Here is a 144,179-nt window from a genome sequence, read left to right as displayed (position 1 = left end):
ATATGCATATACTATAATATGAGGAGGATGCTTTGACAAATGGCTAAAATTCGTTGTAAAATGAGAGAAATTAATTAGAAAATTAAATATACTAACTTTCGTAGTAAAACTATAAACTAAAAAACTCATATTAAGCAGAAAAATATGTATTGAGGGCAAAAAATTCTAGAGTGAGTGCACCGATATTTGTCTAATTATAGTAATCTAATAAAATCAACAATTAACGATATTTGATATCTAAAAGGCTCACTAGAAAGTAGAAACATGCATGGAGAACATGCTTCTCAGTATTAAATATTGGATATATTCGAAAGAGCAGTGAACACCTTCAAAGACATACGTTGTTTCGAACAAGACAATTTGAATTTATACTAAATAAATTAGACAATTTTCTCAAACAGGCAGAATCTGAATCTCTAGCGAGCACTCCCCACACGAATACCACAATGTTCGACTTGGTCCTAATGACTGCGACGCTGGTCACTTGCCTCTCAAAATCATAACCTCCCCAACGTGAGTGAATCCTACATGGAATTATCGTTTCACGATTCAGCACGATCAACCGTTTATATTGAAGCTTTTTATTCAGCACCCAACGACCATTAATAACAGCGTGAGCGTATTGAAATAATAGCATTAATCACCTGTAGATTGCATAATTCAACGTTTGCCACGATGCACGCCACCTGACCTCGCACCAGGATAGCGAGCAAATTGAAACCTTAAGTTGACCGAGTTGCGGTCAAGCTCATCAAATTTGTAACCTGCAAAATTAACGTGCATTGTTTTATGCTGAACAACTAGCCACGTTCTGAACGGCGGATTAGGGTGCCAATAGGCAGATGATGCAAGACACGGATTATATCTTACCTCAACTTAAGACATAATAAACCTGAAATGCATCTAATAACATTCAAACCTAACATCCAAGATATGTGAAAATGTGTTCCTCGCTCGTTACCAAATGGGTCAAACTTGCTACTTAAAAGACGGAAGAGAAGGAAGGGTGAGTAACCTTCAGCAAGTCAAACTTGCTACTTAAAAGAGGGAAGAGAAGGAAGGGTGAGTAACCTTCAGTAAGTCACCATCGTCGGACTCATGGACTGTCACCGCCGTTGGGCATTCAATGAAATGTAGAATATTTGACGTATATATCCTACTCTAGTTTAAGTATCTATGCAGCAGAACAAATAATAAATTGTGACATGCAGCTCACGATCTTACAGTGCCAGGTAGATGGAAGAACAAATCAGAATATGACAATTTTCCTCACCAATACTCCACACATCCAATGATCTTAAGCAATCCACGCAACCCAGATGAATTCCTCAAAACCAGGAAGAGGACTGCTTCCATAGCATGAAAATGTCAAAATAGATGATACTCATAATCTAGCCCGCACAATCTTTCAACCAGATGTGATAAAATATGAGTGTCAGCTTTATCATCGAGCATGACAAAGATGGTGAGGAGTGGAAAAAATTCATTATCATCACATTAGTTTTACATAAAGCAATCTGTTACCTTTCCAAGCTTGAGTATCATTTTCATCAAAGCCAAACCAGCACCATCCCCCCATAAAAAGTATGGTAGATAAGGAATATATTGCATAGGGTTAAATAGAATGCTGCTTTTTAGTTATCTCGATCACCAACAAGTAGTACTCTAGTATTCCACACCCTTATCCAGATGCTTACTTAATGTCCTTGCAGTAAATCCTTAATCCATTACCACTGAGCATGTTTCAGGCAGCACTCACATCCTAAACCCTGCCCTACCTCATCAGATCATGGGTTTTATCTATTACCCAAAACCAATCATATATTATCTAGGAGCAGCCCACACTTGAGGCACGGACATGAGGAATGTAAATTATAAAGTCGAATATACAGTTGTTCTTGCCAACTGACAGTGTTCGCAACATTTTGCAAAAAAATAGTTCTATAGCAATTTCTCTATATTCATCACACTTAAGGGGATAAAGAAATGGAACATGGAATTCGCCAAAACACACATGAGGATGTCATTACAAGAATAAAAGGAAAAGATACCTTACCCTGCAATGCTTCCATGGCAGTTGCTGCATGAGCTGGACTCATAAAATCGACAAAACAAAGTACCAGTGGATCACCCCCCGGCTGCACAAAATCCAAGTCAAAAGTTCATCAATTAAAACATATTTGTTTTTTACTTTTTAATTAAACTTACTTGTCTTGATTCCTTGCTGACAAGTCTGACTTCTTTGTAGCCAACAAAAGGACGAAAAATATCTGTATCTCCAAGTTAAGGAGGAGGTAGCTAAAATGAAAAGGATTTGACTCCTCTAAGGTGAGGTGTGTAAAGTGAGAGCCTATCTACTTTTGTTTTAAAGTGGGCTATGTTTACAAAATGCTTTATTTCAAATCAACGTACATCTCCTCACTTTAAAAGAGTTAAATACCGATGAAAAGCATTAAACTAAGGGGAACCAGAGGACAGATGAAAGGATACGAGCTACTTCCCGTCTTGTACAGTTGGAAGGCAAACCCTCCACAAACAGTGTACTGGTAGCATCTGGTGGAAGAGAATGGTCAGCCCTTCCACTACTTAATCCCGGCATTTTGTCTTTTGCATTTGTTCCCCTGTCGACTCCCCCAATATTGGCAACATGTGAATCATCAATAGCACGATTGGGAATTCGCCCACCAATGGTTCTAGTAGACTGTCCCGAACCATATGATGAAACTTGCTGAAAAATGTAAATTTTTTATCCTTAAACACACAGGTCTATTTGACACACCAGATGTATCTTGTGATAAAACCAGATTGAATAAGATGTGCAACCCAGTGAAATAAATTCTTCCATCACATGCTTACTGTAACTGGATAGTGGATAGGATACTAGCACAAGATAGTTCACAATTTTGTGTTCCTTACATAATAGTAGGACACAATAACATATCACTCATCATCTAAGAAGAAAAAAAAAATTTAATTCCCCCCAAATCCCTCTAAATCTCCCCATGAGAAATTTGGAGCTGAAACAAAATTTTTATGTTTTTGTTATCCATCAGTTTAAGCATTAAAAATCCACACAACCAGATCTCTATCGTATCCTAGACACACACAAGTAAATACATCCTAGTTGCCTACAAATCCAACATGCCAATAAGAACCAAAAAATAGCTAATACCGCACTACGGAGGTAACGCTCATAAGATGCATCAAGGGATTCAGTATCTCTAATTACTCGGAGCCCTCCTCTATCATCGTCATGGGGAAAGTAACTGGGCAAGTCATGAACGCCAGAAACATCTTCAAAATTAAACAATACTTTAAATTAATGAGACGGGAACAATAAGTTAGCAAAGAATCATGTTCATGATGATTATGAAACAGAGAAGTAGAAAATTAGTATATTTAGATATAAGGCTAACATTAAGACTGAATTTGAAACAGAACGGCTTCGTTACCCAAAATTACATATCCCTCAATAAGTTAGATTCACCAGCAAATTAGACAGACCAGACTAAAAGAAAAAGATCATGGACCCCAAATCCAGGCTTTGGGCAGCACATGGTGTCAAGTTTGGTAAATAAAATGAAAGTATCATTTCAAAAAACTCTTGAAAAATTAGCAGGGGGGCATCATCCCTTTTCATGCCCTGCAGTCTATTTCTAGTTTTAAGTCCACTGCATTCATATTTGATAGCAAATGGGTTGTGATGAGCAGCAATTTCAGTATCTCAATCGCTTTGCAGTTTGTCTTGTGGTGGTTTCAATTATAATATGTTGAAACATTCATGGTGGCAATGTGCCTTGTGCACTTAATACTTATAGACTACGATGTATATGGCACCAAAATATATCTTATAAAGATGTCACACCATATATTTATTCAATTGCCTGATGTGATTATACAGTTATATTTCAATTGATAAAACAGATAGAGCTAGCTTTAAAGCCACATAAAATGCAAGCAACTCCCAACGCATGCTGTTGAAATTAAGGAAAAGTGAAAAACAAGATTGTAATAATGCTTTGAATTTTGAAAACTATGATTTTGAAAAAACTAAATCCCTGTCATTTGTCAAACAGAAACAAGAAAAGCACATGATAAAATTGAGCTACCCAGTCTAAAAGGCATACGGATAAACCTGTACTAGCATAAACCTCGGAAGAATCCCATAGCAACAAATAATTAGGCACTTAGACAAACAGGAACAAACTTTGGTTTTCAAAAACACGTGGCCCACAATCTATCCAACAAAAAAGGAACATGCTAGAAAACAATTCAAAAGCAAAGTCCCCAAAGCGCATGGTAAAAAAGGAAACAAAACAAAGCTGTGTAACCCGAAAGGACTGAAATTGGAAGGGAGAATGATCAGTAAAAGGGTAAATTCAGCGCTTTGGATCGAGATTTAGTGAATTAGGTAAATGAATATAACCCGAGTGGTCAAAAGTAAATTGCGTGGAGATGAAAACCCTAACTAAAATGAAGGGAAGGCATATACCGTAGTCGGAACGAGAGCGCTTGCCGGCGATGGAAGAGGGGGCCTGCCGGGACTCGGCGGCGTATCTCCAATAAGCGTCGGACATGAGGATGCCGATTGACTGATTAAAGAATGAAATTGAAAAGTGGAAGAGACTGTGATTGCAGCCAGAAACGCCACACGACACAACTTCAAAGTCTCTCTCCGCTCAACTAATCTGGATTTTCAATTTTGTCTCCGTCTACACCTTACGCGGTTATGTTATGTTATGCATGCCCCCTTCTTTTCTGTCTTTTAAGGGATATATATTTTTTTTTTTAATTGATGTGTATATTAATTTTAGTTAAATATATTTTTTGAATATATATTGATTTATATGAATTTTTGTGTTTCTTATATTGCACGTACTCTATGGTATTTTAGTAATATTAAACAATACTTAAGTATAACAGTTAGTGAAAAAAAGAGTTATTTTAATTTTTATGATAAAAAACAAGTTCTATAAAATAACTTGAAGAAGAGCATAAGATAAACAAAATTATAAAATTCAAGAGTATGTTCTCCGTGTTTCCTTGAAAATTTCTTTATTCTCTCTTTAAAATTTTCTTTTCAATCTATTTGTTTTCTAAAACTCTTAAATTATTAATTAATCTACTAATTGTTTATCTAATTTATCGGTTAAAGTTAAGTATGATCGTAACACCTGTAAAAGAAAATAATAAAAATATATATAAAAGCGGGTACTCAATCTTAGAAATAATAATGATTATTTGATGTCTACGGATTTTTCTTTCCTAAATCAATTATATATCTACACACATACAAAAAATATGTAAAAAATAAGCAAATAAGATGCTAAAAAAGATAGACAAAGATGGGGTGGGTAAAAGGAATTATAATGAATTAATGGAGGGAGTTATTGGTTTTTTTTTTCTAATGCGAGAAGAAGAGAGTAAAACAAATAATTAGTTTGAAATTGATATCTTCACTGATTTGAAATTCCACACAAATGTCTTGAAATAAAAATGTTTTCCTTCACTAATGAAAGCAACTAATTTGACAGGAAAAGAGAAAAATAAATTATTGCTGGTAGAAAATTTCAAAGCAATTGATCAATGAGTATATTTAAAAAATAATAATAAGCACTCACAAAACATTATTAAATTATACCTCCAATAATTTGGAATTATTGAAAGTTCAAGTGTCCTTAACAAATTGAAAATACTTTCTCTCTAGATGAGTTAAATTTTGACTTAAGGTGTTTTGGGATAAAGATTGTATTATGAATTGAGAGATGACACATAATTAAGAAAGAAAACACAGATTATGGACGGTTGCGCTATCTATGGAATAGAAACAAAAGATGATTAATTAATATGTATGTAATATTTAATATTATTAAAGGTAAAATGATCTTTCGGAGACAAAAAAGTAACTAGTGCAAATAATATTCTATTTATTTATTTATTGGAATAAATTTATGACTTAATTGTAAAAATAATTTTTTTATTTATCTCAACTCACTAAATTGATCCCTTTAATTTAATTCATCAATCTAATCTTTTGTTTTTTTGGTTCAATATAACTATTTGAGTCTTTATCCCCAAAAGTGGACGACAGTTAATAGCTAATATTGATTATTATATATCATAATCCTATTGGATATTAATTTTGGTACACCATTTTAACATCTAATAAGATTATGACATGTGACAATTAACTTTATTCATTAATAGTCAACGTCTACTTTTTGAGAACTCTTTAGATTAAAAAGAGAAAAAAAATAGAAACTAAATTGGTGAATTAAATTACAAATAAGGATTATTTTTACAATTAAGTCTAGATTTATACTAGGGGAAGAAAGCACGAAATGCCCCTCTAGATTTTTTAAATAATAAAAAATATAAGTTAAATACAATTAATAAAAAATAACTAAATAAAAAAAACTAATAATATAAAGTGATGGAAAGTTAATATAAGAATAAAAAATTAAAATTTAATAAGTAATTTAAGGATAAAATTGTCTAATAAAATATGTACACCAAATGTTCAATTTCGTTGAATATTGAATTTCATCCCTTAATTTTTAGATAATTCTTTTTTTTTTCCTTATTTCTTTCCATCGTTATAACATAATAGATGATGCAGAAGAGATAAAAAAAAATATTACTGTACAAACTATTGCATGAAATATGAATTATTCTACATCTCATATTTTTCTTCCATTTATAGTATTTATATTGAATATAGCAAAAAAAGTACTTATATTGAATGAAACGTGAAAGGACATTAAGGGGTGTTTGGTACAAAGAAAAAATAAAGTGAATGGAAATAAAAAAAAAAATATATTTAGTTAAACAAAAATAAAAATAAAATAAAAAATGAAAGAAGAATAAAAATATGTAAAAAAAAAAAAGAGTGAAAAAAGACTAGTAAACTCTATCTTATGTCAACTCTATTTTCATTTAACAAACAATCAACTTTATTTTCATTCCCCTTGTTTCCCCTCTTCCCCCTATTTCCATGCTACTCAACAATAGAAAAAATCTTATTTTTTCAACTTACACGTTTACTTTAAAGAAATTATACCCTCATTCTTGTTTTTTCTTACAACCCCAGCCCGATATATTAATATGTTTGGTGCAATTTATTTATTTATTTAAATTATGGTGAAACTTGGGCCTAAATCCTTTTCCTTTTAAAAAATACACTATTATTTTTATCTCTAAAAATAAAAGAAAATGTGAAAGATTTTACATTATTTTAACCAAATTAATCAAATGAACTGATCCTCTTATCAATACATTATTTTATTTTATACTTTATTAAATTGTTTATATTTTTGTTGAATTAATTTGAATTTTTAAATTTTAAAAATTATCTTAAACTCGCTTATTATTTTGATAAATACATGTAATTATAATAGGTATAAGTAGTATAATTTATATTAAAATTTTGGTAATTTGGTATTATTTTTAGGATTTACATCATTTTTTAATTTGTTAAAACATTCAGAACTTATAGATGTATGTTCTTTTCAACTTTTTTTTTACAGAGATGTTCTGTTCAACTATTATAAAAAGTAAAAGTTGAGTTTTGTTTATTTTTTAAAAAATAAAAATAAAAAGATGCTACAATCATTGCAGGAGTTGAGCAAGACAGAACTCATAACTGTTCATTTTCACTGTTGCAGGTTTCTATTGCAGCAAGTAGCAACTGAGCTGTGAAATCAGATTTGAAATAGGCATGAAAAAAACATTCAAGAGATGTTCCTGATCTAAAAGACAAATTGTCAAGAAATAGTATCAAATGTTTACTTAACAGATTTATCACATAGAGATTTTCTCCCTCCTGCATGTGTATTAGATGCCAAAATCATGCTGATTCCTTACTTGCATTTCTTACTCTGTGGGAGACATCGCATTTGTAAATGCTTTATATAATGTGTTGGTTAGCAAACAAGAATCAACTTTTCTCCTCAGAATTGTCCTTGGTAGAAATTAAAAACAAAACAAAAAACATAATAATTGGGATAAGGGAATCAAAATTGGTAAATCAAGCCTTGCATCTTATCCGTTCCATTTTTGTGCCTAAGTCTTGGTCATAATCACCTGGATTTATAAGATACAAAACTGGGTAGTTTTGTAAGACAGAAACTTAACTCCGACAGGATTGTTTTGCAGTCACCCTCTATTGCAAGGTTATTAAAATATCATAGCTTCAGTTTATTTTCTGATCTTGTTTCGGTAAAGGATTTTTTTTTTAATGATTTTGATATGGATGACATTTTCCAAGCTGCTACCTTCCCATGTCAGCATGCCTTTTTTAATTAATTTGATCTGCGTTATTTATAAGAATAAATATTGATAGAATAATAGCATTTAATTAATTATCATTTTTGTGATTTTTAGCTTAAGGTTTAACTGTTATTCTGTTAATTCAACTGAACCTTAAATTGCACGATAAAATAAACAATAAAAGATTTTATTGATTTATATGAACAAACAATTAAATATTTCATAAAGATTAATATGCTAATAATTATTAAGCATAATTAATATCATGCGAAAATTTTAAAAACCAAAACAAGTTTTAGTTTTGAGTTTCAATATTTTTGTAATTTTTTAAAAAATATTTTAAATTAAAAATAGATAAAATGAATAACTTATTTTATCTTATCATATTTCACTATGAAATAATGATAGCTATGGAATGAGGGTTGTGACCATGATGGGAGTGGGGGTGGCAATTGTGGTTAGGGGTGCAAATTGGTTGGATTGGGTCAAGTCTTATCTAAGTTTAACCTCACTTGTTTCATATTTTTATATCTTAAGTATGAGTTTGTTATATGTCTCTAATATTTTTAGGTTTGAATTTGACTTTTATAAAAGTTTATCAAATCCATCAACCCATTTAAAGACTCATTTCATTTTAAAAATATAAAAAATACTATTTTAAAAAAATAAAACCAAAGATTATCATTAAAAAATAATAAGATAATTTTAAACTATAAGATATAGACAAAATTTGCTTACAAACATTACATGAGATATGTTAAAAAGTTTTTTAAATTTCACCAAAAGAAAATAGTCTATATTCCTAAGCATTTATACTACATTAATTAAAATAATTTAAATTATTAAATTATTAAAACAATATTATAATTTAAATAAAATAATTATAATATTATATATCATATTAATAATAATATTCTAAGTTAAATGACATTTATATTTTAAAGACAAATCAAAACTTTTAATTATTTTCATTAAATATATATGATAAAAGTTGTGATTAAATAATAGAGTCAATGACAATGCAATGATGATAATGATAAAAATAAAGATGATAATACAATGGTAATGATAAAAATAAAGATGAGAATGCATTTTTAGAACTAAAAAAAACATTTTAAAAAATTTACAATTTTTTTCTTGATTTGAGAAAAATATAAAATTATTTTAAAATTAAATTAAAAATTATTTCAACTTCATTCTTTTTATGAACGCATCTTATTTTAAAATAATATTTAAAAAAAAATAATAAAAATTCGCAATCATCCCGAACGTCATCATCTATCTTAACCTGTGTTAAAGAATCACTATTGTTCTACGATCTACAGCGAGATTCCTCCGCTTTTACACCGTTAAGGTTTGGCCTACATTTGTAAATTAGAAAATCGCCCCTAGAAATCGCCCACGTTGCTACATGCTGCTTCTGGTTCGCGCGTGTGGAACTGTCATCATCACTACCACCTAACAAGCAACCCCAAACTCAACAAAAAAGAAGAAAATAAAAGTATATATTATCATCTGAGTTCCACTTTCAACAATGGAACAACCCACACTTAGACCCTCATGGTGAGTGAAATATTCAATCATCCAAGAAACCCATCCCAACTTGCTCCATCTCCTATTATATTCACCACTTAACGCTTTCTTATGCATCTCATTAGCTTAATTAATACCACAACAATCTAATCTGCCTTTTTTTTTTTTAACTTTCTTTAGTAGAATGAAAAATTAGTTTTTTTTTAATCCTCAACTACCACCATTTCCCCCCTAAAAGGATTCTGTTGCAGTAATTTATTTCATTTGTTTGTTTATTACTACGTAAAGATATTTTATGATGGATGATACACTGTGCATATAGTGTTGGTTTTTTTTTTTTTTACTCGTAGTCTATCCTTATCTGATGACCATAGTATTATTTTTTTCGTACCCCTAATTGGGAATCTTGATTCATATTTTTGTGATCAAGCCTACTCTTGCACGCTAACTAACGCCATATTTTCTTCTTTTCTTCTTATCTTATTGTTGCAGACTTTCGGGTCATCATTGAGCTTGCTGTAGGTAAAGAAATTTCATCACTTTTTTCCTCTGCCCCCTTTTCATCATCTCATTCATTTATAATCGAAATTCTTGCTCTATTGGGTAACTGGTATTTGGTTGATTTGGAGCAGTGAGGTGTTCAATCTGAAATTTCCTTAACCAAATTCATGGCGGAACTGATAGGGCCTCGCTTGTACAGCTGCTCTAATTGTAGGAACCATGTCTCACTCCATGATGATATCATTTCCAAGGCTTTTCATGTAAACCATCTTTCTCTCTCTGTATTTTTACTTTTCTGGGTGATTTTGGAGACGAAACTTTTTGATGGAGTGTTTTCTTATTCTTACATTTTATGCGAGAATTATGTGAATTTTTAGCCCTGGCTTCTTATATAATATATAATGGTTTGTTGCCAATTGAAAAATCTCCATCTGAAACTGCCTATTACCCTTTTACCTTCCACCTTCTAACCCTCCAGTTATTCAAAGGGTAAGGTGGCTGCTGAATTTAATGATTTCTAGGCGCCATTACTATTACAATGGTTTGTGATGTCGAAAGGTAAAGTGGAGAAGTTCTAGGGTGATTTCAGGAGAGGAAAGAAACCTGAGGTCATGTTTTGCAATTGAGGTGGAGTCTGTGGTTCAATCAGCAATGAGTACTAGACTCACTAGAGCCCACTTCTAAAGCAAAACATGTATATTTCCAATACTATTAGGACTACAATGAATTCAGGCCATATGTTCAATTTTGGAAAAGAGATAAGTTGCTTTTTAATTTTGGTCTTAGGTTCAACTTTGGATACTTCCTTATTCTGTTACTTTGTTGATAGGAGTAAAAAGAATTCGGTCTGTACTATATATTAATTAATACAGGTAAATTTCTAGTGCATTATGGGTTGACTAAGTTTGATGTAATGATATAATGAGTAGTGAGTTATACCAGATAGTTTTTGATGCATTGGCAGTGTGAGACTGATGGCACTGGTGGCAATTTTGGTTGTGAATAAGTGAATAATGAAGACTTGTTTTCTATCAGTTAATTGCACATACACCTAGCGACAGTTGCTATAGATGTCTGTTGGCAGTGATTTTCAACGTAAGGTTATCTGCATATTTATTCAGGATTCTTTGTGTTGAAATTTTAAAACAGCATTTCAAAAGTAGGAGATTTAGAATTTCAACCTTTGTCTGCATCTCTCTCTCTCTCTCTCTTTAAATGGTTTTACCCACATAACAGCCAAATATCACAAAGATTGCAATTCTGTCTGTTTCCTAGATGAAAATATTCCCAAGGGATCTTTGTTTTCTCATTTGGACTTCACATCTTCTCTAACTAAAGGCTTTTGGTTGTTATTCTTGGCATTTAAACTTGCACTTTGGTTTTATGATTTTATCTCCTACAAAAGCTTTACCAGATCATTTTCTGATATTATTGTCAAATTTTATAATTAGGGAAGAAACGGCCGAGCCTTTCTGTTTTCCCATGCAATGAATATTGTCACAGGGCCAAAAGAAGACAGACATCTCTTGACTGGCCTCCACACTGTTGCTGATGTTTATTGTGGTGATTGCCGTGAAGTGTTGGGTTGGAAGTATGAAAGAGCTTACGAAGCATCCCAGAAGTACAAGGAAGGAAAGTTCATACTTGAAAAGTCAAAAATTGCTAAGGAGAACTGGTAGCATTCCTTTCTGCTCCCCATTCTATTCATGCTTTGTGATTGTCATCTTGTACAGGAAGTTCTTACCTTCAACCATTTGAAATTTGTCATTGTTTCCCCTACTTCATTGTAGTTCCTCATGTTATGACCAGAAGTGAAATTGTAAGAGAAACTTTTTATTCCCTGTTAATGACATTGTATATTCATTTTTCTGGTCTACGAATATCATGGTTATCTATGAAAAACAATATCAGGTCCAAATTACCCAGCCCATCCTACAAATTTCATTTTGGGAAGATGAACTTTGCTGACATGTAGAGTTTTCTTCTAGTGCCTTATTACTCTCGGGTTGTGGCTTGATAAATAAAGTAGTAGATCTTATGATTGAGTTTAATATTTGGTAATAACACAAGTTGGCTCAGCTTTAAAAATTTGGCTATTTGGGTTCCTCTATGGATGCTATACTTTTAAAGTTCTGCTTTCATTTGTCAATTAACGGAAGCTGCTCATACATAACAGAATACTATGTTACCGAAGCCTTTTAATGTCTGCTCTTCTGTTTCAATTTTCCTTATCCGTGCATTCAGTTCTTTTGACCACTTATAATGTTCCAATTCAGTTGGACGGTAACTTTGAGATTCAGGTAATTTGGGGAACCTTTAAAAAAAAAAAAAGGAAGGTAATTTGGGGGGAAAATGTGTGCAGCACTTTCTTTACTAACAAAGAGTACTTTTATTTACTGAAATTTATTAAAATTCATGAAATAAACCGAGATCCGTTACATAACAAGTGAGTTCACATCATTTTGTGGATTTTATAAAATTTTAGTCAATTATAAAAGGTAGCAGTAGTATGTTGCAAAGACTGTGTTAACTGTAAAGGGTCTGAGCGCGTTGCGTAATTACCAATGGCAATGATGGTTGTCATTACTAGTTGGTAGAATTGAATAGTGTGGACAAAGATTTTGCATTCAATTTTTGGCAATAGATATTAATTGCTAACTATCACGGTAAGCCAAGCCCCTAAGGCTCTCAACATTCCCCTTTTTCTAACCTTCTAGCACCGAAAAAACGAAACTGGTAGACATACTAGTGCGATACTACTCCTACTTCACATGTGTATACTTTCTTTTCTGTTGGCTGAATAATACGGCTAAAACTTGTTGAGAGCAGCATGCTTGGTAGAATTACATTTCAGATTGAGAGCATATTTCTTTGATTTTTATCCAAAAGCCCACAGCGGTGCTTTAATATCTTATATATCAGATTCTACAAGTAGGGCTTAAGAAATGTTTTACCATCACAGTATTTCATTAGACGACTAGGAACTTGGGAGGAAAGAATAAGAAAAGGAAAACAGAGTAGTGGTGCTTTAATATGTTATATCCTAGTAAGGCTTGTGCATCATTTATCCTAGTAGGGCTTGAGCAATGTTTCACTATCAAAGTGGTGTTTGAAAACATTTCATTAGACAACTAGGAAGGTAGGGGGAAAGAATAGGAAGAGGAAACAGAGTGGTGATTTACTATCATAATTTTTACAGCGAAAAACCTTTCTAGCTAGATGGTGGAAATTGGAGATATAGTGAAAGCTGATTGAAGAATAAAAAGCTCTTAATTTCTTCGAGAGGCCTTTCGCTCCTACCTGTAGTACTATCTGGCAACTCTCTTCCCAAATTGATAGGTTTTAACCTTTATTTTATTAGCACATTATCCAGGATAAGGTTTGGAAGCTCATCAAGGATGCTTTCTCTAGTGGCTTTATTGATCCTTCTCGCTTGGATGAGACCATTATTTGGCTTATTCCCAAAATTGATAATACGTCATATTAATTTTACAAGCAATGTGATGATATATAAGATTGTAATTAGGCATGACAGGGAGGTGGGTTGGGGGCAAATTTAGCTCTTTCCATCTTCGATCTCATTCAAGGCCGGGCCAGTTTAAGAAAAGATGATTTAAAAATAAAATAAAATAATTGAACTCAACCTTATCTACATGAGATTTTATTGGGTTCAGGAGAATCCGCGAGATACCCACTTCACTTTTTTATTTAAAAAATATATTTATTTATATATTTTTAAATAAATAATATACTAAATTATCAATTACTTTATAAAACAAACAATATATAAAACTTGTTACAGGTGACACGACACTATTACTAGTCTTGGAAGACTTAAAGGGGGACTGCCATAACATTAAAAAACTTTGTGGTGCATGAATTTTACCGAAGGAACAATATTAATTCAACAATCAATGTTTTGTATATTTCTAATGATGCCCATAAAATAAAACCGAGTTTGTGTATTACTACCATAATTGTTAAGAAATGAAAGGTATAAATGTAATTTTATTCCTTTAATTTGTAATGTGTACGAGTTATCTTTACCTCGTCTTGATCCGACGTATTTACATCAATCTTAGTTGGGATATCTTTTGCTTAACATCAACTAAGACACTTGACAAAGACATCTTCAATTGATGGGTATAAGTCTAGAAAAAATTATCTTAGTTTTATAAATTCTAATTTATAAAAGAAATATGGCTCATGAATTAGCCCTAACCCACTAGGCCTAAAAGGACTTTTTCATCTTATGGGTCATTTGGTCTTAGCCTACATGGGTTTGAGCTAAATAGGTTAGGTTTGGTTGATTTGACAACTATAGTTAATAGAATAATTTTTTTAAATATTTTACCTACATAAAACATGCACAACATGCATAAATCAAAGCATTAATACTAGCCAATGAAATTTAAATGATAAAAGGATACACAATTTTGACATATTCATAGCATATAATAACTATTATAAAAAGGTTAAAAAACATGTATTTAAAAAGGAGATGAAATTCATGCTAGTTATATAAACTAAAATGTGGAAAGTAACTCCATACCTCACGATTAAGGTTTTCCATGCAATATTGTGCGACAAAGATATTTACTGAGATAAAAGTTTTATAACACTAGACAAGAGGATAGACCTTGAACTTTAAGTTAGGACTCAACCCATCATAGAAACAATACACACTTAGATCTTAAGTCCAAATAATTAAAATCTATCAATTAAAATACCATAATTTTTTATATGATTAATCATCTAAATTTAATCCAATATTGTGCAAAAGATTTTTTCATAAAAGAGTATGGAAAAAATTATCAGGCCTAAAGGACTTTTTCATCTTATGGGTCATTTGGCCCTAGTCCACATAGGTTGGAGCTAAATCGGTTAGTGTTGGCCAATTTGACAGCTATAGTTAATAGATTAAAAAAATTCAATGTTTTACCAACATAAAACATGCATAAATCTAAGCTTTGATACCCGCTGACGAAATTTAAATGATAAAAGGATACACAATTTTGACATTCATAGCATATAATAACTATTATAAAAAGGTTAGAAATCTTGTATTTAAAACGGAGATGAAATTCATGTTAGTTATATGAAATAAAATGAGGAGAGTAACTCCATACCTCAAGATTAGGGATTTCCATGCAATATTGTGCAACAAAGATATTTACTGGGATAAAAGTTTTATAACACTAGACAAGAGGATAGACCTTGAACTTTAAGTTAGGACTCAACCCATCATAGAAACAAGACACACTTAAATCGCAAGTCCAAATAATTAAAATCTATCAATTAAATTACCATAATTTTTTTATATTATTAATCATCTAAAATTTAATCCAATGATAATTTTAAAAATGTTAATCCATAAATTTTCAACATGAGAGTTTTATTTTAAGTCGTGTATTCTAATTTATAAATAACAGCAGATAGAGGGAATCCAAATACATGAAGATAAGAACGTGCATGGTTATGTTCTCATTAATTTGAATAGTTTATAAGGCAAGTTTAAGAAGGATTTCATCTTGGTAGGAAAATAATAGGAATGCAGAGCTAATCCCAACTCATGAGTCATGACTTGTCCTTATTTATTTGTGCATCACATACATTAGTCCAAAATGGAGACTCAGTGCGCAGAGTTGAGATTCCATCCCCGGATCTTGTGAGTGCTAGCAACGAAATTTCAAAGTACCGGTGGGGGCAATGCTGCTTCAAAATTCAAACTTCTGTAGAAGACTGGATTCTTATATTTATAATAAAAAAAATAAGTGGACGCCATGTTACTCATTCAATTTTCAAATGAATTTGTTATTTAATCCGGGTTTAAAGATTAAGCATGAAAGCTTCCCGTGCAGGTGGGTTACAATGAGTGGTTATCTTCAATTTTGACAATGAACGAATGAATGGCCCCGGCGACGAAGTATATATGTATTCATAAACTAGAAGAAAAACGTGAATGCATGCATTACGAATTTCTCAATTTTAACCTAGGTTAAAGATTTCAGTTCTCTTAGTATGTATACACTTCCTTAAAATCAAGACACCTAACATGTAAGATTACATCTTTTATTTAAAATTTTATGGGTCAACAATAGAGGGTGGGGGGACTATTAAGTGTTGAGAATACTTAACTATTAAAGGAGTATTACCGAAATATCTAAAATTTATTCTGAAGGCACAGACTCATCACAGGTCATAAACACGACGATTATAGCTATCTACAAGGCTATAATAAGGTAAGGTACAATTGCTGATGTATATGAAGTAACATCGTGAATCGGCCCAACGTTATATATATCTTCACCAGCATCTTTCATAGAGTAACTTCGGGAAACAACTCAAACAAGGATGTAATAATTATTGATATTGTTCGATGGAGGGAACTAATTCGATTTGCAATAAAAATTTATACAAAGCAGGTACCTATAGCAGCCCATTCTTTGTTGTACCTTGACTTAAAATTGTTGCCTTATGTAGCCAAACAAATTGCTCCGAGGCGATCCCAAAGGTGTACATTTTCTTAACATGATTTCGTTAGAAAAATGAATGATCACCTGCTTGCACATATATGGTCCCGCAGCTACGTGAATAATTACCCTTTCTGTCCTTAATGTTAGGACCTGTCTAGTACGTAGAAACCCTAATGTAAAAAGGTCATGATTGGAGAGAATAGCCATAGGTTGAAAGGGTCGTCCTCTAGATTTTGATATCCAATGCCTACATACATCAATTCTCTCCATATGATTTAGTCATAAGTAATGAGAATTTCCTTCGTAGATTAATAAATCATGCTTTTACCAACTCCTAAAAATAGTAGTCTCGTTCTTCTAGGATCTCAAGACGATACAGTATATAGTACCGACTCAAATCCAAATGAATGATAGTACATTCAATAGATACTCCTACACTTACACACACATACAAAAAAAAAAATTAAACATTGTTTAATTCAATTGCTAGTGGATGTTTTGTGGAGTAGATCGTATATGAATGAGTTTGCAGATTCCCCTAGCTATGGCCATGATGCGAAGTAATTGTAAAACTTTATTTAATCTTTAATATATACATATGCATATATGCTTAACACGTTAGACCCAACTAAAAGCAACAAGTAATATTTACCAAGGGCACATTTTTATATTATCATTCGATAAAGTGAGTAAGGTCTATATATGGAGGAGGACACTTGCGGTGGAGGATAATATTCTTGCACGGTTACCAAGAGGAATGTTTGTAGGTCCCTCCACTGGAAAAGGAATAGAGACTAGAGTCAAGCTCCAGCTTCTTTGGCTTTCAATATAAGAAAGGGAAAAAGAAGACCCATGTGGGGGATATATAAAAATCAAATAATAATGTTCACAACTTGGACCAAAGTGACTGCACGAAGCTTCATCAACAGAAGGGAACTGTTAGTGAGTGTCATGGAAAACAAGGGACCAACCAACTTTCATGAATGAAAATTATAGGTTAATGCATTTAGCTAAAATGAATCAAGTTTGTGTTTGCTTAAACGTTTGAACTCAATCGATCGATCAAACAAAAGCAATAAATTATTACTTCTCACAAAATGAGACTTCAAAATTCGTACAACCTGAACATAACATAACGGGTTCGCAAACATGCCCTAAAGAGATCAAGAAGGATAGCAAGGTTTTATTACTCGTTTCTATAAATGTGTAGTGATCGGAAACCATGGAGAAACTTTAAAGTGCAAGTTAATAACATTGCACGGTGTATTATTATACTATTCATTATTACAAAGGGCTAGTTAGCTGAGTAGTAGTATTAATTTCATAGATCCTATTTGGTTGCTTCATGAAAACCAAAAGGATGGAAGAATCTGAAATACCAAGTGGTAGTACTGTTAAAATCTGACACTTCTGATCGGTTGGCAAGCAAAAAGAAAGGAAAAGAAATGAGAGTGCGACCACTTTTGCTGTAAAGGATTTGACAGCCATCATTCCAATTCACTATATATAAATCACCCAAAAAATCCCAGTTTAGAATTTACAAATACAAACACTAAAAATACTAGCTAGTAACGTTATAATGCAATTTCAATGGATAACAAAAATAATGATCGTTTAACAAAATTACTTTATCTATAAAGTATTTTTTTACCAGAAAATCTAATATACACTTATTTGGTGCACTGACTTGTTAAGTGCCCTTATTTTAACCTAAATAAATTATATTTAGAAGGCCATTTAAATTTCAAGGGTTGTGCATGACCAACTAAAGTCTCTTGGTACCTGACAATAGGTATTGATCGGAAAAGCCAAAAATGAAAAATCAGTACTATTGATTATGATATATATATATATATATATATGGTTATGGACTCGAAGCTCCTGATGCTAAACCTAAAAATTAAAATGAAAGGTAGCTTCAAAATACAGCCACATTCTTGGGGACCAAAAGCCAAAAATCAAAGTGGGACTACTGGGGAAAGGAAAAGACCAAAAAAAATTGAAATGGATTAAAGAGAGAAGCAAAACAGAAAGAAGCCATGTACCCTATTTTTGTTAGTGGTTCTGATCACACTCCAAACACAAACACAACCACACTCCCCCCATTAAGAAAATAAAATAAAAATAAAGGCTAAAACAGCAACAACCCCCTGTTCTTTTTTTTTCTATAATATCTACCATGATCCTCCACCTAACATGCCATTCCAATACCCATGAGCTGAACCCTCTTGACTTCTATTCTGCTGATGATCAAACTCATTTGTGCTTGGAACCTGCTGCTTCAAATCCTCCACAGTAGGAAACAAGATCCGTGCACCACCAGTAGTAGGATCCTCTTGAATTCCCTGATGAAGACCCCCATAAGTACCATTATCAAACCCCTCAAGACTGAAGTTAAGGCCATGATGTGGTGGCTTAAAGTCTTGCAAGGGAAATCCATGATGAGTTGAATTATACATTGGCATGAAGGAGTTCAAACCCCTTGAGGAAGCAGCAGCAATCCCAGTCTTGAGAAGCTCCATGGCAGACAACTGATGGTGAGAAGATGCAGATGTTGGTGTTGATGAGGAAGTAGGGTTTTGATGAAGGCCACCCTTGTCTAATTCAGTGTTGTAAGGAACCTCAATGAGCTTTGACATGGACACAGTGTTGTAGTCTTCAGCTGGTGGATATGCTAGGTTAAGGTCTTGGCCTTGGTGGATCTTAGGGTCCTGGGAAGCAGATTGAGGGAAATTAGGTGTTGTGAGATCAGGAAGCTTCTTTGCTTGTGCTGATGCTGATGATGGTGGTGGCGCTGATGGGGTTGATCTTTTGTTCTTTCTAGAGCCACCACCGACAGGAACGTTTCTGAGAGAACCACCCTCAGTCCAATACCTTCTACATGTCTTGCAAAAGTACCTTGGCTGAGAGAGGCTATAGTTGTTGTAGTAGCAGAATTTGGTGTTGGTTGAATTGCACCTTGGACAGTTCAAAGCTTGATCCTTTTGAGGCCTTGCCCTTCTCTCCAACATAGGAGGAGGAGGAGGCTTTGAACCTCCTTCCATAGTAGGTTGTTTAACCACTCCAATACCCTGAAAAAATATCCAATTTTTTTCAAAACAATAAAAACAAAAAGACAGCAAAAGGCCATAACTGAAATTCAAAACCTTTGCTTCTGAGAAAAAGATAGTCTTAGGAAGGAAACAAACAAAACAAGCAAACAAAGAAGGGTGTTTTTATTTATTACACTTTGAGAGGGGATTACAACAGCAGTGGTATGATACAAACAAATATGTTAACTTTTTTCTTTGGGTCCTTTATCCTTTATCAGATGGTGGAAAGGAAAAAAATGGGAAAAAGAAAGGAGAAGTACTTTCAATAGCAGAAAAAAAAAAAAGAGGGAAAGATCCTTAAAAAGACAGCAACAAAAATTGAATTTAAGTGGGGGGCTGAGCTGAACGTCAGAAAAAGTTGGAGATAAAGTGAAACTTAACTTCCCCCTTAGAACTATAGGAATATTAATCAAAATAATTTCCCAAGCCCAAAACTTAATCTAAATTATGGTTTGAAAATCACGACCCCCAGCAGAGATTTTCATGATTATAAGGAAAGAAAACAGAAAAAGGTTCTGTGTACCTGTGCCCACTGAGCTGTGTCCATGGATTTAAGAAAGAGAATGGAAAAAAGGAAAAGCAACGAGTCCTCAGAGAAAGAAAAAAGAACACCACTTTTCTAGAGAGTGTTAAAAGCGTGTAAAGCTTTAAGAGATGGGGTGGAATATAGTGGTGGTTCCATCCATGTGTTGGCCAACTAGCTAGCTATATTACACATGAAAGGGTAGCATAGTCTTTTGAAACCCTTTTAATTCACAACTTTGATTTTTTTAACTAAAACATTTCATTTATTTTTCTGATTTTTATTATCTCTTAATTGCTTTGTTATTACAACACCCATTATATTTTTTGTTTTTATTTTCTATGCCCATTTTACACTCCACGACGAAGGTTGTGTAAATGTATATCATTTTTTCTTTAATTAATTACTATTTGTCATATATATATATGATGAGACGTACGGAAAATTTGTGTACATGGCATGTAAGCTTACTGAGAAAGTATGTACAAGAGTCAACAATATTCTTCCCTGGTGTCTTTTTTGTACAAGCACATTAGAATTAGTGGGTTGATAACTTGATATTATACTTTACGAGGAGCCGCTGATTCCTCATCTTATTCCTTTCTCATCATGCAAATAACTAATTAGTCACATTGAAAAAAAAACGGTTAGATTTCAACCCCGAACAGTTGAGCCTATTAAAATAGGTCAAAATCAACTTTACTTATAAACTTTTATATCACAATAAATTTTAACTTAAAATCAATTAATATTAAATAAAATTATCCAACAAATATATAAACTATATTTCAAGAATTGAGATTCGTGATATGAAATTATTCTTTTTAACAAAAGCAAAAATAGTTTCATATATATGCTTGGAATATAGGATACAACACATTTCAATTTTTATGTTAAGAGCCCTAAAAAGAAAGACGTTATGTAATTAAAAAATTAAAATATGTCGCAAAATCGAATAATAGTTTAGAATGGTTCTATGCATTTAAGGTTTTCTTTTTAAGAAATATAGTTTGTAAAACACACATTGAGTCTTAAGATGTATTCTAATCCTGATGAACTTTTGATATCTAAATCATCTGAATCTTTAGAATTTTAAAAATATAGTTTGTCAATATCAAATAAATATTGAATTGTTATAAACTTTAATATTTGTTTGTAATTCTTGGTTATTAAAAAAATTGTGACTGCAATTTTAGTTCTAACAAGTAACCTTCAAGGTTATAAATATTTAGGGCAGAAATATTTCAACATTTCATTATTTTAGACACTTTATTAAATTTTTTTAATATTATGTCATTTTTTTCCTCTTTCTCTACGTGTTAACTAACATTTCTCATTTTTCTTCATGTCTTTTTTCTTAACACATCTATCATATGAAGTATTTTACTTATATTTTTATAAAAAAAATTATCTTTCGAAGTGTACGTTAACTTGAAGTGTTCACATATATTTTTCCTTTAAAGTATTTATAACTGCAATAGTGATTATATCCTATGTATTTAGTTGTAATTTCTCACGATATAAAAAAAAATGAGATGAAACTTCATTGTGACTGCAACTAGAATTATATTAAAAAATGTAATTCCATTAAGGATGATTTATAATTTAAAGAATAACTAACAAAATGTGGAGATTTGTTATCTTCAATTAAAGTTATATTTGAGTTACTATATTTATTTTTTATTTTTGAATCATCCTTTTTAAGGCAAGGAGATTTGAATATTTTATTACAGAGAGTTTGAATCTCTCGTTGTAAAGTGCAATAAATGATTTATTGATCAGACTACGATACATGACATATAATATTAATCCAGCTACTTCCTTTTTTTAGATAATCCAGCTTCTTCTTAGAAGGCGAAGTAAGTAATATTTTGATAAGAAAAGTATTTATCAATATTACATTATATACATAACAAATCATGAATGTATTAAACTATTTATTATTGTTTTTTCTATTAAAGTCTCATATTCCTTACTTTATTCGTATTAACTTTAGAGAAGTTAAATATCTAATTTATTATATTAAATTTGTCTTTGTATGAGATGTTAGATAATTTTATCGTGAGAAGCCAAATTTTATATTGTAAGAAACACGCTGCTTAATTTTGCTGGATCAACAAATATTTAGTTGATTATAGCAAATATTTTATAAGTTAAATATATTATTAGCTCTGGAATATATAATATTTTTTAATTTCTATAAAATTTTAATTTTTAAATTTTTTAATGAGTAAATATTAGTTTTATTAACGGATGAAATTGAATCCACGATATTTTTTTTTCTCTTAATCATCCAAAACACCTTATATCTTCTAACTATTTTTAGTCTCTATAATTAATAATAATATATCTTTCTTTTTTATTAAACATGCTTTTGGACTTTAATAAGAAATTTAAACCACATCATTTTATTAAAAATAAAAAGTCAAAACTTTTATAAAAAAATAATTGAAAATGTAATGTTTTCATTAAAAACATATTTAAACCTATATACTCTCACAAATCACAATAAGAAATCTGAACTCTTTTTACAAATTTGTTCGCAGCTAAAATTGGAGAGGTAAAGCAAAATAAAGGCTGAAAGCAAGAGTAAAAGGAGATACGGGAATGGTACAGTTTAACCGACAGAGTAAAAAGAAATAAAAAAATAAAACTCCGGTGACAATAGAAAACTAAAAGCCTTAATAACACTTTTTAAGACACTGTTGTTATCGTCATTCTGTTTTGATGATAGTGTTTGGAAATTGAAATAACCTCCATTGGCAAAAAATAATAATTATTCTTTTTTTGGTTTGGATAAAGTAATTCTTTTGTTGGTATTTGTTTCAGTATATCAAAAGTTTTACTTTGGTTAGAAGTTGATATTAAAGATATTAAATTTATAAACACTTTTTTTTTATTAAATCTACCCGCACACCTTTAATAAAGATAAAATCATAAAAAATAATCCAATATCAAAGTAGACAATAATTTAAATATACCGGTTAATCAATTAAATTAAAGTTAAAACATTAATATTGAAAGTAAGGTTTAGATCACTCTTATTTTTTTAATCTCAATCAAGGGCTTGTATCAGTATGATAAAAGTTTCATATCACTTATGAATTGTGATAGTTTATAAACATTTTTTTCTTCTTAATTCGATTATATGTATTTAAATAAGGATAAGACAATACAATAACAAGTTATCAACAATCTTAAATGTAATGAACTAAAGATATATAATAGCAAACTATAAATCAAAATAATATTACTATAGTTTTAAAATGTATAGTCAATTGTGTGCGTTTTCTAAATATAAGGGTGTATTTGTTTTTATATTGAGAAGCTGTTTAGACAGCCATTTAATTAAACGACACTAAATCTATAAACAAGGATGAATGTGCATTAAAACACATGTGAATTGAATATACAAACAAATTAAACAGGAGAGAGAAATTAAAGACAAGGAAAGAAAAATAAATAAATAAAATGTGTTATTGAAATAATTAAGTAGATATAAAAGGGAAAAGGATAAAAAAATATCTGCTTAATTAAATTAATATTAAAAATTAACAAATAGATTAATTTCGTAAAAAACATTTTAATGGTAATAATAATCAACTTAATTTTTATTATATTTTTAATTCAAAATTTACTTTTTTATGCCGTATAAAGATAATATATATTCCTCCTCTTCTTTCACTTTTCTTTACTTTGGAGGGAATTCTTTTAGTCCTATCCCAATATTTTATTTTCACTTCCCAACCACACAATCAAGTGATTTAACATATCTTTCTTCTTTTGGTAATTAAAAACCAAAGGTATCATTCACGAAAAATAATTGTAATCGAACTTTAACCTGAATAATATCATTATACATTATTATTATTATGTTCGGATAAAAAAAGAAATAGTTATACATTGTTAATTTAAAATTTAATTTTTGCCTCTATTTTTCTTTTTAAACTAAAAAGTTTGTTAATATAAGTGAATTTAACGTATGTTTAACCCACTAGGTTAAAAGAATATGTATGAGATCCTAAATTTAAATATCAATGTGATTGGTGTAACAAAAAATGAAGCACAATAAAAGGAGATAGATCATGATCCATTACATACTACTATTTAACCCTATTTTTCTTCCCCAAAATTTAAAGTGTATTTGATGGAACAAAACTTTTAGATTGTAAAGTAGCTATTTTATCTTTAGAATTTTTTTCCCGGTAATTAGTCTCCTAAGGATATTATATTTAATCTGCAAAAAAAATGTATTATATTTAAAATAAGAATAATATAAGAACTAAAAAATTATATCTCATTATGTTTCAATATTTTTTCGAATATTGAAATGAATTTTTTGTTTCATTTCTTGATAAAATATTCAAACAAAAGAATGAGATTTTAATTTCAATCTATTTCAATCCACCATTCTATTATATTCTGGCTCATTCCACTATATTCTCTACCAAAAATCGAAAGCATGAAAATAATATGTATAGTTTAGTTTAGTTCAATTTAAATAGAATATTAAACTTAAACCCAGACAAATCAATGTTTCTGTTTGATTTATTTTTTGAAAGATTGTTTTTAAATTTTTTAGTTTGTCTTTATATCAAATTCAAAATTCTATTTGTTTTGATAATTAACAATATAAAATAAAATCTAATATTAAATTGAGTCATGCTTAATCTTTTGAACATGACATTTGCAAAATCATAAGTAATCAATTATTGAACGTGTGGATTCACCTACATGAACACATTATGTTACCTAAGTAATTCTGAGTTTGAGTTTTAAATATTCAGTTACATACTGATTTTATTTAATTTAAATAGAATTGTTTTTAATAAAAAAATACATATGCTTTATATATATATATATATATATATATATATATATATATATATATATATATATATATATATATATATATATATAAAACTTAACCTGGACAAGTTTATACTTTTCGTAAAAAATATATATGAAAAAAAAAATCATAAATAGGTAAGAGTATTTATAATGCAGATGGTTATGAATTGCTTTAAATTAAGCATAATTGATTGACAATTTTTTTTAGATTACTTGATCATGTGTTGCTTAAATAAGTATTGTTGTTTAACTGAATTGTACCGAGATACAATTATTTTTTCAATCACAAAATTTAATATAACTTAAGTTAAACACTTATCTTAATAATTTTAGTATTATAATAAAATTTTTAAATTTATGTGACACTATAAGATTGTCAAATTTAAGATAAGTAATTGATTTAATTATTGTAAAAACTAAAAGATCTCAAGTAAATTTTTTTATTAAAAGAACATATTGTGCATTATTTATTTTCAATTAGTCTATCTTTTTTAATTTTTCTATCATCCACCTTACTATTTAAAAAAAACTAATCGGATTAAAAAAAACTTTAAGGAATTTAATTTATTTATTTAAATAAAATAGGTAAATATTATAAGTTTTTTAGTATCATATTTAATTTTTATCCATAAAAAAAATAATTTATTTTCAATGTAAAACACCTGCTGCTGGATTTATTGTGGCAAAGTTACTACTGATACAATAAGGGGAAGAAGGGGTACATTTATCTGACACAAACACAATGGCGTGTGAAGCGTATAATATACTAATCTTATATGAAAAGGTAAAACAATAAAAGAGAGACACATTCGAAGCATCGAGGGAGATGAATACGGATCGGCGGCGGTGGCGGCGGTGGCGGCGGCGGCGAGTGAAACGTGTCGCTGACGTCGCAATATCATTCATTGACACCCTCTAGAGACACAATCTTCCCTCACCGTCTCATTAATCAACACTACTATACCCAACCCAAGCTCCAAGAACAAACAATCAATACTCCCAAATATCTATTTTAATTCCTATCAAATAAGGCGGTGAAGCCGATCACAGGTTGATTTTTAAAATATCAAAAATTAAAATTTAATTCTTAAATATCTTAAAATATGATAAATTCATCTTATTATTGAGCTTCTTTCTTTAATTTAAATGTTCTTATTTATCTCTGACACCTCCTACTTCCATTTTATACTAACATATATGTATTTTTATTTTTTAATTAATTCACACGTTACATATAAATTACTAACATAGTTATCAATTTATCATTATAACCTTTTACTTCCATTCTATATCCCTTGCTATTATGCAAATACTTGCTTTTTGAATATTGCGATATTCTATTCTAATAAGTCTTCCTATAAATCATTGATATTTTACAGAAAATATATTAAAAGAAAAATAATTTTCGGGATCGTTTCAACATGTTCTTTAAAATCTGATATTAAATTCATCGATATAAAATATAAACTTTAGCAACGTTTGATCGAAAATATAAGAATCAAAAATACATTTTTTTATTTATAATAATAATAATAACATTATGCATTTAATATCTTATTCATTGAATTTGTATATTTATTTTATTTTATAATTTGCATATATATAATGTTGAGATTAATATATTAGAATAATAAATCGAGGTAGCCCAATATTATTCCTAATGTATTATTAGGTCTTAATTAATTGGCTGTGTTCAGGTTCAAGTAAGTAAAATGACCTTCTCTGACTTAAACCTATCCCATTTCGTCTTAAATTCTTCTTTCCATTTTATTTATATCAAACACACCGATGGAGTTTGCCATATGAGCCAATGTGAGAGGCCCAGAGGAGAAGTTTAAACAATTATAAATCTTTCATGCTGGAAAACTCCTAAGTTGGCCAATGCAAGAAATCAACATAGAAATTCTCTTCACGAAAAAGTGTGAGAAATAGTTACACACTAGCTACTCCTTACTCCTAAGCAAAGACTGTATGTTCCTATAACGATGAGCCCATATTTATGGAAAATTAATGGAGGGGGTTGGGATCTATCCCGTTAGAGAAATTTTTTAGTAGGAGAGATATATACGTAATAGTCTTGTGGGTTTCACATGTACGGGAAAATTCCAGTGCAAGAAGAGGAATTTTCAAATGGAGAATTCATTTTCCACAAAGTTTTCCTCACAGTCAGACTAACATTGAATCTTTCTACAGCCATAATTTCATGCAGTAGACAAGACACTCGAATAATTAAAATTAATCTTAAAGTGAATTTATTTATTTACTTAAATAAATAAGATTGAACAAATAATTAATGAGTCAAGTCCGAATAGTTCATGAATAATTCAACTTATTTACACTTTTATCTGTCACATAATTATGTCTAGAAATATTATGATGTAAGGCAAAATTTATAATAAAAAAAAAGTTGATTAAATATTAATTATCAATACTAGGGTTTTCCGTTCATTTTTCAGTCAAAAGAACGAGTCATGTTTCCAATTTTCCAATTTCCTTACTAAATTGGGCACTGTCCCTGTCATTTTTGGTGGTGTTGTATTTAATAAGTCATTTTCTTTTACGAAGGTGAAACAACCTCATGCATACTCTTATGATCCGGATGAAATTTCCCTCTCAAAGGTGCATTAGAATTTTATAAGTGGTAAGCTCAATCACAAAGTCATTCCATTTACGGGTCCAAACTACTTTCAATTCTGGTCCATTAGGTGGAACCCACTAGGCGGATTAGCACGCAGAATAGAAAAGGAGACCCTTCTTGAAAATCATTGGGACACAAAAGTTAATATAAATTAAAATCTACCGTGTCTTATCTACTAAGCTTTAATTAGTAGGTTCTTTGCTTAGCCATTCCTTGCTCCACATGTATACTACTTTTCCTAACAGCCAATCCTTCACTAATATTTTTCTAATTGCAACACTAATTATATCAAAGGTTTGTGGATTAGGGAGACCCAAACCGACATTTCAATTTTATATTTTATGGAAAGATATAAAGGGGAGCGCCTAAAAGCGTTTGCAGAAAGAGTCTCAACAAAAGAACCAAAGAAGAAAAAAGAGCCGAGTTATTGTCATATGTAATTAGGCCTCAAACTCAATCTAAAAGATAAATGAAAATTTAAGGTATGCTTGCACTTTGTATGAAAACTTATCATCATTCAGCAACCCGCCAACCCCTTTTAAAGTCAAACTCGTGATCAACTTTAAACATTCTTTTCCGAAGAACATCTTTAATGAAAGTTATTTTGTTGGGTTCTTAAACTTAACAAATTCCTTTGAAAAAACCCTTAACAATTAGTACTTATATAGTTTCACCATCAGAAAAATTGATGTGTCAGTTTTCATATACAAGAATTGTTACTTGTATAAACTAGACAATGGAAGAACGAAAGAACGAACTAGATTTTAATTCATTGTCCAGACAACACGTGAAGATAAATGATTAATTTTTATATTACTATAAATAATTTCCACAACTATAACTATTTGTAATAATTCTTAAAAATTGTAAGACTTATTTATATATTTGTAAGTTCTTAATTAAAAAATACATCATAGAAGAATAAAATTCTTAAATTTCATGTAATATTACAAGACACATATCAATGAGTTAAACAACTCTCCATATACAGTTACATCCTTAAACATGCCCTAACAATAATTATATAATTCCACCATCAATGCCGTTTACCCGGTTCTTCTGTCTCCTTATTCCGTACAAAAAAATATTCCACTGTTCATATTGGGGCACAACTCAACATGCAGTCATAGCAATGTTTAAGAAAATTATGAAAAAGTAAAAAGAAGTATGCGCTAAACTATCGCGCTCCCTCCTTTTATTTTGCTTTAGTTATAGTTTATTAATGTTATTCCATTTTCTTGGAGACGATAGGGGAGAAGGAGCAGTGGTGGAGCCAAAGCTATTGTTGCTATTGTTGGTAGTTTTTTAATCAGTGAGAAGCATATTCAATTCAAAAGGAGCTAGCTACCACACTAAAAGAAAATTGCATTGTACCTCTCCTCATTCAGTCACATGAAGCACACAAAGTGTGAGTGGCGTTAATTCATCTTCCATCAACTGAGCTTTCAAGGAATCAGTACATGAATAATTTATACGACCATTTTGGCCAAGTCAGCGCAATTGCATTGAAATTAAGATTTTCCAAATAACACAAAGTATTCAAATTAAAAAAGTACACAAATTAAGACTTGAGAGAACGCATGCGAGCTTAATAGCATTTTTTAAACATTTAATTTCCAGCTTTGGCATACAGCTTTAGTCCAATATTGAAACCAAATTAATAGGTTCACTCAGTAGAGTACACAGCAACAATAGTGGGGCCGGGTCACGAATTGTGTATGTTCGCCAACTTAATGTGCAGAATATATAGAAAGATACATATCAGCATATTACTTGATTATATAATTGCATGTTAAAATAAATATATTGAAGCGAAAATGACGGGTTTTTTTTTTTTTTTTCCCTTGAATGGAGAACTATGCGATGTCACCGTCACCGGAGTGTACATACATTGTGTGAAGTTCAAATGAGTCACTGATCAACTTGCAAACGTCAATGAATTACTTCTGTTCTGTACTGCATTATGGTATAGGGGTTTCCTGTATAAGTGACAGGCAGAGAACGTGCATGTTAGAAAGTTGGCTTTAACGTCATACACCTTTGCACTGGTGTGCATCTATAATGCCTAATAATAACTCACTTAAACAGCTTTTTTTTTTAAAAAAAAAGAAGATAATATTAAAAGTTAGGAAATTTTATTAACATTTATAAATCCCCATTTCTATGCATTTCATAGTGTGCTGCACAAAGATTCTCTCCAGAACAGGGTCCAAGTGCAACAAATGATAGGTTGTGACAAAAAAACTCAAATAGTTTTTGTCTTTAAAAACTAAATGACTTGTATTTCTTTTTTATATGTATGAATCAAACATAATGTGTAAGAGATTTATAATAATTTATATATTATGTTTAATTAATTAAGTTAATTTCGTTATATATTATTTTTTATAATATTTTCAATTTTATTTAGATTTCCTAACATTCTAAATAATAACAAATGTAGGGTTATCACCCATTAAGTTTAGAGTAAATTATACTCACATTCTTTAACTTTTTATAAATTACACATAGCATCATTTTTTTTATTTTTATTCCTACACTAACTCTATTAAAAAAATATTACATTTACACCTCCTTATATATTATGTTAACATCTAGTTTAATGTTTAAAAACATTACACTGCACTAATATTCTTTTGTATATTACACTGCACTAATATTCTTTTGTATATTACACTAACACTACAATACTACATACAAGGAAGATTAGGTCATTTTTTTCCTCTAAATTATCAAATGGGATAAATTTTAAATAAATATTAAAAAATTAATAAGTTGAACTCACAATTTCCAAGTTTAAAATCGTAAATCAGATTACGATTTCTTTTTCTATTGAAGTGGTATAAAAATTAACAATTTCTTAATTTTTGTAAATACAACTTTGAAGTCATAAATAATTTTATTTAAATTAATATTTTTACTTTTATTTTTATTTAATATTTTTATATATTGTTTTTATGTAATATGTTCTATATTTTTTCTTTTTTATATTTTATTTAATATTTTCTATTTTTTTTCTTAATTTTAAGCATTTTTTCCTAATTATAGTACATTCCAACAAGCTCGACTTTAAAGTTGTATATATAGCACAACTTCATTTTATTAGTGCTACATTTATAAAAAATAATATTAAATAAAATAAAATAAAAATATAAAAATATAAAAAATATTAAATAAAGTTAAAACTTAAAATATTAATTTAAATAAAAAATATACGACTTTGTATGTTGTTTTTAGTTTCATATATTTTCTATAAATAAAACACTAATAAAATGAAGTTCTTTTAAAGTAGAACTTGTTAGAATGTAATACAATTAGGAAAACAATTCTTAACATTAGGAAAAGAATAGAGAAAATATTAAATAAAATATAAAAAAAAGAAAAAATATTAAATAAAAACAATATAAAAAATATATAATATTAATTAAACTAAAAATAAAAATATTAATTTAAATAAAATTATTTACGAATTCAAAGTCGCATTAAAAAAATTAAGAAGTGATAAGTTTTTTTACAAATTCTGTAGAAAAGAAAAAAAAAATCATAAAATGATTTATAACTTTAAATTATGAGATACCTTACCACTTACCCTTTTTGCGTATTTATTTAAAATTTACTCGCATGTAGTGATTTAAGAAAAAAAAAAAGTTTCCCCTAAACGGTAGTTTCGTCGGAAGATTACTTAAGAAAACATATTGTGTTTGTATAATTTGATGAAACCTGATGAATGACAAGGGTACTTTACTCTTAAATTTATTTTTTAATGTAAGATTTATACTATATCGAGATATCAACGAAAAAATATTTAAATCTTTATTTTAATAGTTTTATAGCTTTTCAATAATTCTTTAATGGTAGATAGTTTAGGAGAAGAATAGCATATCAGGCACTCATACCTATGACTTTGTTTTACTTTAAAAAAAAAAAGGTTTCTTTCTTTTTTTCCTTCTCGTGTAGCATTTTACTCAATTTGCTTTTTTTTTTCTTTTTGCTGTCCTTTCGTTTTTTGTTTGGAAAACTACGTTTTTCTTTCTTTTCACCAATATGAAAGAAAAACACATTGTAACAAAAAAAAAACGCATAAGATGTTTAATGGAGAAAAAAAAATGAAAAATCTGTTTCGCTGAAAGGAGGAAAAAAGTATTTATTTTAGTTTTCTAAATATATACGTGTAACGTTATTATTCCTTCATTTTTACCCATATTAAATTAAAGTACTCTTTTTAATATTAATTAGTACTTCTTCCAAACTCAAATATAAGAAAAAAAAATATCTAACTACAAAAATAAGTAAATTTCAAATAATTCAACTTCTTTTAATATCATTATTTCAAAAATATCTTTATGCTAATTTAAATGTGACCACTATCTCCTGTAAATGTGATTAAGGAAAATATGAGCACCAAGTTTAGAAAATGAAGTTTTTTATATAATTTTTTTAAAAAAATTAATTAACTTTTTTAATTAATATGGAATTAATTAGATAATTTTTATTTATATTTTAAGTCCGAGAAAAATACAAAGTAGTCTTGGAAGTACTACAAATTGGCCTTTAGCTGTCAAGACCAGTAATACTATTTTTCACTGTAAGACTGATAGTTGACACAACAAAATGAAGAATTCATACGATATTGTGCACATGCATGTACATTTTTAAAGAAACAATAAATGTTTTGCTATGGCCTTCTATGAAGCATTAAAGAATCAATAAATATTTACTCAGAAAAACTAAATACCTTTTTCATGAGTGAATCGGATTATCAAGAAAATTTCTGGTAGATAAATAAACTTAACTTCGAAACGTACTTTTCATTCTTATTAATAATAAAAATTGAAGATACAAGTATTATAAACTTTACAATAATTTACGCATCTAATTCAATCAATTGGGCTACATCCTTTATAAACCTAATTTTTACATGAAATTTAAGTTTGGTTATAATTTCTGAGTAACTTATAAATTTTTTTAGTCAAAATATTTGGAAAACTAATTTATTTTACTAGTATAAGTTTTTTTAGTTGCGTTATAATTAATAGTTTTATTATTATATGATTCTTAATATTTTATCATTTTTTACATTAGTATTAAAATCTATTTTCACTTCTCCACTCAAAAAAGTCTCTTTGCATAGTCATTATATTAATTTTTGTTACTTATTTAGTATTAAATTATTTGTTTTAATTATGCTACTATTTGTATTATTTAATTTAATATTTCAATAATATATAAGTCATTTTAGTTCACGCATTTTGTTTGTACATTCCTCAAGCCTTCAATATTGACCTTTCATGGAATGCCCAAAACTTAAAGATGTAATTATAAGAGAACAGATTATTACTCAAAAGAAAGACAAATAATATGTAACTTCTTAACGAAAAATAAAAATACAATGACAAAATAGTAATTACTACAATTCAAAAGTATAAATATTAGCAAAGGAATAAATATAAACTATTTTTATTATTATTCTATTTTATAATATTTACAATTAGCTTATTTTTCATATTACACTATTTCTTGTATTATATTATTTATCTTAATTTTAACAAAATGTTTTATCTTCAGAAAAATATAAGAATTTAAATTTTTTTAACATCACCAAAAATAATATTTTTGTTTAAGAAAATACAATTATATAAAAACCATACAAATATGCCTTGTTATATTATTTTATATTTTTTATCTAGTTTCACAACTAACTTTACTAATGCTTCAAATTAAATAAGTTAATTTATTAGGTTTTAACTAGTAATTTTTTAGTTTTTAACTAACTTATCTCTGTCAAACACATTTGCGAAGAATAGTTTTATTAATAGATACAAATTTGGGAGAATTTTTCATGTTATAAATTATTTTGATATATCATTTTATCCTCTAAACATTTTTTGGGGGTTGAAGTGGGGATTGAATGATTTGACATCGTGACTTTTTTGTGCCTCTGTCCTGTACAAGGAACCACAATCTTACAGGAATTGAACTTGAACCACAACTAAGCACATGTTCTTGTATTATGTGTATCTCTATATGAAGGAAATGAAATCAAAGAACTAAATATATCTTCAATCAAGCACTTTCACGTGCTTATGTCCCACTATACACTGATTGTTTGTACAGAACTATGAAAGTGTCACTCTTTTTTTTTTTCCTGCATGGACAGAAATTGATAAGGTCTCTAACATGAAGCTTACATCTATTTTATTTATTTATTTTTGTTTGTGCCTTTCGACTTTAATTAGCCCCCGTTTAATCGGGAAAAAAGGAAGAAGAAGAAGAGAGGATAGTAACTTTATCAACTTGAAATTCGTTTGGACGAGGAAAAAGAAAAAGGAAATTCATAAATGTAGGCATGTAACTGTAGCTCTATTAATCCTGGAGACCTAGATCTTCATTGATCTTGATATCAGGTTTGATAATAAAAAAAGCCCTAATGATTTGACAAAATTATTTTCTGCTCTTGGGCTTGATATTCAGGGCCCAAACCTTATCATATGCTAAGCTTTAGTCCAACTTAACCATACCAAACTTGTAGAGACCTGTAAGCACACTGCACATATTTCTTTTCTTTAAATTGGCAAGTCTACTAATTCGAAACGAAGGAATTTGAGCAGTTTACATTCTTGATTCATCACTTTCGTTTTGTGGTTCAATTCCTGCATAAAGAAGCACAATTTTTGTAGTAAAAAAATATAATATGTCTATAAAAGAGTAAACCTAGGTATACTTTATATTCTGGAATTTCATAAATACAAGTAACAACTGATAAGTAAGTATAAAAAAATGAATACTCAGATATGGCCTCTAGCCAGAAGGTTTTATTTCTATTTTTTTTATTACCATTCGTTTCTGAAAGAGTTTGACCATGATAGAGAATATTAGTCCATTCTTAAAATAGATAATTGGTAAATGATATTGTCACAACATTCATAAAATAAATAAATAAGTGATACACTAGAAATTAGATAACAAAAAATTTAGATCATAAATATAATTTTTTTTGTTCGTTAGGGCAAAGCACAAGTCAATAATATCAGTTTAATGTACGGGTCAGTAATGTATAAAACGACGACGGTCCAACTCATTGTTACTGTCCAAAAACAAAAAGTAGCTTTAATATAAAACAAAACATATACATCCATTAATCAACAGTGGATCCGTGGCGCAATGGTAACGCGTCTGACTCCGGATCAGAAGGTTGTGATTCACGTCGGGTTCAACCTGTGATCCTGAGGATTTTTTTTTATAATATTATTTTTTGGTTATTTCTTCTTCAAACACTATGATTTCTGTGTTTCCCATCTAGCTATATTGATTCTCAGAATGATACTGTATATGATTTAAAGATATGAAAAACATGCTCCATTTTATCGGAATTTGGTAAACGAGACTAGTGTTACCTTATGATATATGTACCAGCGGGACTATAGTTGTTTATGTTTATGTTACACCTACCTGAGGTATTATGGGCCTACATACAGTAGAATTGACATATGCCATTCCTAGAATGGCCCATGCATATTATATTTATACCCCTAATCTTTGTAAGGAGGACTGTGTTATTACGTGATAGGACATAATTCTTGACATTTTTTCATTCCCACTAAGTCCTGTTATAGGAGCTTCCGATTATATTATATATATAAAATTCAGAACCAAAGGTCTACTAGGACATAGCATTTTCGCTCAGATTTGTCTTTATATTTTGAGACAGACAGATTCTGTACTTAATATTTTTTTAGGTAGATGATTAGTACTTTAAAGGAAGAATAAATTGTAGGATGTTTAGGAATGGAAAGCTCATGAATGTGTTTTTTTTATTTCTTGCAACATAGTCTTAAAGGGAAAAGAAAAGATTTTAGCATATGTGTAAGAAATTGTTTAAAAAATTGCCCGAACTAATGTGTAAGATTTTAGCATAAAATAAAATGACATTTCACTCTACCCACAATGTATGGACTTATGCTTTTTAGAATAACTGTAGTTGTTTTAAAATACTACATCCAAGGCGTGCAACTTACTAAAGCACTTCTTCTAAAAAAAACAAATGAATGTATTTTAACAGATGTTTGTAGGATTAGTCAACACATACAAAGTCAAACTTACTAACGTACTGCTTTTGAAAATCAAATGGGTATGCATTACCAAAACCACACACACTCACAAAGAAAGAGATGCAATCATTAACACTACTTAATATTTTTAATTAGATTTTATAAAAAAAAATGTGTTTAGTTAGATAATTTTTATCTTAAACTCTACCATTTGATTCTTTATATATATATGAAAAGTTGAATATCTGTTCAATTTTTTTATAACACATATGTGTTTGTATGTGTGTGAATTTCATGTGTAAATTATAAAATAGGATTGCTACATGAAAACAAGATTGCTTCTTCTTTTCCCTATATATTTATTAATTATTAAATTAAACATAAAGAATGGTAGAAGAAGAAACATGGCTACTTTTTCTTTTAACTTATTCTCTGAAATGTAGGTAAAATTGTGAAGTGTTGAAAGGTATATCCCATCCACCACCTATGTAACTCATTTTCACACACTTTTAAGTAAATATATAAATGATGGGATGAAAAGAAAAGTAGCTAGCTAGGAAGGGCAAACACATGACAAGTTTAGTGAGAAAAGTGGGAAAGACCATGCTTTTTAAAAGAGGGTGTGTGGGACGGTGGGTACCCATTCGAATTAACTCTATGCATAGGAATGTAATTGCCAAAGTCCCACAGCCACGGCCTATGTCACTACCTCACACACACTTCGCACCATACCCGCTTGTTTGGTGGAGGCTTGTCCACACCACCAAAACACTACTCTCTCACACACTTCTTTTTTCACCAATATTTATCCAATGCCGTGGTACTTTGCCTTTGTGACCTCCATTATTTAGCATGCACATGTTTCAATTTATATCACCATGCATCTCCATGAAACCAAAATTATTCCACCATAACCAGTAAAATTTAATATGGTGGTAGATGATTGTGTTTTTTAAGTACGTTAACAAAGATTTAATTCTTAATTTGTGTATAAAAAAATTTAATGAAAAAGACAAAACTCACTTTAATTATTTTTTGTGTTTTCAGAATTAATTTGATGACTTTCGACTATTAAAGTATCTAGTTTATTTTCAAAAAATAAAAATAAAAATATCTCACTTGTACTTTTGGCAATGGCATGCATGTACCACACTTTCTACCTCCCTCTTCTAGACCTCGTGCGTTTGAGGAAATCCCCTAATGGCCTAACACTTCTATCGAAGTAGATATGATTGGATTCTGAAACCACTTTTGTAATCTCAATTGGGTCAACTCTTTTATGAGTCAATCGTACTCCTCACCGCACAAAGTATTCCATTTCCATATTTGATGTGCAATGTATCCACTTATTATGAAATGAATAAAACGAAATAAATTTAACCCATTGATGTTCTTTCCACAAAAAGCATGATAAATGCATGGATGGTTTTGGTTAATGGAGTGAATCCAATTCTTCTTTGAAACTTTTCCTGCTTTTCACTCCTCCTCCAAGTCTCACTTGGGGCCTATATTAACGGCCATACCAGTTAGTCACTTACCACGGGCTTCCTCAACTGGTTATGGGACATTGATATTTAAAATAAAATAAAAAAGAGCACACCGTAAATTAATGTAGTCATTAAAGAATATTTATGTGAGAAGATTTAATAAGCCTGGGTCTAGTAAAAGAAACTAGCATATCAAAGATGTGGAATCAAAGTTTGAATTTTAGTTAGGAAAGATGTTTCACTTTTAATGGTAAAAAAATAAGTTAAATTTAAGCCATCCAATATGACATGTAGATCACTTTTAATGGTAAAAGAAAATTAAGTAATGATATCTAAAAATAAGTTACTCTAAAGAAAGTTCGTGTAAGAAACAAAAGAAATATTTTTAATTATTTTAAAAAAGGTGTTTTATATTTTAATATAATAATTTTTTTGTATCAAAAAACAAACTCAATTTTTTATATTAAACTAAAGTATAAAAAACCTCATAAGGCCCATTATCCTACTGGCAAACGAAAAGATTTATACTATAACAAGTCTACAAGGCTCAAGCTCTTCACGCCAGTCTTTCATCTCTTACTAATAGAACTGAAAATCTATGATTTTGTTCTCTTCCGTTTTTAATTATAATATTTAGTCTTTTTTAAATTTATGATTTTAGTTTCCCTAGTAAATTATTAACTAATAATTATAATTATTAGAGATATTAAATTAGTTATAAATTAAATAAAAAAAATTATTAATCATTAAAAACTTTAATAAAAGACTATTAATTCTAAGGTGATGTTAATAGTTGTTGAAGTCGCATGTAACATGGAGGTGAAAAAAGTGTTTGCGGAAAAGAAGATGAACACAATATTATGAAAAATTATGATTAAAGATTTTTTATTCAATTTTGTTAATAATTAACAATTTTGATTAATTTATAATTAAATTAATAATTCAATTAATAATCTATTACGAGGATCAAAATTACCAAATTATAAGAGAATCAAATGTTATAATTAAAATCCAGAGGATCAAAATCATAGATTTAATAAACTAAGACGATCAAAATCGTAGTTTAGACTAATAAAAAATAAAAATATTGTTATCCTTTAAAAAAATGTCTTTTTTTCCAGTTCAGGTTTCCATGTCTTCTTAAAAACTCACAACCTATACGTTTTAATTTTCACCATTTATAATAAAATCAAATATTTAATATTTATTTCCCCCACTCTTATATAAAAATAAAAAAAAAGAAACCTTTGACTAGATATACGTCCTTGTATAGTGTATATTATTTAGTTTAGATGTCAACTTTGAATGTTTATTTTTATGCTTGTGACAGCTTCCCCAAGAAAAAGTTTCCAATCCTTGATAACACTTGCAGGATAGGAAGGTATCTGCTTGTCTTGTTTGTCGTAAAGAATTTTAATGATCCCCCGTAAGATTTGAACCCCACAATATGCTAAATAGGAGTGTTATTATAACTGAAATGTCTACACACATCTTTTCGGTAGATATGATTATAAGAGATGCTTGTATATCGTTGACATTAACTCTTTTTGGGAATTTGAAATTTAGTTAAACATTACGTCTTAATTAATTTGAGTGATTGAATGAGCTTCAATTCTGGATAAAGATTATAATACGTTAATATTTATGATGAAGGCAAAATGTAAACGAGTACATGGGTCTATTCTGCCGAACCTTTAGAATGAAATATTTGAGAATTTTAAATTTTAAAATTATCAATTGCTTCAATTGGTTTTTATTTTATTTTTGCTTTGTTTGATAAAGTGGTCAAATGCTTTTATTTTCAATTTTTTTATTGTAGCAAAAAGAATTTCAATTTTTTAAAATTCCGTTTAATACCATAAAAACACCCATTGATAGTAAAATATCCAAACAAATTCTAAGCCGAAGAGTTTATTTTGAATAATGAATTACCGACATTAAATTATTAATACTTTTAAAAAAAATGAACGAGTATCTTAAAAATAAAAATAAAAAAATCCACAATTGGTAACTAAAAACCCAAGGTTGAACCCGACGTGAATCGAACACGCAACCTTCTGATCTGGAGTCAGACGCGCTACCATTGCGCCACGGATCCGTTGTTGATGTACATCAGTTATTATGATTTAAATATAATAATATTCTTACAAATATTTTCTTCTTTCTACAAGCTCCAACATCATTGAATATTGATAGTTAATTTTGTATTTTTTTTATTAATAATTAGTTTTGTAATGATTATGATTCAAAAACATATAAACATATACTCATATTATCAAGTTTATAATTTCACTTCAATTAAACATTAATTTTATATTTTGAAATGTCACCTAATACTTAATAATAGAAATTTAAATTATTTTTTTTTTACAAAAATAAATTTAAACTCAGTAAACGATTATATTTACTACACAATAGCTACTCCCACGTAATGTACTCTATGGAAAAAACAAATAATACTTCATCGGTTTTGCAAAATAACTAATTTGAAATATTTTTTCCCCCTAAAATTAAGTAGAATGGAAGGAGCAACAAGTAATCAAAAAGTCCTCACTGGAAAATTAGGTAACTGAGAAAAAAGTATATTTAGATAAATATTTAAAATCTTAATTTCATGTAACTCAATAAAATTAAATTTAAAGTGAAGTTGTATATATTTAAGAGATTTCATTTTAAAAAAATATGGTTAAATTTAATATAATTTTTTAACCTAATATAAAAGTCATATTCTTTTACTTGTAATAAAATAAATTTATAACAGTAAAATTTCTTTGAATTTACTACAACAAAAAATAAAATAAAAATGCGCTTCCAACTTGATAATGGGAGCGGTGAGGTTTACCAAACATGAACTAAACTAAAATTGGACGGTCGTGTCTATGTTGAGGACTCAATTAGTTGTCGACCTGAAGACATTAATGAAAACGCTAGAATAATTAAAACTATGGCTTCACATTTCATTACCGACATATTATTCGCATTAATTATTTATTTTTTATTTTGCGAGTTTTCAATTTATTGAGCAATTTATGTTGCTCAACTCGTGACTTCACCATACAATCTTAGAAATATGATAAAGATAGGACATATAAGGATGGTTAACGTGCATGAGTCTCAAGGTTTATGTTGTAAAAAAAAAATTATTATTCTTCACCATCGCTTAAAAAAATTAAGGTGTCAATCTCCTTGTACATCACACGATAAAATGTATAAATTGGATGTCAAAGAGTCATGAGTGACGTCTATTTCTATTTCTAAAAAATATACATTGACTTTCTTGATAATAGTGAGCTGCGTTTTAAATTAATTAAGAGGTCCTCTTTAAGAATTTTGCTCTGTTAGTAGTTGGGAAGGTATGAAAAACACCACATGCATTCGACAATGACGGAATAAACTGTATTGTTCCTGAAACGATATATTTATATGTTTTCTCTTATGATATTACATTGTTTTTGCTAACATTTTCTTGTGCAACAAATATATGATACATATTTTTCTCAACTTACAAAATTATGCATATATAAAAAAATTATATTCATATTATATATATATATATATATATATATATATATATATATATATATATATAAAACAATAGTTACCAAAAAAATTAGAACACAAAGTAAATTGTTTTATTCATTTTAAATATCCTACCAAACATTAAATAGGGAAGAAATATAGAAAATAATAACAAAATTCTTATTTTGTCTTTAATTAAATCTCTCCTTATTATTTAAACAGCATGTGGTATGTCATATTCCCTCAGTATTACTTCAAATGATTTTTTTTTCTTGTTTCTTATGAAAATTGCAATCGATATGCCCTTTCTTACTCTCACTCAAATGATTTTTTTTTATCCCAAAGTCTATATTCCAAGTTCAAGTTTAGAGTGAGCATTGTTTCTCCATTTCTTAATTTAAAGTATCACTACAAACAAAATTCCACTTTAAAGACCTGAGACTTTCAGTTTCTAAAATAAGAAAAAGTATGGTGACTAAATCCGTTTGAGACCAAATTGGAGACTAGTTTATGTAAGTAGCTAAAACCTTGGTAGCTGATTTTGGAGACCAATTTACATGCTGGTATAGAAACCAATTTAGCAACTGATTTTATAAATAAAAAAAAACTATTTTGAGCCTCATATACAGTGACCGATTCAGTGCTCATTCTTGAAGTGACCAAATTAGAAGACTAGTGCAGTACCTAATTCAGTTACCACTTTAAATGACTGATTTAGAGAGCAAAAATCAGTCACTAAATCAGTCTCTAAACATTGAACTTTGGTACTAGAAGATCAGTAATTTCTTCACAGGATTTAGAGAGAAAACAAATGTTATTTTATAAATATTTTGGTGACTTTTGTTACAAACTTACAATACAATGGGATACATGTGGTTCGTAGAAACAAATTTAATAAATTTAAAAAAGAAAGATATCCAACTTTGTTAATCACTAATTCTATAAACATCGATATTAGAAATATTCTCTCTGTTGAAGGAGTAAAACAAGATAGGTGATAACTACTAAATCAATATCGAGTTAAAAAGAATCAATGATTTTTTACTCTATATGATATATATATATATATATATATATATATATATATATATATATATATCATTGCAAAAAAATGATTTTTTACTCTCCAAGAAGACAAAATTAAATAACTAAAGATTCAATTACTAAGTCTTTGATGTAATATTATCTTGAAAGAAAATCCTTAATCTTACTTTTGATTAAGGATAAGAAAAATATTCACACACGATTTACATATAAATTCGCAACATATAAAAGATAGATAGTTTAACATATACTTGTAGATAATTAAAATGGATAATTTTAAAAATATCATCAAATATAAGTAAATGTTATTAATATATTTTCATGATATTTTATTAAATATTATATATAGTCCATGTCACTAAAATCTATAACAACATGAGTTATGTATAATATTTAATAAAATATCATAAAAATATATTAATAATATTTATTCATATTTGATGATATTTTTTAAATGTTATAAAAAATTAATAATATTTTATTAAATATTAAAAACTGTATGTAACAGTGAATGCAACTCTCTTTTCAACATAAAGTTGAACCAATAGACCTTAAGACCAAGAAGGTTCCGCTTGTTCCCGTTCAAAGGCAAAGTAAGAAAAAAAAAATCTACTAAGCATGTACACACGTGTACATTTTAGTGAGTAATAGATTGCTCAAATAAGGTTGCGGCTGATTATATCATTGATTTTGTTTTTCCATTTTGGGTATTTTGCTTTATGTTATCTTGTTTTATTTTAAGAGAAGTTCTAGAAACAAACTTTTTAACATACTTTATTTCAAATATTCTTTATATTTTTTGTTAAAACTTAATAAAAATTATGAAATCATGTATACAACTTATTAAATTAAAAATATATTAATAAAATCTAACTTAATTGGTGAAATAATATGAGTGAGTTGTTATGAAATTTTTAAGTTTTATAATTTTTAATAAACTTCAACCAAACTAATAATAAAAAGTATTACTTTCGTTCTAAAATAATTATCATCTTAAATTATTTTATATAAAAAAACTAATAAATAGAGAAAAGATAATAATAATTTTATAAAATCAATCTTATTTAAAAGATGAAAGAAAATAAGATTAATATTAAATTCAAAAATTAAAGTGATATTTATTAAGTTTACCAGTAGAAAACAACAATTAATGATATATTGAAAAATCAAATACAATATTTATTTTTGAACAATTTTTCTTCCTTAAATAGTATAGTTATTTTGAGAATAAGGAAATTAATACTTTGGGCGGTGATAATTTTGAAAGAAACATGACCCTTTTTTGAACGAAACTTATCTGACAGTATTGCTTTGTTATACTTATTGAAGACTAGTTATGGCCGGAGAACTGGTCACCGGCCACCTCGCTTTCAAATTTTATGGTACTCAAAGCTATAACATGGCAAAGAGGCAGCAAAGCACTGATTTCAAATTGGTGGTCCACCAACTATTGCCCATTTTGTTGCCCCGAAAAGTCATATATAACCTGATAACCAACGCTGGTCTTGGGTAAGACACCTAATTCTCTTTTTTTTTTTTTAAAAAAAAAAAACTCTCAAAAAGTTTTTTATAAATAAAAATAATAATAATTGCTTTATCAATAATAATAATTTATTATAAGTAATTAAACGTTTCTTCTTAAAAAATTCTCCATCTTATTTATCATGAAATTTTCTTCTAATCAAAATATTTTATTTATCCTTCATTTTTTATTAACATTAACATTAATTTTTCTTTCCTTTTTATTTTTTTTTACTATCACAATTAACATCTTTAGATCTCCATTAAAACTACTAGACATCTTAATAAGTTTGGTCTTTTAAGCCAATTATAAAATTAATCTTCGACTTTTAGATATATTTTCACCTTTTTTATCGATTAAAAAACTAGTACCTTACCTATTAAGATTAATTAAAATGATTTAAAAACCCAAGAATTCCCTCACAAACCTTTCACAATTGTTTAGCTTTATATAGAAAGTTAAAACTTTACAAAAAAAATCCTCACAATTGATTCAATTGCGCTTACAACACAATTCATAAGCATCATCGATCAATTCATTATCTGAACTTTTAATTGAGTGTTTGGTTTCATTTTGATCATTTAAGTTTATGAAAAATTTCATATTAGTTTTGTCAACTTCATATACACAGACTAAATTCCAACTTCTGGTAGGAAATGATGTTATCCTCTAACTCATAATAATCATGTCTTTTTGTTCTCTGATTTACTGATTCAAATACATGTGAATTGATGAGTCTTCTGTTATTGACTAATTTAACAACATGATTACAAGAGTATTAATTATCCCTAACAAGACAACACACTCAATAACAAACATATTTACATCATAAAAAAACATGTATTTAAAATATTAGATCAAACACTGTATTGTGATTTTAGAATAGGTTGTGGTGTCAATTGTATTACGATGAATTATACCTAATTTGAAGTTATCTAAAGTAGTTTTAAAGTAATGTGATATTTTTGAAAAAGTATGATTTGCTATTAGTAATATGCACTAAGTATGTGTGGATGAATTTGGAAGTAATAAAATAAAACTTTTTTCATTTTTGTATACTTAAATGATAAAAATGTTGTAAATCAATTCATGTCTTTAATGGTAAACAACTAGTTAAATTTTATTAGTTTTTTGTTAGTAAGAGAAATTTGAGCAGACACTTCTCATTTCTTTTTTCTCTTCAACCTTCTAATTTATTTTCTCTTTTTTGTTGTACTTATTGCACCACCCTTTATGGACTGACTTGCGAGACAAATATTATTGTATCTAAATCGCCTAATATGAAACCGTCATCCATTTGCATGTTTGAATTATAGTTTCTGCACTCCAAATCTGAGTTTGATGTTCTAATTAGTGTGATTTAGCATATAGATTGAGTTTTGTCTGTTATAATTGGGGTATATTTTAATTTATCATTTGTATTTAGAAAATAAAGTTAAAAGCATTTTAGTTGAAACTTGTTGCGATGTGGTCACAAAGAATAGAATTCAAGCCAGAGACACAGCGAAGGATGCAGAGAATTGTGATTATTTCCGATGAGCAATTCTGGTTGTGATACTCACAAAGACTCCAATACTCAAGTCACAATATATATAGGCACATTTTGAGTTTCAAGATCAAAATATATGATGATATGTTGAAGGGGCCGTACTATGTCCTAAAATCTATGTTTGGCAAAACGTGAACATACTTCTAAATTTAAAGCCCTGACTAAAACAGATTGTTTTTTTTTTAAAAAAAAAATTCTTGAATAAGACTGTACTTTAAAAACTACTACTATAATCCAAATTAACATGATAGCAGTTGCTTACGAATTAGATCAATTATAACAAAATTAACTACTAGCTACAACACAAAGGCTAATTAATTATTACCAAAGTTAAAGCTAAATTTTCGGATGCATCTTCTTTCATTGCATGAAAGGCAAAGCGCTGTCGGCATGTCGAATATGCCGTAACAATTCACTGTACCACCTAAAACTAGCTAGGAACAAAAAGGTTGAAACATTGAATCATTAGTGTTTTCTTTGTTGGTTTTGCAACTAATTAATACAGTGCCCATTAAATAAAATACATTTTCTCAGTTATCTCTCTTTTTCAGTACTTTCCAATGCTTTATCATAATTATACTTGTTCTTCGACTTAATTGAGCATATTTTAATAAGATAATAAGACAGATACCAAACACTTTTAATTAAATTCTCGGGTGGCTACTAGATTAACGCTAGTGTAGGGCTAGCAGACAACAATAATAAAAGAGTTAATAAGTAATTGAAAGTAACTTGTTGGATTAAATGGAAGCAGTGGATAGCATCTTTTTTGACTTTCTAGGGTTTGTATGGTCCTGTAGGAGACAACAACACTCCTCTCCCCCTAATCTGACTTCAAATAGCACCATTATATAATAATTTATCGGCAACCGAAAATATAGTGCCGACTATTGTTAGAGGCTAAGTACCCTTTAATCTTCACCGTCCGTTTATGTATGATTATATAATAAAGATTTATTTGTTCTACTTCTTATACTATTATGATTATTAAAATCAATTTAATTCAAAAATAAATTTCAAACTTGAACCAATAAGGTTTAACATAATTAGTAAATGACTGTGTTTCTGAAACATGCTAACACAGAATTAATTTCTCAATTTATGGTTATGAAAATTTTTTATTGGGAGAAATAAAATTTACTTTGAGTATATCTATACTTCTAACGTTAGACTCATGATTTTTAATTATGAGAATAAGTTGCTTTCAGAAAGCCAAAAAAAAAAAGAGGAAGTTTTAGACACCTGCTTTTATAGAATACAACCTAACAAATTATGTCGTTAGTGATATTATCTAGATTATGATGTATATAAATTTAGGATAAATTAAATGATATGCATAAGTAACTACTTTATTACATTTATAATTTTAAAACTATATTGTAAATAAAATATAAAAACAATTGAATAAGTATGAAGTTTATTTTAAATTATATGAAAATTCGTAAACTTTATTTATTTAATAAGAATTATTCATTAAATTGTTTGATTGATAAAATTTAATATAATAAAAAATAAATTTATCAGTACATTCTTTTAAAGTAATTTCACCCATATAAAAATTTATTTAAAGAAAAGTTGAATGAGTTTTATTTGACACAATTTATTTGAACATTCTTATTATGCTATTTTGTGATCCTTCAGATTGGAAAAATAATTACATAACCCAAAATAATGTGATCTCGGTTAGAGGTGACAAATGTACTATTGGATTTAATATAGGTTATGAGTTATAATGAGTTAACCAGAAAAAGTTTGAATTCAATTTGGGCCTATAAAATGAACCCTAACCTTGCTGCAAATCCTTTTTTTTTTCAAGCTTTTATCAAGTTTTTGCCAGCTCAGCTCAAATTAGGCTATGATCTAATTGTGTAAAAAGATAAATAAATCAATTCAGTCTAGAAACATAAAAGCCCAGGGCCTATTATATTTCATCTAAGTTTGGGTAGAAATAGATAGTGGTGAACCACCAATAATATATGTTAGTCTACTTTTGACCGATCATCATTTAACATGTAATCACATTTTTTAATTTAAGAAAAAAATTGATAATGTATCATATAAAAATTAGTTGAGATCACTACTCGATCTCCAGAACCATCTAATAAATTTTATGTAGATAGAGGTGAGCATGACAATTGTGGGAAACAAGATGATGAGTGTGATATCCATATCCTTTTCTTTTCTTTCTTGGGACAATTTTTGTTTCTATTCTCATCCCATGATTCTCCGCTGTACTTGTTGGATGTTGCATGAAAATAATTATATTTTTATATAAACATCAGCTTTTAATAAATATAAAAAAATTATTGCATTAAATTTTAACAAGAATTTGGCTAAAAAAATATATTCATATGTTAATAATTAAGAAAAAAATATTAATTATACCCACACACACACACACATATATATATATATATATATATGATTAAAACATTTATTATTATTATTATTTTCAAACATTTAGAAACTATGTAGAAAAGTAAGTACGATCCTTATCCACAAATATATGCTAGGGGATTTTGTCTGTATCCCCATTTCTACGAGGTAGAAATCTGTAAACCCAGGGTCTTAAATATTAAGATAATCATCACAAGAATTCCTAGATGATGGAAAAATTATCATCTTTACCTTCCATCACATATCTTAATTCTAGTGATTTGGTGAGCTTTATTAGTTTTATTTAATTATGACATCTCGTAAACCTTTGACTTAGTAAGTTTTGGTTTTATTTTCTCCCATAGTCCCATGACATTGTTGATTAGCCTTACTCTGATACCCATAACGTAATCATATATACATTTTTGTTCTTTTGCTCGTGCAAACAATCCAATGCAACACCTCTAGCTGATTTTTTATTCACTATCATCACTCCAGAACACGTCCAAGTGAATACCAACATACTTTTTTCTTGGGAGTAGCGAACAGAAAACAACAACACTAATCATATTATTATATAGGCAACCAGAAATTAGTTAAGAACTTGCTTCATTTTAAAAGTTAAGGTCCCATGGGGGTTGTAAAAAACATGATTGAGATATACATCTCAACAACCATTAAAATGACTTAAACACAATGGTCTGGAGAGTATATAAAGAAAATATAGATGCATGTAATGTAATAATGCTAATGGTTTTACAACTTGTATAACTATATTGCGTGGTAATATAATTTTTTTCTCCAGGAGAACAAAAAGTAGTACTATTTTGGGTATAAAAGGACGTTTGTAAGGGTAAATTTGGCATGACCTAATTTGCCCATGCCCTGCTAAATATAAGGTTAGATGAGCTGGGGAAAAAGGGGTGACCAGGAAACCATGTTTGCTTGAACAGTGCTTCTCAATTATAAAGAGAATAAAAACAATTTATGGGTCATATATCTGACCGTTGACTAGCTCCTCATCCACGGTCCTTCATTCTTTCCATCAATAATACACTTTTTATTGCGTGAATCCACTTCTTGAAGAGTTTCCGGGTCAAAAATAATGCCATCATGTTATATTGGTTTTTTTTTTTTGGTGACTATCATGTTATATTGGTGCAAGTTTAGGACTTTTTTTTCAGAATAGTTTAGATCATTACACTTAATTAAATCGAAATTTGACCACTGACTACCATATATGGTACCACTATCAGTGCAATTATTTGCATGCCTTGAAAATAATAAATTGATATTATAAAACAATTCCTTTTTTTTAAGAGACTATAAAACAATTCCTAGTTTCCAGAAAATACATCAAATTTGAATTTCAAGTTGAACTGATTATGACACTCCTGACCGTGACCAAAAGGAGTAGTCATTGATGTAAGGGGATGTAACTATCGCAGTTGAAATCAATTAGATTTTTCTTTAATTAATTTGTACGCAGATGACATGATTACAAATACTTCTTTAGTATGCGGACCAAGTTAAATAGTTTTTTTCCCCCAAAAAAGGTTTATTTTTTATTTTGACATTATGATTGCTCCGCCTATTCTTCAAAACCATGCCAATAAGTTTTCTATATACTTTGAGTATTTTAGATTTAAGTATTTTATTTTTTAAAAATACATAAAAGATAACAAGATCTCCTTTATTTCGAATAATATTCACATATTTAATATCAGATTTTTTTTTTGCAAAAATAGATATTTCATTTCATTAGATAAAAAAAAATTAAAAATGAAAAAAAATTCAAAATTAAATAAAAATAATGAAAATATATTATTATCTAAATAAAACTATTATTTCTATTTCTATTAATTTGATATGGTATATCAAAATTTAAAATTAACCTCCAATTTAAAATGAGGTTAACTAAATTTAAATAATAATATTTAACATGAATAAAAAATATATAATGGGAAATGCTTGATACAGAAGAAGTCATATAATATAGAAAATAAATTAACCTCAAGGTAAGATTAATATTTGATAGTGCCAATTAAGTTTGAGTTTCATTGAGAGATGATAAATAATGCAAGTTGTTTATCTATTCGTTGAATTTGAAGACTTTTTCGTCTCTCCACCAAAACATTTTTGATAAAAAAGAGAAAATAAATATTTAAATTCCTATCATTCAAAGACGAGTATTTAAATTTATAATATAAGTGAATAATAATATGTTAGCTCCCAGGCCAGATTAATTAGTATGGTACTTTCTTATAAGAATAACTTGTATAAAATATATTTTTTGTTAACTGAGATTAAAAGTATTTTCAAGTTAGATTTGACTACCAACTTATTTTTCTATTTTAAATAAATTTTATATGAATAATCTTAAAAACAAAGTATTGATAAAAAAAACTTTACAACAAAGTGTACTCATAATGTTTTTAGTAAAATTTGCACAAAAAAAAAAAATATTTAATGAAAAATATAACAATTAATATATCTGGAAAATATATTTTAAAAAAACTTAAATACTTTTTCATTGCTGTAATTTATTTATTTTTTTTCATTTTTGTTCCTATAATTTTTTTAGTCCTTGTAAAAAATGTTTGTTTTATTTTTCAAAATAACACTTTGAATAGTATAAAAATGTTTTTAACAGTTAAAAAAAGAGTTATATAAATCACTTTAAGAATGAAAAAAAAATTGTAAAAACTAAAGCAGATTTTTTTTAAAGAAAAATGAAAAAAAAAACTAAATGGTATGAATGAAAAATACATTTAAAATCTTTAAAAAATAGTAAATTTATTTTCAATATCAAAGTAAGCTAATTTAAAAGCACACCCATCTGCATATCATCAACCGCTTACTATGTTTGGTCATACGCTTGATAACTTTAGATCAACGTTAGGGTAGAAGGTTCAAACAATAATTTTTGGTTTTTTAATTTGTCTGATTAGAAAATGTAAGAATGCAAGACTTGTTGTTTTTTTCACGTTAAACACATTCCATTCTTTGTATCTTTTGCCTAATCGTGGATATGTTGTTAACAAATGTGTTTCCAAACATGGAGAAAGACGCACCTTGTTAACCTACAAACAGATACAGGTGCCGTGAAAGAAAATAAACAGATACAGGTGCATTTTATTAGTGTTGAATGCAACAAAATTCATGGATACGTACTTCTCACCTATTTCACATGTAGACGGAGAAAAATAATGTATAATAAACAACGTAATGTAGTTAAAAAAATAAAAACAAATACCAATAACATTTGAGTGAAAAACTAAGATGTGAAAGATTTTTACTTGAATACATTAGATTACATTGCTGATTTTTTTTTATACTCTCTTGAGATCTCTCCAATAAATGATTTTTTTTAAAAAAAATATTTATTTTTCATTAAATGCCTAATAAACTAATAATTTTGTTTTTGAAATTTTTTTAAACCTTTAATGAATTAGTAAATGTTGTTTCTTGATAATTTTTTTCATTTTTAATTAGTTTGAATTAAAATAAAATTTATTAATTTATCAAAACTAAAACAAAATATGAAAAACAAAAAATAAAATTATTTTTTATTAAAAATTCAATATAAAATAAAATTTTATTAAAAAATAAACACAAAAATTAAATATTTATTAGAGACAAAAATATATTTAAGAAAAAATATTAATAACACAAATGACATGTGCTAATGAAGTTTTTACACGAGTGTTTCATGAATCATTATTCTTAATGAAAAAAAAAGAATAGATTTTCTATCATAAAAAATAGATTTTCTTTTCTCAATTGCAAGATCAGATTAGAAGAAAAGTAAACATAATAAACTTGATGCTGTTATAGTCACATGTAAACTGTGTTAATGATAAGTTGATATATATTTATAATCGTGCAATCACATAATAACTTTACTTTTTAAAATGAAAACTAGATTTCATTCAAATTTAAATTCAAACCTTTCACAACAACAAGAATTAATTGCACTTTAAGTAATTTATTAATGAATAAAAACATATACCCATGAGTATTAACTACGGGGTCAGAGTTACAAAAGCTCTACGTACGGTCATTTTTTACGTTTTCTTTTTTCAAATTTTAATTTTATATTCTTTCGAAATTGCAATTGGCACAAGAACAAGACAGAGAGGCAAGGGTAGCAGAAAGAGAGAGAGAGAGAGAGAGAGAGGGGATGTTGCGTTTTGCGCTCACAACACAAGCCTGCGCAGTGTTCTTCTCCCCCATCTCGTTTCTTGGGCCATAGCCATCACCAATACCAATGAACGTGTCCTCTTTTCCTGTTTTACCCTTTCCGACCCTCTTATAGTATATTTTTATTTTTACACTGAAAATGAAATGAAAACGGGTTTTCTCCCTCCCCCGACTTGTTCGCTTTTTTCACTTTAACTACATATTCACGCACATATATATTCCCACTTCGTATTTTCGTTTCTGCTCATTCTGCTCCCTCCCTCGTCTCATCGCAACGCAACGATATGCTTCTTCTTCCATCAACACCCTTCTAACTGATTCTGATCATCAACACAACCCAACCCATGTAAGCCTATTTTTCCTTATTCCTTCCTCCCCTTTATTTTTTTTCCTTTAAAACTTGTCGTCTCCTTCCAACACTTCCTCTGCCAAATCCTCTTCTCTGTTTGATTTCATTTTTTTTTTTACCGGTTTTTAATTTTTAAGTGTTTTCCAATTTCCATGTACCCTTTTATTTTTATTTTGTGGGGTTCATTTTGATTTTTATGTTTCTTTTGAAAAGAAAAAAAAAATCTCATTTTTGTGATTTCTCCGAAGCGGTTTACACTTTACATTCCCAATTGTGGAATGTAATAAGACCAGGTTAAATGGTGTGGATTGGGATCTATGTTGGATCTCTCGGTATTTGTTTTTATTTTTCTTATTAAATTATTGTTTATCGTTGTTGTGTGGTTAATAAGTGAAATGTATATTTTGGCTAATATTGGTTTCCGTGCTGCTTTTTCATTTTAAATGTGTAGTTCATGATCTGGGTGGCTTCGTCTGGAGAGAGAGAGAGAAATTGGATTTTGACACATTCCCAGGTCTTAAAATGCTGCTTCTTTGAGAGGGGTTTCATGGGTTGAACTCGGAGAATCATGGGTAGCTTCAGCGAAGACGAGGAATGTCGGTTTTTCGATGCTCAAGAGGATGTTGTTGTGTCCATTGCAGATGATGAAGGGGTATCCAATGGTTTTGATTATGAAATGTGGATTCGGAGTCCAAGGAGTGTGAGTGAGCGTAGGGGCACGTTTATGAAGAGGATGGGACTGAGTAGTGTGGATTTGGTTGCCCTTGAGAATGAAAACTCAGTAGATGTGTGTAGTGTTGAGTGTAAAGAGGAAGTGATGGATAGAGTAAATGTTAACAGTGGCGCTGTGACCCGAAATTGTGTTATGGAAGAGGAATTCTGTTCAAGCAGGACATCAATGTCTTGTTGGTCTAGGGAGAATTCTTCAGGGGGGTTTGGTATAGTGGATAACTCGCCGTGTCAAGATGGAAATTTGGATCAGGAGGGGCTGCAGTGTAGGGAGATGAGTGAGGGAAGAGATCTGGATTCAGATCGGTCAGTGGTTGCAGAGGAACATAAGGAATCGGAGAATGCCTTTAGGGAAACGGATGCTAATGTTTCTGTTGGGAAGATGAACAAGTATAAAAAGGGTTGGCTCAGAAGATTGCGGTCGATAACGTGCATGCTTAATAGGCAAGATGAAGGTGATAATGGGAGAGAAGAAGGTCTTGGTGAAATGTCAGGAACTTGTAGGCTTCAGAAAGTTAAGGTCCGTCAGTCCAAGAAGCAAATGAAGGAACTTTCGGCTCTTTACATTAGGCAAGATTTCCAAGCACATGAAGGTTCGATTTTGACCATGAAGTTCAGTCCTGATGGGCAGTATCTTGCTAGTGGTGGTGAAGACGGGGTTGTGCGCTTATGGCAAGTGGTTGAGGAGGATAGGTGTAATGAAGTTGACATTCCAGAAATTGATCCATCCTGCATTTATTTTACTGTAAATAATCTCTCTGAATTGACACCACTGTTTATGGATAAAGAAAAAATAAGCAAACTGAAGAGCCTGAAAAAAACATCAGATTCAGCTTGCATTGTTTTTCCTCCTAAGATCTTTCGGTTGTTGGAGAAACCATTGCATGAGTTTCGGGGGCACAGAGGTGAAGTTTTGGATCTCTCTTGGTCAAACAATAATGTGAGTGAATGTCATCAATTCAGTAATTTAATTTAATAAACTAAGCATACACTTAGGTATGAATGAAAGTTTGCAGAAATTGATTTGGTTTTTCATCTTCTTGGATGCAGTATCTTCTGTCATCTTCAGTTGACAAAACTGTCCGTCTATGGCAAGTGAATCATGACCATTGCTTGAAAGTTTTCTCACACAGTAATTATGGTGCGCCTTGGTGCATTTCTCTTCTTTTCAGGCTTCTTGAACTCTTATCCTATAATTTGTTTTTATCATCACAAACTGTCTAACAGTTTGTTTGTATTTGATTATGTATTGTAGTGACGTGCATACAATTCAATCCTGTGGATGATAATTATTTCATTAGTGGATCTATAGATGGGAAAGTGCGCATCTGGGCAATTCCTGATTGTCATGTTGTTGATTGGATTGATATCAAAGATATAGTGACGGCAGTATGCTATCGGCCTGATGGGCAGGTAACATTTTTTTAAACCAATTTCAATTCTATAGAGACATAGACATTATAGGAAATGTTCTAAGATGAATGACGTTCTTTCATATAGGGAGGGATCATTGGCTCCTTGACTGGCAATTGTCGATTTTATAATGTATCAGGTATCATCTTTTTTACATTTATCTTAATATTTTATTTTCCTCAAGTTAAACCAGTTAGGTGTTATTTGGTAGATTTCCTAATGATTGCGAACAAGTTAATTTTAAAATTGTGCTAAACTTAATGCTATAAATTCATCCACTTATTTATTTCTTAAATGTTTGATTCATTGTGCTGTTGAAATGTAGTTGTTAATTGGCAGGATGTTGGGTTTATGTTATTAAACTACTGATTTTGACAGGAAGTAATGATATTATGTATGCCTTGAAATGCCAATCAAGTTATCATTGGGATGTTATGACTATCATTAGCTATATTACAATGACAACCGCATAAGACTTTAGGGCCATTAACTCTGCTGATTTTCATTTTTGCTTGAACCAGAGAATCTCTTGCAATTGGATTCCCAACTATGCTTAATTGGTAAAAAGAAACTTCCTGGCAGAGGGATAACTGGGTTTCAGGTATTATATTTTTGTCTTTTGCTTCTTATGCTAAGTGAGTTGTTTTATATTTTTTATTTTTCTTATGATTTTTGTGATTTTCTATATGAGCTAAGTTTTTGTGATAAACTGATTATCTGTTATTCATTTCAGTTTCTTCCACAAGATTCTAACAAAGTTATGGTCTCCTGTGCTGATTCACAAGTCAGAATCCTTGACGGGCTTAATGTGATTGGCAAGTACAAAAGTATGTTGTTTTGTCTCTAACTACTACATTTATTGATATTTTTTTCGTTCCCCAGCAGGTCTTTACAACTGTGACTCTTTTAGTTCCTAAAAGCTTACTTTTTATTAATTTGAATTATATTTTATTTTATGTTCTGTTACTAAGATTCTTTTGTATTTTTGTTTTAGGCCTTAGCACGGGGAGCCCAATGTGTGCATCAATGACTTCTGATGGGAAACATATTCTATCAGCATGTGAGGACTCTAATGTATATCTATGGAATGTTAGTCAAGAAGAGTCTAATCCCTTAAAAGCTAAGAAGATTACGTCTTGTGAGCGGTTTTTCTCAAATGCATCCGTAGCAGTACCTTGGCATGGTTTGAAATCTCAAAATATTGAAATCGAACATCAACTGGATGCCTTGGATAAAACATCATCTCAAGTTATACAACTCAGTCCACCTGCTTCGTTCTCTCTGAGTCAAGAGTTCTTCTTGGAGTCTTTTCCAAAGGGATCTGCAACTTGGCCAGAGGAGAAGCTTCCTGTTTCAAGCCCCAAGGCTAAAGCATCAGTGATGCGTAAATCCGAATACAAGTTCTTGAAATCTTCTTGCAAGAGTACCTCCTCTGCTCATGCGTGGGGTATGGTCATTGTCACTGCTGGCTGGGATGGTAGGATAAAATCATTCCACAATTATGGGCTACCTATACCGGCTTGAAATGAAGCGACTTTTCCTACACTGGAGAGTAGAATCAGGATTCATTGCTTTTACTGGACACATTGTCCTTGGAAAAATTACATGCTGCAAATGTTCAGTGATTTAAGAGCGACTTTAAAATTTGGCAGCATCGGTAACAAAAATCCCGGTTGAGGTAAAGATCTCAAGCAGGAGTCGCAGTTTAGATGCGTCCTGAACACTGGCTTTTTGGAGGGTCCCCTTTCAGATATCAGGGAATTTATAGTGCTAATCGGTTAATGACAAGTGGTGGCACTATCATGGTTCTAATGTAACCCTGCTGGAAATTAGCAAGTGGCCAAGGTTTTAGCTTGTCTTGGCACCCAGTCTAAATTGCCTTTAGCTACACAAGAATCTGCTGGCCCCTAAAAGAGATGCAAAGTCATGTGTTAGGAACTTGGGAGAGGGGCCTATGAGATATTATTTTGATATGTTGTGGGTCTATTATTTTGCCAAAAGATGAAAGGAGGAGATTCAAGAGCTAGTGGCTCAAGTTCTCACACTATGATGAAAATGCTGGGAGGGTGATGATGATTTTAACTAAATGAATCTCTTTGTCTGCCAATCTTCCCGTCCAACTCATGGTAGGGCCTTCTTGTGCCTGAGGTTAATACTTGCAAAGTGTGGTGAGGATGTTTGTGGCGGTCATTTCTGTTTTTTAGAATAGGTGCCTTTTAGCTGCCTGTTGCTCCAATCATACAAACAGTACGAACAACAAATCCGGTTGCTTTCTGTTTAGTGGCTTCCAGTCTACTTGACTGTCACAGTCTATGGCAACTGATGATGCAGTGCTGCTGACAATTATTATTACTAACAAACATTCTGAGTATGGTCTCAATTTTAGGCTGACACCACTTTTTTTCCTTCTTTCTTTCCTTTTATTTGAGTTATTATTACAAGTATCTTATCTTTTTCTATTTTGACACAACAATACTATCTCCATTTTGTTGTTGGCAGATATGTAAATTTGTAAACTTGTGTAAGTAAAATTTTGTTGGCTTAGCCCAATGGTTGGTGGAAATACAAAATTAAACATGAGTTCTTTGCATGGTGGCTCTTTTATTAGTTCATGTTTGGAAAACCGGAGACTCCCACTCAAACTTGAGTTTGAAAGTATCAAAGGAGTTTCTTTTGCAAACCTAAGTTTGGGGTCTTCTAACGGAAACCCAAACATGTGTTTAGTGTGTGTTGGAAAGTAAGTGGAAACGTGAAAAATCTCATTCACTTGAAGTAATTCGAAGTAGCTTCAGAGTTTTTGGTCTTTGCATGTAGAGTGTGTGGGTCGGCTCTTCAAGCTAGGTTCCTCAACATGCACTAAGTGTGTTTGGAATTGTGTTTATACTTAATGTTACAACGTGTTTGGATAAGATTTTGGAGGCTCGTCGGACTTCAATTTTCATGTCTCATCAAAAGTCACTAATCCTGGCTTTCGCATCTTCTAAACACTAGACCTAAAAAATTACATTAATAACGTATTTCCAAACAAATGCTTAATCAATGATGATGCAAAAACTATTATTGATAGTGTTGTAATTGATGTGCGTTTTTCCTTCAGTTGATATGTCTCAAGCTAAATAATTTTTTTGAAATTTTGGTTTTAATCATGTTGAATGATATCATGGGATTCATATAGTTGATCCAACTAGTTCTAGCTTTTGCATTTTCTAAGCATTGGACGTGAAAATTACAATAATAATATATTTTCAAACACATGCTTAATCAATGATGATGCGAAAGCTACTATTGATAGGGTTGTAATTGACATGTGTTTTTCCTTCTGTCTTAGGCTAAACTATAATTTTGAAAGTTTGGTTTTTAATTATGTTGAATATTCATATAACCAATCTTACTTAATGTAAAAAGACTTTGTTGTTGTTGACGCGATTTTAAACATTTATTTACCATGTGTTTGGATTGGTGTTAGATACAACTGATTCATATTAATGTCAATGTTACTAATTGTTATTTCGTTTTTTCTTGTATTGGACATCAAAATTTAATAATATTTATATTATGAATGTCAAAACAAACACACTTAAATTTATTTTCATGATTTTATATACACATATTCAACGTAAAATTAGGGTTAAAATTAATTTAGATACCTATTTCGATTATAAAAATGAACTCTTATGAATACTTGTATCAACATCAAAAATAAAGAGGCTCCTTAGACATGAAGAAAAGATAAACTTTTTTCTCGAAATATTCAATCCTTCAATAAGCGAAAGGCCACAAACATCATTGTTAGTCTCTAGAAATGCCACGAAAAAAGTGTAATTAATATGTTACCTACTTTTGTGAAGGGACTTGAAGGGAATAAGTCACAAAATTTCTAGCCAATTAGATTTCGAAATAACTGATGGGTACCTTTGTCCCTTGTCACAAAAACTACCGCGTTGGTTTGTCCTGGGCTCTAAATTATAAGGGTCTCTTTTGGTTTTGATTGCACACTCTTATCATATGAGGTCTATGCTTAATTCAGTTCTGTGCTGCTTCTCTGTTTTGTGGCTAGAGAGTCAGAGCAAGTCTTTTTAAGCAAAATATATCTTCCCACCTCCTATTTTGATGTATGAGTGAACATCCTTGGTTTAACAAGTATTGAAAACACGTAGTGACTAGCAAAAAAGTAGACTATTTTCAAATTCACCTGTTCAAGGAGAGCGATTCATGAACACGGCCACAGAATGTTGATGCGATGTTGTCTGCCATGCATTTTAATACTCGAATCCGTCCAATTTACTATGCTATTTGCCATTTCAAAAGCAATATACTTTGTTATTGGAAAAATAGGATGTGTGATGCTCACATGAATGGTACTTATCATTATTTTAATCTTTTTTATAACTGATTAGTAGGCTTTATTCACTAGTTCTTAAAGCTGGTGTTTGGTTTATTTCTTGTTTCTATTTTTAGGGGTCCTTATTATTTTTTTTATTAATAACTCAAACGTTGCACTACTCTTTACTTTTCTTAATTTAAAAAATTTAAAGAGAAAATAATGATGATAATAATAATAAAACCTTTTTTTTAATCATTTTCTTCACTATATCTTGATTACAGGAAACAATATAAAAATGAAATTTTGGTTATAATAAATAAAAATTTGTTAATTAAATAAAAAAAATGCAACTGTAAATTCACATGTTTAGTTTCCCATTTCAGGTCAAGGTCAATGGACACAAATTCTTTCTCAAGAGATTTATAACAATTTGTATTCTTTCTAAAACAAAAAGAATTAACTTTTGTTATTTCTTTATTTTGACTTAAAATTTAAGATAGATATATGTAACCAATGCATAACCAAAAATACAACATGTTTCTTTCAGATTACATTCCTTTTCTTCACGTGAAATGAAGAATTATTATACCACTTGTTTACCTTTCCTATTGCACACACATGTATATAAATCAATAACAGTTCATAACTTCATAATGAACTTAAAATTTTAGTGATTAAAACATAAAGTTTTTATTTGTTTATAAGACTTATGCTTACTAGTAATACATATTTTAAATGTAAGAAATCAATAGCTCCGGGGCGGTGAAGAATATCATTATATTAAAGGGCAACTTGCAAAAGAAAAAAAAAATCAGGAAGATAAGCATCTATTCAAAGGAATTAAAACCTTATTATATATAGGAGCATTATTTGGAAGAATATTTATGTTCTGTCTTGGTTTAACCATTCAAATAACATATTCTATCAATTATATAGATTTCTGACAGAAAAATGCCTTTTGTAGCGATGGAACACTCTGTATGGCCCATAATTGTGATGAATAATATTTAAAAAGGAACACAAGCACCTAAAACATGATGTGTTCATTGAAGAAAAAGCGTCTTAATACATTTTCCATACCAAAAACTTTGTAGAGGAAACAGAAGATGATCAATTAATGAAACTCAATGGAGAAACCGTAAAGCATAAACAGGCAAGCCAAGTCAAAAACACATGGTACTGAACATTATGAGCACATAATAGACCCTGGAAAGGAATCGAATCAATGACACAACAAGGGAGAGAAAAAAAAATGAATGATTAATTTTAGGAGGAGTGTTGGGGTTTGCTGGAATCTTAATCAAACGGGTTTGTATTTTGTTTCCCAAATTATGTATGCTTATTCTTTTGTATTTTTTAATGTGTGACAGTTTAACCTTTTGAGATTAGGCCAACCAAGCTAGTACACAGTGTTACCCACCAAAGAGCATTGGTGCAGAGAATCAAATGCTAAAAGCTGTGTTAATCAATGAGGAAAAGACAAAAAGCATAACTTTGGATTAACTTAGCAGAGAGACATGTTTCGTTAAAAATATGCATACACCCGACAAAGAAACATGTAACAATTGTTTCCGCTCTCTCCATGCTGTGCATCATGATTATAGTTAGTTAATTGTTTGATTACTTTAATCAACGCTTTGGATTTACTGTGTAAAAGTATATTGAATATTTATTCTTTTCATGTCCATCAAGTCATGAATGTATGAGAAGGATAGTTATTAATCTTTCACTAAAACCTGTTGAACCCAAAAGCATATTTAATGAAATGAAAATGAATATCGGTATACATTTTTTTTCTCCATTTTTATTTTGTGGATTGAAGAGGGTAATTCGGGAAACCGCAATTATGTTGACTATTATTATTTTTTAACGTTTATGTTGATTATTGTGGGTATTAGACTAATAAAAATGGTTTTATGTGAGGAAGGCTGGCTCGTGATTCAATGCTACAAAGCAGTCTGGTGTTATACTAATCCTTGTGTAGATTGGTCGTTATCATACCGCTCGTTTCTCACGGTATATTAATGCGGTCGTTATTTACTTTTACTAACTCCGTTACGTGAAAACAGTCCCCCCCATATATGTTCAACTCTTTCTATTTCTTGTCACATCACAGCCAATTAAGATCCTTGATTTATGCCTAGAAATCGTGCTGTAATAAGCAAAACCATTTCTAATCAGACGTTAGGTATGATAATAGAACCTATATATTAATGGATTACTGATGTTTTCGGTTTTCATCCCATTTTTTTTTTTTTTACAAAATTTTACTTAGTTCCTAAACAAAATTTTAGTAATGATACTTTTTTTCTATTTTTGTCCCTTCTATTTTTTTTCCTTTGTTAATAGTTTTAGTCCTTCCTATTAAAAAATAAAAGCTCTTACATTTAAAAATGGTTAACCAGTGATGTTTTACTATTGAAAAAAAATAAAAGCTCTCAAGTCTAATGTGAAATCTTTGTAAGATCTACTACTTTTTTTGTTTAATGTTAACCTTTCCATTCATAGAATAAAATAAATCTTGACTAATTCAGAGTTCGACCGAAAAATAAGCAAAATTCGATAAAAAATTATTTCCGTCATGAATCAAACTTGAATAATACTCGAATGATTTAATTTTAACTTCATATTAATCATTTGTGTCAAATTACTTGATTACCAAAAAAATATTTAAGCAACTCAATCAACAACAATTATGCATCATGATGTTCTCATATCCGATTTTGATCAAGTTCAATTGATTTTACTTTGCAACACTAGTTTTGAGGTTGACCAAATTAATCTGTTAACTAGTTTCTAATTCGATTGCTCGATCCAATTCAATTTGGACTACAATGATTTTTTTAATGCAAAAAAAAAAAACTTATGTATTGTATTGAAACTTTTGTTTTAAAAATAATTTAAACTAATATTGGTGATAAAGAATTTTCATTACATAGTTCTTTATTAAATTTAATGAGTGCTTAAATTGATTTTTCATTTAAAATAATTTATAATCAATTTTTTTGCCAAATATGTTCTAGATATTTCTTTGTAACTACGTGTTTTTGTATTAATAAGTTTTCATTTAAAATTTTCAATATTATTATAAAATTAATACAGTAGAATTACAATAGTAGGGGGAGCAAAAATAAAAAAAAATTTAAATTGTCTTAAAAAAACATTTAAATTGCACTTATCTTCTTGAATATTTGATTTGACATTAACACTAAGTCAAACACAAGTTTGGCACCCTCAAGTTGAATACATTGGTCCCTACAATTCTGCAAATGTTGGATCTATTTGGTCTCTAAAAATATAAACATAATTACCTCCCTGGTGTTAGGTGTTAACCTTGTTGATATTATTTAAAAAAAAACAAAAAAACACGCTACTTGTATTTGTAATATTATTTTTTTTAATCTTAATCCTCTACTTCATTAATAAAAAAAATTATAATTAATATGAAGTTTAACGAACAAAAGTTATTCCTATAAAAGATAAAACTTAAATAATATTCAAACAATTTGAAATATTATTTGAAATAACACAATGGCTATATTCGCATGACCCGTAAAGGAAACCGATGGCATTCGACTGACCAAATGCAAATATAAAGGTGTGTTCTATGTGTGATACAGTATGCTTATTTTTTTTTTATTTTTTTTTTGAGAGGACAGTATGCTTATGTTACATCCACCAAGTGTGTTTGATTTTTAAAATAACTTATATTGACAGTACAAAAAAAATATATTATCATCGAATCATTTACTATGTATACTAAGATAATTGACTTTTTCAATAATTATTTTAAAATTTATATCTAGAATTTTTTTTGTAACTAATTGATAATATAAAATTATTTAGAAGGACAATGTATTAAAATTAATATAAATTTATTTAGAACGGCATTTGATGATTCCTTTTATGCTCTTGTGGTTTGTAGGATGTCATAAGAGGAATCAAATGAACGGAAGGTACAATTGTCAAAGTTAATGCAACCTGCTATATATAATTAAGTGGTGCATAGTCTTTACTTGGACCACAAAATGTTCCTTTCTTATTAATGCCATTTTTTTCTTGACAGTTGACAGGACATCAAGAAATGTGAAAAGTATGGTCATGGTGAAGCAAAATTTTATACCCAACATGTACGAGACAATTTTCATATCCACCACTTATATGAGTCTTAGTATCCAATTTATATTTAATGGTAAGTTTTTAGTAATATGTATGAAGTCTTAGCGGCTATTGTATAAATAAAAATTAACTAAAGGCAAGCTTTGTTCTATGCATATGCAACAGTCGTTATGGTAATCAATTTAGGAGAATTGATCTGGTACCAGTTGTGAAAGTATTACCCACTTGCTATTAACTTTGAAGAAGAAAAACGCTCTCTTCCACCTTGAAAGGCAAAAGAGGTTCATGGAGTTTAAGCCACGAAGAAGTAAAGGTTGAATCATTTTTGTTTGTTTATTTGAAAGAAAAAAAAAAACAGGATGAGGACTTCATAAGAATGAACACTTATAAATGATAATTCCATAACCAGACTCTGTAATGGAACCCCAAGCCATGAAATCATGAAATTGTTTGGAAAGCAACTGTTATTGGAAATGTTTGAATTATTTGTAAAAATGAAATAGGAAAACTAAATAAATCTTATTTATTACAAAAGAAATAAATGCATTGTAACCAAAGAAGATATAAATACAAAATTTAAAAGTAATTTTATTACATTATATTTTATCAGAAAAAAAAATTCTGACAAACATTTTGTTGTTAGCTTTTTTGCATGGACAGGTGTGCTTTCCACCACTTGGCTGTTAATTATTGATAGGGGGGATTTCAGTACCCTCAAGGGTCTGTTTGGAAGAGGAGAAGAGAATGAAAACGAAGAAAAAAAAAGAAAAATATTTAAATTAAAGAAAAAAAATGAAGATGTGAAACCCATATTAATTTTTGAAAATTTTCTTTCATTTTCTCTCTTTTCTTCTCTAACCAAACATAGGGCAAATGTCGTGGACTTTAGGCGGCAAAGATAACTCTGGCGAGCAGTAGCAACACCTCTGAGTGGCTGAAGCTGAAAAAACCTGCACATACATTCCAATGCCCAAATCAACCAATATAGAAAATATGTAAAATGATACATAGATGTTTTCCTAAAGACATGTGACGCCATGTATAGAGGTAAATGCCAAGAATAATGCTTAATTGATTACCTTGGGCCAAGTGGTAGGCCCATAATGAGTCTAAAACAAGTATCAAGTAAATCTTTAAGTAAGCTCTTGAATTTATATGTTTACTTAAAAAAAATGTTGAAAACATCATTTTCAAATTGGTTAGATGTTAATTTCTTAAAAAGGCCATGTTACTTAGAGTTTAATTCATCCAAGTTATATGTTCAAAATACAATATTTTTTAAAACAGGGAAATTTGAGTTTGAAGTCTAAGCCAGATAGCCAAGACAAATGAAAAAATCGTTAAGGGTCAAAAACTGAAGATTTTGAGTGAAGCATTTAGAAGTACCAAGTCAAATGGCTGTTACCAGCGATTATGGATAATACTTGGATCAGCCAACATAGTTGGGATGTTGGTTCCTCCTTTTTGATGCTTCCTCTCCCCCATTTTAAAAAAAATATATATACTTTGATCAACCATATATGAAAAGGTTATTTTAATGCATTATAAAATGACCCTAAATTATTTATTTCTAACCCGTTCATTTTATTGCTTGCTCTTTTATAAATATGGACACAGATTTCCCTTCCACCACTTGATTGATAATTAATTATAAAGTAAATATCTAGCTTCGAACTTGAATTTTGCAAGCAATGCCATTTACTCATTGAATTCAATGAAACAAAGAAAAAAAGTAATCTCTAAATTAGTAAATCATCATTCACATTCATTTCTCCATTGAGTTTAATGGAACGACATTCTACACGTCACATTAAATACTTACATGAAATGTTATGTATAGTCTACTTGATATGTTTGTGTACAACTCATGTGCATAAACTATTTTGAAGAGTTTAAAATTAGATGTGAAAAGTAATAGAACTTTTAATTGAGTCATTGAATTTGACACTCACTATTATAAAAAAATAGTCCTTCGATTTATATTTCATCATTCACATAAGTCTAAATATTAACTTGTGTTTGTTGTTTTTAATAGAGGATCATAATAATCACCTTAAATATTTTCATAACACACAAATGAAATGACTTTTGCAACTAAAAATATGAACTAGGTTTTATATCTTCATATTTATTGTGTCTTAACTTTGTGTTATGCATGACTATTATATTTATCTATGGGTGCAAAGTAAAGACACAAAGAATATATAGTGTATAACCCTAGTTTCTAATTATTAGAATAAAAAAGATATTTCATGAGTACACAAAGATACTCAAAGTGCCAACTAGCACAGTCCATTAAAGATAACAAATACAAATTGATATTTGGACTAATGTAAATAATGAAATCAAACTTAGGGACTATTTTTTATTTTCATCAACATTTTGTTCAATTTTTGCATTTTGATCAATTTCCCACACTAAGCTTGTGCATTTGTGTTTGTAAGAGATTAAATTCCCATAAATCATAGTTTATTTTTGCAAAAATAACAATGAACAATTTTTTAAAAAAAAAGAGCAGATGTAACCTAATTAAAATAAAATCATGAATTATGAAGGGGTAGCTCGAATCACCATCTCCAGGATTAATTGGGAATTCAACAATACAAAGTTATCATCCAATTTTTGTATTTTTCATCAATGTCATTCCCATCCAAAAATGACAAAGTGAACAAGAGGAGCATACATATATTATAATTACATATTGACATAGGGATGGAAGGAGAAAAGTGAAAGGTTTGAGGGAGAGATGAGATTACCTTGTTGCAGGGTCAAACGGTGGAGAGATTGATGCAAGAACAGCGCTCCAAAGAAGCAAAGAAAGCGATGACAACTCGATTACAGAAGCCAAATTGAAATCATCTTTGTGGAATAGTATTTTGGAGGGAAGAAAAAATATGTAAAAAGTATAGGGAATTAAAAAACAAAAACAAGAATGAATAAAAATATGTAATATTTTGGTTTAAAAGAAATAGAAAAGAAAAAATAATAAAAACAAAATACTTATGAGATTATTCACTATTGAATGATTAAAAAAATATAATACTCCGATTTGATTCTCAAATTTTATTAAAGTACTTAATGGAGTTCTTATATATTAATTTTTTTAATAATTAATACTGTCATTTCTGATAATTTAGACTAATTTCGTTAATTGAAGTTTTTAAAAATATATGAATTAAACTGAACATTTGAAAACCAAATTGATGATTAAGTGGATTAAAAAAGGATTACATTGTTGGGGATTATTAATTAATAAAAATGGGAGAAAAGAAAGAAGCAATGATGTGGTGCCACGTGACATATTTATCCGCGGATAAAGCATTGGCGGAGTGGTCTGGAAGCTCCAACACTGAAGTGAAGAGAGAAACAATGGCCAATGTTTCAATTCCACTCCCACGAAACGGTTTCTCCAAACCCAATTACTCGACAAAACGCCCATGTTTCACCCCTTCAGCTTCAACACTCAGAATTTCTTGCTCTGGTCCAACTCTTTCTCTCTTATTTAATTTGTTGTATTATATGATATAAACAATGCTTATTGCTTAGTAATTTGCTTCATTCCAACCTATCAATGTGCTATCTAAAATCCACTTTTAGTTATCGATCTCCACATCAAAGTTATCTAGAATGAGTAGTGTGCCTGGTGTTTCGTAGGAGTGGCTGAGTTTGATGGATCTCATCAGAAAAAAGGAGGTTTGTTTAATTTCAATGGAATCAAGGGCGTGGCTTGTGGTATTCTTGCAGCTTGTGCTGTTACTTCTGCTGCATTTCCTGTTACTGCTGCTACTCAGGTTTTAATTGAGCTTAAAATTTTAAATGCATTTGCTAGGATATCTTATTTTGATCTATGGAAGTTCAACAAAGAATCATATAATAATTAATTGACTGCTAGGTTCTTGGGGTTGCCTGACTTGCTTGCAGTCATGTAATTAAACTTCATATTTTAGAAAGAAAACTGCTGGGATTGATATGCCTTGAATTCCCAATATTCACTTTTAAGCTCCCATTTGCAAACACAAGTTAAAGGAGACCACTTGTTTGTTTGTTCATTAGTTGCTTTGTGGAACTGTCAAGATGATCGACTAAGGTTGCAAAAAATGAAGTGGTTTCTCTCTCAATGTATCTTTTGATTCCTTTCAGTTAACATGATATAATCAACATATTCGGTCGTTACAGCTGATAAGGTGATTTTTCTTTGGTTACCTACTTACCATAGGAAGGAATGATGGATAGCTTATGGTTTTGAGGATGTATGATGATTGATGAAATAGTTAAATTTTGTTGAAGGCAACAAATATGTTCAAATTATAACACTCAGCTTTTGACATGCTAGGACACTTGAGGCAAACCACACTACTTTGTTTGGAGTATGGTTCCTTCTATACGTGGGGTTTGATTAGGAAGCCTATTACAAGTTTGGTTAAAATTAGACTATCTTCAGAAACATTTCTCTCATTATTCTGATGGTCTTTTGAATAAATCCTAAGAGCCTCACATTGATGTCCTTCACAACTTTGCAGATTTGACTTGCCTCGGGGAATCACAAGGCCTATTTTCATAATATATTCTTCTTTTCTTCTCTGATAAAAATAAAATTTTCAAATTATTCAGTTTTAGTAACGTGTCATGTCAGTTATAAATGTTAGCAAAAGTTTAAATTTGTGAAAGACAAATGTGATTTACACATGTCTTCAAAAGAAGCAGTTGAGGAGAGAATGCAACACCCACTATGTTTTCCTTGCAGAGGCTTCCCCCATTGTCAACTGAGCCCAATCGCTGTGAGCGTGCATTTGTTGGCAACACAATTGGTCAGGCAAATGGTGTATATGATAAACCATTAGATCTCCGGCAATGTGATTTCACAAATGAGAAAACCAACCTTAAGGGGAAGTCCCTGTCTGCTGCACTCATGTCAGATGCTAAGTTTGATGGAGCTGATATGACAGAAGTTGTAATGTCAAAGGCTTATGCTGCTGGTGCCAGCTTTAAAGGTAACAGTTTTTACTTGTGCAAAATCAACTAAATGTTAGATTAGTTTGTCACTTCGTCAGCCTTTATAGATGACAAATTTTAAGTTTTCCAACAATCTTACTATCCTGAACATTTGGGCCATAATATTTATGAAGAATATCCTTTTTTTTAGAGCAATCTACAAGCTAGAATGGTAAAAGATATAAAACTACCTTGATATTATTCATCTTTCACGAAACTGGAAATCTGTTTGATTAAGAGATGTTCTGATAATTATCATGGAGCTTATGTCAACCTGTGGAGCGTGGAATGACTCACCTATATTCATTCTTGAAAGTGTTCTTCCCCAAACTTTAAGGAATATGGCGAGCTTGTGGATATTTTATTGAATAAAGTTCCAATTTCCAAAATTGCATGTCAACATGCTATTTGCCAACTAGACAAAACAATGATCCAAGGATATTTTACAGGGGTGGACTTCTCAAATGCAGTCTTGGACCGTGTGAACTTTGAGAAAGCTGATCTTGAAGGAGCTATATTTAAGAACACGGTATTGTCAGGATCCACCTTTGATGATGCTAAGCTGGACAATGCAGTTTTCGAGGACACTATCATTGGTTACATTGATCTCCAGAAACTATGCACAAATAAGACCATTGGTGATGAATGGAGAGTTGAACTAGGATGTCGATGAAAAGCAAAGTCTTCACTGTCTTCTATTTCTAGTATGCTGCTATGCTATGACATGACACAAATATTTTGATGAGGGTAACTAGTGGATGAATGCTACGTCCAGAATTAAATTCAATTCCTTGCTTTTCCTGTATGATATTGTATAACTTATATTATTCCCTGTGATTTTAACATACAAATTGAAGACGCTGGTATAATTAATAATTCTACTTGTATTTTTTTTACTATATCTCGTTGATTCTTTCCAACCTTGTTAACTTTTCAGTCTTCACCAGTCACCAAGAAATTGTTTATTAAACTTTATTTTGTACTATTACTAATATCAAATTCAAATATCAATTTAGGAAGCATGGTTTAGAAGCAAAGGGCAGACTTTTCGTTTACAAGAACATAGGTTACAACTAAACTTAAAGAATATGGTGTTGTGGAGTACCCTCCGGTGGTATTATGTCATTCAAATATTGAAACTTGAAATTTGCAAGACATAAAATAATTGTTTTTATTTTAGGGAGTTCCCGGCAGCAACCTAGATGGAGCTTGACACCGGGCATTAAATCTTGTACTTGCAGAGCCTCTTAGGAGAAACTAGAGTCTAGAGATATAATCCTTCAACGGTTTTCTTGGTTTTTGCCTTATATATGGCCATGAGGCTTGCTTGGGTTCCCTGCGTCATTCCTTGTGAAAAGGATAGGTGACCAAATGTTCGAAGGCTTAGGTGGCATGATTGGAATTCTGGGGAAGGGTTGTTGTAGACATCTCAACATGTTGTGCCTACAATCTTGAACTCTCATCCGGTTTTGCTTTTTGATCAATAGAGCCTGCTCATGAATCAACTGATTAGCTTCTCCCTCTCCACAGTGTTGCCATTTGGGGGAGAGTGATTGGGAATCAGATTGACCAAGATCGATTAAAAAACATAAGAGAGAATTAATCGTTCCTACATGTCCTGCACTAGCTCATGATTTATGAATGTGTACCTCGTGTCTTTGATGGGTGTAGTCATCCTCCATCATATCTCTTATTGTTGCCAATGCCGAAAGTGTTACCTAGTGGGGGTCCAAACATTTTTCGTGGAATAAGAAATACTTTATAATATTTTTACAAAATAAAAATATTATAAATTTTTACATGACAAGAAAAGTCTAAAATATTTGAGGCAATGGAAGAAAATAGAATCAAATTCAATTCAGTTTAAAAAATAAATAACCTAGTTGAATCTTTTAATTTTTTTTTAACAAAGAACCTTTTAAAGTTAAAGAAACCAAATTGAGTATTTTAAAAATAAGAGAATCAAATTAAATCTAAAAAGTAAATTAGATGACAAAATAGTAACTAAACATAAAAATTAAAAGGATAAAGTAAAAAAATTAATATCAATTTATTCTCTTTTTTTTATTTCATATTTTTTTATATACATTTTAAAAAAAGTTATCTTATGGGACTAATTCTTATTTTTTGGGGGGACAATTTTTTTATTACACATATATACAAATAAATAAATAAAATCTTGTGAGAGCAATTATTCCTACACCCCCAATTAGGAATGAGAAGGGGTGGGTCGGGACGGATTATTCCATTTGCGTCCCTACAAAAGGTGCGACGGTCTCAAGTTTATAAAAGGCAAAAGTGAAAAAATAAAACCCAATTCCATCTTCATTGGATTTTATCAGTTTGGAGAAACTCGTAGGAACCCATCTCACTTTTTAAAAAAATTATTTATTCGTATACTTTAAATAAGCCATAGATTAAGTTATTAAATATATTTTAATTAAAATCATTATATATAATTTAATAAAAACAAATAATGTAAACATATTTAAAAATTAAATTATATTTTTTAGCTAATGTATAATTTAATTTTGTTATAATTAATAATATAATTATAATATCATTTATTTAACTATTAAAATAATTATAAATAATATAGTAGGAAAATAATTATATAATTAGCAATTACATATAATATATATATAATAATGGAATCATATATAAATATATAACTATATTATGAATAATTATAACAATATATATAGTGGATGGGACGTGGCAGGAAGTAACGTATCCAAACATGAATCTAACCTGACCCCTGGTTAAAATGATTTTTTCCCATCAAAATAAGAATGGAATCAAATAAGTATCCAAGGATTTAATTTTTATTGTTATGTCTACCCAAGAATTCCCCGGTGCCCATAAAACTTTAAAACTCAAATAAAGTTTGAGAGATAAAGAGACAACATATCATGTATAGGCAAAGCCAGGTCTCAGGGTATGTATGGCCTTTTCCTTCTGTCATAAGGGATAACTTGATTGTCTTTGTCTTACTACTAAGTATTAGTTGAGATCCTAAGATTTTTGGAGATGGCTCTAGTGATCAGTTATGGTGGCAGTTATAGGTTAAGCCCTTACCATTGGCCATCCATATATATTCCTCAAAACATATGCAAAGAATATTTGGCTTCGATTGAATATCTAATATTAAATGGAATGGAATAAAAAGATTGGAGAAAACAGATTAAAAATATTATTTATTGTTTAGATATTTTATAATGAGTTAAATAAAGCTTCTGCTCCATTATTTAGACATCATATGGAACGAAATTTTTTGTAATTATATTATTCTAATTTAGTCTTATTTTAAATAATAACAACTAAAAACGCTAGAGTCCAGGATGCCTACGAAGTCTCATTATCAGAGTACTTTAATTAATAAAATTTGATCTATAAATGGTGCACGATGCATGCAAATGATAGGATGAATATGTCAGCAACCGAGCAAGAACGACATTGTTGATGCGTCCAAAATTGTTTGGTATAACCTGTGACACAGACCAATAATGGTGAAAAACCATGGCCTAAACTCACATCAGCATTAGCCAATAGCCAACAACAGGTTTGGCTCCCTCTATGAATTATATGATAATTTGGATTAATACAGCTTGTGTTCTCTCTCCCGATAAAATCATGCACCACTTCGTATTCCAACTATACTGTAAAATGGGCAAAATTGTTATAACAATATGGGTGATTTTTATTCCATTATAGATCTCTCAAATTAGAGAGACAAAAAGTTAAATATTAAATAAAATAAGACGAGAGATACATGCAAAGAATCATCTTATTATAGTTCAATAATTTACACTAAAATATCATTCCACTTCACTTTATATTATCTTGTACCACCACTCCAATGCCTTTATAAGTGAGGATGCTTGCTGATAAGCTTATGCTATCACTATTGGTCAATACACAATTTAGTGACCAACTTATCACGACATATTGATGTCCAATAGACTACGCTGTTAACTAATTCAGAAATTTATTTACTCATTACTTTTGTATATTTTTATAAATAAAAGAAAAATTAAAAATAAAATGAAGTGTAGATAAATAAAAAAATACTACACAAACTAGTGTGTCTGTCCGTATTTTTTAATTTTTAAGTAAGATGTAAAAAATTTAATATTGTATAATATTTTTATTTATACATTGATGTCTATTATTATAAATTTTATTTAATTTATTTTTTGCTTAATACATGCCATTTCATAAATTTTCCTGATTATTTTATTTAAGTATGATATTTCTTAAACCTTGTGAAATTATTATGGATGATAAATTTTTCCTCTGAATATTTCAATTGAATCAAATAAAGTATAATATCTATATCTAAAGAGATAAAAAGGAAAAAAAATAATGTGATCAATTATATGATAAGAAAGAAATAGAAATATGGAAAGTAAAAAGTGAATAAGTACATAGAGGTGGTTCGCCGTTGTTCCGTCAAAACCCAACTAAATATTTTTAAAAGAAAAGTAAAATCTTAAAAAAATATTAAAAAACACTAATTCATTTCCTTTTAAAACAGCACTCATTTTTACTTTATATACATTAAATATTAATGGACAACAGGGGTTAAGTCCACGGATCAATCCATCTTATCCCACTAATCCAAGGAATTTAACCTATTTTTGTCACCTCAAATTTTTAAATCTTTCACTTTTGTAGCTCCTTTTAGTTTTCAAATTGCCTTTTCTGAATCACTTCCTTTTTTATTAAACAATTCTTTTAGTTGAGAAAATGAAAGGGGAGAGATTTTGATGGAAAGGAGGGGAGGTAATTTTTTTTTTTTGGATCACAGAGGGAAAGGAGGAGTTTTTAAAATAATTTTATTTTTCTATCCTTGTAATTTTAAATTTCAAAATACAAATAAAGACATCTTAATCATTTCAATTGAAATGTAAATCTCTTTTCCTTCCCGGCTCCTCCAAATCATTCATATTGGAAGAGAGAAAAATCAGATAAAGAGAGATTTTGTTCTCCATTCCCCTCCCTTCCTAACAATTAAATCAAATAAAAAAAGTTTTTTTTAAAAAAAAAACCTCTTGATCTCTTTGGTCTCCTTTATTTTTCTCCAACCAAGCAGTAATTAGGTAAACAAAGGTAAAATAAATAACTAATCTTGGTTGCTAATAAAATTTCTCACTAAGCAAATATAAGCAAATAAAAATCCCCCCAGTATGCTTATTCACACATTACTTTTGTATATTTTCCAGATCTTATATTTTCATTATGTCAATCACTGTTTGCATTTGTTGAAAATTATTAATAGCTAAGTTAGTTGTAAAATAACAGAATTGAAAAAAATAGCTAGAATGGAAATAATAATAATATATCAAAATAAATGTTAAAATTCAAATTCAAATACATAATAAATGAAAATAAACATAAAAATATATAATAAATGAAAAATAAACATAAAAATATATAACATACTATTATGTAATAGATTACAACATCTAAATTCTCAATTGTAAAATATAAATTGACTATTTACTCCAAAATTATTGCAATTTAAAAGTTGATCATATAATTTTTCTTAGCCGTCTGAATAATTTAATTACAAATTATCTTTATTTTGAGTAAAAATAGAAGAAATAGATTCAATAGAAAAGAATTACTGTAAAAAAAATTAGACTGAGTTGTACAAGAGTTTGACTCAAAGTCTTTTACTTTTATTAATGTAAAGATTTGATTTAAATTTTTCTTATGATATTCGATAAAATTAGTAATAATTTTATCTAATTCGAATAGATATATCTGATAGAATATATGTGATCTAAAAGTAAAATAAAATAAATATTTATCTGGCTCTTTTTATCGTCTCCTTTTATTCTACTTCCTCTTTTGATTTTATCCTATTGAGAACAACAAAATAGTCCTTTATATTCGTATATAATGAAAGCAAACTGAACAAAAACGCCACTTCTTGGGACTACGAAAATTCGAAATAAAAACGAAGTGCATTAAACAACGTGGTCCATCTCATTAATAAAAGCAAAAATATTCCTCCTTTTTTCCATCCACTTTAACCCTTTGAATCACCAATCGTCGGTGGCGATCTCGCACATAAGTAACACGTGTCGCTCTCGGAACGGATATACTATAAACCCACAGGTAACCCTGGAAGCAGCCGATAACTGCCGCCCTAGCGCCAACAACACACGAGAAAGAACCCTCTCACTTCTTCCCACCGAGCCAGCGCATGGTCCTTTCTGAAAATTCCTCCGCAATGTTCCTCAATTTCTCCGCCAATACTCCCAAGTTGGTTCCTCTCGCGCTAGGGTTTTAGTCTACAGCTCACTCTCACACACAACCCTAACAACACAAATTTCCCACTTTCTAGGGTTTCCTTTCGTCATCCACCATGGCCGAGTGGCAGTCCCTCCTCCAATCGATTCTCGTCGGCCTCATTTTCTCTTACCTTTTAGCCAAGCTCATCTCCATCGTCGTTTCCTTCAAAGACGACAATCTCACCGTCACGCGCGCCTCCGCCGCCGAAACCACCGCCACGCGCGCGGAACAATTCGAGGATGCTCTGAAGCGCGACGACGCCGTTTCCTCCGATGCGCGCCCCTTCGAGGAGGAGTCGGTCGTGGCCGAGCACGGCAGCGTGAGGATCGACAGCGATGGCGACTACGACGACGACTGGGAGGGCGTGGAGAGCACCGAATTGGACGAGGCGTTCAGCGCCGCGACGGCTTTCGTGGCCGCCGCCGCCGCCGATCGGCTATCGCAGAAGGTGTCGAGCGACGTGCAGCTACAGCTTTACGGTCTTTACAAGATTGCCACCGAAGGTCCCTGCAGCACGCCCCAGCCTTCGCCCCTCAAAATGACCGCACGTGCCAAATGGTATATTCTTCGCTATTCTCTACTCTCTGTTCTTATACTTGCTTTCTCCACACACGTGACACCGTAGAGGAAAAGAAAGAATAAAAAAAGAGAGTGTAAATTAGGGATCTCTTGTGCTCTTCCGTGTGTTTATATAGCAATGTGTGAAATGTGGGATTGGCGATCATTGAGCTTGTTTTGGATGCATTTGTAGTTTGTACTATTAAAGCTGAGACTCACGCTACAAGTCTACAACTACAAATCCTCTTCGTCTTTTTCTGTTTTGGTTTTTTCTTTTTGTATAGATAATAGTTACTTTTTTTTTTCTTTCTTTTCTGCAGCTTAATGGCATGAGACTGTGAGGAATATCTTATGTGCTATTATTGAATATTGTATGCAAATGTTCAAATAAGGTCATTTCGTTGCCTGTCTCATCTTCCTTTTGTAGGCAAGCGTGGCAGAAATTGGGTGCTATGCCTCCTGAAGATGCAATGCAGAAGTACATTGATATTGTGACCGAGATCTATCCTACTTGGCTTGATGGTTCATCTTTGGTGAGCCAATAAACTGTTTCTTCTTGTGCCTCGATGGATGAATCACTACTTTCTTCAAAAGGAAGAAAAATTATATTTAGAATGAAAGTAGTATGTTTAAATACCTTCTTTGTGTGTTTGTTTTTGCATTGCTCTACCTAACTCCTGGAGTTTCTGTAACAGAGGAATAAAAGCGGCGACAGTGGTGGACATGGTTCAGAGGCTAAGGGACCAATGGGCCCCGTATTCAGCACTTTTGTTTATGAAGAGGAATATGGCAGTGACTCGTAAGATTCCTAAAACTATCAATTGTATGAGATTTAGTGCACAAGTCACTAATTTATTCTGTGTGTGATGCTAAATGTAATTATATTGATGTTCCTGTGATGACTCTGATATTTAGAATGGTGGGGTATCTTGAAAGGATAAGTTTAAGGGTTTTAGTTTCTTTACTCATTTGCAAGGAATGGTAGTATTAAATAAGTTTAAGGGTTTTAGTTTCTTTACTCATTTGCAAGGAATGGTAGTATTAATTAACAACAAATAGGTGGATAAAATTCCCACTGAGAGAGAATTCCATACAAAGTTATTGCATTATTTACTTGTAGAAAACAAAGTATCAAAACCTTATAAATCTAAATCCAAAAATTTACTGTTTCCTTAGATATTGGTGACTTTCCTAGGAAGTACACATTAGTAAGTTGTGATTACAAATGAATATGCTTTATATGCATGATAGTTTTAGAACTTTGAAATAAATAAATAAAAAATTCGTAAATAGCGTTGAGAAATCTCGTAGGACTAAAACATGAGTAATTTTATCTCTCACAGGTAATTTTAGCATTAACTTTTATTTTGTAACTACCTTTCCTTGCAAAATGGAAGTAGCATATGGTGTAATTTTTTAATGTTTGGAATCCTTGTGTAATGCAGTTTTGTGTTTGTTTGGGAGGAACAAGTATTGAACTTAATAAAGTATTCTTATATTGACAAGTTTGAAGTTTCTAAGCATTTAGGCTAGCATAGAATCTTTGGAATTGTTTCTATCGTTTACTTGATGGTACTAGTACAAATCCTTCTCAAGTGTTTATTTTTAATCTGGATGCTTTTCATGTCTCATGACCTCTTTCTTCTACATCATCTTGTCTTTACGCTAAACATCAATCATCACCTATTACTGAACTCCTTAAACCATTGACATTTTTGGGGGATTTTATGAGCTTATCACAAGGTTTTTGAAGTTATAAGTTGTCAAACTTAATATAATAATTATTGAGGATATTTTTTTGATGAATAATAAACTTTGAACAACTATGAAGTAGTAAAACTCAGTAGTCAGGTGCTTCATCATCAAAATGGTACTGTTTCTGCAAAGAACAAAACATTGATAGACATATCGATGTTTAATTTTCTTCCTTTACAGACAAATGGAAGCCATTCATGGATTTGCCAGGGAAGGAGATATGGCTAATCTGCTCAAGTGTATTGAAAATGGTGTTTCAATGAATTTAAAGGGTGAGTTACTTGTAGCTATTTACTCTTCCATGTGTAACTGTGCTGTGAGTTGTCATAATTTTTTTTATTGTTTTGGTTTTTGAATGGGCCAAGCTTTTCATAAAAGCTTGCAGTGAAAAGGTACAGTCAGTGATTTAGCAAGACAACATTTATCTAAATTTCAGCAGCATTGCGTGACAAGCCTAACATGAGTAAATTCATTTTCACTGTTTTTAAAACCAAAGGCAGGTGCTACATTTTTTTACTTTTGTTATGAGTTACAACCCAAAACCCAAGCCATAATCTGCTCACAAGCTGAGCTAATTGAAACACTACTTAGCCTGATAAGCCTAACTAGCTCAAAAACATGGTTAGCAAGACCCTTTCTCAAAACAAATTGTATTTTCTGTTACCTAAATTTCATTAGTCTTATCTACATTTTCAACATCTAAAAGATAATTATCACCTGTTAAAATATGCATACAGTCCAGAAACATCAACCATACACTGAGGGCGAATTTTCCCTCAGGATTGGCTCCATCAGACGGAGAATCCTTTCTTCTCTTGGCTATAAGTCATCATATTATCTCATCCTTCAATGGGTCTCTATCTTGCTGATAGCCTTCTCCGTGTTCCATTGGCTCCATCTAATGGGTAGCCTCTCAATGCATTGGTGATTAGGGCTGTTCATGGTTTGCTTATTCAAATAATCATAACCATAACTACTAAATAACCAGATTTTGATTATTGAAAGCAGGGAGTTTCAATTTTAGTGAACAAGTCTATGTAGCCTGCTTGAAGGTGTATTTGAAGATAGAAAAATGACTGATAACCGATGTGACACAAAAGGAATAAATCTTGTAGGACTTGCTCTAGGAATTTCCTTTTTATTATGAATATTAGCTGAATTGAAGAAAACTGTCTTTTCACATGTCCAGCCTTCAATTTACTTTTTTTTCCAGTTTGATATCCTGGTTCCTATGTTTTTGGGGGTGGAGTAATACCAGTGATTCAGTGTTTCGTATCCTTTTTTAAATGTGAAAATTTAAAACATAGAAAGGGAAGTAGCTATAATCACTATGGTTGCTCTTCTCTTTCACAAAGTTTGATTCATAATAAGGGAATTAGCTATAATCCCAGCTAATTTGCAATATGCAAATTGTTGATTATTTTTCCTGTAGAGGATACAGCAACATTGGTCATCAGGTAATATATAGGGATGTAGAGGAAATTGTTTCTTCTCTTGATTGCCAATGAGTCCTAAAAGGATCCTCAGCATTGTCATTGTGATTGATATTTTGCTGTCTCCTGCAAATTAATATTTGCCTTTTCTTTACTACTGCTATATTTGCTTTTCTTTATCAACGAGCATTTTTGAAATGAATGCAGACAGTGAGGGCCGGACACCATTACACTGGGCTGTGGATCGTGGCCACCTTAATGTCACAGAGTTGCTTGTTGGCAAGAATGCTGATGTGAATGCCAAGGTATTCTCATTCGTATATGCTTTAGATGTGTTAATGTCAGGGACTACTTATATTTCTGTATTGGCATTGCCGTAACTCTTCAGAGTGAGAATAGAGCAGAACCTTAATTGGATTTTGAACAAGGCATTATTGTTTACTGCAAGAATTGCATAATCTCAGAGTTTAGCCTAGGCTTTGGGAGATTATTTGCTTGTTTCAGTTATTGACACTAATGTCTATTATTTAGCCACTTTATGTCGATCCTGTGTTTTCTTTTTTGGAAGGACAATGATGGACAAACTCCCTTGCATTACGCTGTTACATGTGAGAGGGAAGCCATAGCTGAGTATTTAGTGAAGCATAATGCAGACATATATTCAAAAGATAATGATGGGAGTTCACCACGTGACATCTGTGAGTCAAACTGGCCATGCATGCAGCATGTGGGGGAAGAAGTAAATTGATTGATTGATTGTTTGCTTGTTGCAGCTTCTGGCCAATACAACCTTTTAGCCAAATCCCAAGAGGATGTTCGTGTCTATATAACTTGATTTTTTTTGTCCTTACTCATGATGGTGTATACACCCTTTTCAGTCTAGTGTACGCCTATGCACCGCTTAGGTAATGGTTAGTTAATTAGGTTGTATTCTGTTCTATTATTGTTTCCTCTGCTCAGCTCTTTAAATCTGGCTCTCATTTCTTATATATTTCATGGATAAAGATATACACGGAAACTAGAAATAGTACCAGGGAAAGGGAATCTTAAACGATATTCTTTCCTCGGAAAACCTTCTACCCTTCTATTGAAGGCGATATAGATTTTACAGGGTTATTTTAGGTCTTCAAATGGTGTTAAGATTATCCGCAGTGAAATCTTTGATTGATAATGATGTCGTGATTATGTTGAATCTGATGTTTTAATTAATAATGTAATTTAAATTTGTGTCAAATATTATAAATCATATTTTTTTCATATTAATATTACAAGTATTTGGTAAAATTAGTTGTTGAAGTAGTTAAAATGTATAAATTGACATAAAATCATGAATTATTTTAAAAAATGTAAAAAAATGAATAAACATATTAAAAATAAAAGTGAAAGAAAATATAAAAAAAAAATAAAAGTTAGAAATTATGGTTTAAAAAAAATACTATGTAGTAGTGTTTTAAAAATATCTTACGGAATATAATTTGTGTCAGACATCACCAATGTCTGAAGGTCAGTTTTTATTTAAAGAGCATTATGATTCCCGTAAGTTTATGTTTTAGAAAAAATTAGAAAATTTTCATTAACATTTTCTTTTCAAAACTGCTCGCCTCTTAGACAATGTTAGAATGATTTTTCGTTTTTGTTAATTTTAAATGGATGAGCATTTTTATTTTCACTATTTGAATATCTTATGCTTTTAATATCAACTAAATTGTTTAACAATATCAAAATTAATTCGAAATATATATTTTATCTTCAAAAGTCAAACATGTTTCCAACGTATATATGATATTTAATTTTAATATCAACACTAAATTATTTAAATAACACTTTTTTAATCTATCATTTTACTATTTTTATTTTTACCTTTCAAACAAATATCTTTAGTTATAACTTGAATTTCAATATCTTTTAAAATAAATTATTATTAATAAAAATAATTATAATGGTCAATATAAGTTATTTATCATAAATCTAAAATATAATTTATAAGTATAAATATATTTACTAATGACCACCAAAGGCATGGAACAATTGAGTTTGGCATGCAATTGCCTTAAATATTTGTAAGGAGAGTTTTATCACCTACCGTGAAAATCCTATCCTACTTTAACTAAATTGTGAGTAATGGAGGATATTGTGGTTTAGAAAAATATATATTTACTAATTACATATTTTAACTATAAACTAATTTATATACTTAAAAATATTTTTATTATAAATTTTAGTTGTATAAAATAAATATTTAACCTGTGCAATGTAACATGATAAAATACTAGTTAAATACTTAAATAAAAATAATAGGAGTAAAAAATTTAGAGTAGGAAATTCAAATATATAAAATTAAGAGCAATAAATATATACATTTAAAATATCCGTGTAATATTTTTAAAAGTGAAGGAGTGTACTTTACCCTTGAAAGTTGAAATGTGTATTGATCGTCAGTGACCTAAATAATTCTTAAATTCCTTAGGAAAGTTTTAGTTTTCTTCAATTCCTATGATTGTTGTAAAAAGTTAAATGATTTTAAATCAAAACAAATTAATTTTACACACTTAATCTTAGGCATGATAGATGTCCCAATAAAATCTTAGGCATAATATTTTCTTTAAAAAAAAAATAGCCCACCACCAAAAAAGAAGAATGAAATTGAAGCCGTTGATAGGGTCTATGAAGGTCAATTAGTTTATCTGTTTATGGAACAAGAATAATAATAGGCTTTGATATAACTGACCTTTTCTTCCATCAAAATTCAAATGTTTTTTTTTATAACTAATTAAAATGGTTTATATGTAGAAGTAAATTGGTTTCCTTCCATTATGGATTATGGGTGACACCAAAAACAAAAACAATAATTTCATTCAATTCAAACGCGGGCCCGTCGCCCGGGCAAAAGACACCGCCTTTACGCTGTACCAGCACACGCTATCACTAATCCATTAATTAATCTGAAAATAATACTAATAAATCTTACTAAAAATTTTAATTTATCTGAAAATAATACCAATAAATCTTATCTTTTATAAAAACAAATCTTTTATAGAAAAAGATAAATCATTTCTTAGTTAAAAAAGATAATACTATATGCGATTATTATTAGCGCGTGCTTTTATAAATATTAAAAATATATTTGTTTTTTATATTTTTAATTCGAGTCCTAGCTCCTTGCGATTGTAACCGCTGTTGCAATTTGCTTCTTCATCTTCTTCTTGTTCTTCGCACTATTCTCCGACTCTCTCACTCACACTCTCACTCTCAGTCTCCTTCGTTTTGGTTCTTCAGATCTCTTCTCCGATTTCCGGTAATTACCTTAATCCGATCTCGTTTTTTTTCTTTTTTTCTTTTTTACTTTTCTTTTCCGCTCCGTTTGGCTGGCTATTTTATTTTGATTTTGAATTTAGGCGTTTTAGGTTTTCGTTTGCTTTTGTTTCAATCATGTTAGGGTTCTTCGATTCGATGATTTTGTTGCTTGTTTGAATTGCGATCGATATGAATTGTTGTTTGTGTTGACTCGGATTCGATCTGTGGTTGAGTGAATCTATAACTTCTCACTCGGATTTTTGGGTGAGATGATGAGACACAATCGGTTGCCAAAGTCAACTGTTCTTGTGGCCGCTAAAACTGTATTCCGTATGCACTTGATTACAGATTTAATTTTTTTTTGTTTTCAATATTATAGAAATCGAAAAAAGCATCTAAATTAGGTGTCTCGTTTCAACTAATCTAAGAATATGTAGGGCATGTTCTTCTTTTTTGAGAAATTTATTTAAATAAAGGTTTCCCAGGGTTTTTTCTGTGCTTCTTCGTTCCGGAGTCATGATTTTATATAGGTTATTTTCCTGCTTAATGTCATAATATTGATACAGTGTGGATTCTGAGTTCACTGGTCTTTTTAGTTTATTTCTGGATCTGAGATTGGGATAATTTAACAGAGACTTGCTTCTTTGATTGACTCATTGTGATTGCTCCCTATTTTTTTTGGATTCACTCGACTGAAATTGTAAGAGCTGATTGTTTTGTGCCATCTGGTAGAGCATGGCAATGGAAGTTACCCAGGTGCTTTTGAGTGCTCAATCAATTGACGGAAATGTACGGAAGCATGCTGAGGACAGTCTACGACAATTTCAGGAGCAAAACCTTCCTGGATTCTTGGTCTCTCTATCTGGAGAGTTAGCAAGTGAAGATAAACCGGTTGATAGCCGAAAGTTGGCGGGTTTGATACTGAAAAATGCTTTGGATGCCAAGGATGAAAGCAGAAAGCAGGAATTGGTCCAAAGATGGTTGTCGCTGGACCCTGTGGCAAAGACCCAAGTTAAGTCATGCTTGCTACAAACACTCTCTTCTCTTGTACCTGATGCTCGGTCTACAGCAACCCAAGTTATTGCTAAAGTCGCTGGAATTGAGCTTCCTCAGAAACAGTGGCCTGAGCTGATAGGATCACTTTTATCAAATATTCATCAAGTACCTTCTCATGTCAAACAAGCGACTTTGGAGACCCTGGGGTATTTGTGTGAGGAGGTATCTCCTCAGGTTGTTGATCAGGACCAAGTAAATAAAATACTTACTGCCGTTGTTCAAGGTATGAACGCGTCTGAAGGGAACAATGATGTTAGGCTTGCTGCTACAAGGGCATTATATAACGCTCTTGGGTTTGCTCAGGCTAATTTTGGCAATGATATGGAGCGTGATTATATCATGAGAGTTGTTTGTGAGACAACTGTGTGCCCTGAAGTGAAAATACGTCAAGCAGCCTTTGAATGTTTGGTCTCAATTGCAGCCATGTATTATGAAAAATTGGCTCCTTACATCCAGGATATATATAACATCACAGAAAAGGCTGTTAGGGGTGATGAGGAGCCTGTTGCTCTTCAAGCCATTGAATTTTGGAGTACAATTTGTGATGAGGAGACTGATATCTTGGAAGAATATATGGGTGATTCCAATGGAGACTCCGATATACCTTGTTTTTATTTTATTAAGCAAGCTCTTCCTGCACTTATCCCTCTGCTGTTGGAAACATTACTCAAACAAGAAGAGGATCAGGATCTGGACGAAGGTGCATGGAATATTGCAATGGCAGGTGGTACATGCCTTGGTTTAGTTGCTCGTACTGTTGGAGATGATATTGTGCCACTGGTAATGCCCTTCATTGAGGAGAATATTACAAAACCAGATTGGAGGCAAAGGGAGGCAGCCTCATATGCTTTTGGATCTATCTTGGAGGGGCCTTCACCTGACAAATTAGCTCCTCTTGTTAACCATGCCTTACCATTTATGCTTAGTGCCTTAGTGAAGGACCCAAACAACCATGTGAAAGACACCACTGCTTGGACTTTGGGACGAATGTTCGAATTTCTTCACAGTTCAGTTGTTGGTACATCAATTATTAATGAGGGAAATTGCCAACAGATTATTACTGTTCTCCTTCAAAGCATGAAGGATGTTCCCAATGTTGCTGAGAAGGCCTGTGGTGCTCTGTATTTTCTTGCCCAGGGTTATGAGGATGTTGGACCAACATCTCCTCTAACTCCCTTTTTTCAGGAAATTGTTCAATCCCTTCTAACTGTTACCCACAGAGAGGATGCTACAGAATCACGATTGAGAACTGCAGCATATGAAACATTGAATGAAGTAGTAAGGTGTTCAACAGATGAAACAGCTTCTTTGGTGGTACAACTAGTTTCTGTCATCATGATGGAGCTGCACAAATGTCTTGAAGTACAAAATCTTTCATCTGATGAGAGAGAAAAGCAGAGTGAATTGATAGGCCTTCTTTGTGGATGCATGCAAGTAATTATTCAGAAGCTAGGGTCTTTAGATTCTACCAAATATCTGTTGTTGCAGTATTCTGATCAGATAATGGGACAATTCTTCAGGGTCTTTGCTTGTAGAAATGCCACTGCACATGAAGAGGCGATGCTAGCCATCGGAGCCCTTGCCTACTCGATTGGCCATGAGTTTGCCAAGTACATGCCAGAATTTTACAAGTTTCTCGAGATGGACCTTCAGAACTTTGAGGAGTACCAAGTTTGTGCTGTCACTGTTGGTGTGGTAGGGGACATATGCAGGGCATTGGAGGAAAAAATACTGCCTTATTGTGATGGGATTATGACACAACTTCTCAAGAATTTGTCAAGTGATAATTTGCACCGTTCTGTGAAGCCCCCATTATTCTCATGCATTGGTGATATAGCACTTGCAATAGGAGATAACTTTAATAAATACTTAATGTATGCAATGAACACACTACAACTTGCTGCAGAGATGTATGCCCACACATCAGGTTTTGATGATGAAATGACAGAGTACATTAATTCCTTGAGAAATGGGATATTAGAGGCATATTCTGCGATTTTTCAAGGGTTTAAGAATTCATCAAAGACCCAGCTCTTGATTCCTTATGCACCTCATATCCTCCAGTTTTTGGATAGCATATACGTGGAAAAAGACATGTAAGAATTTTTTTTTTGTTTATTTTTTCTTTTTTATGTATTCATTACTCTTAATTGACTTCATTGCCTTTTTTAATGCAGGGACGAGGTAGTTATGAAAACAGCAATTGGAGTCCTTGGAGATCTAGCTGATACACTTGGAAGCAATGCTGGTTCTTTAATACAGCAGTCTTTGTCAAGCAGAGACTTTTTGAATGAATGTTTGACCTCTGAAGATCATTTGATTAAGGAATCTGCTGAGTGGGCCAGGTTGGCTATCAATCGTGCTATATCTGTTTGAGGTTCATCTGAGTTAGCATATCCATTGTCATAAACTATCTGCATGCATTTGGGTGTGTCGAGGTGGGTCTTGGGATTGCATGTGTCAATTTGTCTCCATGGTCAGACAACAGAAGGTATCAGTCTGAAGGTCTTCTAGTTGTCACTAACTCTTGCATCATCACCAATGCATCACTGACTTTTGCATGAGCACCACTAAGTCCAGGTCTGTCAAGAGGAAGAAGGTAGCAATGAATTTGCAAATGGGGGTGTAGGTCTTCATGAAATTGATTGAATGACCAAGGGGATGCAACTGATTCCTGATTGAGAAATTAAGCTACTCTTTAGTTGGAATTGGATGATGAGTTTGGAGTTGATGCTACGAGAAGATAAACCCATTTGAGCTTGAAAACAGTTTTTTCTGGAACTGGTCATGCGTTATTTGAGTGGTTGAATTTGCAGGGTTGAGCGAACTAGTTTTCATCTACACCACCCTAAGTGCTTTATTTCAAGTGAATCTCTTCCTTTTTTTTTCTTCTGACTTTTAACCTGCATCAAAATCATTGTTTTAATCATCCTATTGTGTATAATTGCCCCTAGGCTGTTTGGTCATCCATATAATTTTTTTTCCTCCATACTTGCTTTTCTAGGCTGGGGATCCATTGTGATTGTTGACCCAGGATGGGAAAGATTACATCCTAGCATTATGCATTTTTTTACATTTCAGTTGGTTTCGTAGGTAAAAAATCATCATGCATTCATGCAATCATCAACCTTTTAATTCCTTTGTTTTGAAATGCATATGTAAATCATATATTGGCTATTCCTGGGGATACAGAAGAAACTTGCTATATACTGTGATGATACCAAAAGAACTTTAGTGTGGTGGATTGTTGTTTCAATTGTTGGAAGGAGTCATCTGGTTTTAGCCTATATTTCTGTTATCTTTCTTTTGTCTAAGTAAAAAGTTTGTGAATGTTGGCGACTTTTGTGGTAATTTTGTCATATTTCCTGTATCTTATTATGATTTGGTGACGTGAATCTTTTTGTTACTAAGATATGTTGTTTAGCCACTTTCAAAGTTCCAAATTTGGAGATCACCCTTGTTTTTTGGTAGACGGAGATCACTGTTAAAACCAATGCTTTCTCGTTCTTGCTAATAATTGCTTTAATCGACTGGGATGTTGAATCGGATAATGAAATAACTATAAACTTAAAAAGATATTTTGCAAGTAGTTATATTTGAATGTAAGTGGATTGTTTTCTAAAATAATATTGATTCAAACTGGATTTTTTAATTGACTTTTACCGATTGCTGGCCAATTTTACCGGCTGTATGGACCAGTAGCTTACCTGGTTTTCAATCCAACTAATAGATCTAATCCGATTTTGAAAATTAGGGAAAATGCTGACTTTAGTAATTTGTTGGCTCAAATAAAATAAAATAAAAGTCCTAATGCAACTGTATGTGGTGCAGTTCAGATCTTACGGCTTATATTTGGCAAATCAATTCTATAATCTATTTACGCAATTGGTTTTCAACTGCAGAGAATCCAAAAAATTGTAAGTTCAAAACTAGTCTAATTACGATCTATACGTCCCTAAGCTTGACATTGATTTATGAGATGTGAAAGTCGTCAATTTTTTCCATTGTAAATATGTAATTAGTTTGGATGTTCTCTTATATATCTAACTGGTTTGAACCACGTTATTGTGAAATTTATATTTAACAATTATTTTTATAATAATAATTTATATTTGGATGTTCTCTAGTATAAATGACTAAATTTATAATATAATAAAATAATAATTGATAATAATTTATATTTATGTTTGTAAAAAAATCATTCATATTTATGTGTATCTTTATACATGTTTCTTTTACTTGAAAACCATTTAAATATAATAAAAATTATATAAAAAATAGGCTAGATTAAAATTTTCGTCTTTTATAATTTTAAATTCGTAATTTGGGTCTCCTTACATCAAGAAGACATTTGCTTTAATTAAATATATTAATATTATTTTCTATATATCATTAGACATTTGCTTTAATTAAATATATTAATATTATTTTCTATATATCATTAGTCAAGAGTCATTAATTTTTTATATTATGAAAATTTATAAATTAAAAAATATTTATATATAAATCTTTAATTTTATGTCAATAATTAGAGTAAAAATAATTTGCACATTAATATCAATCTACAAAAATCCAAATAATTTTCATATTAATAAATTTTAATTATAAATTGGTGAAATAAAAAAATGTAAATTATTCAAAATAAAAGCATATAAAAAATATAAAATAAAATTAAAAATATTTATATATTAAATATTTTATAATTTATAAATTTTTATAATTAAAAAATAATAACTTTTGATTAATGGTACACTGAAAATAATGTTAATGGAATTAATTAAACAAAATAAGTGTGTTAGTGTCTTTTTATCTTGTTTATGAATAAAAAAGATTATGAATTTAATTTTTATTAAAATATTTTATTTTTTACATCATTTATTATTTTTTACATTAGTATAATGTCAACCGTGTATATAAGTTTTATCTTAGCACTAATGTGTCACATAAAAAAATTAAAATTTAACTTTAGATGATGAACGGGTAAAATAATCAAAATTATTTATTCGAAATAGGAGTTATAGGTGACTGAATTTACGATTTAACCTTAAAAAAATATCCCTTCGAACTAATTTTCTGCATTGTTTCAACAGATTATGAGATGGGATGGTTTCTTAGAGGTAATGGACTAGACACCAATCATTAAACCAGTTCCTGATTTAACTGCTTGATTCTACTTGATTCGATCCCAGTGGCAGAGATAGGGTATTTTAGTTGAGGTAAATACATAAATATTATTAAAATTTATTATAAAATTTTATGTTAGGTAATAATTATTTGATAAATTTAGAAGTATGACAATTATTTAATAAAAGTAAACCGATCTTTTAAATTTTGTAGATATTTATACACAAGTTTCATATTTTAGAGCAAGTTTACCAAATATGGAAGAATAATTTAAGTATTGATATTAGCACAACTAGAAAATGTTTATAAATTAAGAGGTCAGTAAAAAAATTAAGAGATTTGAGTTAAAAAAAATTATCTATTTAAAGTAGTGATATATTTTAATGATATTACTAAAAAAAATATTGTAATGATATCGATTAAGAGAAAAAGTTTTTCTCTTGATATAATTTTCTTTATATTATTATTATTGTATTGTAAACTTTTATATGAGAATTGTGAGATTTATTAAATAGAGCATTAGAAATTGTTAGTCTGGTCATATTTCTTGGTCCTTCTCCACATTTCACCTAATCTTCTCTATCTCCTCATGTTTGGTCGTGACACTTGTGCCCTTCACACAAACCATGGAAGGGTCCATGCCAAGTTACAACGCAGGGACCCACCATCGTCCGGCGAGGTCATTTTTCCATCACTTTCCTATTCTTCATTCTAGTGAGTATGTGGTTGAATTATTTGGTTATTCTTCATAATGAGCTTAGACAGTTGCAACAGATGCCAACACAAATCATACAATATATGATCATCTACAGTAATAATAGAGTTTAATCTTTATTCACTAAGGTGTAAATCAGTTTTACCGTGATTTAATTATAAATTATCGTTTGAAATATTTTATAATTATTATTTTAAAAATCAATAAAATTTAATATACATGATGAGTTATAATTAAGTGATTGGATTACACTATCAATGCATAATTTTTCTCTCGTAATAATAACTATATTATTGTTTTTATCAAATATATATTTATATATGTCAAATAAGTTTAAATTATCATTTAATTACAAATAATATATATGATAAATTTATTAATTTTTATGATAGGTATCTTAAAAGTTAGTAAATAGTTATTTGTGACCAAATGATAATATAAAACTATTTTATATGATCAATATATTTATCATGTATATTGCGCAGACTAGAATACACCATATATTATTGTTGTTATTAATTTATTTTTTATCACTATTACTCATGTAATTTTTATTAATAGAAACTAAAAAATACATGATTTATGGAAGAACTATTATTGTTGTAACAGTTTTTTTATATAAAAAATATAAGATTATCAACAATTTATAAGAAAAACCTAGGAAAAAAAACTAGAACTAAGAGTTGGAAACTAAATTTAGTTTTTAAAATTTCAACTGTATGAATTTATAACTAATTTTTAATGAAGTCCCTAACTAGGTTTTCGTAAGACTTTTGTTAATTACATCAGCCTAAAAATAAAAATAGTTTAGGAATCTATTCAATAATTAGACTTTCAACTTATCAATATTTGAAAAAAAAATAGTTATATACTAATTTTTACTTAATGGAACCTTTATAAAATTATAGTTAAGGGTCCAATTAGAAACAATTTAAAAGTTTAACCGTGACACTCTTTATCCCACATATATATATATATACTAATAATAAAAGGAATAGGAATGCAAAATTAATTAAAAGTTTTAAAATATATTTAAATAAAAATATTTCAAAAGGGTTAAATACTTACATTCACTTTTCTAATATCATAATAAAACTTGTCTAAATAAATAATAAAATATTCTCGACTCAAAACAAGGTCGTCCAAAATTTTATGCAATTAATATAGAAATTCACGTCCCAGTGTCACATCCTATCACATTGTTGTGTCCCAACGTTTTCTAGCACGAGGTTCTTTAAAGTCATCAACCTAACCATCTGCTCTCACGAACACAAGGTTCAAGATCATCACAAGATCTAAACACAAACAACACATAGAGAGTAAGTTATCACATTCCTAAACATATAGAGATAAACAAAATCACATATATCTAATATAAGTATAACAAGCTCAACGTAGCACAATTCACATCATCTTACCACTGATTTCGTAACATCACTTGTCTCAAGGATTTAATCACACAATCACATTCTACACCTCCATATTAATCACGTGTTCAGAACAACACACCTCAAGTATAACACAATGTCTTACACTCACATAATTCATTACCTACCATCACGTAACGAGTCACAATAGTCACTACACAGGCATTATGGAACAGATACACTAAAACTCAATCCTATATGTAATGTGGTACCATGTCAATGAAAAACCTCGTTGAGTGCCTAGGAATACACAACTGGACAGATCACACACTGGTAAGTCAGGTCACTCTCACTAGGTACAATCATAGGGAGACCAATTAGGGTCACGCTATTTTGCGAGAATGCTCCAACCATGTGGAATTGACACAAACTTAAAGGAATATTCAAATTGGGTGTATTTACTCCCAAGGCTTAGACTCCGAAGAGTCCATTAGGGTCTCTCCCTCCTGATTTAGGTTCGACCTAAAAAATATTTTAGCACGCAGACTCTATCTATGAACTGTACAAAACACACGAGTTATCAATTGTTCTCAAAATAATTTTATTTCGCCGCACTTGTGATTAAACTCGTCAAATTTCCACAGTGGTTCCTATCACAATACTCACCGCCCTTAAAAGGTCTTACAATCGTGTGATTGTATAGTTCATAGCTCACAACATCTCAATACACATGTATATTACAATTCAATACATACTCAATTTATCATATACACTTATTCTCAATCACAATGGTATAATCCCAAAACAACATGTTATTGCACCTCATGAATCATATACACATCAAACAATATTAATATATACATGGCACAAACATAGATTTTACTTATGAACTATGCAATACACACAACTACTCAATTGTTTTCAAAATCATTTTAACTCGTTGCGCCTCAAAGTGATTCAACTCGTCGGGTTCCCACAGTGGATCCCATCATAATACTCATCACGCAAAAACTAATCGCCCTTAAATGGTTTTACAATTGTGTGATTATACAATTTATAACTCACAACTCAATATGCACAATATCTCAATACACATGTATCTTACAATTTATCACAGGTTTAATTTGTTGCTTACTCACAATTTCATGATCTCAATATAACAATTTATCATGTTAATCTAGTAAATTTTGTCCAAAATACAAATAATTTATACAAAAATGCTTCTCACAACATGAGGAGTAAAAGCCCTCAAATAATTTCATATAATCATATCAAAATCAAAGAATCAAAATTATAGGCCAAAAACACGAAAACATTAAGAACACTTAATTTTATCAACCAATTCGCATCAGGATATCAATTGGTCTGTTAAACATGATAATATCGTAATTATAATCGTAAAGGAAGAAATAGAATTCAATAAACATCCAAAAAAAACCTTAATTTAATCCTCTAAGAATCTCTACGCATGTTCATTCTAATCCTAATTGCGATGAACTCATCCCTTACCTCTAAGCGGGCTCACGTGCGTAATCCGGCAACGATAGCAGTGTCTCTAGCAGTTTCCTATGATTCCTCAAGCTTTTCCCGTAACTGTTCTGTTATGTTTTCCAAGCGTTAGAGAGAAGAAAAATGGATTAGAGCCTTCATTTTACTGTCTTCATAGGAGGAATATTTCTCTCACCATTGACATTGTTTCATAAATTCCAACGGTGGGAATGTGCAAAATTGAGTTCCAAATCTGGTGTTCAAATTTTACAACTATCCAACGGTTAACGAGTATGGAATTATAGTTTTATTGAGACAGATTTTGATGTATGTGAGAAAAAGAGAGGATTTTGAGAGAAAAAGAAGAGAAAAGGAAAATTGAGATGAAGAAAGAGTCTAGAGATGTATCTAAAATGTAAAAACTGATTTAATATATCTATTTATAACTAAGGTCAATCTATTATTTAATCTATTCTTCTTTATTTTTTATTATTTTATAAATAGAAATTGTATTTCACTCCCTATAAAATAAATAAATAAAACATTTTTTTATTTTCCTTCAAACCATTATTTTAATTAATAAAATTATTTCTCCTTATTTATTTAATTATACAAATCTCATTATTTTTTTAAAACTTTATTTATTTTTAAATAAAATCATTTTTAATTTATTTTTCCAAAAATGAAGTGTTAAGTTAGGAACCTAATTAAAAGCTTTCAAAGCATAAGAATTTATTTAAAGATTTCCAGATAATTCAAGGGCTTACAAATTAATTTAGCCTTTTTTATGCTTTCAAGTGTGTCTTATTCAAGTTATTATTGGCTTATGTATGACTCTTTTTTTTCAAACAAGTATTCTTATAATCGGAATGAGGTTAATCTCTTGAGGAGTAGAAATAAAAAAAAATAAAAAAAAGTCTCATTGTTACCAGGGTGCCTTGTTTTTAGAACAAGAAAAAAAGTAAAACTAAAAGTACGATTTTTACTATAAAAAAATTGTATTAGACTTTTACTCAATCTTACACATGAGTATACCTACCGAAACACTTATCCAGAGAGGGAATCTCTCCATAAAAATATAGACATTAAAAATAAGATTATAGTAATACTAGTATTAATCAGAAGTTATTTTCAATATCTTTTTCATTACTTCTGAGAAAATGCACTTTCAAAACCCAAACAATACCAAGGCAGTCAAAACTTAATGCTAGCTTTCCCAAGATATGATTTTGATTCCGAACCCCCCAAAAGTTCAGTAACTAATCTAACAAGTATATTTTTGTCCCATGAGAGACCCTTGAAAAGCCATCATACGAATATGTAGTATCGTCTAGGTACAAAGTGGCCATGTTCAAAGGGAAAAATGATAAGTTAGGTTTTTTCCATGTTCCATACAATTTTGAGTTTTAATGGAGAAGGGATCAAATGTGGGTAACTTTCTTACTTTTAAATTAGTTCAGAGAAAGTGCTGCTAAGCTTTTCTCATCTGACTGCCACCAATGTTTATCTCATAAAGCAGTGGTTTGGATGTGAATGAGATTCGCCATGCTCACTTTTGTTTCCCCCTTCTATTATATTTAGTTTTTTAATCAATCTTCCATTTCTAATCACTAATTATAATTTTGAGTCTTTGACTACTATATGACATAGTGTCACTCATTAGACAGAACCCAAGTGTACATACATTTCTAAAACTATCTTAGTTCTATAATGTTGTTTGCGTCATTCTCCAATTAGAATTAGAATTTTATTTTGGTAATCTGCATAATAAAATTTTACATTAAAGAATTATACAGATTATCGAGATGAAACTCTAATTATAATTAGAAAACAGTACAAACAGCACCTAAAAAATTGTATCTGAATTTTGTCCAAAAAAAATCACAGTAAGCATCCAAAATGAACAGCATCTCCACTTTGAGCATCTATGTAGTGACTGAATGCATTAATATCTACTTGACACTTTAGTTCCAGATTTCAGTACACAGTGTCACTCACATATGTAACGTCTTTGTGTGGATAAAAATGGTTCAACATATGCAATAGTAGACAGAAAAATTGCACCCTTCTCTGTTTATTCCAATTAAAAGCAGTGCATACGCCAACACTAGATTTTTGCAATTCTGTGATGGAAGTCAAACCCCTTTACAAAAAAATGAAACCAATTTAGAGAGAGAATCCTGATTGTATTTAGTATTATTTATGTAATTTGCTTTTGGTTTTTGCCTATTGAAAGAATGTATAGTTTATTCCAATTGTTGGTATGAGCAATGCTAAACCACACAAATGAGAATGCTCTCCTTTCTCAGTGATTAGTATATAAGGAATTCCGGGTATCTAGAATGCTCAATTGCGTATATGGGCAAAGATTAGATATGCAGGCAAAGACACAAGCAAAATAAAGATATCCATGTGCATGGAAAAAATCTTCATCATATGTGCAAAGAATATTATTGATGGTACTTAGGGCACTGTCGAGTTCTAACACCAATGGAACCTTTTTCGTTGTATAGTACTTGTAGTTGTAGGATGGTACATATGCCGTGGGAATATGTCTAGTGTTACTTAAGGCCAAATAATCTTCTGTTGCCTACATTACAAGTTATACATACCATATTTGCTAAAAACAGAAAAAAGTTTTGGTAAGTTTAATTAGTCCATTAGAAACAATCATTACCGACATACATTATGGTCTCCTAAAGGATGATTAAGTTAACAATTTCCTTGCTTTAATGTAGGATTAAACTAGTAATGCTAGCTGTTCCCTCTCCTTTTTTGCTAGCTAGTGCACCCACTAAGGGGCATTTCCACATTCAACTCTCTTCTTGCTCTCTATTTTGAATTTATCTGTAGCCCACTCTCCATGTCTGTCTCCATCCATTGACTAAGAAAAGTGTGACGAAAGCCGAAATGTGAGGACCAAAAGCACCATTCCACTAAAGTGGTGATAGGTACCACGGAAAATTTTGAAATCTATGACAAGATTTTAGCAGCTTTCACCACCCAATTCATGTGAATGTGGTGGTGTTCGGTATTAGAGCTAGGTAAAATTAAAAGTGTCCTCAGAATATGAACCGTATATTCATGAAAAAAAATAGACAAGCACATTCGATAAGTTATGTGCCAATGGTGCGTCTTACTGACCATATAATAGGGAAAAGAAAAAACTACTCATAGTGAAAGTAGAAAATACAAGTATTTTTTTTATGAACCAAGAATATCCCTAACCAAGAGTTAAGGAGTAAAGACTAATCTCTCGAGATACTGAAATTTATTTAAAGGGTTAAACTCTTTCGACAAATATTTTTCATACAATGCACAAAGACCTGAGAATTAAACTTCTGACCGCATTTAATTTAAGGGACAATGTTATCTGACAATCTTGTCATACTGTGATAGAAAATATATGAGTATGTTGACTTTGGAAAAGGTGGAGAAGATGAAAGGGGTAGCTCATTTTGAGCCATGCAGGAAAATGTTGGTAATGTGCACATGCAAACAATTTACTTTGTTTGTCTTTTCTTTGATGCAATTATGTATAGTCGTATAGAATAGTACAGTTGACTTGAGTGTTATGGGATAAAGCCTACAAGTTATTGCATTTCATCATATCACTCTGTTGCTATTGGGTGGGGTACACCATGACAAGAGCTCTCTCTCGTTGCCAAATTTAAAAGGGGGTGCTCCTTCTTGCACTTCCTTGCCAAGACACTACGTATATGTCATGTTCTTTATAGTTCCAATCTAACTGCTCATAACAAGAGGAACCATATACACCTTCATACTTGTCATATGGCCCTTAAGATGAACACTTTTCTTCTATTTCTTCTCTTGATTCTCATTCCCTTATCTTCATGTGAGCATTTTTTTTATATAATAAAATACAACTACTAACATTTAACTCGTTCTAGTCACGTAACAGAATTTTTTTCCTTATAGGTTTGGCTGAAGGCTTCAGGGCAAACAAGCATCCAACTCATGGCTTACTCTATAAGGTACCCTACTATGTGTTACTCTTCTTTCTTTAGTTAAATGGTAAAGATGGACTTTGTAAGCCATAATAATACTTAAGAAATAAATATGGAGAAGCTACATTGAGGGATACATAGCTTAATTTCCACAATAACTAGCAATTTGAAAATTGAAAATTATTGTGTCTTGTAATTCAATATTTGATGTCTAGATATACAGTGCTTTCAACTGACAAGTTCTTTTTGATTTTGGTTTTAAAATGAAGGATGGTATCAAGGTGAACTCGAGGAAGCTTCTTGTCCATGATTTTGTGTTGGATTATGATGAGGCAGGACCCAACCCAAGGCACACAAAGAAACCTGGCAAGGGCCCTTGAATAGCTTTACACCTAATAATGAAATAAATTAACATACTATGTATTATCATCTCTCTTCCTACTCAATGTTTTGGTCGTGTACGAGGAGATATGTAAACGAGTTTCTTCTTCATCGGAGCCACTACTTGTGTGTGTTATGAGGCCATAAATTATTAGTATGATATTTTATTATATACACCATGATGCGCATCTATGGACTATGGACCATTAAGCTGAGAATATTATAATAAAGTTTTTCTTACCATTTGCTTTCCAATTAGCAATCTTTTTAAAGACTATGGTGTGTGAAAGTTCTAGTATATTACTCATAGATACAAAATTTGAGTCTGATTCAGGGAAAGAAAGACAGAAAGAAGTGGCAGCCGAAAATTAGTTAAAATATATTAGCAGTATGTTAATTCTTATATATACGACGCTTATTTCAATTTATTTTTTATATTGCGGAAGGTTTTTAATTTCATTTCCATAAGTTAATTGTTTTTAACAGCATTCTTTGTGGCTGTTATTTCTATACATCATCACGAGGATAACATAAAGCAAAATAACCTAAAAGAATTAAAAATGTCACTTTTTCAAGTCTTATATACATAGGAGAAAACTCGTTTTTAATTTAGTCATATTTAAAAAAATGTATATTGCATTTAATTCATTTTCAAAAGTTAACTCATTGGAGAAGAATTAAGCAAGTCTTATAATAATAATAAGAAATATTTCTAATCAATGTGAAATATCTTTTGACACTATTCTTAATTAGTTATGTACTACAAGTCTACAACAAACATATTTATTACAGTAAAATATGAGAAATCAGTATATAAAAATTAAATTGAAAACAAATATTATTTATAATAACCAAAAATGAATTTTAATTTCAATCTGATATAAAATATAATTATCTGTCATCTAATCTAGCGCAATAATTATTATTTTAGCATGCTATATATGGGATTTATGCTATATATAATTGTATAAAATAGACTTTCAATACTATAATTGGACAACTAAAATGTCAACTTGGGGCACAACCTGCATTAGATTGTAAATTATAGGTTGTCTTACCACTGTTTTGTTTTTTTAGGGAACTTCGCTTGGAAAAAAATATTCTTGCTCGAAGAGTTCTGGTTTCATAAGGCAGGATAAAGCAATAGAAGTAGGAGAGTATATAGAACTTATAAAGTAGGAGTTTGTACAGTTTTCCAATTTTCCCCTTACTAATTTTAAAAATAATAACTTTTTTTCTTCTTCTTCTAATTATATTCTTATTTTCAATAAATTATGTGTGCATGTTTAATTTATATCACTTTTTTTCATGAATAATAATAATAATAACAATAATAATAAAAAAAAGTATTCAATCTTATTTTATTATTGTCACTTTTTTTTCATGTTTAATTTATATCACTTTTTTCAATAAACATGCTAGTGTATTATAGGTTGTCTTACCACGGTTTTGTTTATTATGTCACTTTCAATATTTTGTTATTATACACGAAGACATGCATAAGCATGTTATTTTTATTTTTTATTTATTATGAACACAAGCATGTTTTTCTTATAGGCTATGAACATAAAAAAAAAAAACAGTTAAACAAGCTAATATGTAAATTGTGATCAATTTATACTCAGTTGACATATCGAAGTCAAAAAAGTTAAATTTGGCTTTCCAATTCCTGTGGCTGACATACCGTTTCCTAAAGAACTTGATTCATAGACTATAAGAAGGAAAAAATTGTTAGGTTCTTGACGTTTCTAATTGTGCAGATCCACATACACTTTAGAGTGTTAGTGTTCGGCAGACGCATTTTTGGTGGTAACATTGACAATGACATCACACTTTATCTTCCTTAATTTTGGTCAAATTTAGTCAGTTTAAAGGTTAATTTATCCTGCTTGTTCGACATCTTGAAAACCACCATTTGAACCTTGCAATGATGCCAATTCCTTCTCCAACTATTTTCAGAAATTATGAGCAACCAAAGTTGCCAAATTAGATCAAACCTTTTATAATTGAATCAAGATATAACACACACACACAGAAAAATCTAGATTATTTTGATGTCTTACAGCCAAGCTTTGTAAATAAGTATGTTTTTTTGTCATAGTGTAATACTGTAGGATCCTAATAGAAAAAATATAAAGTCAAAACAGATACTTGAAATAGCTTGTTTTACATTAAACAAACAATCAAATGTTTCAATGAGGATTTTTGGGTAAACAGTTATTCGTGTAATTAATTAATAAAAAGCCAAAGTGCTTAAACTGTTCGTTTTCAACTTGAAGAAGTCAAACCTCATTCAGATAGTGTAATTAACAATTTAATCTTGGTCAATGTGGACCAGTTTCCAATGTCTTTCTAGAAAAGAAGAGATAATAGTCAAAGAATGCTATCAAATTTAGGTGGAAGAAGCACGTGATCGACTTAGGCAAACCGTGCAAAGCAATAATTGAATTTTAGAATCAGAATAAGATTAATACTTCAAAAAATATTTATTGTTAACAATTCTTTGTGCCCTAAACCAAGTAGATTCTAAGATGTGAGGCATGTACAATTAAGATTATACAGGCTAGAAGTTCAGAAGTATATGTCTTTTTTATGTACATGACTGGTATTTTTTGAATCTATAAAGAAAGCTGTGATGAAAACCAGATTCCAATGGACACAATTCCAATGGTTGCAAGAGCTTGGACCAGCTCAAGTATAGTATTTTGTCGCTCCAATGGCGCATTCTGCCAGTCTGTCCTCCTGCAATCACTCAAAAGAAGACAGTGCAATCAGTGGATGAAAAAAAAAAATCAAATCTGATCAACAAGAATTGATTTTTTTGCCACTGATTTTTTTAAAAAATAGCACTTATGCAACAGGTTCAACTTTAGACCACATTTTACTAAACTTTGCCTTTTAAATGTTGCTCTGATGCTGGAAAGAATTTCCATAACTAGATTGTGAATTTTACTATATGCAACCCCCAGTTCTGTTCTACACAAAGGCCTGGCCAATAATCAGGACTTAAATACCAAAGTCCAAAATCATAAATATATACATTAGAAAATACGTACCCAAAATCAGCAATTATAATGCTGACATTATCCTGTGTACGTCGGTCCTGCAGAGAATGTCATTGTATATTACTAAAACTGTGAAGTGTCAATATAATAAGTTCATTTTGATAACCACTGCCACGAGATTCGTTAAAACTTACCAAAGCGGCTTCTGCAAGCGCTTCACATGCTTGCTGAATTTGAAACAAGAAAAAGCAAAATATTATTGCTGCAACTTTGATGGCTTATTGATACTAGTGTAGTGGCCTCAAATATAAAGCATTATGCATACCTGAATGTTTCCGTGTTTTCGTAGTTGATCCCTCACTAAAGAAACTGCTTCTGAGCTGCAATAGTAAGAAGAGTGTGAAGGTAATTCTCTGAAAAAACAAAAAAAAGAAAGGTGCCAAAACTGATTCAAGGGATCATGCAATAGACCTGCTCATGTAATCCCATAAGCCATCGGATGCTAATACTACAAATTCTGCATCTGAGCCAAGAGTTACTTGATAAATATCAGGGTATGCAACAACCAAGTCGTTGTTGAGTTGTACACTGTGTCATGAAGGCATCCTTATGTTAAAATTCATAGTTTTGTTTTGAAATTAGATAAAGGTCAATTTGAATGTGACAGTAGAACACAAAGTCCAAAAATATCATGCTATTCTCATTGTATTTTGCTGAATCAGGCTGAAGCCCACAAAAAAAGGAGCTTCATTCAGATCTTGATTATGTACTTCAGTAAACAACAATCAGGACTGCATATTCTCTTTCTAGTAGTTGATTTCTAGCTAGATATAAATTAAGGTAAAACAATCAATTTCCATTCTCTTTACTAACTGATAACGTAACATAACCCACATTCGAGAAAATGTAAGGAACCATTATTAAGACACATAAGATTACTTACCGAGAAATGAACTTTGCTGACCATCTTCCTTCCTGAACTCCTTTTTGCAGCATCCTTTTCACATGCAAAAGGTAGATATCCTTTAGGAAACACTTCAACAGTGGTAGTTCATTTATAAAAAAATTAGGAGAAATTCCTTTACACTAGAAAGAATAGTGAAGAGATCAAGGACTATACTCATTCTTCTTTGTTTTGAATCGCACGTCCCCAAATGCACGAGATACAGCAATGTCTCCACAAATTCTACCATTGTTAATCTATAGACAACATATATTTGTGTTATCATTAGCCATTTAATGAACGTTTATTTATAAAGAATGGTGGTGACTTTCATTATGAAGTGCACAAGGCTCCCACCATTCTGGTGAAAAAAAAAGTAAAAAATTAAGAAAAAGAAACACCTGCCAGCTCAATTGAATACAATGATCTTCAATAAAATCAATTTTTTTTATTAGTTTCCTATCACATGGCATGCTATAGTTGGAAGACGCTATATTGATTATTATGATAGTATTTGACTGTGGTTCCCTTGCAGGAAACAAATTATATTGCATGTGGTTTCTCCAACTATAAAACCACAATACATCAAGTTGTTTCACATCCTAAGTTGTCAAAATTTTCAACTCAGAACTTTGGTTTTTGTTGTATTGAATAATGTCATATTGACTTGGGATGATGGTCAAAAGGTATGTAAAAAAATGAAGGAATAAGGAAAACACACCCATCCACCTGCTTCTCTGACTCTTCTAATTTCATGAAGAGAAGTCTTGCTGCTCCCAATTGGACGGTGAGGACTAGTCAGAACTTCTGCTTTTCCAGATCTACATAGAACCTACAAGAATAAACAAGCTTAAATAGAAGTCAGGTAATTTGAAGACATTCAATCCCCTAGATACCCTAATTGAAAGATGAATCTCAAAATAGTACAAGTGACAGCTTTTTTCTTCATAATTCTTATAAACAGAAAATAAATATATAAATAGAAATACATTTTGTTCATTAAAAGATGGAGTCCAATGTATCTTATCTGGGAACAGAATAAGGATAAATAATACATACCGCTGATGAGTCACCAATATGTGAAATTAGCAGCTCATCATCTCCAATGAACACGGCAGTTGATGTAGCACCTGATTCATCCTCCTCTCCATTCATTTCAAGCCTTTGAAAATGAAATACTACCGTCTAAACCTCCAATTAATCATACCAAATATAGAATTGTATGGGAACTATCTAACTAGACACATTCTATGGAGACTATCCGTTGCAGACTAATGTATTGCCTTACCGTTTTAATAACCTCGCGTCAGCCTTGAGAAATGCCTCCTGTAATGCCCTTTTAATGGCTTTGAAATCTTTCTCGACTAATAGTAACCCACCTTGTAAAGCTTCAACACACTCCTTGTACAGCTCATCCCTGTAGTTGGCACTTGGCGCACCAAATCATCAATTCAGATTGTGTAAAGAATAATAATTCATTTACCAGACTCAATTTAGAATAAAAAGAAATCACATATCCATACAAAAAAGAACAATGAGTGCAAGGGTGGATAAACTTTCCATATGTCTGGATTGATGAAACAGATGAAATGGAACATACTATGGCTATGTTTTGAAAAAGTTTTTAATAAGCACTTATAGGATAAAAAAATAAGATAAAATGAATTTAACTTCTCCCATAAGTTAAAATTAGCTTATGCACAAGTTAAAATCAGCTTTTAGAGAAACTAAATGAGATCATTTCTACAAATTAACTTGTGCATAAGTTAGTTGTAACTTATGGGAGAAACTTATTAGTTATTTACTTATTTCATTTTACCTTCTTACCGGCTTATTGAGAAATTTATCCAAACAAGGCAGTTCGTGTTTGCATTGTTTAAAATAAGGTTAAATGGAACGGAACTTGATTGAAATGGGAATACATTTCATCCCATTCAATCCAATGTCCCCTCTTTTTCTTCCCCCCTAATTCGGAAGGCTATGAAATGAAACCATTCTTTTTATTCCCATTTCATAAAAAAAAAAAGTCCAAACAATATAATAAAGTAGTAACTTATTCAAATTAATTTCAATTCACTCCATTCCATTCCACTCTAATAGACACACTTCCACTCACACTACCCAAATTCATTCACTACGAACATCAACTAGAATCCTGAGAGGAGATATAAGGTTGACCTAGTAGTGAAGGGAGAAGGGAAGGGGGCAGAGGTGGTGGGTTCAAATCCCTCCGCTAACAAAAACTAACAATATTGTGGAGCTCTTCAATTCTTTTCAAGTACGCATACACCAATACAACCAAAAAAACCATCACTTCACACCCCATTAAGGCATTATAAATGGATATATATAGCACGAGCAAGCAAAGAAGCAAGAAGACATTAAAACCCATATAGGAAAAAATGAATGTTTGCAAAGACCTGAGGAACTCGACAGAAGAAAACCCTCCATGGCCATCAAACACAGCTGCAAAAGTGAAGCCCTGAAGGCCCTCAGGTCGAACAATAATATCATCCTCCATCTCTTCACGGAGACCCTGCAAGGCTATGGACCCCCATCTTATGCCGGGCACTTCGGTCAAAGACGACGGAGCATCAATGGCTATGGCAGAGCAGCAACTGCTCCTGGTGGTGGTTGTGGCGGTGAAGCTGTTTCTGTGTCTGTTCTTGGCGGTGGAGCGGCTATGAAGCTTGCATAAGAGGAATCTTTGTATGTGTGGACTTGACAAGGCCATGATGGAGGGTTCGGAAGCTGTAAGAGTGATGTTGTTGTGTTGAGTTTTGGTGGGGAAGGAGATAGACAGATAAGTGAGTTAATAGAAGCCTCTAACTGCATTAACGGATTGGATTCTCTTATGGGATCAGATTCTCTCTCTCTACAAGCTTGTATTGTGTTGTATGCATAATAAAACCTCAAAAACACGTGGCGAAACAAGAACGTGCAACGTGATGATCCTGGACCCCACTACTGGCAAATGTATTTTACTCAACCATGTTACTTTGAGTGGTCAAACTTCTACATAATGCGCGGTTGTAGTTCAGATCAGATAAAGTATGGTACTGGAGTCAACATGTTGGCTGGCATTTGAATCTGAGACCAGACTACAAATACCATTTATGTGGCGCAAAAATATTAGATTGCTAACATGATCTTAGGTTGGATATAAAAATCTTTCATTTATTGCATGTCAGGAGAAAAAACATTAGTGTATCCTAATATTTTTAGTATGTGCTTACTACATAAAGGTTTGTTTTCATATAATTGAAAAATATAATAAATAAATATTTTCTAATATATAAATTATATTCTAATTAAAATTTGTAATAAAAATACATTTAAATATTTAATTTATATACATAAACAAGAGTCCGGTCCAGATTTAATCTTTTTCTTAAAATCTTATGGTTAGAGTACCAGTTCACCTCGTAGTCATACTCAAGGGATTAAAAGAAGGTTTACAGACAGTTTTTTTTTTTTTATCTTGGGATTGCAAGAGATTACACTTTTAAACTGTGAAAACAAATGCAATGCTAGTTATAATCCATTTTCAACATCCTTAGAATGAGTAGAAAATACTACCTTTTAATTGTATTTTATTTCCGGTTAGAAGATGGCTTTGATTTGCATACATACAAACAACAGCTAATTAAGACAGAAATCAATTAAGCTAAGTGAAGCAAAGATGTAAATTCTTGTCCCTAGTTTAAGATGCCAGCATAACATTTTTTTTCTGGGCTTATGTAAATTCTTCTCTCAAATAATGAGGTCCGGGCTTGAAGGGATCAGGCTCATAATATGCTTCTGGCCTGTAAATTCCAGTATCATTCATTCGGTTGCTCAAAACATGAAGAATGGCCTTTTTCTCACCTCCATACTCATCCCTGTTGTTCTCAACATAAGAATTGGCCTCAGCTGCTATCTCATTCACAAAATCAAACCGATTATCTTCTGATAACATTAACCTCTCTATGTCCATCGTCAAGAGCTTTCCCTGTTCCCTTACAATCCTTACCTGCTCCTCCATGAAAGGAATGCGCTCCATTTTGGGGTGCATATATTCATCCTTTTTTATCTGCAACAAAATGAAATTTTGCTTAAACATTAACACATGATATGATATTAGAGAAGGCTGTGCCAATACCATGTTTGGGTAAATAGCTTAATTAAGCACTTATAAGTACTTAACTATGTATAAATTGTTTCTATAATAAAAGAGAAAATAAAGTTAAATTATTTTCATACAAGTAGGCAATTATTTTTATAAGCTATTTTGGAGAGTTTATTTAAATAAGTTGAAAACAGTATGAGCAGATCATAAATTATTTTCATAAGTTACTCCAAACACTTACATAATTACTTATGTCATAAGATAAGTCCTATAAATAAGCTTTTCCAAACACATCAATTACCAATTTTTTTTTTATTAGCCAATAAGATCATAACTATATAAATAACGGGTACAAGGGGTACCCAAACCCATACAACAAAAGAAACTAGTGTAAACCACTAACCCCATAGACCAGCGGTTACACAGTATTTATATTTAAAGACATAAATACAAAGTAACCGAGCCTACACAGCAAAAATTCTGTACATCATTTGACCATGTCCTCATCAGTTAAACTGCAGCCAGAACTCTACATATGCCAACATTTACCAGCTTCAGAAAGTGTATTCCCTCTTGAATAACCCAACAAATGTATTCACTGCACCATCAAATTTGTTATACCAGCAGCAACAGAATATAACACACTGATCCATAGTCTGCTTTCGTCCATATCATAATTAAAACACATCAGCCCGTGTAAAAGTGTGATCCATACGTAAGCTAATTCCTCCATCTGATTGCCTCATCCGCTAACTGTTTCCCATCCAAACCAAAAAGTGCAGCCACCAAATATATCTATTAATATCTGTCATCATTACCATTTACCATAGTAATTTTGCCACCTCGGAACCCTCCACCTAACATAGCACTGCATTCCCCATAATCTCCATCCTCTTAGTTCTTCAATTAGAATCAGCAACCAGTCTACACTTTGCTACATTGCTGTATCTTCTGTAGACATTTTAACAGATAACAATCTATTGTAAAAAACAGAGTGGCCTTACACATATTGCAGACACAAAAAAGGTTGGGTCAACCCCTCAGACAGAACATTTGAAATTGCCATGTTTTTTGCCTTTAATCATTGCCATGATCTGATCTTAATCAAATCCAAAACACTCTCCATGTTCACCTCCTCACCATTGAAAATCATATCATTTCTGTGGGTCCATAAAGACCACGCAGCCGCCATCCACACCGAACTCCATGCCCTTTTTTACTTTTAGTGCCTGCTATTAGCCCTGCATGCTGCCAAAAGTGTGCAATAACTTCGTTAGGCAATACTATGTCAAGTTCAAGCCAATTACAGCCGCGCATCCAAACATAGTGAGAGACCTGACATAAGAAGAGCAAGTGATTTGCGGTTTCCACATGTTGTTTGCAAAAAGGACATGAGATATCATCGAAATGCCTCAAAAGTTTTCTTTTACGAAATTGCAGCCTTGTTTGCACTCTATCTAGCACCACTTTCCAAGAGAAGACTGTAACCTTTGATGGCACTGTTGCAGACCAGAGGCACAGGCACTTAAAAATGCCGAATTTATGCACTGATTTGGGTTCAGAAACAACAAATACACCTCTTTAACAATTAACACAGTAGCTATATGATGCAGAACCCTTCCAAAGCTAACAGTCCTTTTCTTTTCTTGGTGTTTTTTGGCAAAAAAATTCAGAAGTTCTTGCATATTATTTTTTTCCATTCGAACCAATTTCTTGGCGTTTTTTGGCTTAAAAAGTTCAGAATACTTCAACTAAAACCCTTCTTTTCTAGCAAATGAACAACCATGGGTAAATGTTTAGTAGGAAATACCCATCAAGTTGCACTTAAAAGCAAAAACTTTTCCAGTTGAGGCTGACGCCCACGAGAACTAAAAATACAAATTTACTTCCTCTTAAATTCTAACCAACCCTTCAGGCTAAATAAATTCAAACGCCTAACTAACACTTTGCACAAAAATAGTCCCACAAGTAGCACTTTACATCCAGAAAAAACTTTCTAAACTGGGCAACAAGTACAACAAACCAAACAACTACATTTTTTTACTTGTTTTCAATTGGGAATTTAGACAAACAGGTAAGAAGCAAGTGTGGAAAGCAATAATTGTGAGAAAAGAGAAAATCGGGACAGAGGATACCAATTTTCTTCGCCTCCAAACTCGTCGTCCACGAGCCTCCTTTCGCATTTGCGGCATCATCTTGCAAAACGAATGAAATCATAAACAAGTTCAGTTGGGGTCAAAGGAAAGATTGAAAATTTTCGAATTTCTTCTACCTGTGAGCTAACCCAGAGGCGCGAATTTCCACCTCTTAGCTCCATCTTCTGCACAAAGAAATATTTTGTAAGATATATACATTTGAAAGAAAATAAATTGTAATTTACTTGAGGTGGGAAAAGAAATAGGAGATTACAGGTAAAGCGGAAGAGAGAGTGAAGGAGTTGATTCGGATAGCCATGGCTAAGAGTGTTCGCGTTCGCGCTATCTGGAACTTGCTTTCGGTATTATGAATAAATTAAAACCTATAAAAAAAATTATCAAGATTAAAACCTATAAATTAAAAAGCATTTAAAGATCTTCATGAATAAATTAATTGAAAAACCTAAAAAGATAAGAAAATCATAAATATAAATAATTTTTCTTAAAAAATAATCAAATGTCTCCTTAAGTTTTACCAAAATATATTATGGTTAAAGAAACTACTCAAATTTTAGTCAATGTTACATCATTATGTTTAGAGGTGTTTTTAATTAAAAGTAAGAAAAAATTACAATACCATTTTTTGAGGTTTTGTGAAATTACACAAATACCTCTAGTTTTTTTAGTCGTTACTTTTATTTTTCTTGTAGGAAGTATTAGAGTAAGACTTAAGAAATATTAGTATAATATTTTTAAATATATAAAAAGAATGTGAGTGTAATATTTCAAACTTAAAGAGAATTAATATGGGAAAATCAAAAAGAGTAAAATTATGTATAATTACACGGAATTTAAGAAAGTATTATTGTAGTTTTCTATAAAGATAATTTAGGAATAAAATATAAAAGTAAATATAATAATACAGAGATGCAAACTTTTTTAAATAACAGGGTTATATAATAACTAGGAAGTTTCAAGTTAAAAGACACATCATCATTTAATAGAAATTGTGTAATGATAAGCATTAAGTATTATTTTAGAGACCAAAACAAAAAGAAAAAATTATCTTAGTTCTAAAATATTTATCAAAAAAGATGAGAAAAAATTATTAGGGCACTAAAACAAAAATTTAATTACAGATAATACTAATATTAACAAGATGGAAGAAAATTTGTGAGCATCTATTGGGGGATGGAGATATGTTGATAACCTAAATCATGAAATGTTGTCACAAAACATGTAGTGATTGTAAGGCCTTGGAGTGCAAGTGAAATGTTTATATGTTTGGAAGACATGAAATGGATAGGGATCAAAAGGGAAAGAAGTTAACAACTAGGATTTCATTCTTTTCACATCTTGGTATCACTTAAAAAGTGGAGGAAGCGAAAGATTTTGTAAGATCCATTATTTGTTTTTAATCCTGGAAGAAAAACTCATACAAAAGTGAATTTTATGATTAGAATATTAAATTATCCTTATTTTTATTTTTTGTTAGTTTTTAACTATGAATATTTATGCTATTTTATATATTTATTTAACTTATTTTCTTTAAATTTTTTATTAAACAACTTACAAAATAATTTCAATTTAACTCTCTTCCTTTCTTTTTCGTTTTTTCATTTTATTTTATTTCTTAAATCAAACACACGAATGGACAAATAAAAAAAAGGAACATAGAGATGAATGGAATATGACACAAAGAGTAACTGAAAAAATATTTTTAAATTCTGAGACAATCTTCCTAATAAGATGAAATTTTATTTGTTAAATAAATAATAAAATTATGTTATCGTATCTTATTAACTTATTAAATAATAAATTAAAATAAAATAAAATAATTTATCCTCTCCCATCTAACTAGTAGACAATATTATGAGTTTTAAAGAAAATGAGAATCACTCCAAATAACACTATAGTCAGTTACAAAAATGCGCTAACACACGCTAAATTTCTGACAATTTTTCTTATAGAAAATAAAAACTTCTCACAAAAATATTTGTCACAACGCAACTTTAAACTATCACATGAGAGAATGCAAAGGCACCCAGAATAATGGCATCACTAAAAAAAATATGATTATAGTAAAAACATTTCAAAATGTCAAAATCATTTAAAAATCATAACACACATACAAATAAAGTCGATGTGAATGTGAAAATATAATCTATACCTATATTAAAGAAGAAAATAGTTTACCTATTTCTTATTCAATAACTATCATACATATAGTAAATTTATTAATTTAATAAAAGAAATAAATTATTAACTATTATAGTAATTACTCTAAAATCATACACATACTATCTCATTATTTAACAATGCATTGTATAGTAAGTTTGTTAAATGTTACAATAATTACCTTAAGAATTATACACCGAATCTGATTAGTTAAGTGTGGTAGAGAAATTAAACTCATAAACATAAAAAGAAATTGATTTATGTACTTTATTTATGTAGAGCAGGTGAAGTTGAAGCTTGACTGTTGTTGAGTCGAGTGGCAGTGATAGCAATATACTATTTAGTATTTATTTTGATATAAATAAGAAAAGCAGTAACTCACTTGGTTCACGTTGCTGCTCAAATCTGGAAAGGAAAGATAATCCGAACTTGTTTCTAGGGTTTCCGATGGAGATGAGATTGCACAAACACAATACTAAGTCAAACAAATTTCTATAATCCCATTTCATTTCCCTTGACAACAATGCCAACTTTGAATTCAGATTCCGGATAACAGAACAGAACAAGTTTGAATTTCTGGTTTTTTTTAGAACTCGAGAACCTCAGAAAGAAACCCAATCGGAAGCGATGGAGAGGTCTAGATCTAAGAGGAACTACTACTATGACCAAGACTATGATTCCGAGACCTTAGCGAGGACAAGGCCGCGCTATAACCACCACTACACCACCGCCGGGAACCAGCGCCACCGCGGCGGCGGCGCCGCCCGCCACGCGAAGACTCAGCAGGACTCACCGTTGACGGTCACCACCAGCTACCGCATTCTCTGCCACGACCTGAAGGCCGGCGGCGTCATTGGCAAGTCCGGCAGCATCATAAAGTCTATACGGCAGCACACCGGCGCGTGGATCAACGTGCACGAGCTCATGCCGGGGGACGAGGAGCGGATCATCGAGATTTCCGACACGCGCCGCCGCGATCCCGAGGGGAGAATGCCGTCCTTCTCGCCGGCGCAGGAGGCGCTGTTGCTGATCCACGAGCGGATTCTCGAGAGCGACGCCGCGTTCGGGGTGGCGGAGGACGACGAGGAGTACGGTGCCGGAAGGGGCGGAGGGGCCGGAAGGGACCGCGTGGCGACGAGGCTTGTGGTGTCGAGAATGCATGTAGGGTGTTTGTTGGGGAAAGGAGGGAAGATTATCGAACAAATGAGGATGGAAACCAAGACGCAAATTAGGATACTCCCTAGAGATCACAACCTTCCTCGTTGTGTTTCCATGTCTGAAGAAATTGTTCAGGTGCCTCCACCAGAAACCAAACCAAAAAACAAAAATCAAAAACTAAGCTTGGAACTGTTGTTTTTCATCTCATACTTAAATTGCATGCATGATGTGCTCTCAAGTCTGAACAAACGAAACCCCCTTCATTAATTTTGCTGAACTTCAGTTTAGACTGTGAGGGAGCAACTTACTCTGCTTTTGGATGAGAACCGAAGATATTAATGACTCTCTTTTTTTTTTTCAGTTTCACTCTTCACTTTGCTTATTTCTCATAAACTAATGTCATAAAACATGGGTTATTACTGATTTTGGCTAAGGCGTGAAGGGCATTTGAACTTGAAGCTCTCCTTTATTAGCATTATTACTTCAAGTTTCAGCTAAAGAGCTGGAAAGGAGGAAACATGTTCATAGCAATATTTTTTTGGATTGGGGGTTCGGAGGTTATTCTATGTGTGATCGTTGGATTTGTGCTGCATTACCCAAGTTTTTTTAGAAATCTGCTTTTGATTTAGTGGGGGATCCTGTGCTTCTGCGATGATCTGGTTGAACTTGGCTAGATCGAGTATGTGTTTATTGATTTTTTTGTGTGATTTTTATTTGTTAATTGAGACAGAAAGCAGGCAGTACCATGCCAATTTGAGGATAACATCTTTTTTTTTACTGATTTTAAAACGATGATCGTGATATGAAAAGTATGGAGGTGTGTCTTGGTGCTTGTTGAAAGATCTGATGTGATTCATCTGGAAATTTACTAATTCAAAAAATATATGAACTGAATGTTGTTAATTTTATATGTGATGTTTTGTGCAGGTTGTAGGTGATGTAAATGCTGTAAAGAATGCTCTAGTAATTATTTCATCACGGTTGAGGGAGAGTCAGCACCGTGACCGCAGCCATTTCCATGGACGTGTACATTCACCAGAGCGTTTTTTCTCTCCCGACGATGATTATGTTCCTCACGTGACTAGTGGATCTCGTAGATCGTCTGTGGATGGGGCCTCTTTTGGATCACGAGGATCTAACACAAATAGTAGAAATAATAATCACCCCTCATTGAGTTATGCAATGGAGCCTGGGGCTGCTCCTGTTGTTGATGATGCGCAGGGCTTTTATGGGGAGGAACTTGTTTTCCGTATTCTCTGTCCAGTTGAGAAAGTTGATCTTATTATTGGGGAATCAGATGGAATTGTAGAGTTCCTTCAGAGTGAAGTTGGCGTAGATGTTAAGGTCACTGATCCTGTTGGTGGTTCTGATGAACAGATAATCATCATTACTTCAGAGGAGGTGCTTTCCTTCTCTCATTTTTTCTGTTTCTCTGTCTTAGGTGTAGTTTGATAACTAGTGAAAATTCTTATGGGTCTTGTTCAGGTTGCAATTGTTATAGGGGCACTACTTTCCTTGCTTAACTTCAAATTTTTTTTAGTGCAATTTGACATAATATATGTTGCAAATTTAAAGTTCTAACTGTTACTATTATGTACCCAAGGGTCCTGACGATGAGCTGTTCCCAGCTCAGGAAGCTTTGTTACATATACAAACTCGCATTGTCGATCTTGTTCTAGATAAGGACAATACAATAACCACCAGGCTTGTTGTCCCATCTAGCGAAATTGAATGCTTAGATGGAAAAGATGTTTCACTATCAGAAATAAGGAGGTTGACTGGTGCTAATATTCAAATTTTGCCTAGAGATGACCTACCTCTCTGTGTTGCAAAAACTGATGAACTGGTACAGGTTTGTCACTTGACCTACAGCTTGCCAATTTATTCTATTAGATTCCTTTGATAAATGTAGGCTGAAAGAGTTAATGATAAATATTGAGGTTTATAATAGATGTTCTTCATCAAAGCATCATACTGGATGTATGTGCACTACATTAGCCCGAGGCTGAAAGAGTTAATTTTACAAACTAAAGAATGTACTGATTTCATTGGTTTTTCTTATTAAAATATTTCCAATAAATGGTATAGAGAGGATTCAGATGAGAGTGAGCTTGGACACAGTGATAAGGTTACTGCCGCATGACCTAGAGGTCCCAGATTTAAATCTTGCAAATAGCTCTTCACTTGTGGGGTAAGGCTGTAGATATATTTACCCTCTCTCCCCAGAACCCCCATTAGATGGGAGCCTCATGCACTAGGGTATAGAGAGGATCCAAAACCTTACCTTCCAGTTCTACAAGGTTAAAACAAAAACCCGTATATTCAAATTCTGCTTTCTACATTTCTCAATTGCTTCTTTATTATTTTTGGCATTACAGATTGTAGGAGAGATTAAAGCAGCCCGAGATGCTGTTGTTGAGGTGACATCAAGATTAAGGAGTTACTTGTACAGGGATTTCTTTCAAAGGGACCCAATACCACTACCAGCTCCCTTACCTGGTGCAGAGGCATCTTCTTCCAATAATATAGTTCCGGTTGCTGAAACTTCCACAACTTATCAAAATGTGCAAACTGTTGCAGCAGCCCTTCCGCCAAAGGTATTCTTTGATGCAATGAGAAATGCCATATTGCCCATCATCTTTATTTATCTGTTATTTAAATGATTGTCATTTGGGAGATTTATTAGTCATCTTTATCATATGTTTCTTGTCTTCTCTGAAAATAACCTTTGAGCACAGGAAATAAAAATGTTACTTTTTTGTCCCATGAAAGATGTGTGATTTCAACAAGAATGGGGAACTTTTTTCATGGGTGGTATACCCTTTTTCTTTGTTTTGGATGGGGATGAGGTTCTGATGTGCTGTCTCATACTGTTGTATATTTTCGTCTGTTGTACTGAGTTAAGCTGTATCATTAAAAAAAGGAATTTGCCCGGTTGATATAGAGCGAGTCATATATGAACCATATAATATTACCTAATGACCAAGCTATTTTTTTAAAACAAGCTATATTTTTTGCAATGGCTATTTAAGTACAGTTAACTATACCAGGTGTTCTCTACAATTGGGTGAGTGGCCAAATCATATAAATGTGTGATGGCTTGAGCCATTTTATACAGAATGTTGTTTTTTATTTGAAGAAAAAATGATTTTTTTTCTTCTCTTTTTTTCTTTGGGTAGGAAACTGGAGGATCTAGCACTGAGGTAGGAAAGCAGAAAGAAAGTGGCCGCCGCGATGATGTGCTTAGTGGTTTAAATAGGTAACTGGTCCTTGCTTCATTTCATAATAGGATATTGTATTCTAATATGGAATGACATGACGATATCTCACCCTTCTCATCTATATGTCTGTATGCTTTTTTCTTTCTCCTTCCCCCTTTCTAATGTCCTGCCTTCTGTGGTTAGGATTGCCGTGCCGCTCGTTACGAGGAGTACACTTGAAGTTGTTATACCAGAGTATGCAGTACCAAAGCTTATAGCTAAATCCAAAAGCAAACTTGCTCAAATAAGTGAGGTGTGTGTGATTAGATCTATTAGTCCCTCACTTTAATATTTGAATTGTAAAGTGCTAGAAAAGGCATTCTTATACCAAGTAGTTGAACTTGGAGCCTACAAGTTCATGTTTACTTTTATCTGCTCTCTGACATCATTGAAGAGCTCACCCCTCAACCCACCCCAAAAAAAAACTGAGCAATTTAATTACTCTTAGAACTAGAATCACAGAATTTGTTTTTACAAATGATATATGGGTTGGTCTTTACGTTGCTTGACTTCTGGATTATCTCTAGATCATACTAAATGTATTTTTATTTTTTGTTCTAACTTCAAGAATGAAAAGCAAATCTCTCAACAACTTCCCAATATTTCTTGGAATTAGATCTAGATTCTAGAAATTATTTTCATTGTATTACTACATTTACTTTCAACTGATAGCCATTTCTTTTCACTCATCTTTTCATGGTAACAGTTGTCAGGAGCCAATGTAACCCTTGTAGAGGATAGACCAGATGTGACACAGAAGATTATTCAGATATCTGGTACTCCAGAGCAAGCAGAGAGAGCCCAGAGCTTGCTCCAAGGATTTATTTTGAGCAGTAAGTCATCTCTTTGATGTGTCAGACGTGGCTTTTATCCTCATGAATGCATTTGTTGTTGTCTTGGTTTTTAAAGAGTAAACACCGTGTTAGTAAATTGAAAATTTCAAATGATATTTTTTTTTTTTTGTTTTAACAGCACAAGAAGACGTCCCTTAAACTACCCGAAATTCCGAAAGCTGGGTAGTGTCGTTGATTTAGTGCCTGAGGCATCTTGTTCCATGCACCGATTGGTTTTCCACATGTTTACAAGATTGTTGTGGCCAAGGGTTGTATATGTTGTACTAAGAGAGCTTCTTTGTTAGTTTTGTTAATCTTTTTAGCTAGTGCATGGGAGCAATTAGCTACCCTGGATGGTGTTTTCGTAGTTGATCTCATCTAATATTAATTGAAGCAAGTAATCAAAAAGGTTTTACTCAAAGCCTGCAAATGGGGAGAGAGCTTCCCCCTCTCAATCCCGTGCTTTCTATGGATCATTACACAATTTTACATCATTTAACAAATCCGACTATAGTCAGCACGTGTGAATGAAAAAAGGATTATTTTATATTTTCATCTTTCCAAGGATATGCTGTTTTTTAAAAGGGCATTTGTTTGAAACAATTTAAAAATGAATGAAGTTGTAAAATCAGAAAATAATTCAAATTTAGGACCATCTCAAAGAGTTTAGTTGGAAATATAGTATGTTACATATAAATTTAGTATGTAACTAGGAATTACTGGGGGACTTCAATTTCGGCGTAGAATGAACATTAACAATGTGCCTTTGCACATGCAAACTCAATCTTGACGTAGAAACTACTTTAACTTGGGGCGCTGTATGAACTTGAAGGGCTTAATTATACAATTAATTTCGTAATTTAATTAGTCCTTAAATTATTAAAAATTTTAATTGAATCTTTCAATTATTTGAAAATATTTCAATTGAATCCCTTTATTATTAAAAAATTTAATAACGTCCTCCAATTATTTAAAAACATTATAATTGTATCTTTTTTCATTAATTTTATTAGTTTGGCTGTAGTATTTTTAAATAGTTGGAGGACTTGATTGAACAAACAAGATTGATGAAAATAATATGATCATAGTGTCTTAATTGAATGATGTGATTTTTTTTTTTATTGATTGAGGGATTCAATTGAACTTTTAAATATAATTAAGGAATTGATAAATAATGATACTAATAAAAAATATTTCTAGGGTTCAATTATGTAATTAATTCAACTTAAAAGTTGAGATTTTTCTTACATTTCAAAGTTGCGATGGAAATGTTGGTACCTGAGTGGAAATCGCCCCCCAATTAGAAAATTACGAAATTACTTCTTTGCCATTTAATTTATAGTATTTTGGGTGTATTTTTTTGGTAGAATTATAAAGTAGAAGGCCTGAAAGAAGGTTGAAGAACTGGAATAACACGCTCAACGTGAGGGGCTAACTTGAAGGTCAGGCTTAGTGCGTTTTTGGCGACTTAGTGTGCTTTTCGTGACTTAACGAGGTCACTTATATCGGTTAGACTTTACATGTGCGTTTAGCGCGCGCATGCAAGCTTAGCACATAATTATTGTCAAAAAACATAATTGTGTTCCGTAATTCTACTTCAACTGACAACTCACCCGTGAGTGTTTGTCCTCTATCTCTTTATTGTGTTATACTTAATTATCTTTATTTATGTTAAATTTTATATTTCGTATCATTATTTGACAAATTGCTTAAGATTTGACTTATATAAACTCTAAATACAGTCAAAGTTCACGTGAACTCGACACTCGATTTTACCGTTTTAAAATACTACTTGGATTAATTAATACACTTGCCAAAGAGTTAACATTATTATTATTATTGTAGTTTGTATATTTATGTAAATATATAAATAAAAATGATTCTTTTCCTTCTTTAAAATTAGTTACCATTTTATCTTGGTTATTTTAAAATACATTTTAAGAACAATAATAATTAGAAATATTAAATATTAAATGTAGTAAATCTATTTACATATATATAGAAATGAAAACATTGTTTTCCTTCTTCAACATTAATCATTGTAAATATATAATTAAATTAATAAATAAAGTGTTTCGAATTAGTTATATGAATTAATGATATACATAAAATAATGTCAATGTAATTTGTTAAACAAAACAAGTCTCTTAGTAATTTATTACTTTGTCTATGAATAAAAAATCATGAGTTCAATTTTTATTAAGATATTTTTTATTTTTTACTTTATCAATGAAATGACCTTGACCAAAATTATTTATTTCGAAAAGTAAGAAGGCTAAATGTCTATATTTATAAATAGAAGGACCTAAATAACAGGTTTGAATTAATGATATATCAATAAAAAATTAATCATATGATCCTACCCAGCTTTAATTTCGGAATTTTAAACATATGGAAAACCAATCAGTGCATGGGAAACCAATCAGTGCATGGAACAAAATGCCTCAAGCACTACATCAATGACACTACCCAGCTAATTTTTTGATTAGTAAATTCCGAATAATTAAATCTATGTTGCTACAAATTTGTAGTGCTTTAGTAAATTCTAATCAAGCACTACATCAATGGTTATTTGATTAGTAAATTTTTTTTAATAATTTGTAATGTTTATAATACTTGAAGTTACATTTTAAAAAAAAAATTCCATCGCAATTAAAATAAAAAAAAATTCTAATCAATTTGTAGTGTTTAGTAAATTCTAATCAAGCACTACATCAATGGTTATTTGATTAGTAAATTTTTTTTAATAATTTGTAATGTTTATAATACTTGAAGTTACATTTTTAAAAATATTAACTTCTAATTTGACACTTTACACTTTTAAATTATTTTAATAATTAATTTTATCAAATATTTTAATTTAATAAATTAAATTTTGAATTTTTAACTATTAATTTTTTCAACTTCCAAGTAACTTACTATTTTAATCAATATAACCATAATATAAAGATACGAACAGGTTGAAAATTCGTTCACGTGCACAAAACGGCAGTGTTGCTGGAAGCTGCGGTTGTGTTTGCGGGTCTGACGAGGAGGTTCACAGGTTAAGGAAAAGTATTAAATATTCAAATATTATGATAAAAAGTCTGGAAGGTAAGTTTTATTTTCTTTCTAAAATATGAAATTCTTGAGAGAAAAAAAATATATTAGACGTTACAAGACCTTAATTTCCATTTCTAATTTTATAAAAAAAACAAAAATTGTAAATACCAATAATACTAATAATTATTAAAAATATTAATATTATATTTTTTGTAATAGAAGAATTAGAGAAAGATGAAATGATAAAGTATGAATCTCTTAGGTTGTGTTTGATTTTATTGAAGGGGGATGGAAATAATATTTGTGGGTTTGATGGACGAGAAATAAGGTAAAAATAAGTATTAAAAGTATCAAACTCTTTTTACTATTTTATTTATTTATTTTACTCTTTTTTATCTCTCTTGACATCTTTTTTATTTTTTTCAACCAAATAACTCAACTTATCATTTTATTTCTCTCTTATTTTTACTTTTCTTTTTTATCTATATTATTTCTCTTTTTAATATGAAACACATTCTTAGTAAAATATTAAACTTTGATTCGTGAAATTGTGAAGAACTAGTAACTTTAACTAAATCCAAACGGTGTGTTGATATTATAAGTCATTTAATTATACTATCAAGATTAAAATTCCGAAATTAAAGCTGGGTAGTGTCATTGATGTAGTGCTTGAGGCATTTTGTTCCATGCACTTTAAAAAATTAATAACAGGTTCGAAACACTTTTAAAAAAATCTCTCTCCTCTTTTGAATCAAACAGAAAAATTAGTTATTTCTTTTCCGCTAAAATTCCTACTCTCCATTAAAATCTAAACATTCCCTTTATGTTAACCAAACAAAATGTGCAGTCAAAGTCCTCCTTTCTCCTTTACCTCTTTTAAAATTCCTTTGATTTTTCCGCCATCTTTATACCCAATCTCTCTCTTCCTAATTACTATTCCTATTTTCTTTGTATTATTATTCGCTCTCAAATAATTTCATTAAGATGAAATGATAAAGTATGCATCTCTTGGATTGTGTTTGGTTTGACAGGGGAGGATGAAAATAATATTTTTGCGTTTGGTGGAGGAAAAATAAGATGAAATAAATATTAAAAGCATAATATCTGCTTATATTATTTTTCATTTATTTTCACTCATTTTTCTATCTTTCATCTTATCTTTGTTTTTAATTTCTCTTCAATCAAACAACTTAACTTATCATTTTATTTATCACCTATTTCTACTTTTCTTTTTTTATCTATATTTTTTTCTTCTTTATACCGAACACATATTAGTAAAATTATGAAGAACCAGTCACTTTCACTAAATCCAACATGTGTTATGTGTTGATAATATTATAAGTCATTTAATTATACTATCAAGATTAAAATTCCGAAAGCTAGGTAGTGTCGTTGGTTTAGTGCGTGAGGCATTTTGTTCCATGCACTGATTGGTTTTCCATATGTTTACAAGATTGTTGTGGCCAAGGGTTGAAATTTTCAATGTGAGAGAAGCATCTCACTGTATATGTTGTACTAAGAGAGCTTCTTTGTTAGTTTTGTGAATCTTTTTAATTGGTGCATGGGAGCAATTGTAATCTCATCTATATTAAAATTGAAGCAAGTAATCAAAAAGTTTTTACTCAAAGCCTGCAAATGCTGAGGGACCTTCCCCCTCTCAGTTCTGTGCTTTCCATTACACACAATTCTGCATCACATAACACCATGCTTAGTTAGAATATTAAAAATTGAACTAAATCAAACATAAAATTAAAAATTGATTCAAAAGATAAAAAAAAATCACATAAGAAATTATGGTCATTTTAATTGAATATTTTGATTATTAAAAAGTTCAATCATCATGTTTTCCAATTATTTTAAAACATTATAATTTTAATTTTTTCATTTGATTTCATTAATTTGGCTGTAGTATTTTTAAATAGTTAAAGAATCTTATTGAACTAAAAAAGTTGATAAAAATGATACAATTATAATATTACGATTGAATGACTCGATTATACTTTTTAATAATTAAGAAATCTAATTAAAGTATTTTTAAATAATTGAAGAATTTAATTAAACTTTTTAATAATTGAGAGACTCAATTAAACTTATAAATAATTAAGGAACCGATACAAAAATACTTATAATTAAAGGATCAATTATATAATTAAGTTATAATTGAAGAATTTAATTAAACTTTTTAATAATTGAGAGACTCAATTAAACTTATAAATAATTAAGGAACCGATACAAAAATACTTATAATTAAAGGATCAATTATATAATTAAGTTAACTTAAAAATTTAGATTTTTCTTACTTTTCAAAATCGGAAGTGAAGATGTTGATATTGACCGGAATTCACCCGAGTTAAAAAAAAATCATAAAATATGAAATGTATTTTGCATTGTTATTTTTTCTTAAGAATTTGTATATGTACATTAAAATAATTATTTTTGTATTTTTACAATATTTTTTTGTCATGTATTTATGAATACCCGTTATTAGATTAAGAAATTCATAAAAAAATATTGGTTATCGTATCCAATTTTTAATCATACGATCAATGTTAAAATTTGAGGAAAGATAATACGAATCAAGGTTAAATTTAAATTTAATTAACACATTCTTTATTATCTTTTATTGTTTCGGGAGTGAAGTTGTGAGATGGAGTTCAGTTTTTTTTTATTTTTTTATAATGATCCAGCTAGGATTCAGTTATGTGTCTGTTGTTTCTCTCTTGGGTGATTTTTAGTTTGGGCATTTAGTTTTGTAGAAAAAAAATCATGTAACTTATATAGTTAAAATGAAACACTTTATTTATATTTCCATTTTTTTATATGGAAACATGTGTTACAACCACATAAACAAAACACTGATATTGTATGTATCTAAGGATGAGAGAGGTATCATCATCGATATTGGCAGCAACAATAATCTATTGTCCCATAATAAACGCAGAAACCACCATAATCTTTGAAGCCAAACAAATTACACAAAGTAAGCTTTATCATCTGGACAATTTCCAGCCTTCGTGCAACTCTCCATAAGTGCGGATCCTGAAATTATTGGAATAACATTAGAAATTATATGTAAATCATAATTTTATTCTAATAAACTCAAATGTGAGAATTTAATAATCTATATTGATCATTCCATGTGTACTAACAATTATGTAGTAAAATTAGAATAAAATATATCTTTGCTTAATGTAAATATATGGTTAGGATTAAATTATTCTCTTACTCGTTTGGCTCTTTCATTTCTCTCTATTTATCTATTTATTTATTCTTTAATTTTTCAAATATTTTTTTAAATAAAGTATTAATGTATCTTCCACAAAAATCAATTCTCTAGTAAAATTATTATGAATGTCAATATTTTCTCTTCAAATATTTGACATAAAAACAAATTCAAGGGTTAAGAAATTAAGATAATTGGTTAAAATTGAATAATTTATACCCAATTAACCCACATGCAACAATAGTTCAAATTATTATTTTTTAAGTTAATGGTAATTAAAAGTTCCAAATCAGCTTTAAAAAACAAAACTAACCTGACGTCAAAAGAAAAGCAACACACATAATTCGCAAGATAAAGTTAAAACTGATAATTCTTCTGGTAGTCATTTTTTTGTGAAAATGACTTTGTGTTCTTTCACTTTCTTGTGTGAAGATGTGTTTGCATTCTCTCACTTTTTAGACTTATATGTAGATTTTAAAATATATAAAGAGATAGAAAAATATTAAATTTGTAATAATTGTTTTATTTAATACAGTAATTTTAATGTATATAGACACATAAAAAAAGTCATACATTTAATAAATATATTATATTTTGAATGTAATAAATACATTATACTTTTTTGACGGAATAAATACATTATACTTAATAATATTGTTAAATTTAAATATGTATTACAATTAAAAAATATAATGATTATTACTGAGGAAGGAAAAAATATTTTCATTTCTATATTTATGTAAATAGATATATTACATTAATTAAATTAAATATTTGATATTTTAATTATTATTGTTGATAAACATATTTTAAAATAACCAAAAAAATAATTAATTTTCAAAAAGGAAATGAATATATATATATATATATATATATATATATATATATATATATATATATTAATAACATTTATTGCAACCATCATCACGATGAGGAAGTCGCAAAAGTAATAAATTATAAAGTCGCCACCAATATTTTGTTTTAAGAAGAAAAAAAACATTTAAAATTCATTTTAATACTTCACATTACATGTACATTCCTCCGGTATTTTTTATAAGTCATTTAATTATACTATCAAAAGATTAAAATTCCGAAATTCCGAAAGCTGGTTTAGTTATACTATCAATTCGGGTAGTGTCGTTGATTTAGTGCTTGAGGCATTTTGTTCCATGCACTGATTGGTTTTCCATATGTTTAAAAGATTGTTGTGGCCAAGGCTTGAAATTTTCAATGTGAGAGAAGCATCTCACTGTATATGTTATACTAAGAGAGCTTCTTTGTTCGTTTTGTTAATCTTTTTAGCTAGTGCATGGGAGCAATTGTAATCTCATCTATATTAAAATTGAAGCAAGTAATCAAAAAGGTTTTACTCAAAGCCTGCAAATGCTGAGGGACCTTCCCTCTCTCAGTTATGTGCTTTCCATTACACACAATTCTCCATCACTTAACACCATACATACTTGTATCCTTCAATTATTTAAAAATATTTCAATTGATTCTTTTTTATATTAAAAAGTTCAATCATTAGATTCTTTAATCATTTAAAAAAATTACAATTGTATTTTTTTTGGTCAATTTAATTAATTTGGTTGTAGTATTTTAAACCGTTAGATAACCTGACTGAATCAAAGAACTTGACAAAAATGATACCATTATAGTGTTTTTAAAAAATTAGACAACTTAATTATATTTTTTTAATAATTAAGGGATTCAATTAAAATATTTTTAAACAATTGAAAGATCCAATTAAATTTTTTAATAATTGAAAGACTTAATTAAAATTTTAAATATAATTAAGTAACTGATAAAAAAAATACTTATAATAAACGAATCAATTATATAATTAAGTCAACTTTAAAATTTAGATTTTTCTTACATACTTTTCAAAATCAGGGTTGGAGATGTTGATACTATATGGAATTCATCCGAGTTAAAAAAAATCACAAAATATGAAATGTATTTTACATTGTTATTTTTCTTAAGAATTTGTATGTGTACATTAAAATATATCTTATTAATTATATTACATTATTAAAAAAATATTTATGTATTTTATATTATTTTACTTTTTATTTTTATCGTGTATTTATGGCACGTTATCTGATTAAAAAATTCATAAAAAAATATTGATTTTCGTATACAATGTTTTAATCATACTATCAATGTTACCTTTTAATCTTTAGGGATTGAAGTTGAGAGGATATTCAGGTTTTTTTTTATAATCCTCCCACTGGGATTCAGTTATGTGTCAGTTGTTTTAGTTTGGGCTTTTAGTCCTTTGCAGCACAAAAAAAAAAAAATCATAAAATTCATGTAACTTAATTAAATTGAAACACTTTATTTATATTTCCACATTTTTGTATAGAAACTTGTGTTTCGAGCAAAGTGAGAAAACACAGATATTGTAGCTATCTAAGGATGGGGTGGGTTATCCTTAGCTAGGCAGCAACATTCATGATCAGCTTCATAAATGCAGAAACCACCATAATCTTTGTAGCCAAACAATTGACACAAAGTGTAACAAGCTTTCTCATCTGGACAATTCCCTGCCTTCGTGCATCTCTCGATAAATTTTGCGGATCCTGAAATTAGTCGAATGCTATTAGAAATTATATACAAATCGTTATTTTATTTTAATAAACTTAATAATCTATTTTGATCATTTCATGTGTACTAACAATTATGTAGTAAAATTAGAACAAAATATATTTTTGTTTAATGTAAATACATGGATAAGATTAAATTATTCTCTTAGTCTTTGTTTGATTCTTTCCTCTCTACCTATCTATCTATTATTTTTTATATAAAGTACTCATGTATCGTGTGTATAAGAATCAATTGTCAGATAGAATCACGAATGTCAAATTTTTTTCTTTAAATATTTAATATAGATGTAAATTCAAGGATCAAACAATTAAGATCATTGGTTAAGATTGAATAATCTCAGTCTAATTAATCCATATGTTTGATAATTCTAATTATTTCTTTAAAGTTAATGAAGATTAAAAATTTCAAAATCAAATTAAAAAAAAAATATAAACTAACCTGAAGTCAAGAGGAAAACAATATACATAATTCTCAAGACAAAGCTGAGACCGATGATTCTTCTTGTGGTCATTTTTTGTGAAGATAAACTTGTATTCTTTCACTTATTCTATAAAGATGAGCTTGTGTTATCTCACTTTCTAGACTTAAATATAGATTTTAAAATATATAAAGAGATAACTAAATATTTTATTTGGAATAGTTATTTTATTTAATAAAACAGTTTTAATGTATATATACTCATAAGAAATCCATACATTTAATAAATATATTATATTTTGAATGTATTAAATACATTATACTTAAAATATTGTTAAATTTAATTATATATTTACAATGATTAATGTTGAAGAAGGAAAACAATGTTTTCATTTCTATATATATGTAAATAGATTTACTACATTTAATATTTAATATTTCTAATTATTATTGTTCTTAAAATATATTTTAAAATAACCAAGATAAAATGGTAACTAATTTTAAAGAAGGAAAGGAATCATTTTTATTTATATATTTACATAAATATACATACTACAATAATAGTAATAATGTTAACTCTTTGGCAAGTGTACTAATTAATTCAAGTAGTATTTTAAAACGGTAAAATCGAGTGTCGAGTTCACATGAACTTTGACTGTATTTAGAGTTTATATATGTCCAATTTTAAGCAATTTGTCGAATAATGATACGAAATATAAAATTTAACATAAATAAAGATGACTAAGTATAACATAATAAAGAGATAGAGGACAAACACTCAGGGATGAGTTGTCAGTTGAAGTAGAATTACGGAACACAATCATGTTTTTCGACAATAACTATGCACTAAGTTTGCACACGCGTGCTAAGTGCACATGTAAAGTCTAACCGACATAAATGACCTTGTTAAGCCACCAAAAGCGCACTAAGTTGCCAAAAACGCACTAAGCCTGACCTCCAAGTTGGCCCCTCACGTTTAGCATGTTATTCTAGTTCTTCAACCTTCTTTCAGGCCTTTTACTTTGTAATTCTACCAAAAAAAAAATACACCCAAAATACTTTAAATTAACTGACTTTGGCATCTACTAGGTAAACATTTTGAAGAAACTAAACTCCTAATGTGTTAGCACAAAAAAAGTAATAAAAGAAATTAAAATTAAATAATTGTCATGCAATTTAGATATTCAAATTACGTATGAATAATAATTATTAAATAACATTAGTTGCAACCTAGATCACGATGAATGTCAAAGTTTTCTTTTTAATATTTAACACAAATGCATATTCAAAGATCGAACAATCAAAATCATAAAATTAATTAAGTTGGAACAATTTATGTCCAATTAATCCATGTGCTCGATGGTAAGTGATAATGATGACAACCATGATAGTGACGATGATGGCTTGACCATAATCTTGAATCTTGAATGAGAGTGACATAATAATTAAAATATTTTAGATGTAATAATTGAGAATTTTAAAGTATTTTTTATCTTGACCTAATGATTATCGGTTGTAGTTCTTAATTCTCATTTTAAGATTTTTTGCATAATATCTTCTCTCTCTGTGTATATTAATGTTATTGAATAATCTGAATTAAAACATATATCATTCCTAATTGCTTTAAAATATTTATGACTTCTAATTTCTTTAAAAAAAATAAATGATCGAGTATTTCATGTTTAATATTTTTACTTTATATTTAAAATATTTTTTTACTTACCAAATTACAATTAGTTGGGAGCACTTGTGTGGCTTCTCGCCTAAGAAAAAAATATAAATTGGTATTTTATAATACTTAATAGAATTATGCATTTTTCCTTAAAAATAAAATTATGTATTTTAACATATAAATCAATCAAATCAGCATTTATTTTTTGTTAATTTATTATGCAAATAAAAGTTTTTCTATTTGTTTTTAAGTTGAAGATTGAATCAAAATTGTAGATTTTTTTTTAAATATGAAGACCAAAGTTGTGAATTTTCTAAAAAAGATCCAAATGTCTTTATTTTGAAATATGGGATCCATAAAGATGGATTTAAAAAAAAAAAAGAAATAGAGAAACAAAATGTTTCTATTTTACATTGAAAGGATCAAAATTACGAATTGAGTAAAATAAGATGATCAAAATTACATTTACACCTATTTGAAATTGTATGTAATTTTGCTTTTATAAATTTCATATTCATTATTGACAATTAATTTTTTTTTACTTGCATCCATTAGTAAACGATTAGTTTAATAATAATAATAATAATAATAATAATAATAATAATAATAATAATAAGTATGCAATTAAAAAGTATAATATGTACAATTATTGTAAATCATTTTCATTATCATAGTTATAATTATAAAAAAACTCTGAATGCAATAAATTATTATAATTACATTAAAATTATTATATAATTTAAAATGAATTTTCTTTAAAACAATAAATTTATTGCTTAGAGATCTTGGGAATGTCATGCATAAATATTCCTTTTAAAAAATATTGTCATATGTATTATTTTGGAAGAGGTTAAGTTCGCCTACAATTTCAAACCTGTTATTTAGGTCCTTCTATTTATAAATATAGAAATTTAGCTTCTTTACTTTTCGAAATAAATAATTTTGATCATTTCATTACTTGATAAAATAAAAAATAAAAAATATCTTAATAGGAATTCAACTCATGATTTTTTATTCATAGACAAAGTAATAAATTACTAAGAGACTAATTTTGTTTAACAAATTACATTGACATTATTTTATGTATATCATTAATCAAGAGTTATTATTTTTTAAATTTATCTAAAAATATAAATTAAAAAATATTCAATACATAAATATTTTTAATTGTATTTTATATAATTTTATATATTATATTTTAAATATTTTTCATATATTTATTTTATTTTATCAATTTATGATTATATTTCATAAATTAATAGGTAAATTAAAATTTAGTTTACCAATTTCAAAGGGGACTATTATTGGTCCCTATACTAAGGTAAAATGCCCAATTTGTTTCTATTTAAAATTTTGCCACCCCTCCCTTTTGGTCTTCCCCCTCCTCCCCTCCCACATTTTACTTCCTCATAAGGGAGATATGATTTTGTTGTGATCTCTTGTTGAGATACATAAGATAATCACATTTTTATTTTGCATTTTTAAAACAACAAATAAATATATAATAGAAACATGATTCTTAAACAAAAAAAACACACACACACAATGGGATCACATCGTTGCTGTATCCTTTTGTTTTTATGATTTTTTTATTAATTATAAATACAATATACTTTTTTAAAAGAAATCAAATTAACTTTGATATAATTTATTATTTTTAATAATACTTCATATATTTTTTAATTAAAATTAAATTAATTAGATACAATTTAACATTTATTATGGAAATCAAATTAATTTTTATAAGAATTACCTTTATTAGTCACAATCAAATCAATTCATTATATTATTTTAGTAATTTACATAATCATTAATTTAAATTTAAATAAAAATTAATTTATGTGAAAATTAATTTGATTAATGTTAAAAAAGGTAATGTGTATCATCATTATATTTTGTATCAAAATTAATTTAAGCAAAAAAAAATCTTAATTTTGCAATTAATATTTTGTAAAAAAATCTAACAAAGACATATTTTCATGATATTAAAGGGAGCAAAAAAATAACATAACAAAAAATTATTTATGTTATAGTTTTCATACACAGGAAACATATTTTTGCTGAATATTTTTACATATTATATAGTAAAATTATTGTTTTAACCAACTTACACAACTAAGTTAGGATTTGTTATATATATCTTTATTCACATACAAAAATGCACTACAAAATCTTATTTATGCACATAGTGCGAAAATTATGCACAAGACTTACAATTATATTATACATTTGCAAGATATGTTGTTGTATGTTGAATGAGATAATGTAAACTTGAGAAATATTAAAATCAAATTATAATAGTTTGTTTTTTTTATTGTACTTATTATATTTTTAATGAAACAACTAACATGAATTGTTATATCCAATATTTTATTAATTCAATCATATTTTCTTAATCAAGATGGTCGGTAAAATTTCTTAATAGATTCCACAATATATCTCAATCCTTTTATATTTATTGTTCATTTAATTTTAATTTAATATATTTAAATGTTAATTGATAAGAAGTACATAAATATGTTAATATTAATTTTTTCTCTATATTTATTTAGTGGTAATTATTTAATAAATTATTTTATTTTTTTAATTTAGACTATCTATGATTATGGGTTGCTAATTTAAATAATTGTACTCCAATAATATCTGGCTAAGCTAAAACAAATTATACTCGTCAGTTTATAAAATTTTCATGAATATTTTTTTTATCCATCACATTAGCGTTAAGTATTAATTAGTTTTGGTGATAAATGATTTTGAATCAAGAGTTTTGTTGATCATATTTGGTGATATTTCTTTTTCCAATCACTTTTTTCACACAAAATTCGAATTTAAAATCTTATTTAAACCAATGATTTATTGATAAAAAATTATCAATATAAATAAAGGTTTTGTGTGTATATTAAATAAAATTTGGAAGTATTTAATATTCAAATATTACAATAAAAATTCAGGAAGTTATGTTTTTTAATTCAAAATATATGAAATTCTTGAAAGAAAAACAAATTAGAGGTTGCAGCACCTTTTTCATTTCTTATTTAATAAAAAATAATTTAAAAAATTCTAAATACCAACAATATTAATAAATAATAATAATAATAATAATAATAATAATAATAATAAATTTTCATAATAGAAGAATGAGAGAAAGATGAAATGATAAAGTATGGATCTCTTAGTAAAGTACGAACTTTGATTGATTGGTGAATTGTGAACAACTAGTCACTTTCACTAAATTGGACGCGTGCTGATAATTATAAGTCATTTAATTATATTATCAAGATTAAAAATTTCAATTCAATTTACACATCTTTAATGGATTTTTTTTTATATTTTTGATTGATCATAAAAATCATAAAACTAATTGGAAACACTTTATTTATAATATTTTTAGGGGAGCACTTCATTGACACATTGAGAAAACACTGATTTGAAAGGTATCTAACTAGGATCATCAGCTTGTGCAGCAACATAGATTTTCATTTTGAAGAATAGTGCAAGAACCACCCTTATTGAAGCCCCAAAATAAACATATATTGTTACAAAGATTAGTGTTGGGACAAAATCCTCCCTTCTTGCAAATTGTATCCGCTGATTCTGTATTTGCTGATTCTGAAATTATATTCGCTGATCCTGAAATCAATGAACGTAGTTAGGAAGTGTAAGTAAATTATGCTTTTATTTTTTATTAATTCATATACGAGAATTTAATAGTTTGTATCAACCTTTCCATTACTACCAATAATTATGTAGTGAAATTAGAACAAAATTATCTTTGTTTAATATAAATGCATGCATAGGTTAATTCTTTTATTAAATAGGATTAAATTATTCTCTAATTCTTTTATAAAATACTTAAAATGTTAAATTTATTAACACTGTATCTCATTTTTTTAACATCATCAAGTATCAATCAATTTTGTCAATAATTAATCATTATAAAAAATTTAACTAACCACCTTTAAATAATGTTTGGGGGAAATGGTGGAAAAGAAAGGAAAGGGAAGAGATTTCTATTAACTTGAGTTGCTTGGTACAATTCTTAAGAGAAGAAGAGGGAGAATGAATGAAGGGGAGCAAGATGCCTTATCATCTAGTTTTCCATGGTAGGTGGAGGAGAGCCATGAAAGTTTAAAACATTTTAAAAGTAATAACTAAAATAATACGTTACTTATTTTGTTTTGAAATTTTAAATTATAAGAGTTGTAAAGTAAAATATTTTTTAAAATCTCTCACCTCCTCTGTTCCTCTATTGAATCAAACAAAAAAATTAGTTATTTCTTATCCACTAAAATTCCTAATCTCCATTAAAATTTATCCGTTCCCTCTACGTTAAGTCGTTAACCAAACAAAATATTTATTCAGTCGAAGTCCTCCTTCTTTCCTTTACCTCTATTAAAATTCCTTTGATTTTTCCGTCATCTTTATTATACCCACTGTCTCTCTCTCTTCCTAATTACTAACCTACTTTCTTTTGTATTATTATTCTCTCTCAAATAATTTCATTGAAGTTAATGAAAATAAAATTTGCAAGATAATAAAAAAGCTAAATTAAATGCACCTTCAATATAACCCGAAGCCACAAGGAAAGCAATACAAATAATTCCACAAAAATAGCTTAGATTGATCATTCTTCTGATAGCCATTCTCCGAAGATGAACATGTCCTCTCTTACTTTCTGATCTTATATATATATATATATATATATATATATATATATATATATATATATATATATATATATATATATATATATATATATATATTATTTGTTTAATTTAAATACATGGACAAGATTAAATTATTCTCTTAGTCTTTGTTTGACTCTTTTCTTCCTATTTATCTATTATTTTTTAAATATTTATTTATATAAAGTACTCATGTATCTTGTGTAAGAGTCAGTTTTCGGATAGGATGATGAATGTGAAAGTTTTTTCTTCAAATATTTAATATAGATATAAATCCAAGGATCAAATAATTGGTTAAGATTGAATAATCTCGGTCCAATTGATTAATTCATGTGCTCCATGATTCTAATTATTTCTTTAAAGTTAATGAAAATTAAAAAATTCAAATCAAATTAAAAAAAAAGTAAACTAACCTGAAGTCAAAAGGAAAACAATACACATAATTCCCAAGAAAAAGCTAACACCCATGATTCTTCTTCTTGTAGTCATTTTTTGTGAAGATGAACTTGTATTCTTTCGATTTCTTTTCTATAAAGATGAGCTTGGCTTATCTCACTTTCTAGACTTCATGTATAAATACTTATAAAAAAGCCATACATTTAGTAAATATATTATATTTTGAATGTAATAAATACATTATACTTAAAAATATTGTTAAATTTAATTATATATTTACAATGATTAATGCTGAAGAAGGAAAACAATATTTTCATTTCTATATATATGTAAATTGATATACTACATTTAATATTTAATATTTCTAATTATTATTTCACTTAAAATATATTTTAAAATAACCAAAATAAAAATAGTAATTAATTTTAAAAAAGAAAAAATCATTTTTATTTATATATTTACATAAATATACATACTACATTAATAACATTAGTTGCAACCGAGATCACGATGAAAAACGTTGCAAAAGTAATTAATTATAAACCAATATTTTGCTTTAAGAAAAAAATATTAAAAAACCCTTTTAAAAAAATGGTCTTTGGAATTAGAGAAGGATTCGGAGATCGATTACTTATATGTATGAGCACCCTATAAAATATACTCCAGCTCTAATTAATTGTGCAAAACCATATATTTTATAAATATTTATTTAACCCAAATAAAAAATAGACTTTTAACTATATTTCTTTTGTATTTTTATTTACTAAAGTAATGTAGCATAACTTTTTTGGCACCTACCAGATTACATATACATTCCTCCCCTTCCATTTCAATAATTTACCATGCTGATAAAAAAATCAAAACTATTCACCATTACGCCTTCATCTAACAGGGAGAGTTGTTTAGGAGCTGCTAAGCCATTCAGTTATGTTGGACTAAATTGACTTTTGTGGATTTAATTAGGTTTAATAAAGAGTAAGATGGAATAATGTAGTGGATTGGGCCATCAACATGTGGTCACATGCCTTGAGACTTGAGAGTTCAAGTTATTAATTAGTATAAACTAGGAATAAAATTATCAGTTTAGATTTTAACACTCGTAGTTATTATTTCTCTGTGGTTGGCATGTGGGGTGACTCCTTTATGTGAGTGAATTTTTTAATATCAAGAAATTCCTATTTATAAACTCTAGAATCATAATCTTTAAAAGGAAGCATATATATCCTAAATGTAGATTATCTCTAAACAATTTGCTAGAAAATATATTATATTTTTTAATTCTAAAAGATATCCTAAAGTTGGAATAATTAAGATTATTGGTTAAGTTGAAACAATCTTGGCTCAATTAATCCACATGCTTGATACTTCAAATTATTTCTTTAAAGTTAATAAAAATTAAAAGTTTCCAATGAACTTGAAAAAAAAAACTAACCTGAAGTTAAAAGGAAAGCAACACATACCATTCCCAAGACAAAATTAAGACCAGTAATTTTCCTAATAGTCATTTATTGTGACGATGAACTTTTGTTCTTTCACTTTCTTCTTGGAAGATAACATTTTGTTCTCTCACTTTCTGGGCTTATAAGTAAATTTTAAAATATGTAAAAGATAGATAAATATTAGGTTTGTAATAATTGGTTTATTCAATAAAACAATTTTAATGTATATAGACTTATAAAAAAAGTCATACATTTAATAAATATATTATGTTTTGAATTTATATAATAAATATATTAGTTTGACTTGTAAGTTGTAACTTACGGTGGATTATTAAAATCAAATTAAAGTAATTATATTTTTTATTATACTTATGATATCTTTAATGAAACAACTAACATGAGTTGTTATATCCAATATTTTATTATATTTTATCAATTCAATCATATTTTTTCACTCAAGATACTCTATCAAATTTCTTAATAGATTTCACAATATATCTCACACTTTTTTATATTTTATTATTCATTTTAATTTTAATATAATATATTTAAATGTTAATTGATAATAAGTACATAAATATGTTAATATTATAATTTTCTCTAGATTTATTTAGTGGTAATTATTTAATAAATTAGTACTTTATTTTTTAAAATTTAGACTAGCTATATATTGTTATTGGTTGCTAATTTAAATAACCGTAGTACAATAATATTTGACTAAGCTAAAGCAAATCATACTTGTCAACTTATAAAAATTTTATGAATATTTTTTTTTGGTATCCATCACACTAGTAATGTTAAGTATTAATTAGTTTTGTTAATAACTAATTTTTAACCAGAAGTTTTGTTGATCATTTTTGGTGTATCTTTCTCCTAAATACTTTTTTTTTTCCACACAAAACTCAAATTTGAAACTTTATAATGACTAATTCATACTAGTGACTTGTTGGCCAAAAGCATTATCGATCTAAGTAAAGATTTTGTGTGTATATTAAATAAAAATTGAAAGTATGTAATATTCAAACATTACAATAAAAATTCAGGAAGGTAAGTTTATTCATTTCAAAATAAATGAAATTCTTGAAGAAAAACATTAGAGGTTGCAACAACTTTTTCCATTTCTTATTTTATAAAAAAACAATTTAAAAAATTGTAAATATCAACAATACTAATAATTATTAAAAATATTAATATTATATTTTCATAATAGAAGAATTAGAGAAAGATGAAATGATAAAGTATACATCTCTTAATAAAGTACAAACTTTGGTTGGTGAAATTGTGAATAAACTAGTCACTTTCACTAAATTTAACATGTGATGATAATTATAAGTCATTTAATTATATTATCAAGATTACAAATTTTAATTCAATTTACACTTATTTAATTGATATTTTTATTCTCTATTGATCATAGAAATCATATAAATAATTCGAAACACTTTATTTATTATATTTTTAGGGGAAAACTTTATTTATTACTAACACATTGAGAAAACACTATTTTGAAAGGTATATCTAACTAGGATTGGCATCAGCTTGTGCAGCAACATAGATTTTAATTTTGAAGAATAGTGCAAGAACCACCTTATTGAAGCCCCAAAATAAACATACATTGTTACAAATATTAGTATTAGGACAAAATCCTGTCTTCTTGCAAATTGTATTCGCTGATCCTGAAATCAATAAACGTCGTTAGGAATTGTAAGTAAATTATGCTTTTATATTTAATAAACTCAGACGAGAATTTAATAGTTTGTATTGATGCTTCCATGACTACCAATAATTATGTTGTAAAATTAGAATAAAAGTTATCTTTGTTTATTATAAATGCATGCATAGGTTAATTCTTTTGTTAAATAGGATTAAATTATTCTCTAATTCTTTTTTATAAAATACTTAAAATATTAAATTTAATAACATTGTGCCTCATTTTTTTAATATAGAGTTTTTTTAACATCACGAAGTAAAATATATATATATATATATATATATATATATATATATATATATATATATATTATGATTTTTATTGAAATACACACCATAATCGCAATCGCATTTCTGTTTTGTATTTTTAAAAATAAAAATAAAAATATAATTTTGTTGTGGATTAAAAAAACTGAATGAGATCATGTTTTTGTTATATTTTTTTATGGTTTTTAATTAATTATAAATGCAAGATATTTTTTTTATAAAAAATCAAATTAGTTGTGATATAATTTAATATTTTTAATAATACTCCATATATTTTTTAATTAAAATTAAATTGATTAGATACAAATTAAATATTATAAGAATTACCTTTGTTAATCAAAATAAAATCAATTTATGATATTATTTTGATTACAATTAAAAAGAGTAATTTATGTCATCATTAATTTAAATTTAAATAAAAATTAATTTATGTAATAATTAATTTGATTAATGTTAAAAAAGGTAATATGTATCGTAATTAATATATTCTGTATCAAAATTAATTTAAGCAACAAAGTATCTTAATTTTGCAATTAATTTTTTTGTGAAAAAAGTCTAACAAAACACGTACGTTTTCGTTGTGTTAAAAGGGTGCGAAACGAAAAAATAACATAATGCATTACAAAATTTTATCTATGCTGCATAATAAAGAGTGTGAAAACTATGCAAAATAGAATGGCACACTTATAAATTTGAAGGTGCATTTAGTTTATATTTTGAAGAAGGGTAATGGTCGAGGAACATGGCAACCCGTGTTTGGACAAAGTTGTACATGTGAGTGTTGCCTTCGTGGACGAGGATGCATGGCGAAGCGAATGTGGTTAATAGTGCCGTAGACACCAAAAGTTTCAGGCACCGACATGCCTGTCATAGCATTGAGGCCAATGTTGAAGGGGGAGCTTCATTCACTTTTAATGTTGTAATGAGTATAATATGTTTGCTGCTGATCATAAGCATGATACCTGTAAAATCTCCCCAACCTTAGCAGAAATGATCTGGGTAAACACAACTAAGCTTTTAATACCTGTGTTCCATTTTCCAAAATTTTGATGTTCTCAACATAATTTTTTCTTTTAGGTAAGGATAATACTTGTCTTCTTGTCCCACCTTGTTTTAAAATAGACAATTGATATTAAAACTATTTAAAAATTTGAATTAAAGTCACATGTATCAATTAAATCTTGAAAGATTTACCTAATAAAAAATAAATATATTAAAGATAATAATTTTTACATTTTAAATATCTTAATTAATTCATTTTTATCACTCTTGTAATCGCCATGATCATCAACTCTTATGATAACAATAATTATAATGATAACAATAATTACAATTGCGGTTATATGTGGTGGTCATATTGAGAACAAATGATAATCATCACATTAATGACTTAATTATAATCTTAAACTAGTGTGACATATTAATTAAGATATTTTACCAATTTTATTTTTATTAAATGGTTTTTTTAGAGATTTGATTGATATATGAAACTTTAATTCAAAATTTATAAGTATTTTTATCTTGATCCCATAACTTTTATTAATTGTTATTATTTTTCATTTAAAATATTTCATATATATATATATATACTTCTTCTTTCTGCTTATGATGGTTGTTCTATTTTATTTTATATAAATAAAAAACTAATAAATTGAAAAAAATTACAAAAATAATCTTATCATTCGTTTATTTTATTTTTGCGGCTCTTATCACTAAGGACCCATTTGGTGGCAAAACACTGATATCGAAAATATCTAAGGAGTAGCATGGCCAAAGCCACCATCCTTTAAATCTACGCAGCAACATAGATTTTGCCCAGATTCAACAACGCATTTACCGCCATAATCTTTAAAACCAAAAAATACACATAAATTGTAACAAACTTTATTATCGGGACAATTTCCGCTCTTCGAGCAAACTATTTTCGCGGATCCTGAAATTAATGAAATGTCATTAAAAGTTATATGCAAATCATAGTTTTATTTAATAAAGGCAGGTATGAGAATTTGATGGTCTATATTGATCATTCCATGCGTACTAACAATTATGTAGTAAAATTAGAAAGAAAAAAAAATATTTGACTTTTTCTTCTCTATTTTTGTTCATTCTCAAATCATTTTTTTTTACATAAAATAATGATGTATCCTTCACAAGAGTAAATTCTAAGATAGAATAATTATAAATCTCAAAATTTCATTTTTAAATATTTAACACATATACAAATTCAAGAATAAAACAATCAATATCATTTCTTAAGTTGAAATAATTTTGATCCAATTAATCAATGTGCTCCATAGTTCAAATTATTTTTTTTAAGTTAATGAAAATTAAAAGTTTCAAATCATTTTTTTAAAAATAAACTAACCTGGAGTTAAAAGGAAAACAATACACACAATTCCAAAGACAAAGCTAAGATCCACGACTCTTCTAGTAGTCATTTTTTGTGAAGATGAACTTGTGTTCGTTTGCTTTCTTCTATGAATATAAACTTGTGTTTTCTCACTTTCTAGGCTTATATGTAGATTTTAATATATATATATATATATATATATATATATATATATATATATATATATATATATATATATATATATATATATATATATATATATATATATATATATAAAGAGATAGATAAATATTAGATTTGTAATACTTGTTTTATTTAATAAAACAATTTTAATGTATGTAGACTTATAAAACAGTCATAATTTAATAAATATATTATGTTTTGACTTTTGAATGTAATAAATTGAAAAAAATATGCTAAATAATATTTTTAATTTTAATTATATATTACATTGTATTAATTGTTTTATTCAATAAAACAATTTGAGTGTATATAGACTTATAAAAAAGTCATACATTTAATAAATATATTATATTTTGAATGTAATAAATGCATTATACTTAATTATGATTTTATTCTCCCATTTTTTAATTGAGTCAACATTTTGTTCTTCACTTTAACAAAATCCAAAATTTTAGTGTTTGTGATTAATTTCAATCATTGATCTATGTACTTTGTAAACATTAATTGATACGAGTCTATTTATTATCTACATGAAAAATATTTTTAATTATTTAATTGATAGTAAGCTTAATTTATTTAAAAAAGTACATAATCAAGTTTGAAATTGAAAAAGAGAATTGAAATATAAATTTTTAAAAAAGTAGGAAATGAAATTTCTCAATTAAAAAAAATAAAGAGACTAGAATTGTAGATTTAGAAAATTACATTTTAGCTTATAGATTATTATAGATACTACATTTTTAATAATTATTTTATTTAATAAAATAATTTGAATGTATATAGACTTATAAAAAAGTCATACATTTAATAAACTTATTATATTTTGAATGTAATAAATATAAAAATAAATAAATACATTATACATTATAGTTTGAATCACATGTTTCAAAATTATTTTAGGCCTAATTGCAAAATTTATCACTCAACTTTTATAGTTTTACATATTTTACTACTAATTTTTTTTATCACAAATTTTATCATCCTATTCTCAATATTTTGCAAATTTTACTATCAATTTTTTTAATTTTTTTTTTGTGTATTTTACCATCAAGTTGGTAATAAAACAATGTATTTTTTAGATTTTATTACATCGGTTGTAGTTATAACCGATACATAATTGGTATAAAAAATCACTTTTCTACGACGAATATAATTACAAATGACGTCATAGTCAAAATTGTCTATCTTCGGTAAATAATTTTTGAAATGACCTATTTTTGTATATAGTTTTACAAAATCACCTAGTATGGTAAAAATTTCCATCAATGGTGGTAAAATGCACAAAAATTGAAATTTTAGGTGGTAAAGTTCATGAAAATAAATTTTGGATGATAAAATTTATAAAATAATAAAATTTGAACGATAAAATTTACATTAAGCTTTATTTTTAAATATATTGCATGATAAAAATTCCAAAAGTATAATTATTTTAGACATATAGTAAGTGTTCCAAAAAAATAACACCTATGTTGAACCGGTATGTGTGTTATTGTAACACCTAGTGAGGTGTTTTGGAATACCTATTCCGAAATGCATTTAGAATACAAATAATTTTTTTTTAATCCAGAAAGAAGAGAAAATCATAAAATAATAAAATAACGTGCATATGTATAAGTTTAGTTTATGAATTTGAAAAATACCATTAAAATAAAGAAAGGGGTGTTGGATGACTTTGGATGGGTGCAGAAAGAAAAAGCCTCAAGTCAGATTCGAAGTAAATGCCCAAAAGGACATAACTAGCCCACAAAAAAAACGCGCGTTATCCTCAGTTGCTAAGGTTTTTTTATGCTAAGACGAAGACGAAGCCGAAGCAAAGACGAGGTTAGTGTGTACAATGAAAGGTTCATGTCTTCTTCCCACCCCCTCTTTCACCGGAATAAGGTTCTCTTTCTTTCTTCTCTTATCATGCTTACGTTTTAATCCTTTGCTTCTGTGCTACTTCCATTCCATTTCTGTGCCACTTCTTTCTTCTCTCTATAAATCACCTTAGGATAATAACTTCAACTTTATTAATTGAAACTTATACGCTTTGCTAACTCAAAAAGTAGCATATGCTTTATTGGAATAACACTCCTTTTTTTACTTCGATTTGTTCAACTACTTTTTATGTCCTTTGGAAAGGAATGGTAGCTCTCCTCCTATTTGATGTTCTGTTTTTAAAATTTTGAAAGGTAGTTGATAATGAACCGTTCAAATTGCTTCGTGATTGCTTCATAGATGAAGTAGCAACTGTATCAAAGGAACTTGTTGATTTTGGGTGGGCTTGTTTATCATTTTACGAGATTAGGGCAGATAACATTTGGTGCTAGTGTGGAAATGAAGTTAAGTTGACTAGACCATGTTCTAATGTCGGATTCTATGGATTTGAGTTATGTAGGGTTTTGTGACGCTTTTACGGTATCATACTGTCTTTTTCATGGATTGAACCATCAAATTATTTGGACATTGGCACACTAATATATATATATATATATATAGTTCAGGGCAGAATTTCTTTAATAATTTCAGGTGCAAGCCTTCAGCTCTATGATACATGTTTAATCTGTGAGTGCTAATAACCGTTTCTGGTTATCCTCATTGTTTTTAGTTGTCTACTCTTGAATCTTGATTTTAATGTGCATATCTGATTACAAGAACTTGTGACGGCTTGGCTTAATGTCTTCTGTTATCTATTATTAGAACAAGCAAAGAGCTTCAGCATATGCTGTCACCGTGTGAGTTGAAAAGCATAACATGCTTCTCAGTTTGTAATCAAAAGCAAAAATACAATCAAAAGCTTGACATTATTCCCATTAGAACTGTTTGTGTTCAGTTCTGCATCTCAAGATCCTCAGTTGGGTTTGTGGAATTCGGTGGGACAGGCAGACACAGTGATGCATATTCAGGATTTTCAGCTCCAAATGACTATCAGAGGTGGGAATTGGTTCAAATGGTCTTCCTTCCTTCTATTGCTTGTGCCAGTTGTATTTGAAGTATTTCCAAATTTCAGTTTTGTGCCTAAATTTTCTTACCATTGTATTAGAATTTTATCCTCTAAGGATAAAGCATCTTTCTGCCATGATCATAACTTAAATTTCTCATTCTCCAACTGACAATGCCCCTTGGAAGAATTATTTGATAAAGTGAAAAGAATGATTAGTATGGGAAACAAAAATGATGCTATAGACTTGCTAACTGCAAATTATGAAGTGGTGAAAGAGCGCCTTAATGCAGGTACTAAAGGCACAGAAGAAGCTGTAACTTTGGACATCATAGCACCAGGTTACATGGCTGTTGGAGACTTAAAATTTGCTGGATCTCTGTTGAACATGGTATTCCCCCTTCCCTTCTGTTATTGCTCATTTTTCAGTCACTTTGGTATCTTGTATAATTGCAGTTGAGATTGGCAGGATTCAGAGTAACTTAAGTTTATGTCTGCATGGTATGTCATTAGTTGAACTCTCAGAATCTGCATGACTTTTTTACTGTTCTAGAATAAGACTTCAGCATAACGATTTATGAAGATGCTAATGGCACCACCTTATACTATAATGAGATTAGATGAGAGTACAATGAGGAAGCCAATTGTTGGTTTTATTTTTGTTTTCCTTCGTGAGTTAATGAATCTGTCATGGTTTCTGAGTCTTGAATGAATAAATGATCATTGGTCACCAAAAATGTATGCAGTTAATTATCTGCAGTCACTCTTGACTGACATTCTTGCATGAGGCCGAGTTTTTCCACCAGTCTGGTTAGTGGTTACTAATTTTCTATTAGTGTCACATGTTTGACTCGCTTGTACTGAAATAGTTTTTGTTATGGCTGTCTTAGTTTGTATTTACCCAACTGATAATTGGAAATAATTATATGTACCACATTTCTGCTTACATTTGCAGTTTTGCACACCTCTTAATGTTGTTGTTCCCTCTAAAGTTTTAGTGACTAATTCCCTTTCATTTATGGAGTGCATTCTTATATTTTCATTGATGGCCAGAAGAAAGAAGTTGTTGACAATTTGAAGGATGATGCTCCTCGTCTAGATTCAATACTTATGCATATGGGAAGTATGTATGCAACATTGAGCAAGTTTGAAAAATCATTGGACGTGTATGAGAGGGCAGTCTACATTATGGAGAGGACCTATGGTGAGTACAATTTTCAGTAATATTAGTTTGACTTAAATATGTTTTTTATTTCTATAAGTTAGTATTTTTTATTTTTGATTCCGGTAACTTTTTTTAGTCTCTATAAGTTGGCGTTTTCTAAATTTTGGTTTCTGTAAGTTTTTTTTGTTTATTTTTTGTCCATATAAGTTTGTGTCTTTTCAATTTTAGTCCCTTTTAATATTTCAATTTTTTCATTTATAGTCCTCATAAGTTCGCGCTTATAGGGACCAAAATTAAAAAAAATGCAAATTTGTAGGGACTAAAAATGAAAAAAATAACTTACAGGAACCAAAATTGAAAAAGCACAAATTTACAAGGAATAAAAATGAACAAAGATATTTACAGGGTCCAAAATAAAAAAATATGAACTTACAAGACAAAAACATATTTAAGTTAGTTTTATGCCGTATTTGATTTTATTTACGTATGGTGAATGATTGTTTTTATGCCGTATTTGATTTTATTTACCTATGATGAATGATTTTGGCTGTGGTTATGTTGTGTTGCTGATCTGTTTGATTGGAAAACTGGAGCTATTTTCTTGAGATTTTTCAGTTTTGCATGCCTAGTTAGAAGCAACTTTTAAGTTTTAACCGTGTCAATCTTCAGATGATAATAAATGAATGAAAGAGAATAATAATTTTAAAAAAATAATCTTATCATTAATTTATTTTAATTTTTGTAGTTCAATTAATGTTATATTAAAAAATTAAAATGATAATTATTTTGAGATATTTTTTTTAAATGATAATTATGATAAACACACGCAAGACCTCATCCATTTCTTATTTTGAGGAACTAGTTCTGCCGGTGTAAATTGATAAATACAGGTCATATAATCATACGATGAAGGTTAAAATTTAATTTAATTCACATATTCTTTATTAACTTTTATTATTTATTATAATCATAAAAAAATCATATAACTATATCTCTTTACATTGAAACACTTTATTTATATGTCCACTTTTTTATATGGAAACTTGTGTTACGAACATAGTGACAAAACACTGATATTGAAAGTATCTAAGGAGTACCCTGGCAAGGGCCATCATGCTTTATGCAACAACATAGATTTCGCCCCTCAGCAGTGCATCCACTGCCATGATCTTTATAGCCCAAAAATGCACATAAACTGTTACAAGATATAGCATCTGGACAATTTCCGCCCTCCGAGCAAAGTGTTTTCGCGGATCCTGAAATCAATGTAATGTCCTTAGAAATTATATTCAAATAATAGTTTTATTATAATAAACTCAAATACTAGAATTTAATAGTCTATATTGATCATTCGATGTGTACTAACAATTATGTAGTAAAATTAGAACAAAGAATATCTTTGTTTAATGTAAATACATGGGTAGGATTAAATTATTCTCTCGTTCTTTCATAAAATACTTAAAATATTTAATCTATTATTATTTTATCTAATTTTCTTTAATATAGAATGTGTTTGGATAATATTAAAATAATTGAAAAATTGAATGAAAATGAGCTTTTAAAAAAAATGTTAGTTTCTTTTTTTCCTTTTTTGTTCTCTTTATATCACTCTTTCTTTGTCTTGCTTGGGCTCTTTCCTCTCTCTATTTTTTCTCAAATCATTTTTTTACTTAAAGTACTCTCGTATCCTCCACAAGAATCAATTCGAGGGTAGGATCTTTATGAATTTTAAAGTTTTTTATTTAAATATTTAACACATGCATATTTAAGGGTCGAGCAATCAAGATAAAAAATTGTTTAAGTTGGGACAATATCGGATCAGTTAATCCATGTGCTCCATAGTTCAGATTATTTCTTTTAAGTTAATGAAAATTAAAAGTTCGAAATCAACTTAAAAAAAAAAAAACTAAACTAACCCGAAGTCAAAAGGAAAACAATACACACAATTTCCAAGACAAAGCTAAGACGGCTGATTCTTCTCGTAGTCATTTATTTATTTGTGAAGATGAACTTGTGTCCTTTCACTGGCTTATGTGAAGATAAACTTGTGTTTCTCACTTTCTAGATAGGCTTATATGTAGTATAGAGAGATAAATAAATATTAGATTTGTAATAATTATTTAATAAAATAATTTTAATGTATATAGACTTATAAAAAAAAGTCATACATTTAATAAATATATTATATTTTCAATCTGATAAATACATTATACTTAATAATATTGTTAAATTTAATTATATATTACAATTAGTAAATACAGTGATTAATGCTATAGAAGGAAAATCCATCTTTTTATAGTACATTGTTATTGACTTATTGTTCATAAAACATATTTTCAGTAAAAAAAATAGAAGGAAAAGTCGTATATATATATATATATATATTTATAACATTAACTATTTTAACTATTAGGTTTAAATATATTTTTAGTTCTTATAATTTAGCGTTTTTTTTATTTTTGGTCCTTGCATTTTTTTTTCTTACAAATTATGTTTGTTTTGTTTTTCATTCTTAAAACGGTTTGGATAGCGCTTTGAACAGTGAAAAAAAAATGCTATCTAATGTCTAAACCGCTTAAAGGACGAAAATCAAAAGAAACATAATTTGCAAGGACTAAAATCATTTTTTTAAGGACAAGAGATAAAAGAAATGCTAAATTGCAACAACTAAAAAAGTATTTAAATTTAGTTATTATTGTACATGAAACATATTTAAAGTAACTAAATTAAAAAAAAAATTGACTTAAACACAAATCTTAACATAACCCATAATACTTTTAAAAAATAGAATAGGTGCATTATATTTTATAAAATAATATTAGTTTTATTTAATATTTGATTTTATTTACCTATGGTGAATGATTGTGGTTGTGGACTGTGGTTATGTTGTGTTGCTTATCTGTTTGATTGGACGGAGCTATTTTTTCTTGAGATTTTTCAGTTTTGCATGTCAAGTTAGAAGCTACTTTTAAGTTTGAACAGTTTCAATCTCCAGAACCTTAGCAGCAATGATCTGTGTTGAAGCCAACTTTGCTTTAGCTGTTTTCCTTTTTTAAAAAATTTGATGTTCTCAACATAATTTTTTCCTTTTAGGTAAGGATAGCACTTTTCTTGTCACACCCTGTTTGGGTATGGCAAAAGTTATTGGTTCTATTGGAAAAGCAACAAAAGCAATAGAGACATACCAGCGTGTGATCACTCTTTTGGAATCAAGTAGAGGTGCCAATAGTAAAGATTTGGTTGTACCTTTACTAAGTCTAGCCAATCTTTTACTAAAAGAAAGGAGAGCCAATGACGCTGAAACTCATTTTACTAGGTTGAGCCTCTTATCTTTGTTTTCTCCTTCCATATTCAGTGCATTATTGACTCTGCTTTCTTCTATATTACTTTTATTTCATTTTCTTGTTTTCTAGAATTCTTAACATATACACCGAATTATATGGACAAAATGATGGAAAAATTGGGATGGCTATGAGTTCCCTAGCCCGAGTTAAGTGTGCTCAAGGTAACTTTATAAACTGGCACATACAATTTATTCGTTCTTTGCATATTCCATTTTTATTTTATATCCCCTTAATTTGTCTTTCCTGTTTGCACAGTTAACTTGAATGTTGATTAGAATTTCTTTCATGTATGGTGGGTCCTGTGTCATGCAGAAGAATGGTGGAATAAACACCTATATTCAGATTTATTTGGTCTTAAGTTATATATGGGAATTACTTGGTGATGCTGTTTGTTATTTAAATGGTGTCCAAGGAAATCAGATGAAGCAATTCAATTGTTTAAACGTGCTCCTCAGGTCATGAAGGATTCAAATTACTTGTCACCGGATGACAGTATAATGGAAAAGATGAGGGTAGATCTAGCGGAATTACTTCATACTGTTGGGAGGTAAGCTTCTCTATAACATTGGTTAGGAATGAAAGATTTAAGTATTTTTCGGCGTTAAATTAAAGTCCAACAGGTAACCAAGGTAACAACTTAAATAATTTTTTGATCGTCTTTTGTTTTGTAGAAATGGTTTTACCGTATCACCCTCCAACCCCTCCTCCCTCCCTAGAAAATGCCAAAACATATAGGAAAAAAAGAAAAAAGTAAGACTAAAAACAAAACACAGTAGGTTATGAATTGAAGCCTTTTGTATTGTTTTTCCTTCAAAGAGGACAGGAAGGCAGAGAGCTATTAGAGGAGTTTGTGGATCACTGAGAGGTACAAAGGAAAGCAGCACCCCAGCCAGGTGACACATGATAAATCTTGCAACTTCGTATTCACGATCAAAGAACTATGCGGATGCCGAGAATTTGTTGAGAAGAAGTTTGCAAATCATGATAAAGCAAAAGGGAACTGATGACCAGTCCATCAGCTTTCCAATGTTATACCTTGCAGTTTCACTCTACCATTTGAAAAAAGATGAAGATGCTGAGAAATTTGCCCTGGAGGTTTTGCGCATCCGTGAGAAGGCCTTTGGAAAAGGTTCTCTTCCTGTTGGTAAGCTTTCCCTCACCTCATTGAAAACCTGGTCAGGTTCAAGTTATTCAATTCTGTTGCATTTCATTGATGAGCATAGTAGTCCAATCCTTGCTTGCACCAAAGGGGGAAAACTGAGCTTTAAGTTTCCCATTTCTTTTATGTTTTTTGGGATGAAATTGATATTTATCATATATTAATATTATTCATGTCATGGCAGGGGAGGGTTTGGATTGTTTGGTGTCTATTCAAACCAGACTTGGTAGGGATGAAAATGAGTTACTCGAGCTGCTTAGAAGGATCCTGAATATTCAAGAGAGAATTTGGACATGAGATTGAGGAGGTTTTGGTTACCTTAAAAAAATTGTATACTACTTGGATAAACTAGGGAAAAAAGATGAAAAGCTTACCCTTCAGAGAAGGTTGTCTGTGCTTAGTAAGAAGTATAAGCAGACGATTAATTACTAAAGGGGTATTATGATATGTTTTATGGTTGATTGTGATCTTTATCCTTCCTTCATGCTTTAAGTATTTCTCCAAATGTTTCCATGCATTGCTTTTCAATGAGGGACAAGTTCTATTTCATTAGATTGGATAATCATTGAAGAAAGAGGAGTGTTGTTAGGGATTGATTAAGAAATAGTATCAGTATGTGTTTGATTTAGTTTATTTTTTACAATTTTTTTTAAAAAATCAAGAGAGCTTAAAAAATATTTTCTTCAGATTTAATCAATACTGAAATGCACTAAATGTAGAGGCTGTGATCCATACATACTCTCAAATTGTTCAGTGCATGTAACCCATAAATAAAATTATTCAGTGTTTGAAGATGAAGTGACCTGTAAAATGCAAGAGGTAAGTGAGGGCTGCGGAGAAAAAGTCCTTAATGAAAGTTATCCTATACGAGAGTGACGTGCAACTATTAAATGGATAGCTTATTAAATAAGATGAGCAAATATCAGTCGTTTTCTTTTCTTAATACTTAATAAGCATAATCGGATAGCTAAATAAGATGAGT

At 29.8% G+C, this 144,179-nt stretch overlaps 11 protein-coding genes, 3 long non-coding RNA genes, 1 other non-coding gene and 1 pseudogene across 21 annotated transcripts; 8 read left to right on the top strand and 8 right to left on the bottom strand.

Moving 5' to 3' along the window:
• Positions 1-130: 130 nt before the first annotated feature.
• On the bottom strand, positions 131-4,751 carry LOC114415579 (RNA-binding protein 1-like). 2 transcript variants are annotated; one of them, XR_003667376.1, is made up of 7 exons: positions 4,493-4,751; positions 3,173-3,294; positions 2,491-2,728; positions 2,209-2,270; positions 2,052-2,138; positions 645-764; positions 131-524 (listed from the first exon to the last, which is right to left on the bottom strand). XR_003667376.1 is itself a non-coding variant. In XM_028380348.1 (7 exons), exons 1-6 carry the CDS (start codon positions 4,575-4,577, stop codon positions 661-663), a joined length of 693 nt encoding a protein of 230 aa, XP_028236149.1. In that variant the 5' UTR covers positions 4,578-4,751; the 3' UTR covers positions 131-524; positions 645-660. The 2 variants fall into 2 exon arrangements, 1 of the variants encoding a protein (XP_028236149.1); XM_028380348.1 differs by having other exon boundaries at positions 2,057-2,138.
• A 4,952-nt stretch (positions 4,752-9,703) lies between these two features.
• On the top strand, positions 9,704-12,353 carry LOC114415578 (protein yippee-like At4g27745). The gene is made up of 4 exons (XM_028380347.1): positions 9,704-9,831; positions 10,294-10,323; positions 10,434-10,562; positions 11,754-12,353. The coding sequence occupies exons 3-4, from the start codon at positions 10,470-10,472 to the stop codon at positions 11,979-11,981; spliced, it is 321 nt and encodes a 106-aa protein (XP_028236148.1). The 5' UTR covers positions 9,704-9,831; positions 10,294-10,323; positions 10,434-10,469; the 3' UTR covers positions 11,982-12,353.
• A 6,411-nt stretch (positions 12,354-18,764) lies between these two features.
• LOC114415577 (dof zinc finger protein DOF2.5-like) lies at positions 18,765-20,537 on the bottom strand. Of its 3 annotated transcripts, none has more exons than XM_028380344.1 (2): positions 20,394-20,537; positions 18,765-19,849 (listed from the first exon to the last, which is right to left on the bottom strand). In XM_028380344.1, the coding sequence occupies exons 1-2, from the start codon at positions 20,415-20,417 to the stop codon at positions 18,953-18,955; spliced, it is 921 nt and encodes a 306-aa protein (XP_028236145.1). In that variant the 5' UTR covers positions 20,418-20,537; the 3' UTR covers positions 18,765-18,952. The 3 variants fall into 3 exon arrangements, with proteins under 3 accessions (XP_028236145.1, XP_028236147.1, XP_028236146.1); XM_028380346.1 differs by lacking the exon at positions 20,394-20,537 and adding an exon at positions 19,925-20,381; XM_028380345.1 differs by lacking the exon at positions 20,394-20,537 and adding an exon at positions 20,005-20,381.
• An 18,906-nt stretch (positions 20,538-39,443) lies between these two features.
• TRNAW-CCA lies at positions 39,444-39,515 on the bottom strand. Its single transcript has one exon. It is a non-coding gene; the product is annotated as a tRNA-Trp (tRNA).
• Positions 39,516-51,573: 12,058 nt separating this feature from the next.
• On the top strand, positions 51,574-56,711 carry LOC114415576 (WD repeat-containing protein 44-like). The gene is made up of 8 exons (XM_028380343.1): positions 51,574-51,976; positions 52,431-53,648; positions 53,759-53,849; positions 53,964-54,121; positions 54,209-54,260; positions 54,643-54,722; positions 54,855-54,948; positions 55,116-56,711. The coding sequence occupies exons 2-8, from the start codon at positions 52,548-52,550 to the stop codon at positions 55,643-55,645; spliced, it is 2,106 nt and encodes a 701-aa protein (XP_028236144.1). The 5' UTR covers positions 51,574-51,976; positions 52,431-52,547; the 3' UTR covers positions 55,646-56,711.
• A 9,172-nt stretch (positions 56,712-65,883) lies between these two features.
• LOC114415575 (thylakoid lumenal 17.4 kDa protein, chloroplastic-like) lies at positions 65,884-68,455 on the top strand. The gene is made up of 4 exons (XM_028380342.1): positions 65,884-66,045; positions 66,219-66,355; positions 67,309-67,555; positions 68,006-68,455. Exons 1-4 carry the CDS (start codon positions 65,934-65,936, stop codon positions 68,227-68,229), a joined length of 720 nt encoding a protein of 239 aa, XP_028236143.1. The 5' UTR covers positions 65,884-65,933; the 3' UTR covers positions 68,230-68,455.
• Positions 68,456-73,623: 5,168 nt separating this feature from the next.
• LOC114415574 (acyl-CoA-binding domain-containing protein 1-like) lies at positions 73,624-78,779 on the top strand. The gene is made up of 6 exons (XM_028380341.1): positions 73,624-74,417; positions 74,845-74,950; positions 75,113-75,216; positions 76,353-76,444; positions 77,813-77,910; positions 78,174-78,779. Exons 1-6 carry the CDS (start codon positions 73,933-73,935, stop codon positions 78,351-78,353), a joined length of 1,065 nt encoding a protein of 354 aa, XP_028236142.1. The 5' UTR covers positions 73,624-73,932; the 3' UTR covers positions 78,354-78,779.
• Positions 78,780-80,743: 1,964 nt separating this feature from the next.
• Positions 80,744-85,365, top strand: LOC114415572 (importin subunit beta-1-like). Its single transcript, XM_028380340.1, has 3 exons — positions 80,744-80,900; positions 81,632-84,051; positions 84,133-85,365. The coding sequence occupies exons 2-3, from the start codon at positions 81,635-81,637 to the stop codon at positions 84,329-84,331; spliced, it is 2,616 nt and encodes an 871-aa protein (XP_028236141.1). The 5' UTR covers positions 80,744-80,900; positions 81,632-81,634; the 3' UTR covers positions 84,332-85,365.
• Positions 85,366-94,354: 8,989 nt separating this feature from the next.
• On the top strand, positions 94,355-95,256 carry LOC114414013. The gene is made up of 3 exons (XM_028378391.1): positions 94,355-94,505; positions 94,589-94,644; positions 94,887-95,256. Exons 1-3 carry the CDS (start codon positions 94,442-94,444, stop codon positions 94,995-94,997), a joined length of 231 nt encoding a protein of 76 aa, XP_028234192.1. The 5' UTR covers positions 94,355-94,441; the 3' UTR covers positions 94,998-95,256.
• A 2,185-nt stretch (positions 95,257-97,441) lies between these two features.
• On the bottom strand, positions 97,442-101,807 carry LOC114415571 (protein phosphatase 2C 57-like). Of its 2 annotated transcripts, none has more exons than XM_028380338.1 (11): positions 101,367-101,807; positions 100,235-100,375; positions 100,006-100,108; positions 99,668-99,778; positions 99,124-99,203; positions 98,947-99,000; positions 98,475-98,591; positions 98,329-98,383; positions 98,198-98,230; positions 98,055-98,101; positions 97,442-97,740 (listed from the first exon to the last, which is right to left on the bottom strand). In XM_028380338.1, exons 1-11 carry the CDS (start codon positions 101,678-101,680, stop codon positions 97,617-97,619), a joined length of 1,179 nt encoding a protein of 392 aa, XP_028236139.1. In that variant the 5' UTR covers positions 101,681-101,807; the 3' UTR covers positions 97,442-97,616. The 2 variants fall into 2 exon arrangements, with proteins under 2 accessions (XP_028236139.1, XP_028236140.1); XM_028380339.1 differs by having other exon boundaries at positions 100,235-100,363; positions 101,367-101,806.
• Positions 101,808-102,502: 695 nt separating this feature from the next.
• Positions 102,503-105,576, bottom strand: LOC114415569 (protein PLASTID TRANSCRIPTIONALLY ACTIVE 7-like). Of its 2 annotated transcripts, none has more exons than XM_028380336.1 (4): positions 105,464-105,576; positions 105,327-105,374; positions 105,190-105,249; positions 102,503-103,018 (listed from the first exon to the last, which is right to left on the bottom strand). In XM_028380336.1, the coding sequence occupies exons 1-4, from the start codon at positions 105,506-105,508 to the stop codon at positions 102,683-102,685; spliced, it is 489 nt and encodes a 162-aa protein (XP_028236137.1). In that variant the 5' UTR covers positions 105,509-105,576; the 3' UTR covers positions 102,503-102,682. The 2 variants fall into 2 exon arrangements, with proteins under 2 accessions (XP_028236137.1, XP_028236138.1); XM_028380337.1 differs by having other exon boundaries at positions 105,327-105,371; positions 105,464-105,559.
• On the bottom strand, positions 103,358-105,182 carry LOC114415570. The gene is made up of 2 exons (XR_003667373.1): positions 104,390-105,182; positions 103,358-104,302 (listed from the first exon to the last, which is right to left on the bottom strand). It is a non-coding gene; the product is annotated as an uncharacterized LOC114415570 (long non-coding RNA).
• Positions 105,577-107,672: 2,096 nt separating the features above from the next.
• On the top strand, positions 107,673-117,227 carry LOC114415568 (RNA-binding KH domain-containing protein RCF3-like). 2 transcript variants are annotated; one of them, XR_003667371.1, is made up of 9 exons: positions 107,673-108,660; positions 109,453-109,926; positions 110,129-110,377; positions 110,904-111,122; positions 111,705-111,784; positions 111,930-112,038; positions 112,492-112,618; positions 112,758-112,871; positions 117,114-117,227. XR_003667371.1 is itself a non-coding variant. In XM_028380335.1 (8 exons), the coding sequence occupies exons 1-8, from the start codon at positions 107,995-107,997 to the stop codon at positions 112,775-112,777; spliced, it is 1,944 nt and encodes a 647-aa protein (XP_028236136.1). In that variant the 5' UTR covers positions 107,673-107,994; the 3' UTR covers positions 112,778-113,073. The 2 variants fall into 2 exon arrangements, 1 of the variants encoding a protein (XP_028236136.1); XM_028380335.1 differs by lacking the exon at positions 117,114-117,227 and having other exon boundaries at positions 112,758-113,073.
• A 9,704-nt stretch (positions 117,228-126,931) lies between these two features.
• LOC114414363 lies at positions 126,932-128,811 on the bottom strand. Its single transcript, XR_003667194.1, has 2 exons — positions 128,678-128,811; positions 126,932-127,209 (listed from the first exon to the last, which is right to left on the bottom strand). It is a non-coding gene; the product is annotated as an uncharacterized LOC114414363 (long non-coding RNA).
• A 4,926-nt stretch (positions 128,812-133,737) lies between these two features.
• Positions 133,738-134,580, bottom strand: LOC114414378. Its single transcript, XR_003667204.1, has 2 exons — positions 134,442-134,580; positions 133,738-134,009 (listed from the first exon to the last, which is right to left on the bottom strand). It is a non-coding gene; the product is annotated as an uncharacterized LOC114414378 (long non-coding RNA).
• Positions 134,581-136,380: 1,800 nt separating this feature from the next.
• LOC114415567 lies at positions 136,381-143,762 on the top strand (annotated as a pseudogene).
• The last annotated feature ends 417 nt before the right edge of the window (positions 143,763-144,179 follow it).

The sequence above is a fragment of the Glycine soja genome, chromosome 6 (assembly GCF_004193775.1).
Source record: "Glycine soja cultivar W05 chromosome 6, ASM419377v2, whole genome shotgun sequence".
Lineage (NCBI taxonomy): Eukaryota > Viridiplantae > Streptophyta > Magnoliopsida > Fabales > Fabaceae > Glycine > Glycine soja.
This window is presented reverse-complemented; position numbering and strand designations above follow the sequence as displayed.

Bases quoted from the DNA above. Each gene is read 5' to 3' on its own strand.
- LOC114415579 (XM_028380348.1), bottom strand. From the start codon at position 4,577: ATGTCCGACGCTTATTGGAGATACGCCGCCGAGTCCCGGCAGGCCCCC. The intron at 2,729-3,172 runs GTATTAGCTATT...TACATTTTTCAG, and splicing joins AGCGTTACCTCCGTAGTGCG to CAAGTTTCATCATATGGTTC. The intron at 2,271-2,490 runs GTATCCTTTCAT...TTGGAGATACAG, and splicing joins TACAAGACGGGAAGTAGCTC to ATATTTTTCGTCCTTTTGTT.
- LOC114414013 (XM_028378391.1), top strand. From the start codon at position 94,442: ATGGCCCTTAAGATGAACACTTTTCTTCTATTTCTTCTCTTGATTCTC. The intron at 94,506-94,588 runs GTGAGCATTTTT...TTTTCCTTATAG, and splicing joins TCTCATTCCCTTATCTTCAT to GTTTGGCTGAAGGCTTCAGG. The intron at 94,645-94,886 runs GTACCCTACTAT...TTTAAAATGAAG, and splicing joins CTCATGGCTTACTCTATAAG to GATGGTATCAAGGTGAACTC.
- LOC114415578 (XM_028380347.1), top strand. From the start codon at position 10,470: ATGGCGGAACTGATAGGGCCTCGCTTGTACAGCTGCTCTAATTGTAGG. The intron at 10,563-11,753 runs GTAAACCATCTT...TTTTATAATTAG, and splicing joins TCATTTCCAAGGCTTTTCAT to GGAAGAAACGGCCGAGCCTT.
- LOC114415577 (XM_028380344.1), bottom strand. From the start codon at position 20,417: ATGGACACAGCTCAGTGGGCACAG. The intron at 19,850-20,393 runs GTACACAGAACC...ATATTTTTTCAG, and splicing joins ACACAGCTCAGTGGGCACAG to GGTATTGGAGTGGTTAAACA.
- LOC114415569 (XM_028380336.1), bottom strand. From the start codon at position 105,508: ATGGCTATCCGAATCAACTCCTTCACTCTCTCTTCCGCTTTACCT. The intron at 105,375-105,463 runs GTAATCTCCTAT...TTCTTTGTGCAG, and splicing joins CTCTCTCTTCCGCTTTACCT to AAGATGGAGCTAAGAGGTGG. The intron at 103,019-105,189 runs GTATCCTCTGTC...ATTTTGTTGCAG, and splicing joins TTTGGAGGCGAAGAAAATTG to ATAAAAAAGGATGAATATAT.
- LOC114415571 (XM_028380338.1), bottom strand. From the start codon at position 101,680: ATGGCCTTGTCAAGTCCACACATACAAAGATTCCTCTTATGCAAGCTT. The intron at 98,592-98,946 runs GTAAGTAATCTT...TTCATGACACAG, and splicing joins TCAGCAAAGTTCATTTCTCG to TGTACAACTCAACAACGACT. The intron at 98,102-98,197 runs GTAAGTTTTAAC...CATTCTCTGCAG, and splicing joins CGCTTGCAGAAGCCGCTTTG to GACCGACGTACACAGGATAA.
- LOC114415572 (XM_028380340.1), top strand. From the start codon at position 81,635: ATGGCAATGGAAGTTACCCAGGTGCTTTTGAGTGCTCAATCAATTGAC. The intron at 84,052-84,132 runs GTAAGAATTTTT...TTTTTAATGCAG, and splicing joins ATATACGTGGAAAAAGACAT to GGACGAGGTAGTTATGAAAA.
- LOC114415576 (XM_028380343.1), top strand. From the start codon at position 52,548: ATGGGTAGCTTCAGCGAAGACGAGGAATGTCGGTTTTTCGATGCTCAA. The intron at 53,850-53,963 runs GTGCGCCTTGGT...TATGTATTGTAG, and splicing joins TTTCTCACACAGTAATTATG to TGACGTGCATACAATTCAAT. The intron at 54,122-54,208 runs GTAACATTTTTT...TCTTTCATATAG, and splicing joins GCTATCGGCCTGATGGGCAG to GGAGGGATCATTGGCTCCTT.
- LOC114415575 (XM_028380342.1), top strand. From the start codon at position 65,934: ATGGCCAATGTTTCAATTCCACTCCCACGAAACGGTTTCTCCAAACCC. The intron at 66,046-66,218 runs GTCCAACTCTTT...GGTGTTTCGTAG, and splicing joins ACTCAGAATTTCTTGCTCTG to GAGTGGCTGAGTTTGATGGA. The intron at 67,556-68,005 runs GTAACAGTTTTT...GATATTTTACAG, and splicing joins TGCTGGTGCCAGCTTTAAAG to GGGTGGACTTCTCAAATGCA.
- LOC114415574 (XM_028380341.1), top strand. From the start codon at position 73,933: ATGGCCGAGTGGCAGTCCCTCCTCCAATCGATTCTCGTCGGCCTCATT. The intron at 76,445-77,812 runs GTGAGTTACTTG...AAATGAATGCAG, and splicing joins TGTTTCAATGAATTTAAAGG to ACAGTGAGGGCCGGACACCA. The intron at 77,911-78,173 runs GTATTCTCATTC...CTTTTTTGGAAG, and splicing joins ATGCTGATGTGAATGCCAAG to GACAATGATGGACAAACTCC.
- LOC114415568 (XM_028380335.1), top strand. From the start codon at position 107,995: ATGGAGAGGTCTAGATCTAAGAGGAACTACTACTATGACCAAGACTAT. The intron at 110,378-110,903 runs GTTTGTCACTTG...TTGGCATTACAG, and splicing joins AAACTGATGAACTGGTACAG to ATTGTAGGAGAGATTAAAGC. The intron at 111,123-111,704 runs GTATTCTTTGAT...TTCTTTGGGTAG, and splicing joins CAGCAGCCCTTCCGCCAAAG to GAAACTGGAGGATCTAGCAC.